The following is a 130291-nucleotide window of genomic DNA, read 5'->3' on the forward strand; positions in this document are numbered from 1 at the left end:
TGAAAAGCAGCTCAACATCACTAATTATTAGAGGAATGCAAATCAAAACTACAATGAGGTATCATCTCACACCAGTCAGAATGGCCATCATCAGAAAATCTAGAAACAATAAATGCTGGAGAGGGTGTGGAGAAAAGGGAACCCTCTTGCACTGTTGGTGGGAATGTAAATTGATACAGCCACTATGGAGAACAGTATGGAGGTTCCTTAAAGAACTAAAAATAGAATTACCATATGACCCAGCAATCCCCCTACTGGGTATATACCCAGAGAAAACCATAATTCAAAAAGACACATGCACCACAATGTTCATTGCAGCACTATTTACAATAGCCAGGTCATGGAAGCAACCTAAATGCCCATCAACAGACGAATGGATAAAGAAGATGTGGTACATATACACAATGGAATATTACTCAGCCATAAAAAGGAATGAAATTGGGTCATTTGTTGAGGTGTGGATGGATCTAGAGACTGTCATACAGAGTGAAGTCAGTCAGAAAGATAAAAACAAATATCGTATATTAACACATATATGTGGAACCTAGAAAAATGGTGCAGATGAACCAGTTTGCAGAGCAGAAATTGAGACACAGAAGTAGAGAAAAAAACGTATGGACACCAAGGGGGGATGAGGAAGGGTAAGCTGGAACGAAGTGAGAGAGTAGCATTGACATATATATACTACCAAATGTAAAATAGGTAGCTAGTGGGAAGCAGGTGCATAGCACAGGGGGATCAGCTCGGTGCTTTGTGACTGCCTAGAGCGGTGGGATAGGGAGGGTGTGAGGGTGACTCAAGAGGAAAGGGATATGGGGACATGTGTATACATATAACTGATTCACTTTGTTATACAGCAGAAACTAACACAACCTTGTAAATCAATTATACTGAAATAAAGATGTTAAAAAATATATATTTCAGACTAAGGCAAGAATGATACAAACCGGAAAATAGAATTAAAATGTTTATCTATATTTGTATAATATATATCTCATGAAATGTGTTTCTGACTTGTAATATCTCTTAAGATTTTCACTAGTAAATTTATAGAAATTTAGAACATAAATCTACAGATTTAAAACTACAAATGCACTCAAAATACGATGTTGGAATTTCAAAAAATTATTGGTCTGCAATAGTAACTATGTCACAGCTAATGATTAAACTGAAAACAGAAAATTGGTAATGAACAAATTCATGTTATATGGCCCTTTCACATATCTGCTGGAGAATACAAACTTTAGTATGTAAATGGTCTTCCTTAGAGTTAGGAGAGTTTCTTGATATTTGTGGCCAAATGAAAATATGTTTGAGCCTTATGTAAATCTACCAGAATTCAGATTTCTCATTCATATCTGTAAAAACATTAGGTGAGTTAATTTTATCGCCAGCTTATTTGTGTAAATGACACGATTAAACAAAGAATCCCCCATAGTCGCCATGAAGCACGTTTGGCGAGCATTGGCAGTGAGCCAGGAACCCCTCCTCTCACGTAACTTCAAACAACCCTGTGAACTGGAACTACTCGCATCCCCACTCTACAGACGGGAAACCAAGGCTTGGAAACGGAATTGATAGAATTGCCATAGAATTATAGATAATTTAATTTTCAAATATACTTATGTTTCTTCCTTGCTATGTCTGAGTTATAACATATACAGACCTTGGTATAGAACTAATGTAGTAGTCTAACTCGTTTAGATTGGGGTTTCAAATAATCTCTTTCAGATGCATTTTATTACCTTCCTTAGAGGATTTGTCTGGTACCAACAACTTTAAACATGTACTCCTGGGTTATTAGAAAATTTACTAACTCCATCTTTAGGGTTAAGATTAGACATTAGTTGAAACAAATCCATCAAAATCTACCATTTTTCCTATGGGTGAATAACTAGTGAGTAGGAATTAACCATGTCATAAATTTTGGAGGGGGGGATTTTATTGCAATGTAAAAAAAATGTTCAGCCTAGTATTATAAAATATACAACAGCTTGATAAAACTAAAGGTAAACAGGTATGAGTCAAACTGAATAGTGATCAGAAGAAAAAATGTCAGAATGACTAAACTCATCAGAAAGGGCATATGCTTTTATTTCTCTTGGATAAATATCTGGGAGTGAACAGCCTGAGTCATCTGGTGGGTCTATGTTTAACTTTTTGAGAAACTATGACGCTGTTTTCCAAAGTGGTTGTACTGTTTTACATTCCAACTGGCAATATATGAGAGTTCTGAGAGTTTCAGTTCCTCCACATCCTTGCCAACATTGAGAAGAGGTGTATAGTGGTACCTAATTGTTGTTTTAATTTGCATTTCCTCATGACCAATAATATTGAGCATCTTTCCTTAAGTCTATTTACCTTTATATCTTCTTTCTTCTGTTATAATTTTTTACTTAGTTAAAAGATTGGTTAAAATCTTTTGCCCATTGTTTATTTTGGGATGTCTGTTTTCTTATTATTGAGGTTTGAGAGTTTTTTATATACTCAGGATACAAGTTCTTTAACAAATATATCATTTGCAAATATTTTCTCCAGTCTGTGTCATGTCTTTTCATTCAACAGGGTATTTTAAAGACTTGGACACAAATGTTCAGAGAAGCTTTGTTTGCAAAAGCCGAAATCTGGAAACAATCCAAATACACATCAGCAGGTGAGAGGATAAACAAATTGTGGTATCCAAACACTAGAATAGTATTCAGCAGTAAGAAGGAATGAACTGTTGATATGTGTAATAAAATGAATGATCCTCAACATAACTATACTGAGTGGAAGAAGCCAGAAGAAAAAAGTGTACATACTTTATGATTCCATTTATATAAAATACTAGAAAATGTAAACAAATCTATAGTGAAAGAAAACAGATAACTGGCTGCCTGGGAATAGGGGTTAGGGAATGGGAAGGATTATACTAGGGCACAAAGAAATGTTTGGAGGTGATGGACACATTAATTATCTTGCTTGTAATGGTGGTTTTATGGGTTTATACATATACCTAAACTTACAGATTGTACACTTTGAATATGTGCAGTTTATTGCATGTCAATTATACCTCAATAAAGCTGTTTAAAAACATCAGCAGAAAGTTTGCATTGTACTTAATTTGTTTGTGTTTTTAGTTGAATCACCAACCAAAAAAAAGGAAAGACAAAAAAAATTATAGCGTATATAGCACTCCATGAAAAGTTATACTGCATCTCATTTATATTGTTTTAACACCATTTGGCTCATTCTAAGGCAAAACATGACCAGTGTAAAGAGATAAAATTCTTACCCTTCCCCTATAAACTCTAAGATGAATAGAATTCCATTCTGAAAGATTCATTTTAGACAACAATGTATCATAAAATTCTCGATATTTATACTGACTACAAGAAGAACATATTATGAAAACATTAGCTTTCATGGAAAACATAATAAAATCTGTCCTTGGCAAGGCATGTAATTAAAAGTTTAAAAAAATACCACCAGCCAGTCATTAATTTCATATGTCAGGTCATACAATAAGAAATAATTTGTTTTTTCAGTTGGCCGATTAAAATGGAAGGATATTAATAAAGGACAGTGCAAGGTAGAGCAGGTCAGCAGGATCATTTTAGGAAAGGATATAAATTTCACCTAGTGTTATTGGCACGTTTTCTGGCTTTTCTCTTTTAAGGCCCTTGAAATACACAGCATAGTTCTTAACACTGAGTTAAACAGGATCAAATTCCAGCAGAGGCAGGAGGTGGTTTCCATTAGATTTGCTAGAAGTAGCAGCAATTTACAGCTCACCACTCACGGGCAGCAGACAGTCCAGGATGGTTCTCCCAATCTCTACTCTCTGTCAGTGCTCTCCTTCAGATTCTGCAGAGAAAGGAAAAGGGTTTACGGTCCTGGCTCCATTAGTTCTTTGTTCTATATTTTTTTTCCCCAGAAAATAGATCATCTTTTCAGTTTATCTGAGTTCCCTAGCCATAGCCTGTGAACTGAAATAAATATTTTCATCCTACATTGCTATCGAATCTTACTTGATTTTTCTTGTCGCCTTCCTCAATGTTACCTGCTCTTCATTTGCTGATTCAAACCAGTTTGGAATGTTTAAAATATGATTAAAATTGCAGCTACTACAGAGACTAGAGAAAAAGAAATTCTGTACTGCCTGCTTTCTTTTTTCCAAAGTTGCTAAGAGTGCTTTAGCCTTTGATTTAGATTTTTATTTTGCAACACACTTTCTTGTCTTCCTCTATAGGTAATTGTGGATATCTAATTATCAGATAATTATAATTTAGTAAATTTCCCTTAGTATTTTCAATGACAGTGGAACTTCTCAAAAGTGAGTTTATAAGAATTTATATGCGTTCTCCAGGCATAGTCAATATTTAATGACAGTGTAAATTACTTCCTAATAATTAAGGCATACTTCAACTTGAATGCAGGAGACATCTTTATTTGGGCTAGAGCATAAAGCTCAAAATGTCCTTTTGTTTTAATAAACTTAATTTAGAAGATAAGATTTACAGAAAATTTGTGAAGATAGTACAAGCAGTTCTCATAAACTCTGCATCTGGTTCCCATTTTGTTAACATTTGCCATGACTATGATACATTTGTCACAACTAATGAACCAATATTGACACATTACTAACTAAACTTTATAATTTATTTAAATCACTAACCTAATGTCCTTTTTCTGTTCCAAGATTCCATCTAGGACATCACACTACATTTTTTTTAAAAATTTATTTATTTATGGCTGTGTGGGGTCTTAGTTTCTGTGCGAGGGCTTTCTCCAGTTGTGGCAAGCGGGGGCCACTCTTCATCGCGGTGCGCGGGCCTCTCACCATCGTGGCCTCTCTTGTTGCGGAGCACAGGCTCCAGATGCTCAGGCTCAGTAATTGCATCACATTACATTTAATCATCATGTGTCCCTAGGCTCCTTTGACTGTGACAGTTCCTCAGACTTCCCTTCTTTCTTTCTTTCTTTTTTTTCCTTGATAACTGATAACTTTGAGTTTATTGGATTTATTGGATGCTCTACTTGTGGCTATATTGGGGTTATGAGTTTTTGAAAGGGCAAACACAGAAGTAAAATGCCATTTTCATTATATCGTATCAAGGGTGCCTGCTATAAACATGATTTATCACTGATGACGTTAACATTGATTACTTCATTGAGGCTGTATTTGTCAAATTTTTCACTTATAAGGATATCTCTTCTCCCTCCCCCCATACCCAGTGCACCCTGCACTCCAAGGGGTAGGGTGTTAAGTTCCATGTCCTTGAAGGGGAAGAGCTACATAAATTATTTGAAATTCTGTAGAGATTTGTCTCTTTCCCCTCATTTATTACTTAATCACTTATTTATATCAGTATAGACCCATGGGTATTTATTTTGTACTTCAGGGTATAATACAATATTACTTTATTTTGTCATTCAAGTTGCTCCAGCTTTAGCCATTCAGAGCTCATCACTGCGCTCCTGTGTCACTTTCTCCTACCCCCACTGTTTTGTGTTTTGAGCACTTCCTTACTTCTTGGCACTTCAAGATGATCCAGCCTCATCTGGTATTTTTCCTGTCCCAATCCTAGAATTATTCATTTCTCCAAGGAGACTTGGTTCCTTTTTTAAGAGAGTGTTATTAGAAACTAAAATCTGGACATTAAGTGTGCTTATTGATACTGAAATGTTACGGCTTCTAAGACTCCTGTTGACAAAGCTAGAGTCATAGGATACAGTTAAAGTTTCCACTCTTCCACCTCCTAACCATCTTATGTCTTTTGCACTTGGGTTTATGCACATGTTGGACTCACAAATTCACATTCTCCAATAACTGGAACTCCAGTTCCACTGGTTTCTTTTATCACATATAATGAGGAAAACTTAATGAAGCATTGAGGACACTTTTACTCCTTGAAGGAAGCCTACTTAAAAATCTTGAGAGGCAGCCCAAGCAGTCCTACTTCGATCCAATTTATTTGATATAGAGTACAACACTAAAACAAATATGAGGAGAGTCTAAATAAATAAATAAATAAAAGAATAAGTAGATAAAGAATGATTTTGGAAAAAAATTAATGGGACTAATGGAGAAGAGAAAGGTCAGAATACGCCAGGTGCTGTTTTCCTCATTTTTTAATAAGGCTGAATTCCTCTTTTAGATGCTAAAACTTAGGATAAACTTGACTGCTACATATCAGTCAATTAAAGAGGATGGGCCATAACAATAATTGCATATCAAAGTTATAATCCTCCAAAACTTATCAATTATAAGTCTCTGAAAAGCAATTAAGGTTAAAGAAGGTTGCTTATGATGAAAACGTACTGCAACAGAAAGAATTGTTCTAATATTGTTAACACTGAGAAACCCAACAAGCAGGTGAATACTCACAAGAATATTGCCTTGGTAAAGGAGTTAAGTTAGCTTTACCCTAAAGTCTAATCTGGACCCACTCTAACAAAGCTTAAAAGACAGTCACAAAGGAGTCAAAAGGTTCAAAAAATCTAATATTCTTTTAGGGAATACAACAGAATCTAGCAAGGAAAAAAGTGAAATTCAAATTGTTCACCATCCAATTATAATTCAACCATAAATTCTAAGAAGCAGGAAAATATGATCCAAAACCAGGACACAAAACAATCAATAGAAAGAGATCCAGAAATGGCAAAGTTTGTGTTTTCTAAATTATTATTAATTGATGAATTTTTCTCCTTGTGAGAAATCTACTCAATGTGATTTTGTTTTATTCTTGTTGGTAGAATTCTCATACATTGCTGGAAGGAATGAAAAATGCCACAGCCACTTTAGAAAACATTTTGGACGTTCTTAATAGGTTATACTTACACTTACCATAAGATCCAGCAACCCTTAACTGGATTCTCTTAGGTATTTACTCAAGAGAAATTAAAACATATGTTCACACATATATTTGCATATAAATGTTCATAATAGCCAAATCATTGATGGTACCCAGTTGTCCATCAACATGTGAGTGAGTAAACAAATCATGATATATCTCTATAATGGACTACTACTCACTAATGAAAAGGAACAAACGACTGATACACACAACATGGATGAGTCTCAAAGTCATTACTCTAAGTGAAAGAAGCCAAATACAGACATTTATAAAACATTACAAGAAAAAGCACACCCCTAGTGACTGAAAGCAAATCTGAGTTTGTCAGAGGCTGAAGTTGAGGGAAGGAAATTGACTACAAAGTGGCATAAGGGAATACGTACACATGGATATATATTTTTCAAAACTCACTGAATTTTACACTTAAAATTGGAGAATTTTATTGTATGTAAACTTTACCTCAAGAAACTGAGTGAAAATAAGTGGAACAGATTTGGGGGTAGAGCAAGTTTCTAAGACTTGGGACGGCCTGACCAAATTTCAAGTCAACTGTTCTTAAAAGAGAAACAATTTGGTAGTAAAAATCAATAGCAAATAACTACTTGTGGTAGATAAAGCTCCTTGAATTAACGTCAAACGTGGGAAAAAGTCTGCTTACATTCAAAGAAAGCCTTGAAATAGCACCAAGTAAACTGATGGGCAGTAAAATTGGCAAAAAGAAACACTACTTCAGTATATTAAGAAAACTAAGAACTCCTGTGTTCTAATGCATACTGGAGAATTCAAATCCCTACTATTTTGTGAAGGAAAAAATAACTGAGTAATTTTTTTAGGAAAGTAATCATGTTCTCTCCTGCAGGAGTTAAACCATTTGAAAGTGAGGAGGGGAGAGGTGTTGTCCAAAGTTTTAACAAAGTCTGAAGGTAAAAAGTTTAATGAGAATTTTAGGGGCCAGCCATTCTGTACCATCTTATGGAATATGGGTAGATTTCAAGTACTAGTCAGACCAAAACAAGGAAACCATCTAAATCTTACATCATACTTCCTTTTAACATAGGCTCTGCAGGAGGGCAGGTCTCCCAGTACATCTTTCATTGTTCCCAGAGTATTGGCCCTGAGAAGCCAAAACCTTCTCCAAATCAATGAAAATAATTTAAAGACCCAACAAAACGTTTGGGCCTTTTAAAATAAAAACTAAATGATCTCTGATGTTTGCGAAGGATTCCTTCTATTTATCATTGAAGGTTGGAATTACTTAAAGCATATCTGCTTCATTTTTCTTTAATGGAAGGCTCCCAAAGGTCATAGAAGTTCTGAGAAATCAAGCCCTGAAATTTTCTTGGCCTTCTGGGCTATTGAAGCTGGACTGAGTTATGTTTATTAAATCCATCTCGAAATTTTTTGGCAATCAGTTTCTTACACCTTGAGTTTAGAAATCTGGGAATCATTGGCATGCCAAACCTTCAAAGTATATGAAGCTAATTTTTCAGAAACCAACATGCCTAATTAGTGGTATTACTTTTTGAAATGTTTTCATTACTGATCCCCTTGGGATTCATTCATGGCAAAAGCATTTAAAATGATGTCTATCCTCTGAACCCCTATTATTAAGGCTGCAGGCAGATGTTTTTGTAAACAATTGGCCCTTGAAGGTATCCTTGGAGCCAAGAAGCTCATGTTTCATTGGACCAAGAGAAGAAGCACATTCCAGAGTTGAGGATCCTCTGAGGACAAAACTGTGAGTCAATGTTCACCACATTATATCATTAATCAGCTTGATTCAAATGATGTCATAAATTCAAGGTCAAATAGAACCAATAAATTCCACCTCCAAGGACCTGCTTTTACAGCTTCTAGGGTATCCTGTGAAATTTTCCTTCTAATTTTAAAAATTGAGACAATAATTATGAACTATAAAATTTGAAGACCAACTATAAGTCAAGAGTTTAGTGTTATAATAAAAAAAGGATAGAACTAAATGCATCTAATAATCAACATAATTATGATTACAAGATAAGGTAAGTAGTCATAAATAGAAACTAACAATGAGATTGGTGGCATTTACACCACTGATTTGAGCATTTTAAAATCATTTAAAAGGTGATTGGTAGGCTCGGCTGAAAAGGAAATTGCTCAGAGCTTCTACTCAAGACATTGTAACAAAAACCACCTGAAGTGCAAGTTAAAAACATGATTCCTGAACATCATCCCAGTAGGGATGCCAGATAAATACAGAATACAGTTAAATTTGAATTTCATGTAGATGATAAGTAATTGTATTCCTATATTTTATTTCACATAAACAATGAATAATTGTATTTCTATATATTTTTTTCTAAATCTGGCCATATATAGAGAACAAACCAAAATTTTTTACTAGGATCCCAGAGGATTCTTAATATCAGGAAAGTTGGAGAAATATCACTAGAGGTAAATGTTGACATTTTTCTTCCCCAGTAAGGAATGCCCAAAGCATAGGTTTCCAGGGACTTCTACAGACAGGTGTGCCCAAAATCCAGGCTTTGGAAGTTCCAAATCAATTTAAACTGAATATGAGGAAACGTGTCTCCTCATTTGAGTTAGAATTATTCTCCTTTATGGAGGAATAAAATCAGGCAACGTAGCCTGGGTTTTAGACTCCAGGTAGGAAGAGAGAAGCAGAAAGGAGATTGAGTCCCTGCATGGACTAGGGTACAAGGTAGATGGTGTAATTTCCCTGTCACTTAATCTCCTTCTCCTTTCCTCCTGTTCTTTTCCACAGTAGTCCTACATGGAGAATTACCCGAATTATGTGTATCAGCTGTAACCCCAGCCCACCTCCAATACAAGAGGGAGTTCCCTCCAAGAGCGAAGGCTCATGGGAATGTTAAATGGCAAAGGTTAAATGTGTTCTTCTGAAATTTTTCAATTTTTTTTTGACTATGGAACATTTCAAACATATACCAACATAGAATAATATCAGACACCAAAATACGTAACATGTTGCTTCAATAATGATAAACTCATGCCAATCTTCTTTTATTTACATTCATTGCCATTATGTACAACCCCATTATTCTCAATAAGATCTATATCTTTTCATTTCATACATGTGCCTGTGTGTGCATGTATACATGTGTATGTGTGTGTATATATGCACATATATATTATCAGACAAATTAAGAAACATTTTATGTTATATATATATATTTTTGAGACTGTATTTCTAAAAGATAAGGAATTTTAAAAACATTACACAAAAAATATCAATAATCCTTAATGTCATAAAATATATGACAGTGTTCAAATTTCTTTGATTTTATTTTTTAACTACTTCAAATGGAAGTGCTTATAAACTCCATATATTGCAGTTGATTAATATATCTTTTTATAGATCTCCTTTTTTTCCCCTTGCAATTCATTTGTTAAAGAAACCAAGTTATTTTCCGTTTTGAGTTTCCCACATTCTGGATTTTGCTGATTGCATTCTTGTAGTGCTGTTTAACAGGTTTCTCTGAGTTAACAATGGAATGAGAAGCTTGAGAGACAGAGGAGCAAGATGATGACATAAGAAGCTCCTGAGTTCCCCCGCTTTCATGGTTGCACCAGCTCTATAGCTATTCACATGGCACTTTCCAATGAAAGAGATACAGAAACCAGCTGAGTGGCTCCTACAAGTTGAGCCAGTGAGAAGGTACACAATGAAATGGGTAGGAAGAGCTGAGACACAGTCTGGCCATAAACCCCATGCCTGGCCCAGGGTCATACAATCTGAAAAGAATGCCCAGTTCCCAGTTTCTCCCTGAGGAGCAAAGGATTTGACCACACAATCAGCATCCCAAATTTAAAACTTTCACCTGAGGGATGGACCTCCCCAAAACAGCTACCTCTGAAAGCCAAAGAGTCTTTAATCTATGATACCCACAAAACTATACCAAAAAAGAAGCAGTTGTTAATGTGAGAGCACTCACTGTGTCTGTCCCCCAGGGTTTAGCACAGAGGAAGCAGGCAAAATTCACCCATCTCCCAGTGTTTCCCTGAAAACAGATTTATCTGCATACTTTAAAAGCTACCTAGCAAGAATAAGCTACTCAGCAAAGTTGTCCTTCAAAATTGAATAAATGATAAAAAAGAGTTTTCCAGACAAATATATGCTGTTGGAATTCATTACAACTAGACCAGCCTAACAAGAAATGTTAAAAGTTCTCTGAGCTGAAACTAAAGGAAGCAATTAGTAACAGGAAAACATGGGTAAGTATTGTTGACTGAAAAAAAAAATGCACAACTTAAAAGTTGTGAGTTATGTTTTATTTGGGGACTTTACTGAGTACAATAGCCCAGGAGACAGCCTCTCAGATAGCTCTGAGGAACTATTCCAAAGAGGTAAGGGAAGAGCCAGGATATATAGTAGTTTTTCCTGAAAACAAACAAACAAAAAACAAACAAATGTGGTTGAACATCAAAATATTACTGCTAATCACAAAAAACATACATTTCAAGTTAATGATTTTAATGCTTTTTTGCATATGGGAAGATGCAAGAATCTGGGCTCATTGAAATTATTCCTTTGATATGCATCTTAACTATCTAGGGCCAGTATCCTGTTTTTCTCCATCCTGAATTCCCCTCAAGACTCACCACCTAGGGGAGGTTGCTGTGGCTGATGGCTTGTTGGTGGGCAACATTCATTATTTACTGAAATGGCAGGCAACATTTTTTGTCCACGGTATAAAATTCACTGATAAATATAAATATATAGTTAAATTCAGAACATCCTAATGTTACAGTGCTGGTGGATAAATCACTTTATGATTCACTTCACTGTATGAAGGTTAAAAGACAAGTATTAAAAATAACTATAATTGTAATAATTAATGAATGGATACACAGTGTAAAAAGATGTAAATTGTGACATGAAAAACAAAAGGAGAGTGGGAGTGTAAAAATCTAGAACTCTGTACTATGCTTGAAGTTAAGCTGTTATTGGTTTAAAATAGAATGTTATAAATATGTTTTAGGTAATTCTCATGGCAATCACAAAACAAAAGTCTATAATAGACATGCAAAAGATAAACAGAAAGGAATCAAAGCATACCACCTGAAAAAATCATCAAATCATAGGGAAATAGAACAAGAGAAGAAGAAAAGAATAGAGGAAATACAAAAAAGTCAGAAAATAGTAAACAAAATGATAATAGTAAGTTCATACCTATCAATAATTATGTTAAATATAAATGACCTAAATTATCCAATCAAAAGTCATGGAGTGGCTGAATGGATTTTTATAAAAAAGACTCAACTAATTATATTCTGCCTATAAGAGGCACTTCAGCTTTCAGGAACATACAGACTGAAAGAGAAAAAATAGGAAAATATTTTCCATGCAAAGGGAAACCCAAAAAAAACAGGAGTAATTATATCAGACAAAATAGAATTTAAGCCAAAGACTGTAACAAGAGATAAAGAAGGTCATTATGTGACGTAAAATAAGTCAGACAGAAAAAGGCAAATACTGCATGGCAAATACTCCATTCACTTACTATGTGGAATATAAATTTTTTAAAAACCCTCAAACTCATAGAAAAGTGGTTGCCAGGGACTGGGGGTGGGTGGGGGAAATAGGAAGAGGTTGGTAAAAGTACACATTTTCAGGAATAAGATGAATTAGGTCTGAGGATCTATTAACGTAGTGACTATAGTTGATAATACTGTACTGTATAATTGAAATTTGCTAAGAGAGTAGAACTTAAATGTTCTCACACAAATGAAATAAAAGGTAAATATGTGAGATGATGAGTGTTTTAATTAACTTGATTTGGGGAATCCTTTCACAATGTGTTTGTATATCAAATCATCAGTTTGTACACTTTAAATATCTTACAATTTTCTTTGTTAGCTATGCCTCAATAACACTGAAAAATAATTTTTAAAAAAGTTGATAGAAAGAAAAAGAGGGAAAAATAAAAGAGAGGGCAATATAGGAAAGGTTAATGAGTATGGAGAACAAGTAAAGAGAAAACCAAGAAACTAGTGTGGAGAGTAATTGTGGAAATATAAATGAGAAAGGAGAGAGGAAATCCGGGAGAATATGTCAGTTTCACTCACTTGTTTTTCCTGTAGAAAATGAGATATATATTCAGGGACACTCTAAGACACATGTGGCCAAATTCATACAGAGCTCAGTAGGAATTGTGGTTAATATTGACATTTAAACCTCACATAAAGATGACACCCTTACTTTTAAAAAAAATTTTTTATTGGAGTGTGTTGTCAGTTTCAGGTGTACAGCAAAGTGAACCAGTTATACATATAAACATATCTATTCTTTTTTTAGATTCTTTTCCCATATAGTCCATTACAGAGTATTGAGCAGTGTTCCCTGTGCTATACAGTAGGTCCTTATTAGTTAACTATTTTATGTATAGTAGTATGTATATGTCAATCCCAATCTCCCAATTTATCCCTTCCCTGCTTACCCCTAGTAATCATAACATTATTTCCATATCAGTGACTCTACTTCTGTTCTGTAAATAAGTATATTTGTATGCTTTTGTTAGATTCCACATATAAGTAATATCATATGATAATTTGTCTTTCTTTGTCTGACTTCACTCTGTATGACAATCTCTAGATCCACCCATGTTGCTGCAAATGGCATTATTTTGTTCTTTTTTATGGCGGAGTAATATTCCATTGTATATATGTACCACATCTTCTTTTATTCATTCTTCTGTTGATGGACATTAAGTTTGCTTCCATGTCCTGGCTATTGTAAATAGCGTGGCAATGAACACTGAGGTGCATGTGTCTTTCTGAATTATGGTTTTCTCTGGGTATATGCCTAGGAGTGGGATTGCTGGGTCATATGGTAGTTCTATTTTTAGTTTTTAAGGAACCTCCATACTGTTCTCCATAGTGGCTCTACTAATTTACATTCCACCAAAAGTGTAGGAGGGTTTCCTTTTCTCCACACCCTCTTCAGCATTTATTGTTAGTAGATATTTTGATGATGGCCATTCTGACCAGTGTGAGGGGATACCTCACTGTAGTTTTGATTAGCATTTCTGTAATAATTAGTGATGTTGAGCATCTTTTCATGTGCCTTTTGGTCATCTGTATGTCTTCTTTGGAGAAATGTCTATTTAGATCTTCTGCCCATTTTTGGATTGGGTTGTTTGTTTTTTTGATATTAAGCCGTGTGAGCTGTTTGTATATTTTGGAGATTAATCCCTTGTTAGTTGCTTCATTTGTAAATATTTTCTCCCATTCTGAGTGTTGTCTTTTTGTCTTACTTATGGTTTCCTTTGCTGTGCAAAAGCTTTTAAGTTTAATTAGATCCCATTTGTTTATTTTTGTTTTTATTCTCATTACTCTAGGAGGTGGGTCAAAAAAGATCTTGCTGCGATTTATGTCGTAGAGTGTTCTGCCTATATTTTCTTCTAAGAGTTTGATAGTGCCTGGCCTTACATCTAGGTCTTTAATCCATTTTGAGATTATTTTTGCGTATGGTGTTAGGAAGTGTTCTAATTTCATTTTTTTACATGTAGCTCTCCAGTTTTCTCAGCACCACTTATTGAAGAGACTGCCTTTTCTCCATTGTATTCTTGCCTACTTTGTCATAGATTAGGTGACCATAGGTGCATGGGTTTATCTCTGGACTTTCTATCCTGTTCCATTGATTTATATTTCTGTTTTTGTGCCAGTACCATAAGGTTTTGATGACTAACTCCAGCTCTGTTTTTCTTTCTCAAGATTGCTTTGGCTATTTGGGGTCTTTTGTGTTTCCATACAAACTGTAAAATTTTTTGATCTAATTCTGTGAAAAATGCCATTGGTAATTTGATAGGTTGCATTGAATCTGTAGATTTCTTGGGTAGTATAGTCATTTTCACAATATTGATTCTTGCAATCTAAGAACATGGTATATCTCACCATCTGTTTGTTTCATCTTTAATTTCTTTCTCCAGGTCTTATAGTTTTCTGTGTACAAGTCTTTTGCCTCCTTAGGTAGGTTTATTACTAGGTATTTTATTCTTTTTGTTTCAGTGGTAAATGGGATTGCTTCCTTACTTTCTCTTTATGATATTTCATTGTTAATGCATAGGAGTGTAAGAGATTTCTGTGTGTTAATTTTGTATCCTGCTACTTTACCAAATTCATTGATGAGCTCGAGTAGTTTTCTGGTGGCATCTTTGGGATTTTCTATGTATAGCATCATGTCATCTGCAAACAGTGATAGTTTTACATCTTTCTTTTTTTCCAATTTGGATTCTTTTATTGCTTTTTCTTCTCTGATTGCTGTGTCTAGGACTTCCAACACTACGTTGAATAATAGTGGTGAGAGTGGACATCCTTGTCTTATTCCTCATCTTAGAGGAAATTCTTTCAGTTTTTCACCATTTTCACCCATGTTTGCTGTGAGTTTGTTGTATATGGCCTTTATTATATTGAGGTAGGTTCCCACTATACCCACTTTCTGGAGAGTTTTTATCATAAATGGGTGTTGAATTTTGTTGAAAGCTTTTTCTGCATCTATTGAGATAATCATATGGTTTTTAATCTTCAATTTGTTAATATGGTGTATCACACTGATTGATTGATATGTTGAAGAATCCTTGCATCCCTGGGGTAAATCCCACTTGATCATGGTGTATGATCCTTCTAATGTGTTGTTGGATGTGTTTGCTAGTACTTTTTGTGAGGATTTTTGTGACTATGTTTATCAGTGGTATTGGCTGGTAACTTTTTTTGTGTGTGATATCTTGCCTGGTTTTGGTATCAGGATGATAGTGGCCTTGTAGAATGAGTTTGGGAGTGTCCCCCTCTCTGCAAATTTTTGGAAGAGTTTGAGAGGGATAGGTGTTAGCTCTTTTCTAAATGTTTGATAGAATTTGCCTGTGAAGCCATCTGGTACTGACCTTTGTTTGTTGAAAAAATTTTATTCACAGTTTCAATTTCATTATTTGTGATTAGTCTTTTTATAGTTTTCTATTTCTTCCTGGTTCAGTTTTGGAATAGTGTACTTTTCCAAGAATTTGTCCATTTCTTCCAGGTTGTCCCTTTGATTGGCGTATAGTTGCTTGTAGTAGTCTCTTATGGTCCTTTGTATTTCTGCAGTGTCCATTGTAACTTTTCCTTTTTCATTTCTAATTTTATTGATTTGAGTCCTCTCCCTTTTTTTCCTTGATGAGTCTTGCTAAAGGTTTATCAATTTTCTTTATCTTCTCAAAGAACCAGCTTTTAGTATTATTGTTATTTTTTTCTTCATTTCTGTTTCATTTATTTCTGCTCTGATTTTAATGATTTCTTTCCTTCTATTAACTTTGGGTTTTGTTTATTCTTCTTTCTCTAGTTGCTTTAGGTGTAAGGTTGGGTTGTTTATTTGAGATTTATCTTGTTTCTTGATGTAGGATTGTATTGCTATAAACTTCCCTTTTAGAACTGCTTTTGCTACATCCCATAGGTTTTGGGTAGTCTTGTTTTCATTGGCATTTATTTCTAGGTATTTTTTGATTTCCTCAATGATCTCTTGGTTTTTAGTGGCATATTGTTTAGCCTACGTTTGTGTGTGTTTTTTACAGTTCTTTTTTTTCCTGTAATTGATTTCTAATCTTGTAGCATTGGGTTGAAGAAGATGCTTGATATGAGTTCAATTTTCTTAAATTTACTGAGGCTTGATTTGTGACCCAATTTGTGATCTATCCTAGAGAATGTTCCATGTGCACTTGAGGAGAATGTATTCTGCTGCTTTTGGATGGAACGTCCTATAAATATCCATTAAGTCTATCTAGTCAAATGTGTCACTTAAGGCTTGTGTTTTCTTACTTTTCTGTCTGGATGATCTATCCATTTATATAATTGGAGTGTTAACGTCCCCCACTGTCATTGTGTGACTATTGATTTCCCCTTTTATGGCTGTTAGCATTTGCCTTATGTATTGAGGTGCTCCTATTTTGGGTGCATACATATTTACAATTGTTATATCGTATTCTTGGATTGATCCCTTGATCATTATGTAGTGTCCTTCCTTGTCTCTTGTAATAGTCTTTATTTTAAAATCTATTTCATAAGATGTGAGTATTACTATTCCAGCTTTCTTTTGATTCCATTTGCATGGAATATCTTTTTCCATTCCCTCACTTTCAGTCTTTATGGGTCCCTAGGTCTGAAGCAGGTCTCGTGTAGAGAGCATATATATGGATCTTGTTTTTATTTTTTATTTTATTTATTTATTTACTTACTTATTTATTTATTTTTGGCTGAATTGGGTCTTCGTTGCTGCATGCGGGCTTTCTCTAGTTGCAGCAAGCGGGGGCTACTCTTCATTTTGGTGCATGGGCTTCTCATTGCGGTGACTTCTCTTGTTGTGGAGCACAGGTTCTAGGCACGTGGGCTTCAGTAGTTGTAGCATGCGGCCTCAGTAGTTGTGGCTCATGACCTCTAGAGTGCAGGCTCAGTAGTTGTGGTAAACAGGCTTAGCTGCTCCGTGGCATGTGGATTCTTGCTGGACCAGGGCTCAAACCCATTGCTCTGCATTGGCAGGCAGATTCTTAACCACTGTGCCACCAGTGAAGTCCCTGGATCTTGTTTTTTTATCCATTCAGCCAGTCTGTGTCTTTTGGTTGAGGATTTAATCCATTTACATTTATGGTAATTATCAATAGGTATGTTCCTATTACCATTTTCTTGTTTTGAGTTTGTTTTGGTAGGTCTTTTTCTTCTCTCGTGTTTCCCACCTAGAGAAATTTCTTTAGCATTTTTTGTAAAGCTGGTTTGGTTGTGCTGAATTTGCTTAGCTTTTGCTTGTCTGTAAATGTTTTAATTTCTCCGTCAAATCTGAATGAGATGCTTGCTGGGTAGAGTAATCTTGGTTGTAGGTTATTACCTTTCATCACTCTAAATATGTCCTGCCACTCTCTTCTGGCTTGCAGAGTTTCTGCTGACAAATCAGCTGATAACCTCATAGGGATTCTCTTGTATGTTATCTTTTGCTTTTCCCTTGCTGCTTTTAATATTTTTTCTTTGTTTTTAATTTTTGTTAGTTTGCTTAAAATGTGTCTTGGCATGTTTCTCCTTGGGTTTATCCTGTATGGGACTCTCTGCGCTTCCTGGACTTGATTGACTATTTCTTTTCCCACATTCAGGAAGTTTTTGACTATAATCTCTTCAAATATTTTCTCAGGCCCTTTCCCTTTCTCTTCTTCTTCTGAGACCTCTATAATTTGAATGTTGGTGTGTTTAATGTTGTCCCAGAAGTCTCTGAGACTGTACGTACTCATTTGTTTTCTTTTTTTTTTCCTTATTCTGCTCCTCAGCAGTCACTTCCACCATTATATCTTCCAGCTCACTTATCTTTTCTTCTGCCTCAGTTATTCTGCTATTGATTCCTTCTAGTGTATTTTTCATTTCAGGTATTGTGTCATCTATCACTGACTGTTCTTTATTTCTTCTAGGTCCTCATTAAATATTTCTTATATCTTCTCTATCTGTGCCTCGATTCTATTTCTGAGATCTTGGATATCTTTACTATTATTACTCTGAATTCTTTTTTGGGTAGATTACCTATTTCCTCTTCATTTATTTGTTCTTGTGGGATTTTACCTTGCTCCTTCATCTGCAACATATTTCTCTGTCATCTCATTTTGTCTAACCCACCATGTGTATGGTCTCCTTTCTACAGGCTGCAGGGTTGTAATTCCTCTTGCTCTGTTGTCTGCTCCATGGTGAGTGAGGTTGGTCCTGGTGCCTGTGTAGGTTTCCTGGTGGGAGCAACTGGTGCCTGTGCTCTGGTGAGTGGAGCTCAGTCTTTTCCTCTGATGGGCAGGACCATGTCAGGTGGTGTGTTTTGGGATGTCTGTGAGCTTAGTATGACTCTAAGCAGCCTGCTGCTTGTGGCTGAGTCTGTTTTCCTGTCTTGCTGGTTGTGTGGTGTGAGGTTTTCAGCACTGGAGCTTGCAGGTAGGTGGGTGGAGCTGGGTCTTGGTGATGAGATGGATACCTCCTGGAGAATGCATGCCAATTAATATTCCCTGAGTTTGTGAATTCTCTGGTAATCCAGCGTCCTCGACTTGACACTCTCACCCCAGAGGCCCTGGCCCAACCCCTGGCTGGGGAGCCAAGAGCACACAAGACATGTAGTGCAGCCAGAGAAAAAAGAAAGAAAAGCAAGATAAAAGAAGAAAAGAAAACAAACAGACAAACAAAACCCAAGAGAAATAGCAAAGACCAAAACAAACACACAGTAGCAACAACACAACGCACACACAGAAAAAAAATAGAAGAAAGAAAACAAACAGACACACCAAATCCAAGATAAATGATAACAATAAAACCAAACTAACAGAAACAAACAAGAAGCAGACTGAAAAGGAAAAGAAAAAAAAAAAAAACCCAAAACCAAAAACCAAAAACCTCAAGAGAGCAAACAAAGAACTGAAAAATGAGAAAAATCAATAAGGACTAAACTAAGAAAAACAAAAAATGGAAAATAAAACAAAAACAGAAAGCAAATAAAAAAAATCGAAGAAAACATAAAAAAACACATAAAAACAATCAAAAAAAGAAAAACATAATAAAATAAAGTAAAAAAAAGAACCAAATACACCAGAAAAGAAAAGACACAGAACAACAAAAAGTAAAAATAGAAAAATTAACATATATATACTAAAAAATTTTTTTGAAAATGAAAATAAAAAATAAAAATTAAAAATAATAAAAACAACACCACCACCAACTGAACAAAATGAAGCAAAAAAAAGCATAATATTAATAAGTATATTTTCTTGGGACCTCAGCTATCAGTGTCCTTGCTCTCACAGTGAGCCAGAGCCAATCCTCACCTCCCCAGGAGGCCCTCCAGTACCACTAGGTAGGTCTCTGGACCTGCTGTGTGCACTGTGGGACCAGCTCAGACACTAACCTGGCCCAACTCCTGTGTATACTTGTCCCCAAAGTCCATTGCTGTTAAGGCTATACCAGTATCAACTGTGAGAACACTTGTTGTCTATTCAGCTATTCCACAGACACAGAATTTCCCAAGCTGATGTTGGGGGTTTAATCTTCAGCTTGTGTAGTTGCAGGGAAAGGTTAGCATTCCTCTTCCTTAGTCGCCCTGCCCCTGGGGCTCAACTTTGGCTTTGGCCCCACCTCTGCATGTGTGCCACCCTCAGGCGTCTGCTCCTTGCCCAGGCAAGAGGGAACAAATGCAGCAGCTGATTGGGGCACACTTACTCCCTCAGGCTGGGGAGGGGTACGGCAGCCGCAGTTGGGGTGTGCATGAGTTGCCTGTGGTGGCAGAGACCAGCAGGCAGTTGCAACAGACTGGGGTGTGCTTGCTCTTCTGGGAGTCCCTCCCAGTGCCCGGGGAGACAGGGACTGGCGTGTGGGGGCAGTGGCAGCCCCGCCCCTTGCATGCCTTTCAACAATAGTGACTCATTTCTTGGACAGACCACGCTTCCACTAGGGGCATTCCCGGCCATGGAACCCCTCACTCCCATCCCCTCTGTTGTATTCGCTCAGCCAACAGCAGTCCTCTCCCCAGATCTGCTCTCTTAACCTCATGCTTTAGCACTCAGCTCCCACCAGCACTGGTGGATTTCCATCGCAGGCAGGGCCACCCAGGGCGATTCCCCAGGAAGCTTTGGGATGGGTGGCGCTCAGGACCCCAGAGCCTATGGGGGTGGAGGAGGTCTTGGCTTGAGGGACGGGCAAGCCTACTCAGATGGGAGCCCCTCCCAGTACCTGCAGAGGCAAAAGAAGCTGGTGGGTGGGGAAAGGGATTGTAATGGTGGCCCTGCCCATTGCATGCCACTCAGCAATCATGCCTTGCTTCTATGGTGACCCAGGCTTTTTTTGCAAACTTTCCTGGCTGTGGAGCTCCTTACTCCCATCCGTTCAGCTGTCTTTTCACAGCCAACAGTTGTCCCCTCCCTGGGTCTGCACTCCAAACCCCACTTTCTAGCACCCATCCCCCAGTCTGAACTGGAGACTCACAGCTCAGGCTGGAATGCTCAGAGCTACAGTGTAGACTATGTGCACAGTCCTTACTTTATCCTGCCTTTCACAGACTGCCTGCGGCATTATCCTTTGATCCCCCAAAGATTTCTTTCTGTTCCGGCTGATTTCCCACTGAGAGGGAATTTTTCTGAGTGTGGAGACCTCCCCTCACCTTCAGCTTCCCACCAGAATTGCTGGTCCCTTTTTTGATTCTTCTTTTCTTTTTTTCTTCTTTCTTTTGTCCTACCCGGTTGTGAGGGGATTTTTCTTGTCCTTTTAGGTGTCTGAAGTGTTCAACTAATGTTCAGCAGGTGCTCTGTGAGAACTGTCCCATCTGTAGATGTATTCTTGATGTATTTGTGAGGAGCAACAAATTCTGCATCCTCCTATTCTGCCATCTTGACTCCTCCTCTCCTCAAGCACATTTCTTAGCTTCCTTATGCTAAGAAAGTGAGGACTAGAATAGTACCAATCTCATAGGGTGTGTCTCAGGATTAAATTAGTTATCATATAATATGTTTGTGGAAACAGTGTCTGTCACTTGGTAGGTACTAGATAAATGTATAACCTCCTTTTTATTCTCCTTCAGTTCCCTTAAAATAGAATTTTCCAGAAATGTACAGCCTACTTTGAGTTACATATATTTGACTCTTCAGCCAGAGCAAGGTGATGAAGCATCCCACACTTTAAAGCTGATGAGACCAGCTTTCTGAGTAGACCCATGCAGAGGTTAACACTGAACACCTATTTCATGCTTAACCTTCACTGTTTATTTGATAGTCAAAATAACCATATAAGGTTGTTTTTATTCTGTCTGTTTTACAAGTAAGGAAACCAAGACTCGGAAAAAGGCTGAAAACTTGTCCTTATTCAGGCCTAGTAAGTGACAGAGCCAGGATCCAGAGTCAGCCTTTCTTCCCAGTGAGCTCTTCCCACTCTATCACTGCCTTTCCAAGGAAGACCTCCCTTGTCTAGTAGAGTGGAGTCTGAAACCTCACTGTTGCAGGTTGATTCCCATGGCTTACCTCTTTTCCTCTATTAAATGCAACTGTCTGCAATAACTTGTCTTTGCTTTCTTGGACACAGAGAAAAAGTATATTTGGAAAAAAATTACACTTTCATTTTATATCATAGTTTGTGTTCTCTGGATTATTCTCAGAATCAATTGTCATAGGATTTGAGCAAGAAAAAGCACTTTTATGATGCTGGTGGAAGAAATAGTACAGAATTCTTCCAGCGAAAATTACTCCTTGCTCAACAGCTATGGAAGAAGGGTCCTCCAGAAAACAAACATTCACTGGGTCGTGTCTTTTAATTTCCTAACACATTATTCTGGTGTCTTCCTCTGCCACTCCTAAAATGCAATTTTAGATGTGAAATTGCCTAAGGCATTTCTTTTAGACTCTGGTATTTTTCCAACTGGGAGTAGTAAAAAAAAAATGGGACTCATGGTGTTAGTTATAAAATTAAATCCAATTTTAGAATAATTAGTAACAGAGTTGGCAAGATAATTCAGAGCATTTTAAGATGCAGCCAAATTTTGCCATCTTCGTTCTTAATTTTAAACTCAGGAAAATTAGATGTGATAAGTTGATTCATTTTCCTTAACTGTGTAAACACAGTTTTCTCGTTCTGATAAAACATAGAATGGATGGAAGTAGAGGGAGGAAAAATGAATTAAATGCAAGAAAAAAGGAAATGCCATGAATAAGTGGTTACTGCATAGTACGTATTCTAGAAATTATTTCTATATGCTTGAAATGGCTATCTCATATATGAATCATTTATTATTCTAAAATCATTTAGCATAAATGAAAAGAAATAAGTGAAGTTTGCATGAGTTATACCTATTTGCAAAGGAAAATTAACAGGATTTTTTATGAAAGCAGATTAGCTAAATTTAAAACATCCTGAAATCCCCAGCACAAAATCATGGTTATATTTTTTTCTCTGTAAGTATTTTATATATATTCTAATTTATACCATTCTAAATTGTTAGGAGAAAAATGAATAGATAAAATACAGTGACTATAGGAATTTCTAAAATTAACTTCTATCTATATATGCAAATTTAAACAATTTGTCAGTTGCAGTTTTTATTTCCGAAATCTTAATGTTGATAATGGGTAGATATTGACACATACAAAAAGCTTAAAACAAAATGATTAAGTTTGGAACAACATTCTGCAGGAGACAGAAACAGATAACCTTTCAAAACTATTAATGATGCTGTAATGATTTCATTAAAAGCACAATTTGATTGGTAGAAACAAAGGGGAGGAAGAAGAAAGATATAAATATAAAATACGGGCTTCCCTGGTGGCTCAGTGGTTGAGAATCTGCCTGCTAATGCAGGGGACACGGGTTCGAGCCCTGGTCTGGGAAGATCCCACATGCCCCGGAGCAACTGGGCCCGTGAGCCACAATTACTGAGCCTGCGCGTCTGGAGCCTGTGCTCCGCAACAAGAGAGGCCACGATAATGAGAGGCCCGCGCACCGCGATGAAGAGTGGCCCCCGCTTGCCGCAACTGGAGAAAGCCCTCGCACAGAAACGAAGACCCAACACAGCCAAAAATAAATAAATAAATAAATAAATTTATTTTTAAAAAATATATATATAAAATACATAAAATATAAACATAAAATATAAAAAATATAAAATATATAAATATAAAATACCTTTATTCCATTTTAGGAAAGTTGCCCACACTACAACCCCCTTCCCCCTGCTCTCCCACACATAAAGGAATTGCTTAATATTATGTTTAAAAATGCTTTTGGAATGAAAATCTTTGAAATAGGCAAAAACATGTCTGTTTCTTGCACCGTCTTGGGGGTTTGAAAATTCCAAGACTTTCAAATTTTCTTCTAGATTACTTTTACGATCTCTGGTTCAGTTTTCAATATGGTTATTTAGGAAATTCTTGATTTTACTTACAGGTTAAATTATTTTCTATGGAAATCAATTAGGAAATAGATTTCTTTCAGTTTTTTAAGAGTCATTTCTTTCTCTAACCATAATCTTTAATAATTAGATGATACACACCATAGAATTTGGTAAGAGTCTGTAAAAAGATACATAGTTTTCTATTGATACTTCTTTACTGTGGATGAAAATACCTATTCACTAGAAAGGTATGGCTTCTATTTACGGTTTAATTGAGGTAAGAGTACAATGGGATGGCATGACATCAGCCTGTGAGAATCTGGAATTTGCATCATAATTGGACTGTTTCTCTAGTCGCAGCGTTCTCCTTGAGAAACTGGATTTGTCTGTGTATAGAACCCTTGGCCCATCATTACACTTCTAGTGTTCCTGATCTTTTTTTTTTTTTTAAATAAATTTATTTATTTATTTATTTTTGGCTGTGTTGGGTCTTTGTTGCTGTGTGCAGGCTTTCTCTAGTTGCAGTGAGTGGGGGTTACTCTTCGTTGTGGTGCACGGGCTTCTCATTGTCGTGACTTCTCTTGTTGCGGAGCACGGGCTCTAGACGTGTAGACTTCAGTAGTTGTGGCATGTGGGCTCAGTAGTTGTGGCATGTGGGCTCAGTAGTTGTGGCTTGTGGGCTCTAGAGCTCAGGCTCAGTAGTTGTGGTGCATGGACTTAGTTGCTCTGCAACATGTGGGATCTTCCTGGGCCAGGGCTCGAACCCGTGTCCCTTGCACTGGCAGGCAGATTCTTAACCACTGCGCCACCAGGGAAGCCTGCTCCTCATCCTTTTTAATGCTGGTCTATCCATCCAAATTTGTAGGAATCCAATCACTCTTGTTATCCTCCAGGGCCCCAGAGCTACCCATAAGAAATCTCAGCTGAACCTGCTCCCTTATGGAAATATGAGTCTAACCAAATCTAGCCTATGTTTTATATTACATTCATTTCCACCTTGTAGTTACGAATTCAATTTATACAACAGGGTAGCTAATTATTTCATGTACTCTCCAGCACTTTCTTTATTTCTCTTTACTTCTCAATTAAGATAAATAATTCCATTATTTCTGGGTCAGTTTAGATCCCAAAGACATTTTTAGACTTGATAAAACTTGGCAGTAATATTTATATTCCTGCTAAACTGGAATTAAGACTATTAAATTATTAAGACTGTTTGGGCTGGGCCAAAGTGACCCTTTGTAAACTATGACAGGGACAGGTCATTCCAGTGATCCACGAGCAGCGGCTGAAGGTGAGTAGAAGAAGAGCCACACTTGGTGCGCACTCAAAGGGTGTTAGGGGATCTATGGGGGGAGTAGAAGCTCCCTCTACATCCAGGATCAGCTGCAATCCAAGAGATTTTCTATCTCCATTCTCTCAAACGCGTCCATCTCCTGTCATACTATGCACTGTACCCTGCCCTCTAGACTAGTAAAATCTACTTATCATTCTTTACTTCTCCAAGTTTTCATTCCTGCTTAATCATTGCATCTATTCCCTAATCTAATACTTTCTTCATCACTGTATACCTATCACCTACATTCTCCCTGCCTCCTTCCTTCTTTTTTGCGGAGTGTCTTAGGTAAAGCCCCTGAGAGGTCACTTTGAGATGGGGATTTGCATGCAGGTGGTTTCCTAGAGAGGCCTGCCTGGAAAACATGTATAAATGAAAGTAAGGAGCAGGGTTGAGCCGGGAGAAATTGAACTTTGATGCAATTGGAAATGAGATTCCAGCAAATCTTACAGGGGGCTCTGGAGCTGGCATAACCTTCAGTGTTGCCCCTTTTGAGTTAAGAGGGTGAGTCTTTGTCTTCTAGACCATCCCTTGCATCAACAAGTCATTGGATAGGGGTGAGTGGCAAGATGATCATAATGGATAACCTTGAGACAAGCAGCCTGCTTCTGCCAAGGGAGATTCAGAGGAGGGACTCAGCTTTGTATAATCTACTCTTTGGATGCAAATTACTAAGTCTAGCCAGCACTTGAGGTTAAGTTCCCCCTCCTGGAGGTTTGAATATCTGCTTATATCGTTTAGAATTCTTCCATATGGAAGATTTGTCCCTTCTCTCCCATATATTTATTCACTCATTTCTTTTTATCAGTATGGACACATGGATATTTATTTTATACTTTGGGATGCAATATAGTACCACACTGTTTATTTGGTTTCTCAGTTTCTTCTAGCTTTGACCACTGGAAGCTCTTTCTAGATGTTTTCTGCATCCCTTTTTCGTAACTCCATCATTTTGTGTTTTTGAGCCCATCCTTACTTTCAGGCACTACGAGATGATCCATCTTCATCATATATATTCCCCGCTCAGATTTAGAATCAGCCACTTCTCTGAGGAGCCAGGTTTCCTTTCACTGAGAATGGTATTTAGAAATCAAGATCTGAGTGCTAAGTGTGCTTATTGCTCCTGTATTATCACCATTCAAGACTTTTCAAGAGGGCAGATCAAGGGAATATATGTATGTAAACTAACCCATGTGTACACACATATCTATTATTATTTTTGTATTTATCTAAATATAAACGGCATTCATATTAATGCATCCACGCCGATTCAGTTCCATAGGGTTCAGTCTAACCTTTCTCCCTCCACCTTGCTTATCTGTTACTTCCCTCTGCAACAGTGAGAGCCCTGGTTCCCAGCATCCACCACCCATGAATTTGTTCAACCCAGTATATATGTAAAGCAGGTTCAGAATTGTTAACACAAGCCGCAGCCAGAAGCAAGCTTGCCAATTAGAGTGCAGTGTTCATATTCACTTCCTTTTGTCTTCATCTGGTCAAATCACATTTCTCGTCAGCTCATTTTCCCCCCACCCCCTTCTGTGAGGCAATGCCTTATATACATTTATAATACAGTTAGATTTGTTTGTTGCAGTCTGCACTCCATCCAGAATGCCCAAAATTTTGATTGATTTTTAAATTGTACACATTAAAACTCATTCTTTGTGATGTACAGTTCTAAGATATTTGACAAATGTGTGTAGGCATGGCCCACCACTCCAGTACCATACAGAACAGCTCCATCTCAAGCTCCACAGAAGGCAGTGACCCAGTGAGGCATCAAGTCATAGACTAGTTGGTGGATACACACAGTGGTCTGACCACTTTGATCTGGGCAAGACTAACTCCATGCTCCTAAAAAACAATTTAAACAACCTTTAGTAGAGCAACCCATACATCAGAGGTGTTATTTACTGGGGGCGGGTAAAGGAGTCTTGTGGTATATTGTCTAAGCTATGTGAAGTTGGGAGGGTATGCAATTTGCAAGAATGATTAAGACAAGCTTGATTTATGAAGGCAGGTTACAAGATATTGTTTATTAAGCAAGTTATAGTTTAAGGGATCTAACTGATGACTCAGTTTCACAATCCCATGGCCGTTCCCCAAACCTTGACAGTACTGTTAACTGAACTTCTGCATAATTTTAACCATGTATGCCAATTACTAACCAATATCTTTTAATCTCATTTCCATTAGAACCCCAATGCCAACAACCTAGCAGCCCTACTGGGACTTGCAATCCATTGATTCTCTCAGTGTTATCATTCTTTACCTCATTTATGTCTTTTTACCCTCACTGCCTAGAATAAACCTTAAGGTAAGTTCTTATATAGATACTACCTAGCTGTAGTCTATGAACTTTTTCTGCTTTTTTTTAAAAATTAATTAGTTTATTTATTTTTTCTCTTATTAGTCATCCATTTTATACACATCAGTGTAGACGTGTCAATACCAATCTCCCAATTCATCCCACCCCCACCTCCCATCCCCCGCTGCTTTCCCCCCTTGGTGTCCATACGTTTGTTCTCTACTTCTGTGTCTCAATTTCTGCTCTGCAAACTGGTTCATCTGTAACGTTTTCTAGGTTCCACGTATATGCATTGATATACGATATTTGTTTTTCTCTTTCTGACTTACTTCACTCTGTGTGACAGTCTCTATATCCGTCCACGTCTCTACAGATGACACAATTTCGTTCCTTTTTATGGCTAAGTAATATTCCATTGTATATATGTAACACATCTTCTTTATCCATTCATCTGTCAAAGGGCATTTAGGTTGCTTCCATGACCTGGCTATTGTAAATAGTGCTGCAATGAACATTCGGGTGCATGTGTCTTTTTGAATTACGGTTTTCTCTGGGTATATGCCCAGTAGTGGGATTGCTGGGTCATATGGTAATTCCATTTTTAGTTCTTTAAGGAACCTCCATACTGTTCTCCAAAGTGGCTGTATCAATTTACATTCCCACCAACAGTGCAAGAGGGTTCCTTTTTCTCCACACCTTCTCCAGCACTGGTTGTTTGTAGATTTTCTGATGATGCCCATTCTAACTGGTGTGAGGTGATACCTCATTGTAGTTTTGATTTGCATTCCTCTAATAATTAGTGATGTTGAGCAGCTTTTCATGTGCTTCTTGGCCATTTGTATGTCTTCTTTGAAGAAATTTCTATTTAGGTCTTCTGCCCATTTTTGGATTGGGTTGTTTGTTTTTTTGATATTGAGGTGCATGAGCTGTTTATATATTCTGGAGATTAATCCTTTTTCTGATGACTCATTTGCAAATATTTTCTCCCATTCTGAGGGTTGTCTTTTCATCTTGTTTATGGTTTCCTTTGCTGTGCAAAAGCTTTTACATTTCATTAGGTCCCATTTGTTTATTTTTGTTTTTATTTCCATTACTCTAGCAGTTGGATCATAAAATATCTTGCTGTGATTTATATCAAAGAGTGTTCTTCCTATGTTATCCTCTAAGAGTTTTATAGTGTCTGCTCTTATATTTAGGTCTCTAATCCATTTTGAGTTTATTTTTCTGTATGGTGTTAGGGACTGTTCTAATTTCATTCTTTTACATGTAGCTGTCCAGTTTTCCCAGCACCACTAACTGAAGAGACTGCCTTTTCTCCATTGTATATCCTTGCCTCCTTTGTCATAGATTAGTTGACCATAGGTGCGTGGGTTTATCTCTGGGCTTTCTATCCTGTTCCATTGATCTATACTTCTGTTTTTGTGCCAGTACCGTATTGTCTTGATTACTGTAGCCTTATAGTATAGTCTGAAGTCAGGGAGTCTGATTCCTCCAGCTCCGTTTTTTTCCCTCAAGACTGTTTGGCTATTCAGGGTCTTTTGTGCCTCCATACAAATTTTAAGGTTTTTTGTTCTAGTTCTGTAAAAAATGCCATTGGTAATTTGATAGGGATTGCATTGAATCTGTAGATTGCTTTGGGTAGTATAGTCATTTTCACAATATTGATTCTTCCAATCCAAGAACATGGTATATCACTCCATCTGTTGGTATCATCTTTAATTTCTTTCATCAGTGTCTTATAGTTTTCTGCATACAGGTCTTTTGTCTCCCTAGGTAGGTTTATTCCTAGGTATTTTATTCTTTTTGTTGCAATGGTAAATGGGAGTGTTTCCTTAATTTCTCTTTCAGATTTTTCATGATTAGTGTATAGGAATGCAAGAGATTTCTGTGCATTAATTTTGTATCCTGCAACTTTACCAAATTCATTGATTAGCTCTAGTAGTTTTCTGTTATCATCTTTAGGATTCTCTATGTATAGTATCATGTCACCTGAAAGCAGTGACAGTTTTCCTTCTTCTTTTCCAATTTGTATTCCTTTTATTTGTTTTTCTTCTCTGATTGCCATGTCTAGGACTTCCAAAACAATGTTGAATAATAGTGGTGAGAGTGGACATCCTTGTCTTGTTCCTGATCTTAGAGGAAATGCTTTCAGTTTTTCACCATTGAGAATGATGTTTGCTGTGGGTTTGTCGCATATGGCCTTTATTATGTTGAAGTAGGTTTCCTCTATACCCACTTTGTGGAGAGTTTTTATCAGAAATGGGTGTTGAATTTTGTCAAAAGCTTTTTCTGCAACTATTGAGATGACCATATGGTTTTTTCTTCAATTTGTTAATATGGTGTATCACATTGATTGATTTGCATTTATTGAGGAATCCTTGCATCTCTGGGATAACTCCAACTTGATCATTGTGTATGATCCTTTTAATTTGTTGTTGGATTCTGTTTGCTAGTATTTTGTTGAGGATTTTTGCATCGATGTTCATCAGTGATATTCATCTGTAATTTTCTTTATTTGTAGTATCTTTGCCTGGTTTTGGTGTCAGGGTGATGGTGGCTTCATAGAATGAGTTTGGGAGTGTTCCTTCCTCTGCAATATTTTGGAAAAGTTTGAGAAGGATGGGTGTTAGCTCTTCTCTAAATGTTTAATAGAATTCACCTGTGAAGCCATCTGGTCCTGGACGTTTGTTTGTTGGAAGATTTTTAATCACAGTTTCAATTTCATTACTTGTGATTGGTCTGTTCATATTTTCTGTTTCTTCCTGGTTCAGTCTTGGAAGGTTATACCTTTCCAAGAATTTGTCCATTTCTTCCAGGTTGTCCATTTTATTGGCCTAGAGTTGCTTGTAGTAGTCTCTTAGGATGCTTTGTATTTCTGTGGTGTCTGTTGTAACTTCTCCTTTTTCATTTCTAATTTTATTGATTTGAGCCCTCTCCCTCTTTTTCTTGATGTGTCTGGCTAATGGTTTATCAATTTTGTTTATCTTCTCAAAGAACCAGCTTTTAGTTTTATTGATCTTTGCTATTGTTTTCTTTGTTTCTATTTCATTTATTGCTGTGCTGATCTTTATGATTTCTTTCCTTCTGCTAACTTTGGGTTTTGTTTGTTCTTCTTTCTCTAGTTCCTTTAGGTGTAAGGTTAGATTATTTACTTGAGATTTTTGTTGTTTCTTGAGGCAGGCTTGTATAACTATAAACTTCCCTCTTAGAACTGCTTTTGCTGCATCCCATAGGTTTTGGATCATCGTGTTTTCATTGTCATTTGTCTCTAGGTATTTTTTGATTTCCTCTTTGATTTCTTCAGTGATCTCTTGGTTATTTAGTAACGTATTGTTTAGCCTCCATGTATTTGTGTTTTTCACGACTTTTCCCTGTAATTGATTTCTAATCTCATAGCGTTGTGGTCAGAAAAGATGCTTGATATGATTTCAATTTTCTTAAATTTACTGAGGCTTGATTTGTGAGCCAAGATGTGATCTATCCTGGAGAATGTTCCATGCGCACTTGAGAAGAAAGTGTAATCTGCTGTTTTTGGATGGAATGTCCTATAAATATCAATTAAATCTATCTGGTCTACAGTGTCATTTAAAGCATCCGTTTCCTTATTAATTTTCTGTTTGGATCATCTGTCTATTGGTGTGAGGTGTTAAATTCCCCCGCTATTATTGTGTTACTGTTGATTTCCTCTTTTATAGTTGTTAGCAGTTGCTTTATGTATTGAGGTGTTCCTATGTTGGGTGCATATATATTTATAATTGTTATATCTTCTTCTAGGATTGATCCCTTGATCGTTACATAGTGTCCTTCCTTGTCTCTTGTAACACTCTTTATTTTAAAGTCTTTTTTATCTGATATAAATTTTGTTACTCCAGCTTTCTTCTGCTTTCCATTTGCATGGAATATCTTTTTCCATCCCCTCACTTTCGGTCTGTATGTGTCCCTAGGTCTGAAGTGGGTCTCTTCTAGACAGCATTTATATGTGTCTTGTTTTTGTATCCAGTCAGCAATCCTGTGTCTTTTGGTTGGAGCATTTAATCCATTCACATTTAAGGTAATTATCAATATGTATTCCTATTACCATTTTCTCTAATTTGGGGGGGGTTGTTTTTGTATGTCCTTTTCTTTTCTTGTGTTTCCCACTTAGAAAAGTTCCTTTAGCACTTGTTGTAGAGCTGGTTTGGTGGTGCTGAATTCTGTTAGCTTTTTCTTGTCTGTAAAGCTTTTGATTTCTCCATTGGATCTGAATGAGATCCTGGCCAGGTAGAGTAATCATGGTTGTAGGTTCTTCCTTTTCATCACTTTAAGTATATCATGCCAATCCTTTCTGGCTTGTAGAGTTTCTGCTGAGAAATCAGCTGTTAACCTTATGGGAGTTCCCTTGTTGGTATTTGTCATTTTTCCCTTGCTGCTTTCAATAATTTTTCTTTGTCTTTAATTTTTGCCAGTTTGATTACTATGTGTCTCGGCATGTTTCTCCTTGGGTTTGTCCTGTATGGGACTCTCTGTGCTTCCTGGACTTGGGTGGCTATTTCTTTTCCCACGTTTGGGAAATTTTTGACTATAATCTCTTCAAATATTTTCTCTGGTCCTTTCTCTCTCTCTTCTTCTTCTGGGACCCCTATAATGCGAATGTTATTGTGTTTAATGTTGACCCAGAGGTCTCTTAGGCTGTCTTCATTTCTTTTCATTCTTTTTTCTTTAGTCTGTTCTGCAGCAGTGAATTCCACCATTCTGTCTTCCAGGTCACTTATCTGTTCTTCTGCCTCAGTTATTCTACTATTGATTCCTTCTAGTTAGTTTTCATTTCAGTTATTGTACTGTTCATCTCTGTTTGTTTGTTCTTTAATTCTTCTAGGTCTTTGTTAAACATTTCTTGCATCTTCTCAATCTTTGCCTCCATTCTGTTTCTGAGGTCCTGGATCATCTTCACTATCATTATTCTGAATTCTTTTTCTGGAAGATTGCCTATCTCCATTTCATTTATTTTTTTTCTGGGGTTTTACCTTGTTCTTTCATCTGGTACATAGCCCTCTGCCTTTTCATCTTGTCTATCTTTCTGTGAATGTGTTTTTTCCCCACAGGCTGCAGGATTGTTGTTCTTCTTGCTTCTGCTGTCTGCCCTCTGGTGGATGATGCTATCTAAGAGGCTTGTCTCTGCTTTCTTATATCAACTGATTATTAAATAAATTCTTACATATAAGAGAATATTCATCATAAGAACAAGGTGCATAATACACAAGGATATTAAAGTGTTACTTTGAGTGTGGAAGTATCTGTTAAGGTTTGGGTGAAGTTTAAGTACCCAAATGCTACTATCATTTATCCTCTTTTGCTTTTGGAGTTCTAAAGTAATAGGAGGTGGCACAAAGGAATGAAAGTCATGTATGAAATAATATAACACTTCTATCAGTTCCTTGGAAGGTGTTTAATATAACAGAGCAAAGCTGTAACAAAGACTTGATTTTTGAGTGTGGCCTAGGTTTCATGCCAAATTGGGTTTCCTCTTGAGTATCCTGAGTGTGAATATTGGAACCCACATGCTCACACATGTCTATGGAATGAGATTGTGATTATGGGGAAGTTACCAAGTCTTTTTACCTGAATAGCCTCATATTATAGGAGCTGAATCACAAAGAAAAAAAGACAGACTTCTCCCAGCAGAAAGAAGTCCTGTCCAGGTGGAACCAGAAAGAAGAGAGCCTGATGCATTTGTAGTGGAAGAGGAGGTGAGAAATAAAGTATTGTTACCTGTAAGGTATAGTAAACTGACACATCACTGAATGTGGCCCAATTATTTCATATTCTGGACAATTGGATAAGCAACTCCTCTTCCCAGAAAGAAGACATAGGAAAGTACTTAAGAGAGGAGAGTTTGAATAGGGAGAATCAGATGCTCGTGACCAGAGAGGAATGTGCTGCTAGGATACATAGGATGTCTCCTACAAAATGTCACTTCTCCAAGGTTGGAAAACATAACCAACCTACAAGATACATAGAAACATAGGAAGAAAAACAGCAAATTGAGCAAAGTAAGGTGACAGAGGAACATGTTCCAAACAAAGGAATGATATAAAACCCCAGAAGAACAACTAAGTAAAGTGGAGATAGGCAATCTACCCAATAAAGAGTTCAAGGTAATGATTGTAAAGTTGATCAGAGAACTTGGGAGAAGAATGGATGAACAGAGTGAGAAGTGAGAAGTTTTAAAAAAACAGTTAGGAAATATGAAGAAGAATCAAAGATGAAGAATACAATAACCAAAATAAAAAATACACTAGAAGGAATCAACAGCAGATTAAGTGATACAGATGAATGGGTTAGCAAGCTGGAAGACAGAGAAGTGGAAATCACTGAAGCTGAAAGAAAAAGAAAAAAGAATAAAAATAAATGAGTAGAGTTTAGGAGACCTCTGGGACAACATCAAATGCACCAACATTTGCATTATAGGGGTTTCAGAAGGAGAAGAGAGAAAGGGGAAGAAAACATATTTGAAGAGATAATAGCTGAAAACTTCCCTAACATGGGAAAGGAAACAGACATCCAGGTCCAGGAAGCACAGAGAGTCCCAAACAGAATCAACCCAAAGAGGACCACACTAAAACACATTGTAAATAAAATGGCAAAAATTAGAGATAAAGAGAAAATATTAAAAGCAGCAAGGGGAAAGCAACTAGTTATGTACAAGGGAACTCCCATAACGCTATCAGCCAACCTTTTCAGCAGAAATTCTGCAGGCCAGAAGGGAGTGGCACAATATATCTAAAGTGGTGGAAGGAAAAAACCTACAATAAAGAAATTCTACCTGGCAAGGCTTTCAATCAGATTTGACAGAAAAATCAAAAGTTTTACAGAGAAGCAAAAGCTTGTGATGCTGTCTTTTGTTCAGCATCAGAAGACCAGCTTTACAAAAAACTTTCAAAGGAATTCTTTAAGCAAAAAAGAAAAGGACACAACTAGAAACATAAAAATTATGAAAGGAAAAAGTTCATTGGTAAAGGCAAATATAAAATAAAGATAGCAAATCAATGACATACAAAGCTAGTAGGAAAGTTAAAAAACAAAAGTAGTAAAATCATTTATTTCCCAATAAATAGTTAAAGGATACACATATGATAATATGTAAAATATTATTTCAAAAATAGTAATTGTGGTAAGGGGGGAGTTAAAATGCAGGGTTCTTAAAATGCTTTTGCTATTAGAAGATCAGCAACTTAAAAATAATTTTATATATATATATATATATATAATTATATATATATAGACTGCTATATATATAAACCTCTCAGTAACCACAAATATAAAAACCTATAATGATATACACACAAAAAGAAATAGGAATCCAAATATAACACTAAACATAGTTTAAATCACAAGGGATGAAAACAAAAGAAGAAGAGAGGAACAAAAAATAACTATATAAACAACTCAAAAACAATTAACAAAATATCAGTAAGTACATAGATATCATTCATTACTTTAAATTTGTATGGACTAAATACTCTAATCAAAGATAACGCATGGCTAAATGGATTCAAAACAAAGACTCATATATATGCTGTATGCAAGAGATTCACTTCAGATCTAAAAGCATATAGAGACTGAGCATGAGGGGCTGAAAAAAGTATTCAATGCAAATGGAAATCAAAAGAAAGCCCAGGTAGCAATACTCATATGAGACAAAATACACTTCAAAACGGGCTGTTAAAAGAAGAATATTATATAATGATCAAGGAATGAATCCTAGAAGATATAACAACTGTAAATATATGCGCATCCAACATAGAAGCCCCTAAATATATAAAGCAAATATTAACACACATAAAGGGAGAAATAGACAGTAACACAATAATAGTAGGGAACTTTAACACCTCACTTACATCAATGGACAAATCATCCAAACAGAAAATCAATAAGGAAATGCCTTAAATGACACATTATACCAGATAGAATTAATGGATATCTATAGGACATTCCATGTAAAAGTAACAGAATACACATTCTTTCCAAGTGCACATGGAACATTCTCCAGGATAGATCACATGCTAGGCCACAAGTCTCAGTAAATTTAAGCAAATTGAAATCATGCCAAGCATGTTGTAAAACACTACAGTGTTTTAAGGCTAGAAATCAGCTACTAGAAAAAAACTGCAAAAAATGTACAAACACATGGAGGTTAAATATTATGCTACAAAATAACTAATGGATCACTGAAGAAATCAAAGAAGAAATAAAAAGAAATACATGGAGACAAATGAAATAAAAACACAATGATCCAAAATCTATAGGGCATAACAAAAGCAGTTCTAAGAGGAACATTCATAGCTATACAAGCCTACCCTGGGAAACAAGAAAAATCTCAAATAAACAATCTAAACTTACTTACACCTAAAGTAACTAGAAAAAAAAAAGAATAAGATCCAAACTTAGTAGAAGAAATCATAAAAATTAGGACAGGAATAGAGACTAAAACAGCAATAGAAATGTTCCATAAAACTAAAAACTTGTGCTTTGAAAAGACAAACAAAACTAATAAACCTTCAGCCAGATTCATCAGAAAGAAAGAGCAGGGGCTGCTCTTCGTTGCAGTGTGTGGGCTACTCATTGTGGTGGCTTCTCTTGCTGTGAAGCATGGGCTCTAGGGACGTGGGCTCCAGTAGTTGTGGCTCGAGGGCTCCAGAGCGCAGGCTCAGTAGTTGTGGCGCACGGGTTTTGTAGCTCCACGGCATGTGGGATCTTCCAGGACCAGGGCTCGAACCCATGCCCCTGTATTGGCAGGCGGATTCTTAACCACTGTGCCACCAGGGAAGCCCTGGAAAAATTTTATTGTTGAAATGACCATACTACCCAAGATAATCTACCAATTCAATGCAATCCCTATCAAAATACCACTGGCTTTTTTCACAGAACAAGAGCAAATAATTTTAAAATTTGTATGGAAACACATAAGACCCCCCAATAGCCAAACCAGTCTTGAGAAAAAAGAACAAAGCTAGAGGTATCACACTCCCTGATATCAGACTACACTACGAAGCTACAGTAATTAAAATAGTATGGTACTGACACAAAAACAGATGCATAAATCAATGGTACACAATAGAGAGCCCAGAAATAAACCCACGTACTTATGATCAATTAATCTTTGATAAAGGAGGCAAGAATATACAATGGGGAAAAGATAGTTTCTTCAATAAGTCATGATGGGAAAACTGGGCAATCACATGTAAAAGAATGAAATAGAGCATTTTCTCACACCATATACAAAAATACACTCAAAATTGATTAAAGACCTAAATGTAAGACTAGAAACCATAAAACTCCTAAAGGAAAACATAGGCAGAACAATCTTTAGCAGCAACAATCTTGGTAGCAACATTTTTTTGGATCTGTCTCCTAAGACATAGGAAACAAAAACAAAAGTAAATAGGACAAAATTAACCTTTAAAAGGTGTGGTACAGCAAACAAAACCATGGACAAAACAAAAAGGCAACCTACTGTTTGGGAGAAAATATTTGCAAATGATATGAACAATAAGAGGTTAATATCCAAAATATAAAAACAGCTCATACAACTCAATATCAAAAAGAAAAAAAAACAATTAAAATAATAGGTAGAAGACCTGAAGAGACTTTTTCCGAAGAAGACACAGGGTTGGCCAACAGGCATATGAAATGATGCTCACCATCACTAATCATCAGGGAAATGCAAATCAAAACCACAGTGAGATACTACCTCACACCCGTCAGATGGCTATCATCAAAAAGACCACAAATAACCAATGTTGGTGAGGATGTAGAGAAAGGGGAACCCTTGTATACTGTTGGTGGGAATGTAAATTGGTGCATCCACTGTGAAAACATTATGGAGTTTCCTCAGAAAACTAAAAAAGAACTATCATCCAGCAATTCTACTCCTGGGTATATATCCAAAGAAAATGAAACCACTAATTAAAAAATATACATGTACCCCAATGTTCATAGCAGCATTATTTACAATAACTAAGATAGGGAAACAACCTAAGTCCATCAACAGATGAATGGATAAAGAATATGTGTTATGTGTATATAATGGAATACTACTTAGTCATAAAAAAGAATGAAATTTTGCCATTTGCAACAACATGGATGGACTTGAAGGCAATTTTGCTTAGCAAATAAGTCAGAGAAAGACTACTACTGTATGATATCACTTATATGTGGAATCTAAAAATTAAAACAAATGGATGAATACAACAAAACAGAAACAGACTCACAGATATAGACAACCATCTAGTGGTTACTAATGGGGAAACAAAAGACAGGAGGGGTAGGGGATATAAAATAAATAAGCTACAAAGTTATATTGCACAGCATAGGGAATATAGCCAATATTTTATAATAACTTTAAATGGAGTATCAAGTATAAAAATTTTGAACCACTATGTTGTACACCCAAAAATAATATAATATTGTAAATCAATTATGATTCAATAAAGAAAAAAATTTTAAAGTTCCTATCCTTGGGCAGAATGCATTTCAAAAGGGGGTGATGGTTCACTAATGACAATAAACTGTGGTTAATGTCATGGCAATATAAAATTATATGGGAAGTTAAACAAATTAAAAGTCATTTTTGAGATACTGGATAGGGGACGAGCTTGTTCGCATAGGTTTTTCAAGATGGGCCTTGAGCTGGGGGAACATTTGAGGTATGTAGCAATTCTCTAGGTAATAGAAGTATGCAAAAGGGAGTTCCCTGGTTCTCTAGTGGTTAGGATTTAACACTTTCACTGCAGAGACGTGGGCTCAATCCCTGGTTGGGGACCTGAGATTCTGCAAGCCACATGGCATGGCCCAAAAGAAAAAGAAAAAAAAAACAAAACAAAAACCAAAAAAATGTCCGACATACTACTGAGGCTGTTCTGAGAAGACTTATCACATTAAAAAAAAAAAAGTAGGCAAAAATATTTCAGTGGATAGAAGTAACTATATGGGCATGGCAAACAGGTTAGCCTGCTGTAACAAAGAGAGGCAAAACTACTGTGACTTAAAGTAGATAGAAATGTATTTATTCTTAATTAAGATCTATTTAGTTAGGCCAAGGTTTTGTTAGTGACTTAATGGTGACAAAAACTATTTCTTCAATCTTGTTACTGTCTCATTCAAAATTAGGTTTCCATCTTGTAGTACAGGATGGCTCCTCTTTCTACCATCATGCTCTCTTTCCAGGAGAAAAGTAAAATAAAGCACAAATCCCATCTGTCTAAAGAAACATCCTGGAAATTTCACACATTTCTTCTACTCCCTTGTCCAAATATTAGCCAGATGGCTACATTGATGTATAGGGGAGTGCCCACCTAAAATTCTGGAGGTTCCATTATTAAAGAAAAGAAAGGAGGTTATGGGAGGAAAGAAGCTGCTGTTGCTAAGTATGGGAGTGAATTTTCCCAAATTATCTCTTCCATTGTATAAATTTTCATAAAATAGAGTTTTCAGTGCTCTGTATCAAATGAAAGACACATTTTGGACAAAACTGTAGGGGAAAATATACTAATATTTTAATCTCTGCTCCAAGTTATTGATTGAAATTCAGAGAGTTGGCAAATGAACTACTATGACTGAGAGATGAACTTATGAGTGCTTGCGTTACAGTTAGTTGTAATTAACACACACTCCCCCTGTCTTCCTGCTGTTTCTTTGGAACTCCTTCTCAGACTCCTTTGATAGTTCTACCCTCTCTGTACCTCCTCTAAATGTTGAATTATGTAGGCTCAATCTTGGGTTCTTTTCAGCCAACATTCTCTAAAGAGACCATGTGCATTTTAATACCGCTTGTGTACTGAGAATTTCCAAACCTAGAGCTCCAGTTTAGACCTGGCATTTTAAGTTCAGATATGCAGATCCAACTGCTTACCTGACATCTACACTGAATGTCTCTCAAAATTTATAAGCACCAAGCTGGATTCTTGATTTCTCCCTAACTCAATCTGTTACACAGATTACATGATTCCACTGCTAAAAGTGTTTAGTTCCCATTCCCTTTAAAATAAAATCCAAAATTCTTATCTTGCTTACAAGGTTCTTTATGCTCAAAATTCACCTCCCTCTCTAATCTCATCTTTCACATCTATAGAAGGAAATCCACTCATTTTGCTCCAACACTTAGCTTCCATGTGCCATGATCTTTCCTACTCCCAAATATCTGCATGTATCTTTTTCTATCTCCCTGTATGCTCTTCTCACTTTCAGCCTTCTTTCTATTATTTTCAATGTTTCTCCTTGTTTCTTCTAAAAAGTATCTGTGTATTTTTTCAATTCAGTCTGATTATTGTTACCTTTTATATGATGAATTTTATCCATTCAGATTTATTATGAACATTAATATATTAGGATTTATTTCCATTATACTATGTCTACTTTTTCTTTTTTGCTATATCCTTCTTGGGTTGCTTTTTTCCCTTTTGCATCCCTTCTATTCCATTACAATTTTTTTCTTTCTTATGCTACCAATTTCCCTCTGTTGGTTTAAAATTTATAAATTCTATTTCATTTTTTATTTTAGTGGTTACTTTGAAATTTTAGCTTGCTTGGTAAATTCTAAGCTTGATCTCTTTATTGTTCTACTGAATAATACGAGACCTTACATCATTAACTCCTGACAACACCCAACTTTCTTATGCTAGCTGGCATGAAAATTCTTGAAGAGTATTTTAATTCTATATTTAACCTCTTATTAGAAGTTATTATTACTGTTTTATACAGTCAATGTTTATTTAGAATTATCTATATGTTTGTCTTTTTCTTTCCTCATTTATTTCTTCTTCATTTCTGACCTTCAATTTGAATCATTTTTCTTCTTCTTGAAGGACATATTTAAAAATTTCTTTTAGTGGAAATCTTTTGGTGGTAAACTCTCCTTTTTGATTATCGAATGTGTCTTTTTTTCATTCTCATTTGCTAGGTATACAATTATGTGTCAGCATATTTTTTTCTAAAACTTTATGTTATTTCATTCTCTTCTAGCATTCATTTTTTTATTTTGAGAAGTTGGATGTCTACTGTTACCTTGTAGCTAATCTGTTTTTCTTTTTTAGATGCTTTTAATATTTGTCTTTGGTTCTACAATTTCACCATAAAATGACTAGCTATGTATTTCATCTTGTTTATATTGCTTAATATGCACTTTTAAATCTGAAAATATGCATCTTTTATCAATTTTGGAAAATTCTCTGCTATTATATCTTTAAGTCTCTCTCTATAATTTTCTCTATTATTTCCTTTAGGAATTTTGATTAAATGTTTGTTAGAGCATCTCACTCTACATTTATAATTTCTTTCAAATTTTTCTGTTTCTCCTTATGATTTCTGGATAATTTTTTCAGAATTTTTTCCAATTTTTAAATATCTTGAGCAATTTTCAATCTGCTGTTTATCTCTTCCAATGAGTACTTTTAAATTTTTAATTATTATATTTTACCTTTATAAAAGTTCCTTGTTATGTTATTTTTTACATTTGCCTAACCATTTATGATAGTCTTTTATTTGTTAGTCATGTTTTTAATCCCTTCCTGTATTTCTGTAAGCATATCAAGCACACTAATTTTACATTTAAGGAACAATTCCAATATTTTGAGTCTTTGAAAGTCTTATTCCTCTCTTTAATGTCTCTGCTTAATCTTCAACTTGGTACCTTGTTTAATTTTGAGTATTTTTTGTGTGTGACCTCGTGTTTATGTATCAGTAAGAATTCAATGGGATCTGAATTGAAGAGGCTTTCTTCCTTTCTTTCTTTCATTTTTTTTTAAATTTTTATTTTGAGAGAGAGAGAATAATTACTTTTTTCTAGATATGGTGTCTGGAGGACCATAAACTAATTTATCTGTTAAAAGTTTGTAGGGTTTTATTGTACCTTGAAGTTACTGTAAATTTTAACCCAAGTACTACAAGAAGGCTGGCTTCTGGCAAGAATTTTTACTTAATATTTCCCCCATGCTCACACTTTACCTGAGAGTCAGGGCTTTGTCAGACCAGCTTCCTTGCAATTTCCACCAATGGGACAATTGTCCCCCTAATTTTTTCCTTTTCCTGATGTAGTAGCCCCATGGGGCTCTGGCTTTATATAAAAGATGTCTAATTGGACTCCCCACTTTTAAGTCCTTGTTTCATGTTGCTTGCATGATTCATTATGACTTACAGCTCCATGGGAATTAGAAAATGTCCCCAGGACAAGCTTCTGGATTTGGACATTTTTAAAGCCACTGTGTATTGGCATTCTCACTTCATTTTTGCCTTCTAAAGATTCTCTTTACTTTTTTGTGATCTTGGTTATCCATTTTAAAAAGATATTTTAATATTTTGAGGATTTTTTGGGGATAATAATTTCAGGATTATTATATTATCAGAAATGCAAGTCTGTATGTTTGTTCTAAATCATTTTATCAGTTGATTATCATATCAATTATCATTTTCCTATGAAGGTATTAATTAAAACAATTTGTAGTTCTAAGGATAATAATAGTAGTAATAATAATACAAATTCATATGGAAGTTGAAGAATAGCTGCTGTGCAATTATTTTGGAATTCTCTAATTTTTCTTTCCACTCAATAACCACTCTTCCCCACCAAGAAAAACCATGGTCATTAGTTCCTTTTCAAACTATTGAATAATATGGCCACAATGTGTTTGAGATCACCATTGTTACCCTCTGATCCTTGGTTGCTTCACAGCATTTTGATCATATTAAGCTTTGGTACTAACTTAACATCACAGGGGCATGAAAGAAAATCATCATGACACCACATTATGCTTTGCCAATGGACATTTAGAGAGCTGGAGGAAAATGTTCAATTCGTATGACTTTTAAGGAGATACTAATGTGTCATATATGTCTTTGGTTTTGAGATTATTACATGACAAAATGCTTTAACTTGTTGATTGTAGGTCATGCTTTATTAGGCGTCTGCCATCACTTTTTATCACATAAAAGATCTTCCTAATTGAAATAAACACCTTCTAGCAGTGTAGGATTTAATTGTTTAAGATCATTTATATCCTATAATAAGTACCTCATGGTTTTAGAAAATTAGTATTGAATATAAAATGATAGATTTTTAAAGCACTGACATAACCATAGGAATATGCTTCTATGTGTTTATATGGTAACAGAACAATAAACACTTAAAACATTTTCTGGAGAGAAAGCTGTCTGTGTTGTGTATACGTGCACGTGTATGCAGAACCATGTGTATGTACGTGACTCTGCATATTTGAATCAACTTTCCACATTGTATTCTGACCTCTTAGCATATCATGACCCCATGTTTTGGAATCTATTATGAAGTGACATTTTCCGAGAAAACGTTCCATTAAAGAATGTTCAATCCAGGTCCCTCACAGTTATATATAAACTTTTGGTCTAGATTGGTTATTATCTATCTGACATTCAGTTGTGGGTTTTCTAGGGTAAAAATTGCCATGAGTGGATAGAAGTTTAATAAATGTGATTTGGGTAAGGATGGTTTCTGTTCTGTTTAAGGAAAAGTCTTTTTTCTTCAAAACACACAAAATTTAGGAAAAATGACAAGATGTACTTCATTTTAAGTAGCATCATAATACTTACTTTTCACAGAGAAGTTAAAAGCCACTAAACAGAAGAAGATACTGGAGAGAAGTGCTGTTCTCCATTGCTTAACATTGTCTTGAGAAGTCTTATCAAGCGACATGAACTCAAGACAACTCTTTGTTTCTCTACCTTTTCCACCTTGTTTATCCTCTTTCCTCCTTTGCATGTCCAAATCCTTTGTTTCTCTCCTCTTCTTCTTCTATTGGCATATTTCAGTCCTGCCTGAATGATGGCCCTCCCAACTCCACCACTTCCCATGGGTGTAACCTCTTTCAGCCTTGGCTTCTTAATCCACAAAATGAGAGGGCAGGGAGCAGGGAGGGAGGATTAAAGCAGATCATGCTTAGGCAGTGCTTCGTACAGTGCCTGGAGCACACTCAGTGTTTAAAATAAGCATTATAAGTAAGTAATAAAGGCATAAATACCACTAATAAATAAAAGTATAGAAATAATAAAACGAGAGGTTATATGAATCACAAATCTTTGGACTGGATATGATCAAAGTCAGATCATGAGACAATATAGTCCAAGCTTCTATATAATTGGAAACAAAGAAACAAAAAAACCTAAACAATTACAAATAGATTGCAGTTGTTACTTTTAATTATTCTTCTTTCTACTTTTCACATTGCTCCTAGCATCTGGTAAATGATGAATAAATTTGACACTAAAATCTACAGATGTGAAACTGTTTTTAAGCTTGTGTTGAAGGGTTGCTACATTGAAAGTGAGAATAGTCACAGCTGTGCTTTCCATTTCACTAAATGCTACTGCACAAATAGACTGGAATAGAATTTAAGGGCCCTTCAAAGAAAGCCTTATTAAAGCTTTCTCCTTCTCAGTGACCCAATTCCATGTCAGGTTTCTACTAAACAAAGAGTTCATAGCCAGCCTTGGTGCCCACTGAAAAGTCTCAAAATAGGTGTAGAGCAAAGCATTGGATATTTTCATTTAAATTTAAGTTTGGCTTTTTTTTTTATCACTTCTATAATGGAATAGAATAGACAAACTCCACTTCTTGGCATCTAAGAAAAGTAGATAAAGTGCCATTCCTCATTAAATGTGGAGAACTTAAGGTAAATCAATGTGATAAATTCTACAAAAATTAAACTATAATTTAACATTTTCCAAAAAAAAAAAAACCCAAACCTTATTGCTTAGTGAAATTTTATTGTGATTATTTTCTTTCCTAGGTGACTCACTAAACTTATTCACTTCACTTCAATCCCCTGGTTCTCAAATTTATCAGCGACTAAGTGTCAAGAAAATCTCCTTGAAGAAAATACAGATTCTTGGGCCACCTCTAGAGACTGATTCAGGGGTCTAGAGTAAGAATCTGTGATATAATAAGGCACCTTGATCAGGGTTGGGATACCATGCCTCTGACTCATGGGCAAAATCCAGCCAATGGGCAAAATTGTCCTATGGCCTGTCCTTGTAAAGTCTGCCTAAGAGTGGTTTTTACATTTTTAAAGGGTTGCAGAAAGAAAGGAAAGCAAAGACAAGGAAGAGAAGGGAAGGGAAGGGAAGGATATACCCCCCACAAAGCCTGAAATATTTATCATCAGACCCTTTCCAGAAAATGTTTGCCAGCCCTTGCCCTAGATGATCCTGGTTCATTCACTTTACAAATATGTAATGACCGCTCACTCTGTGTTGGGAGTGCTCCCTGGCTCTGGTGATAAGGGACACAGGGACCAAAAGAGGCAGAAACCAGTGTCTCAGTCTCATGTAGGTTGCATTGCATGTGGGACAGATCACAATTAACTTGTAATTATGGTTTGTGAAGTACAAACCATACATTAATGAGGTAACTTTAAATAGTAATTTGTTATGAAGAAAATATAACAATGATATATCTTCTCCAAGGTGACATTTGAACTAAGCTCTGAACACCTGGCTTGGCTACAGTGTGAAGATTTGGAGAGAGCTCACCCACCACATGGAAGGAAGGGCAAAGGCAAGAGCCTAAAGTCAGAAATGAGTTTGGAGTCTTCGGAGAGGCCAGTGCGGGTAGAATAGAGGGTAGAGGAGGAGCTTGAGGAAACGTGGTCAACACAGCACGTCCTGCAGGCTGGATGGGTTATCAGGAGGACTTTTACATTTTAATCTAAGTGCAATGGTACCATAGCCTGTAAACTCCATTTTCAAACACATGCCTTACAAATAAATGAAGAGCGTGTCACTACTCTGAGATATATTAAAACTCAAATTTAAATGATTAAGTTAAGAAAAGACAGACACCTAAAAAACAGTATTCTTGCAGATCAAATTTGGTATTTTTCCTCACTTTGTGTTCATGAATAATCTTAGGGGATATAAAATCAGAATTAATTATAGACTAATGTACTAAAATAAATATATTTAATTCAAACTCAGTCTTGGAGGAAGATAAACGCTTTAAAAGTGCTTTATTTCTTAGGAAACTATATGTACACAAATCTGAGTTCATTAAAGATAAAGATTATGTTTTATTTAAAGTTATAATATCAAAATTTATTCTTTAAGTAAAGTCCTTTGTCCCTGATAATGGGTCTCATAACACATATACTTATGTGAAATATAAAAGAAACTTTAAAAAGAGTAATAATTTTTGGTTTTAGAGACTTAACATTCTCCAAGGTAACAATGATATATTATGATGACTTAACCATAAAGGCAAGTGTGAGAACCCAGTGAATAATTCCTGATGTCTGGCCCTCACTTCATTCATTAATTGCATTAGACATCAGCTTCAACGGAAAATCCATTTAAAAATGAATTGGATGGCACTGAACACAGTAGTAACAAGGACTCTAAAAGACCATAGGGTAAACTGCAACATTTATTACTTTTAAACATTAATTTTGTTTTGCCAAATAAGAGTATAAATAATGCATAATATAAAACTTATTCACACGCTCCCAACAAATGTCTAAACAAAAACATTCAAATACATTAAAAAAAATCATGTCATATCCAGCTGGCATTGAATTTAATGAATTTGAAGAGACAACCTCTGGGACTGGTTGAATATGGTAGCACAAGTTGAGAATATGCAGTGATTTCTCAGTTGCCTGGCAAATCATTAATGATCTTTATATGTTTGTCTCCCTGTTGAGACCAAAGCTTTTGATGATAGCATTCATTATTTAGTACTTCATATTTGTAAGCACTCGATAGATGTTTGTTAAAAGAAAGAATTTTCTCTTGCCAAATTCCAAATAAAATATTAATAATGTTAAACTATATGCAAAGACATGTCATCAGATACACATGGTAAATAACACAGAGCTGGTATTGGTGCCTTTACACCGCAATGCCCTGGGTGCCAGAGAGAAATTCTGAACCTTGTTTATTTTCCCAGGAATGGAAGAGAGTGGCTCTTCTCTGTGGTTTTGAGGGTGAAGCAGCATTAAAGGCATTTTACTGGATGGCTTTGTAGCCACTCTGATGAATGAAGCAAATGAAATGATTAACCTGAAATGACACCTTCAGACCTGGGGACATCCAGTCTCACACTGTCACTGACTTCCCTTGATTCTTTCTCTTCCTTTATTCCTTTATAAGTTTTTCTTAGGATAATGATATTACTATTTTTATAAATGTGATGCATGCTTATTACAATGTCAACCAATACAGAAAAAAAAAAAGAAGAAAATTTAAAATCACATACTTGGAAAAAAATAAGTAAAATCACACTACTTGTAAAGAGATATTATTAACATTGGATGAACATAATTCCAACATCTCTGTGCATATATTTATGTCTATAAAAGATATATTCATATATATACAGAAAGATAAATACATTTATAAAAATGTATCACACCATGCATATTATTCTTAAAGTATGAACCATTACATTTAAATTTATATTTAGTAGGAGGGAATTAAAGTAATTGTGGAACTTCAGATAACTATTTCTGCACAAAAGATATTTAATCTGCAAAAGACCGTCCAAGTTTAAAGACATAATAAAAAATACAAATTACAGTTTTATTTTTTAACTACATGTTTTGCTTTTTGAGAATCACAATTGGCTCCCAGCTATTAATATTAGTGTATTTCCTCCTTGACCCATCCCTTGTGCCCTAAATCTAAATTTTGTTATTTAGATATTTTTTAAGTTGATAAAGGGCATAATAATATTTACATTATTTTTATGCATTGATTATTTTCCATTGTATTTAGTCTTTCTATGGCTTTTTCATTTCCAACCTCAATTTGAATGACCTTTGAGTGACTGAATTTCACCATCAATTGTTGAAAAGAAATTCAGAGCTTCTACATTCCCCGAGTCCTTGCAGGTTTGAGAATATCTGCCTGTTGCCTTGATAACAGAATAACATGGCTGCGTATAGAACTTGACAATACTGCTTTTTTCTCAGAATTTTAGGGACATTGCTCCGTGGTACCTCCACACTGAGTGCCTTTCACTGAGGCTTCTCCATCGATGACTTTATTGGCTTGATTTAATTGCATGGTACTTTTTTCCGCAAGAAGGGCTCAAAAGTGCTTTAGTCCTCGAGGTCTTTCATATTTGAAAGTATCTGCCTCTTGCCCCTATATCTGAATGACAGTGTGACAACAGCGTGCATTCTCCTGGGGTCCTTCTACACAACTTGCAGACATAGCTCCTCTGTGTCATGGCGTTGAATGTGGCTGGGACCACGTCCGAGGATGGCATATTTTGCTCACATCTTTCCTTGTGAGTGGTTTGTTTTTCTCCTTGGATGCCTGAAGAATTACTATCTTGGAAGTAACAGTAACTCACCCAGGAGAGGCCTGAGAGTTGATTGCTCCATACTCATTTTTCTTGGAAGAGGGTGTGGTCTTTCATTCTGCAGATGCAATCCTTCCTTCGTTTCAGGGCTCTTTTCTTCATATATATTATTTTTTCCTCTGCCTTCACTGGGGTTATCTTGGTCCTTTCCTCTATTAAAGTAACTCCATTTCAGCTCACTCTATTACGTTCCTTATTATTTCTAACTCATTTAGAAGTTTGTCATCAGGCTTAAGTGATGTCTCAGTTTCGGAGTTTTTCCACTGCAATCCCAGGTCATTTCATTCTGTGGTTTTATGATGTCTTTTTGTGTTATTGTACTCACATGATTATTATATTTTCTTGTAGTAAAACTACTTGAAGAATTTTCTTCCATTTTTCAGGCTGTGTTCCTAGGTTAGGTTATGGGTGATTTCTATACTGGTGTGGTCCCTTTTTTTACCCATTTAGACATAAAAAGTCTGGCCAAATAAAAAAAAATGTCATCAGCTGTTATCATTTTATTATTTTGTCTATTTCAAATGATGATATCATTCATTAATATTATATAAATATATAAACATTTATAATCAATGGAGAGTCTGCTATGAAGTAATTTCCTCATAAATTTCCTAAGACTTTTTAAAGTTTTCTTAAGGGTTGTAAAGATGTTACTTATGTCTGAGTTTAAATGAGAAAAGAAGAGCAACCACATGGAATATTATGAATTCTTCTAGTTCATGACTAGCTTTTCTCAATGGTAATTTTTTTGTCTCTCCTGCAAATATCTCTACTACAATTAGGGAAAGTGTGAGAACCCTCTAGTCTTTTGACATAGGAATGAAAGATTTTGCCCAATGTTTCTGTTTCTTTTTTAGCGGTCACCACATATGAATTATTCAAATGCTATCTTGGAAGGATCATGCATAAACTATATCAAATACATTAGCTTAAGCTTTCAGTTAATGTCTTACAGAGATGAGAGAACATCTACCAGAGCAAATAATTGGACACAGGCCAGATATTTCATCATAGGGGCTTCCTGCAGTCTGGGGAAGTGCTAAGAAGGAGGTATTTTTCCATAGTTAGCCTGTGACTGGTTTTTACCCACTGTAACAAACCTCCTCTTACCACTGTGGACGTTTAAAGAAAGATGAGTGATTTGAGATCATCAGAAGACATGTTTTGCATTTATAAAATTTAGCATTTAAAATATCAGCAGTAGTAATGTAATCAACTATTCTCCTATAGACAAGGAGAAAACAGGAATTAGAAGGACAATTTCTTCCAGGAGAATTTATTTCTGACAATTACCCAATCAGAAAACTCTAAGAAATTGCTTTTCTGAATTTACTGGCACAAATATTTGCTCTAGTAAACCTTACTTTTCTTATGACTATCAATAAATTCTAATTTTTCCTATGAGGCTAACTGCCTTAATAGTTACAGATACCTTTTACTGAGAGTTTACTTTGTGCCAGACACGATTTTATGCATTTTACACTTTGTTTCATGCTTAATACTTACAAGAGCTATGTACAATGCATCATATTTCTATCTTATAAATGAAGAAATGTACAAAATGGTTTAAGAAATTTGACAAGATCACAGATATGATGAATCTCGGAGCCAGGGTCTAAATCTGGGGCCATCTGACTCTAAAACACTAAGTTCTACTTCCTCTGTGAGTCAGTCAACAGACACGCACATTGCTTGAGTGTCTTCCACATCCCAGATTCTAGTCTTGATTCTAGGGAGATGCTGAATAAAGAGAGTAAAAACCCTGTACTTACAGAGCTTAAATTCTAGTGAGACCCTTGAAAAAACAAACAGTGAGTGATGCAGTTCCAGCAAGATTTTTGTAAGTGCTTCTTGAGTGAATACATGTCAGCATGCGTGATTGAGGCCTCCAGAGTTCTATCCAATACACGCTGAAAAGTCATTTCAGGAGCTTACAGATTAACTAGTGGAAAAGAAAAATGTTTTCCCAAGCTTCCCACAGAGAAAGAAGTTTCTCCAGATCAGTAAGCATAAATAATATTTTAGTAAAAATGTTTTTTTAATTGGAATAGGAAGCTAGAGGTAGTTCTTTAAACTATGGGGACAAAAGGAAAGTATTTTCAAAAATTAAGTAGAGAAATAGAAGAGATTCTTATATGTCATATATATGTATATATATCATGATGGAATGATTTATCCTCTTCTCTTCTGTGGTCTATAATGATTGCAACTCGCTAGAGATAAGCACTTAAAGAATAATAAGAAAAAAGCATTTAGACTGATTTACAACCCTAATAGTGATAAAAGTGCAAAGCTAGAGTTGTCTGTGGTTATGGAATGAATATAGGCTAATATGCCTCATGTTTACTATTTTTATCTAATCACTACACGCAGATAGTTTTAAAAGGCATGTAGAAACCTTTATATATATATATATATATAACTATAAAACTTCATATAAAAAGAACAAAACAATTCTCCACTTTCCAATTATTTGAGATGTTTTAAAATTTTGCCATATTTCCAAATAATATTCATTCATACAGTGCTATTTCTTCAATTACAAATTTTAGATTTGCCATTGATTTTCTCTTTCCATAGAAGAGATTATTTGGTTCTCCTTCACCCCTTCCTTTCTTCCTCCCAATTACTCAATATAGTTATATCACATTTTTAAATCTATTACTGTGAATACATAAATATTATGCATTGATTATTATTGTTGTGTCACGTAGTATACAATGTATATACTTCCTGGCACATTTCTTTTCATATTTATGGACCATTTGGTCCTGGGAAATTTACTTTTATTATTTTTTGAAAATTTATTCTCCTCTATCTTCCATTTACTCTTTTTATTTTTAACATCTTTATTGGAGTATAACTGCTTTACAATGTTTTATTAGTTTCTGCTGTATAACAAAGTGAATCAGCTATACATATACATATATCCCCATATCCCCTCCCTCTTACATCTCCCTCCCACCCTCCTATCCCACCCCTCTAGGTGGTCGCAAAGCACAGAAATGATCTCCCTGTGCTATGCAGCTGCTTCTGACTAGTTATCTATTTTACATTTGGTAGTGTATATATGTCAATGTTACTCTCTCACTTCATCCCAGCTTACCCTTCCCCCTGCGTGTGTCCTCAAGTCCATTCTCTATGTCTGCATCTTTATTCCTGTCCTGTCCCTAGGTTCATCAGAACCTTTTTTTTTTTTTTTTTTTTTTTTTAGATTCCATATATATATGTTAGCATACGGTATTTGTTTTTCTTTTTCTGACTTACTTCACTCTGTATGACAGACACTAGGTCCATCCACCACACTACAAACAACTCGATTTCATTTCTTTTTATGGCTGAGTAATATTCCATTGTATATATGTGCCACATCTTTATCCATACATCTGTTGATGGACACTTAGGTTGCTTCCATGTCCTGGCTATTGCAAATAGTGTTGCAATGAACATTGTGGTACATGTCTCTTTTTGAATTATGGTTTTCTCAGGGTATATGCCCAGTAGTGGGATTGCTGGGTCATATGGTAGTTCTGTTTTTAGTTTTTTAAGGAACCTCCATACTGTTCTCCATAGTGGCTGTATCAGTTTACATTCCCACCAAAAGTGCAAGAGGGTTCCCTTTTCTCAAAACCCTCTCCAGCATTTATTGTTTGTAGATTTTTTCATGATGGCCATTCTGACTGGTGTGAGGTGATACCTCATTGTAGTTTTGTATTGCATTTCTCTAATGATGAGTGATGTTGAGCATCCTTTCATGTGTTTGTTGGCAATCTGTGTATCTCCTTTGGAGAAATGTCTATTTAGATATTCTGCCCATTTTTGAATTGGGTATTTCCTTTTTTTGAGATTGAGCTGGATGAGCTGCTTGTATATTTTGGAGATTAATCCTTTGTCAGTTGCTTCATTGGCAAATATTTTCTCCCATTCTGAGGGTTGTATTTTCATCTTGTTTATGGTTTCCTTTGCTGTGCAAAAGCTTTTAAGTTTCAATAGGTCCCATTTGTCTATTTTTGTTTTTATTTCTATTTCTCTAGGAGGTGGGTCAAAAAGGATCTTGCTGTAATTTATGTCAAAGAGTGTTCTTCCTATGTTTTCCTCTAAGAGTTTTATAGTGTCTGGCTTTACATTTAGGTTTTTAATCCATTTTCACTTTCTTTTTGCGTATGGTGTTAGGAAGTGTTCAAATTTCATTCTTTTACATGCAGCTGTCCAGTTTTCCCAGCACCACTTATTGAAGAGGCTGTCTTTTCTCCATTGTATATTCTTGACTTCTTTATCAAAAATAAGGTGACCATATGTGCGTGGGTTTATCTCTGGGCTTTCTATCCTGTTCCATTGATCTATATGTCTGTTTTTGTGCCAGGACCATACTGTCTTGATTACTGTAGCTTTGTAGTATAGTCTGAAGTCAGGGAGCCTGATTCCTCCAGCTCTGTTTTTCTTTCTCAAGATTGCTTTGGCTATTCAGGGTCTTTTGTGTTTCCATACAAATTATGAAATTTTTTGTTCTAGTTCTGTGAAAAATGCCATTGGTAGTTTGATAGGGATTGCACTGAATCTGTAGATTGCTTTGTTTAGCATAGTCATTTTCACAATGTTGATTCTTCCGATCCAAGAACATGGTATATCTCTCCATCTGTTTGTATCATCTTTAATTCTTTCATCAGTGTCTTATAGTTTTCTGCATACAGCTCTTTGGTCTCCTTAAGTAGGTTTATTCCTAGGTATTTTAATTTATTTATTTATTTATTTTTGGCTGTGTTGGGTCTTCGTTTCTGTGTGAGGGCTTTCTCTAGTTGTGGCAAGTGGGGGCCACTCTTCATTGCAATGTGCGGGCCTCTCACTGTCGTGACCTCTCTTGTTGCAGAGCACAGGCTCCAGACGCGCAGGCTCAGTAGTTGTGGCTCATGGGTCTAGTTGCTCTGCGGCATGTGGGATCTTCCCAGACCAAGGCTCGAACCCATGTTCCCTGCATTGGCAGGCAGAATCTCAACCACTGCGCCCCCAGGGAAGCCCCTATTCCTAGGTGTTTTATTCTTTTTGTTGCAGTGGTAAATGGGAGTGTTTCCTTAATTTCTCTTTCAAATTTTTCATCATTAGTGTATAGGAATGCAAGAGGTTTCTGTGCATTAATTTTGTATTTTACCAAATTCATTTGTTTAGCTCTTGTAATTTTCCAGTAGCATGTTCAGGATTCTCTATGTATAGTATCATGTCATCTGCAAAGAGTGACAGCTTTACTTCTTTTCCAATTTGGATTTCTTTTATTTCTTTTTCTTCTCTGATTGCTGTGGCTAGGACTTCCAAAACTATGTTGAATAATAGTGGTGAGAGTGGGCATCCTTGTCTTGTTCCTGATTTTAGAGGAAATGGTTTCAGCTTTTCACCATTGAGAACGATGTTGGCTTGGGTCTGGGTTTGTCATATATGACCTTTATTATGTTGAGGTAAGTTCCCTCTATGCCTACTTTCTGGAGTGTTTTTATCTAAACTGGCGTTGAATTTTGTCAAAAGCTTTTTCTGCATCTACTGAGATTATCATATGGATTTTATTCTTCAGTTTGTTAATATGGTGTATCACATTGATTGATTTGTGTATATTGAAGAATCCTTGCATTCCTGGCATAAACCCCACTTGATCATGTTGTATGATCCCTTTAATGTGCTGTTGGATTCAGTTGGCTAGTATTTTGTTGAGGATTTTTGCATCTATGTTCAACAGTGATATTGGCCTGTAGTTTTTTTTTTTTTGTGACATCTTTGTCTGATTTTGGTATCAGGGTGATGGTGGCCTCCTAGAATGAGTTTGGGAGTGTTCCTCCCTCTGCTATATTTTGGAAGAGTTTGAGAAGGATAGGTGTTAGCTCTTCTCTGACTGTTTGATAGAATTCGCCTGTGAAGCCATCTGGTCCTGGGCTTTTGTTTGTTGGAAGATTTTAAATCACAGTTTCAATTTCAGTGCTTGTGATTGGTCTGTTTATATTTTCTATTTTTTCCTGGTTGAGTCTCAGAAGGTTGTGCTTTTCTAAAAATTTGTCCATTTCTTCCCATATGTCCATTTTATTGGCATATAGTTGCTTGTAATAATCTCTCATGATCCTTTGTATTTCATCAGTGTCAGTTGTTACTTCTCCTTTCTCATTTCTAATTCTGTTGATTTGAGTCTTCTCCCTTATTTTCTTGATGAGTCTGGCTAATGGTTTATCAGTTTTGTTTATCTTCTCAAAGAACCAGCTTATAGTTTTATTGATCTTTGTGATCATTTCCTTCATTTCTTTTTCATTTATTTCTGATCTGATCTTTATGATTTCTTTCCTTCTGCTAACTTTGGGTTTTTTTGTTCTTATTTCTCTAATTGCTTTAGGCGTAATGTTGGGTTGTTTATTTGAGATGTTTATTCTTTCTTGAGGTAGGATTGTATTGCTCTAAAATTCCCTCTTCGAACTGCTTTTGTTGCATCCCATAGGTTTTTGTTCATCATGTTTTCATTGTCATTTGTTTCTAGGTATTTTTTGATTTTTTCAGTGACCTCTTGGTTATTTAGTAGCATATTGTTTAGCCTCCATGTGTTTGTGTTTTTTACAGTTTTTTTTTCCTGTAATTGATATCTAGTCTCATAACGTTGTGATCAGAAGAGATACTTGATACGATCCCTATTTTCTTAAATTTACCAAGGCTTGCTTTGTGACCCAAGATATGATCTATCCTGGAGAACATTCCATGGGCAGTTGAGAAAAAATGTATTCTCTTAAAAATAAATGTATTCTCTTGTTTTAGGATGGAATGTCCAATAAATATCAATTAATTCCATCTGTTTTATATGTAATATAAAGCTTGTGTTTCCTTATTTATTTTCATTTTGGATGATCTGTCCATTGGTGAAAATGGGGTGTTAAAGTCCCCTACTATGTTTGTGTTACTGTCTATTTCCCCTTTTATGGCTGTTAGCATTTGCCTTATGTACTGAGGTGTTCCTATGTTGGGTGCCTAAATATTTACAGTTGTTATATCTTCTTCTTGGATTGATCCTTTCATCATCATGTAGTGTCATTCTTTTTCCCTTGTAACAGTCTTCATTTTAAAGTCTATTTTGTCTGATATGAGAATTGCTACTCCAGCCTTCTTTTGATTTCCATTTGCATGGAATAACTTTTTCCATCCCCTCACTTTCAGTCTGTATGTGTCCCTAGGTCTGAAGTGGGTCTCTTTTAGACAGCATATATATGGGTCTTGTTTTTGTATCCATGCAGCCAGTCTATGTATTTTGGTGGGAGCATTTAATCCATTTACATTTAAGGTAATTATCAGTATGTATGTTCCTATCACCGTTTTCTTAATTGTTCTGCATTTGTGTTTGTAGGTCTTTTCTTCTCTTGTGTTTCATGCCTAGAGAAGTTCCTTTAGGTTTTGTTGTAAAGCTGGTTTTGTGGTGCTGAATTCTCTTAGCTGTTGCTTGTCTGTAAAAGTTTTGATTTCTCCATCGAATCTGAATGAGATCCTTGCTGGGTAGAGTAATCTTTGTTGTAGGTTTTTCCTTTCATCACTTTAAATATGTCCTGCCACTCCCTTCTGGCATGCAGAGTTTCTGCTGAAAGATCAGGTGTTAACCTTATGGGGATTCCCTTGTATGTTATTTGTTGCTTTCCCTTGTTGCTTTTAATATTTTTTCCTTGTATTTAATTTTTAATAGTTTGATTAATATGTGTCTTGGCATGTTTCCCCTTGGATTTATCTTGTATGGTACTCTCTCTGCTTCTTGGACTTGATTGATTATTTCCTTTCCCATGTTAGGTTATTTTTCAACTATAATCTCTTCAAATATTTTCTCAGACCATTTCTTTTTCTCTTCTTCTTCTGGGACCCCTATTATTCAAATGTTGATGTGTTTAATGTTGTCCCATAGGTCTCTGAGACTGTCCACAATTCTTTTCATTCTTTTTTCTTTATTCTGCTCTGTGGCAGTTATATCCACTATTTTATCTTCCAGGTCACTTATCCGTTCTTCTGCCTCAGTTATTCTGCTATTGATTCCTTCTAGAGAATTTTTAATGTCACTTATTGTGTTATTCATCAGTGTTTGCTCTTTAGTTCTTCTGGGTCTTTGTTAAATGTTTCTTGTATTTTCTCCATTCTAATTCCAAGATTTGGTTCATCTTTACTCTCATTACTCTGAATTCTTTTTCAGGTAGACTGCCTATTTCCTCTTCATTTGTTTGGTCTGGTGGGTTTTTACCTTGCTCCTTCATCTGCTGTGCATTTCTCTGTGTTCTCATTTTGCTTAACTTACTGTGTTTGGGGTCTCCTTTTTGCAGGCTGCAGGTTTGTAGTTCCCATTGTTTTTGGTGTCTGTCCCCAGTAGGTAAGGTTTGTTCAGTGGCTTGTGTAGGCTTCCTGATGGAGGGGACTGGTGCCTGTGTTCTGGTGGGTTGGCCTGGATCTTGTCTTTCTGGTGAGCAGGGCAGCATCCGTTTGTGTGTTTTTGGGGTGTCTGTGAATTTAGTATGAATTTAGCCAGCCTCTTTGGTAATGGGTGGGGTTGTGCTCCTGCTTTGCTAGTTGTTTGGCATGTGGCGTCCAACACTGGAGCTTGCTGGCCATTTGATGGGGCCTAGTCTTAGTGTTGAGATGGAGACCTCTGGGAGAGCTCTCGCTGTTTGATATTACATGGGGCCTCAAGGTCTCTGCTGGTCCAATATCTTGAACTTGGCTCTCCCACCTCAGAGGCTCAGGCCTGACACCAGGCTGGAGCACCAAGACCCCAGGTACATGGGGATTTTCTTGCTTTTTGGGAAGTGTGAGGTCTTCCACCAGGTTCAGTAGGTGTTCTGTAGTAGTTGTTCCACTTGTAGATGTATTTTTGATGTATTTGTGGGGAGGAAGGTGGTCTCCACGTCTTACTCCTCCGCCATCTTGAAGGTCCTGTTCCATTTACTGTTTATAGAATGCCTATTAGTTGGATTTTGGACCTCCTGGATTGATCCTACCCTTTACTTTTTTTCTGATCCTTCCTCCTTATTTTTTTGTTATTTTCTTCTTAATTAATAAAATACCATTTTATTTTAAATTTCAAACAGTTTGGTCTTTCTTTCTCCTTTTTATATCATAATGTTTTTGTTTAATGCATATAATGTCATCTTCTTCCTCTGAGGATTTTTTCCTGGTTCTTATACTGTTTCTCATTTCTCCCATTCTTTTTTTCCCTCAGTTTTTTGGCTTCTCTCTTCCATGTTGAAGGATTTGCATACATGCATGGTGATCATTTGCTGACTATTTGTAATTTAAAATGAGGCGCTAAAAAGCTGGTATTGTGTCATATTCCAATTCTCTATTGGCTTTCCATATTTATATATTTGTAGTTAAGGTTACTAATGTCATCTAGTTTCATTGAAAATAAAGATTATGTATCTTTCTTCTTCTCCTTATTTTTATGAAGTGACTTTTTAAAAATTATTTATTTATTTATGGCTGTGTTGGGTCTTCGTTTCTGTGCGAGGGCTTTCTCTGGTTGCGGCGAGCGGGGGCCACTCTTCATCGCGGTGCGCGGGCTTCTCACTATCGCGGCCTCTCTTGTTGCGGAGCACAGGCTCCAAACGCGCAGGCTCAGTAATTGTGGCTTACGGGCCCAGCCGCTCTGCAGCATGTGGGATCTTCCAAGACCAGGGCTCGAACCCATGTCCCCTGCATTAGCAGGCAGACTCTCAACCGCTGCGCCACCAGGGAAGCCCTATGAAGTGATTTTAATGAAGATAATAAGGTGAAAAAGCCTTCCTATGCTATTGAGTACTCTATTTAAAGGCCTAAGATTTTCTAATGTCCATTTTCAGGTCTATTCCCAAATCATTTAGTCTCTCAGCTTTTACATTATTGATCTAGAGTCAAATTCAGGTTTGCATTTTATCAAAAACTTCTCTAATCTTGATACTATTAATTGTTTCTGATTTTCCACAAAGGTCTTTCAGGATTTGATACAGCCTTCTGCTTTTAAATGTTAACTTCACAGCCTGACAATTATTATAATGACATTCACTTGTCTTCTTCTTTACTCTGAATATTTATGCATTCATTAAGTGAATAGTGTCCAGTAGAACTTTCTTAAAATGATAACAATGACATATATCTGTACCTTCTATTATGGTGGCCTCTAGCACATGAGGCTCCTGAACACCTAAAATGTGGCTAGTGTGACTTATGTACTGGCTTTTACAATTAATTTCCTTTTAATTAATTTAAATTAAAATTTAAATAGTCACATGTGGGTAATGGCCACCATATCTGACTCTATAGCAATAAACAAAAATTTATTAACTGTTTACTCTGTGCTGGGGACTCTTCCGCACATTGAGACATATCAGCACAAAGGACAAAGATCTCTACCTTTTCGGAGCTTATATTCTAGCTGGAAACACAGTCAGCAAACCATACAAATGTACATATATCATATAATATCTTAAATTACGATATTATGGAAAAATGAAAAGGAAAACACAGGCAAGAGTGAAAAGCATTGGATGTAGAGAGTAGATGAAATGCAGCATAAGAACTCTTTCATTCTATTGGGATAGGTAAAAATATTGATTTAATGTTATCACCATTTCCACTTCCTGCATGTGAGATAACATTTTTCCTCTCTGCTCTTCCTCCCAATAACTTGCAGTACACTTTGGATTTTTGGTCATTGTTATTAAAATATTTTTCTATTCCTTCTTTGTTTAAAATGATTTATAACTTAATAAAGTGTAAGTAACCTGAATAATACTTGTGACACAAATCATGATGTGTCTTCTTTCAATGATAGAGACTTTTATTCATGTCTGTAAAGATCACTAGCCACTTCCATACTTTATAACAGCATTATTTACATTCATATAGTGGGCATATGTTGTTTGGCACTCTCCATTCATTTACTCTTCTCCTGTTGAAAATACCCCAAATACCCCAGCCCCACTCTCAGTCATGTGGTTTTAAAAAGCCTCTGGGGATGGGCATGTGAACTTGACCCTGCTCCAGGCATTCCATTGCCCTGGCACTGATGATTTTTCAGGAACAGAGACAAGTGCATTTCTGGCTCGAGAAAGCTAGGGCAAGATTTTAGTTTGAATCTGTTTGGAGAAAGAGAAGTTCACATTTCCCCTGCACTTGAACTTAAGAGGATATTGAAGCTATACATGCTGTAACCATCTTGCTACCAAGGGAAGCCTGAGAATGGAGTCAATGTAGGGGAAGTGTTGGTGAAAGATGGAGAGAAAAGCTGGCTCCTTTTGGTATTTTTGTGGCTGTTTCAGTTACATGAACCGACAATACCTCCTTTAAACTCCAGCCACTTTGAATTATACAGTTTCACACTTGCAATGAAAAGAATACATCTCAGCTTGTGTTAAGGGAGCTAAAATCACTGTATTTGAGTCAGGAGACCTCAGTTCCCTTCCTAACCCTGCCACTGATTATCTGCGTGTCTTGGAGCCAATCCCTTTATTCTCAAGATCTGGCTGCAAAATATGAGAGTTAGATAAAACGTTCTCTCTGGTCCCTTCCAGCTCTATCGTTCTGTGAAGCAGCTCATTTATATGAGCATGTGACTAAAAGGACCATGACATGCCCTGAAGCTCTCCCACACTAGAGCACACACCGTCTGTCTTCTGTCAGTTGTTCACAGAGGAGTCAGGACTCATCCACACAAATGCCTGGCTTAACTCTGCTCGTGTCGGTGCCTCCTGCTAAAGCAATCATCAGGTGGTCTGGGAAATGTTCTAGAACCTGCCCAGCTCTGATGCGTGGTCCAGCACTAAACCAAAATATGCTGTTTCCAAGGAAAACCTAGCCATATGGATTGCTTAATTTCTATTCCTTGAACATGTCACTTCTTCCCCCCCCCCCCCCATTTTGGACAATTGCTGGGAAATGGCTTTTTAAAAGAATTCTTAACAATGAATTAATTTAAACATACCCTTTGATAAATAGAGACTGTGGTTTTAAAAAATTAAGTAGACAAGTTTAAGAAATACATGTTCCCATGCATCCTGCTATGCTTAGAGAGCGTTAGCTTCAGTGGGGTCTATGGGGCGCCTAGTGTCTGAGTAGTCAGGCCAGCTATTTTTTTTTTTTTTAATATTCTGACTTCACTCCTTACTAGCTGGAGTACTTGGGCAAGTCACAACTTTTCTGAGCTTCAGTTATCTCTTCTATAAAATGGTGATAGTAATATTACATATTTTGTAAGGTTTTCATGAGGATGAAAGGAGAAAATAAACAAAATTTTGAGTAGAGTCCCTGGCATGATGAGGGAGTACTCAGCACAAATTTGAAAAGCACCTGTTTATAATGTATACATATATTACTCACTTTGTATATACTCACACACCCACACATATATGTATACATGACATCTGTCATGCTGGTATGTATTTTTATGTGCATTTTTGTCATCTCTAACTATGAACATTGAATGTGTTACTCTTGTATTTCTCATTATTTCACATATGTAATTACAAAAAAGTGAAAATTTCAAGTCACTTATTTTATAGTTTGTAATGTAAATTGCCTGAATTGTTCATTTAAATGGAATATAATTACTCGATAAGTTCCAAGTTAAACCTCATAGTCTACTCTGAGGAAAAAGAATATAAATCTATCTCAAAACATTGATGTGTCCACATAACTAGGATGCACCAACTCTGCCAACACCAGGAGCATATATTTTTCCATTGTCTTTAAAGAGCAAAAAAACTAAAATTAACAAAATACATTTCATTATTAGAGGAGGGAAAGAATACTGTCTTCTGAATCAGTGTTACTTATTGAGAAACAAGAGGTTTATATAATTGTTTAACCCGTTCAGTCTGTGGAAATCCAAAGATCACCATTAACTAGTTTTCCATTTCTAACTTTCTGTTGCACTTTTTATAACCTATATGAATATGCACTAACTTCTGTGTCTTAAATTTACACAGGGTAATGAATGGTTTCTGATTGTCTTTTTAATAACAATAATAATAACCATGCTATTAATTTCTTTAGACAATGAGCTATTGTCTAAAGAATTCAGTATCTATATCCTATGTTGATTGCAAAGTTTCAAATTGGCTCCTTCAAAGCTGTGCTCGATTCTATTTTGCAATGTTAACATTTATAGAAACATACACCAAAAAGTGGCATGAAACTTTAGAACATACAAATTCAGATAATTTACTGAAGTTATTCTATTAAATGAAATTTGCTTTACATTTTTTTTCCTTCTTTTTTTGAATCTTTGAATAAAATAAAATTTTATTTTTTTTTATACAGCAGGTCCTCATTAGTCATCAATTTTATACATATCAGTGTATACATGTCAATCCCAATAGCCCAATTCATCACACCAACACCCACACCCTGCTGTGGCTTTCCCCCCTTGGGGTCCACAAGTTTGTTCTCTACATCTTTGTCTCAATTTCTGCCCTGCAAACCAGTTCATCTGTACCATTTTTCTAGGTTCCAAATATATGCGTTAATATACGATATTTGTTTTTCTCTTTCTCACTTACTTCACTCTGTATGACAGTCTCTAGATCCATCTACGTCTCCACAAATGACCCAATTTTGTTCCTTTTTATGGCTCAGTAATATTCCATTGTATATATGTACCACAACTTCTTTATCCATTCGTCTGTTGATGGGCATTTAGGTTGTTTCCATGTCCTGGCTATTGTAAATAGTGCTGCAATGAACATTGTGGTGCATGTGTCTTTTTGAATTATGGTTTTCTCTGGGTATATGCCCAGTAGGGGGATTGCTGGGTCATATGGTAATTCTATTTTTAGTTCTTTAAGGAACCTCCATACTGTTCTCCATAGTGGCTGTATCAATTTACATTCCCACCAACAGTGCAAGAGGGTTCCCTTTTCTCCACACCCTCTCCAGCATTTATTGTTTCTAGATTTTCTGATGATGGCCATTCTGACTGGTGTGAGATGATACCTCATTGTAGTTTTGATTTGCATTCCTCTAATAATTAGTGATGTTGAGCTGCTTTTCATGTGCTTCTTGGCCATCTGTATGTCTTCTTTGGAGAAATGTCTATTTAGGTCTTCTGCCCATTTTTGGATTGGGTTGTTTGTTTTTTTAATATTGAGCTGCATGAGCTGTTTATATATTTTGGAGATTAATCCTTTGTCCAATGATTCATTGGCAAATATTTTCTCCCATTCTGATGGTTGTCTTTTCATCTTGTTTATGATTTCCTTTGCTGTACAAAAGTTTTTAAGTTTCATTAGGTCCCATTTGTTTATTTTTGTTTTTATTTCCATTACTCTAGGAGGTGGATCAAAAAACATCTTGCTGTGATTTATGTCAAAGAGTGTTCTTCCTATGTTTTCCTCTAAGAGCTTTAGAGTATCCAGTCTTACATTTAGGTCTCTAATCCATTTGAGTTTATTTTCGTGTATGGTGTTAGGGAGTGTTCTAATTTCATTCTTTTACGTGTAACTGTCCAGTTTTCCCAGCACCACTTATTGAAGAGAATGTCTTGTCTCCATTGTATAGCCTTGCCTCATTTGTCGTAGATTAATTGACCATAGGTGTGTGGGTTTATCTCTGGGCTTTCTATCTTGTTCCATTGATCTATGTTTCTGTTTTTGTGCCACTACCATACTGTCTTGATTACTGTAGCTTTGTAGTATAGTCTGAAGTCAGGGAGTCTGATTCCCCCAGCTCTGATTTTTTCCCTCAAGACTGCTTTTGGCTATTCAGGGTCTTTTGTGTCTCCATACAAATTTTAAGATTTTTTGTTCTAGTTCCATAAAAAATGTCATTGGTAATTTGATAGGGATTGCATTGAATCTGTAGATTGCTTTGGGTAGTATAGTCATTTTCACAATATTCATTCTTCCAGTCCAAAAATGTGGTATATCTCTCCATCTGTTGGTATCATCTTTAATTTCTTTCATCAGTGTCTTATAGTTTTCTGCATACAGGTCTTTTGTCTCCCTAGGTAGGTTTATTCCTAGGTATTTTATTCTTTTTCTTGCAATGGTAAATGGGAGACTTTCCTTAATTTCTCTTTCAGGTTTTTCAACATTAATGTATAGGAATGCAAGAGATTTCTGTGCATTAATTTTGTATCCTGCAATGTTACCAAATTCATTGATTAGCTCTGGTAGTTTTCTGGTGGCATCTTTAGGATTCTCTATGTATAGTATGTCATCTGCAAACAGTGACAGTTTTACTTCTTCTTTTCCAATTTGTATCCCTTTAATTTCTTTTTCTTCTCTGATTGCCATGGCTAGGACTTCCAAAATTTTGTTGAATAATAGTGGCGAGAGTGGACATCCTTGTCTTGTTCCTGAACATAGAGGAAATGCTTTCAGTTTTTCAACATTGAGAATGATGGTTGCTGTGGGTTTGTCGTATATGGCCTTTATTATGTTGAGGTAGTTCCCTCTATGCCCACTTTCTGGAGAGTTTTTATCATAAATGGGTGTTGAATTTTGTCAAAAGCTTTTTCTGCATCGACTGAGATGATCATATGGTTTTTATTCTTCAATTTGTTAATATGGTTTATCATATTGATTGATTTATGTATATTGAAGAATCCTTGCATCCCTGGAATAAATCCCACTTGATCATAGTGTGTGATCCTTTTAATGTGTTGTTGGATTCTGTTTGCTAGCATTTTGTGGAGGATTTTTGCATCTATATTCATCAGTGATATTGGTCTGTAATTTTCTTTTTTTGTAGTATCTTTGTCTGGTTTTGGTATCAGGGTGATGGTGGCTTCATAGAATGACTTTGGGAGTGTTCCTTCCTCTGAAATTTTTTGGAAGAGTTTGAGAAGGATGGGTGTTGGCTCTTCTCTAAATGTTTGATAGAATTCGCCTGTGAAGCCATCTGGTCCTGGACGTTTGTTTGTTGGAAGATTTTTAATCACAGTTTCAATTTCATTACTTGTGATTGGTCTGTTCATTGGTCTATTTCTATTTCTTCCTGGTTCAGTCTTGGAAGATTATACGTTTCTAAGAATTTGTCCATTTCTTCCAGGTTGTCCATTTTTTTGGCATAAAGTTGCTTGTAGTAGTCTCTTACGATGCTTTGTGTTTCTGCCGTGTCTGTTGTAACTTCTCCTTTTTCATTTCTAATTTTATTGATTTGTGTCCTTTCCCTCTTTTTCTTGATGAGTCTGCCTAATGGTTTATCAATTTTGTTTATCTTCTCAAAGGACCAGTTGTTAGTTTTATTGATCTTTGCTATTGTTTTCTTTGTTTCTATTTCATTTATTTCTGCTCTGATCTTTATGATTTCTTTCCTTCTGCTAACTTTGGGTTTTGTTTGTTCTTCTTTCTCTAGTTCCTTTAGTTGTAAGGTTAGATTGTTTATTTGAGATTTTTCTTGTTTCTTGAGGTAGGCTTATATAGCTATAAACTTCCATCTTAAAGCTGCTTTTGCTGCATCCCATAGGTTTTGGATCATCGTGTTTTCATTGTCATTTGTCTCTAGGTATTCTTTGATTTCCTCTTTGATTTCTTCAGTGATCTCTTGGTTATTTAGTAAAGTATTGTTTAGCCTCCATGTGTCTGTGTTTTTTACGTTTTTTTTCCCCCTGTAATTCATTTCTAATCTCATAGCATTGTGGTCAGAAGAGATGCTTGATATAATTTCAATATTCTTAAATTTACTGTGGCTTGATTTGTCACCCAACGTGTGATCTATCCTGGAGAATGTTCCATGCACACTTGAGAAGAAAGTGTAATCTGCTGTTTTTGGATGGACTGTCCTATAGATATCAATTAAATCTATCTGGTCTATTGTGTCATTTAAAGCTTCTGTTTCCTTATTTATTTTCATTTTGGATGATCTGTCCATTGGTGTAAGTGAGGTGTTAAAGTCCCCCACTATTATTGTGTTACTGTCGATTTCCTCTTTTATAGCTGTTAGCAGTTGCCTTATGTATTGATGTGCTCCTATGTTGGGTGCACATATATTTATAATTGTTATATCTTCTTCTTGGATTGATCCCTTGATCATTATGTAGTGTCCTTCCTTGTCTCTTGTAACATTCTTTATTTTAAAGTGTATTTTATCTGATATGAATATTGTTACTCCAGCTTTCTTTTGATTTCCATTTGCATGGAATATCTTTTTCCATCCCCTCACTTTCAGTCTGTATGTGTCCCTAGATCTGAAGTGGCTCTCCTGTAGACAGCATATAGATGGGTCTTGCTTTTGTATCCATCTAGCAAGCCTGTGTCTTTTGGTTGGAGTGTTTAATCCATTCACGTTTAAGGTAATTATCGATATGTATGTTCCTATGACCATTTTCTTAATTGTTTTGCATTTGTTTTTGTAGGTCCTTTTCTTCTCTTGTGTTTCCCACTTAGAGAAGTTCCTTTAGCATTTGTTGTAGAGCTGGTTTTGTGGTGCTGAATTCTGTTAGCTTTTTCTTGTCTGTAAAGCTTTTGATTTCTCCATCGAATCTGAATGAGATCCTTGCTGGGTAGAGTAATCTTGGTTGTAGTTTCTTCCCTTTCATCACTTTAAGTATATCATGCCACTCCCTTCTGGCTTGTAGAGTTTCTACTGAGAAATCAGCTGTTAACTTTATGCGAGTTCACTTGTATGTTATTTGTCATTTTTCCCTTGCTGTTTCAATAATTTTTCTTTGTCTTTAGTTTTTGCCAATTTGAATACTATGTGTCTCAGTGTGTTTCTCCTTGGGTTTATCCTGTATGGGACTCGCTGCACTTCCTGGAGTTGGGTGGCTATTTCCTTTCCCATGTTGGGGAAGTGTTCGACTATAATCTCTTCAAATATTTTCTTGGGTCCTTTCTCTCTCTCTTCTCCTTCTGGGACCCCTATAATGTGAATGTTGTTGTGTTTAATGTTGTCCCAGAAGTCTCTTAGGCTGTCTTCATTTCTTTTCATTCTTTTTTCTTTATTCTGTTCTGCAGCAGTGAATACCACCATTCTGTCTTCCAGGTCACTTATCCGTTCTTCTGCCTCAGTTATTCTGCTATTGATTCCTTCTAGTGTAGTTTTCATTTCAGTTATTGTACTGTTCATCTCTGTTTGTTTGTTCTTTAATTCTTCTAGGTCTTTGTTAAACATTTCTTGCATCTTCTCGATCTTTGCCTCCATTCGTTTTCTGAGATCCTGGATCATCTTCACTATCATTATTCTGAATTCTTTTTCTGGAAGGTTACCTATCTCCACTTCCTTTAGTTTTTTTTCCTGGGTTTTATCTTGTTCCTTCATCTGGTACATAGCCCTCTGCCTTTTCATCTTGTCTATCTTTCTGTGAATGTGGTTTTTGTTCCACAGGCTGTAGGATTGTAGTTCTTATTGCTTCTGTGTCTGCCCTCTGGTGGATGAGGCTATCTAAGAGGCTTGTGCAAGTTTTCTGATGGGAGGGACTGGTGATGGGTAGAGCTGCCTCTGCTTTACAATTTTTTCTAAAAACCTTGAAAATGTTCATTTTAAAAAATTCTATTTTTTATTTGTCTCTAACTTAGATTCAAATTATAGAAGACGAGTAGATTTCCTTTTGACTTAACCCACAAGATATTATTTATTTTTCTTCTCCACTCCAGCTGTTGGGTTTGCTTATGTGAATGAACAAGGGAGTGATTTGAATCTACAGAGAATTAGAGGAAATTTTTTAAATAGTAATTGGACTTAGGGACTGTAATGGGAAAGACGTTTTAAAAGTTTAGAAAGAGTAGGAAATTGTTTCAATAATAAAATACGCGGGGATATTTAAGTTTAGCAAATTTTATTTATGCTACATAATAATATTTATGTTAAATATTTGAAAATATGTTCACTATATTTCAGTATAATCAAATAATTTTTCTTGTTTTAAGGCCAGAATGCAAAAGTTAAACATTGAATATGCCTTAAAAGCTTGACTTCTAAATTTTTGTTTGCACTGAGCAATAATACACTTGCTAAATTCATATACAAATTGATTACATTTCCTGAAAGGAATTATGATAACTCAAGACTTCAATGGGTGTTTGTGAATGGAAAAGATGGTATATTTAAAGTTTGGGCTATTTCTACCTGGTAGGTTGTATAAGTTGTCACATCACCTGGCAGAGCCCTCCTCAGGGGGAAAAAAAAGAAAATTTGTTATTTTCCTACTTTTCATGTTTAAAGTCTATCTCCCTCTCTCCTATATAGTTCTGATTGGTTGGAGTTTCACACATTTATGGAATACCTCTTGAGCAGTAGACATTGGTTCTAGGTGCTGGATTTACAAAGATAAATAATGTTTGCCCTATTCCCCCAACACTTTCTATCTGGGGAACTCTACATCCCTCAAGTCTCAGTTGGAGGATTTCCTCCTTCAAGAAGCATTCTCTGGGGTCCCTAGGTAGCACTGACAGTGCTAGATCTATCTTGAATTCTTAATGGATTTTGTACAAATAGCTACTTCTTAGTCCATAGCACCTTTATACCACCCAGACAAATTTTTTTAAAGAGAGAGAGAGGTATTTATTTTAAGGAATTGGCTCATGTGATTGTAGGGGTTGACAACTCTGAGATCAGTAGAATAGGCAACAGGTTCAAAAAAATAAATAAATAAAAACTCCCAACAAACAAAAGTCAGGGACCAGACAGCTTCACTGGAGAATTCTACCAAACATTTAAAGAAGAGCTAATCCCTATCCTTCTAAAACTATTTCAAAAAATTGAAGAGGGAACTCTTCCAAAATTGTTCTACAAGGCCAGCATCACCCTGATAACAAAACCGGATGATAGTCTCACAGACAGAAAAAAATTACAGACCAATATCACTAATGACATAGATGTAAAAATCTTCACCAAAATATTAGCAAACAAAATTCAACAATGCACTAAAAGGATCATCAGGTAGGATTTATCCCAGGGATGTAAGGATGGTTCAATATCTGCAAATCAATCAGTGTGACACACCATATTAACACATTGAAGAATAAAAATCACGTGATCATCTCAATAAATGCAAAAAAAGCTTTTGACAAAATTCAACATCCATTTATGTTAAAACTCTTAACAAAATGGGTATAGAGAAAACAACTCAACATAGTAAAGGCCATATGTGACAAACCCACAGCTAACATCATACTCAATGGTGAAAAGCTGAAAACTTTTCCTCTAAGATCAGGAATAAGACAGGGATACCCACTCTCACCACTTTTATTCAACGTAGTACTGGAAGTCCTAGCCACAGCAATCAGACAGCAAAAGTAATAAAAGGAATCCAAATTGGAAAGGAAGAAGTAAAACTGTTACTATTTTGCAAATATCATGATACTATATAGAGAAAATTTTAAAGAGTTCACTAAAAAGCTATTAGTACTCATAATTGAATTTAGTAAAGTTGCAGGGTACAAAGTTAATATACAGAAATCTGTTGCATCTCTATTTACTAACAATGAATTACCAGAAAGAGAAATTAAGAAAACAATCTCATTTACAATCACATCAAAAGGAATAAAATATTTAAGAATAAATCTAATTAAGGGAGTAAAAGACTGTACTTTAAAACTATAAGACACTGATGAAAGAAATTGAAGGCAACACAAACAAATGAAAAGATGTACTGTGCTCATGGATTTGAAGAATTAATATTGTTAAAATAATCTTACTACCTAAGGTTATCTACAGGTTCAATGCAATGCTTACCAAAATGTCAGTGGCATTTTTCACAGAACTACAAAAATAAATCTAAATTTTTTTTTTGAGGGAGTAGTGTCTTATTTATTTATTTATTTTTGGCTGCATTGGGTCTTCGTTGCTGCCTGCAGGCTTTCTCTAGTTGTGGCGAGAAGGGGCTTTTCTTCATTGCAGTGCATGGGCTTCTCATTGTGGTGGCTTCTCTTGTTGCAGAGCACAGGCTCTAGGTGTGTGGGCTTCAGTAGTGGTGGCACGTTGGCTCAGTAGTTATGGTTCATAGGCTCTAGAGCTCAGGCTCAGTAATTGTGGCTCACGGGCTTAGTTGCTTCACAGCATGTGAGATCTTCCCAGACTAGGGCTCGAACCAGTGCATTGGCAGGTGGATTCATAACAACTGCACCACCAGGGAAGTCCTCTAAAATTTGTATGCAAACACAAAAGACCCCCTATAGACAAAGCAATCTTGAGAAAGAAGAACAGAGTTGGAAATATCACACTTCCTGACTTCAAACTATACTACAAAGCTACAGTAATCAGAACAGTATGGTATCACCACAAAAACAGACGTATAGATCAATGGAACAGGCTAGAAAAACGTAGAAGGGAACTCACACTTACATATGCAATTAATCTGTGACAAAGGAGGGAAGAATATATGTTGGGGAAAAGGCAGTGTCTTCAAAATAAGTGGGTGGGAAAACTGGACAGCTACATGCAAAAGAATCAAACTGGACTGCTTTCTCATATCATATAAAAAGAAACTTAAAATGAATTAAAGACTTAAATGTAAGACCTAAACCATAAAACTTCTAGAATAAATATAGGCAGTACACTTTTGACATTGGTTTTAGCAATATTTTTTTTTTGATCTGTCTCCCCACACAAGTGGAAAAAAAATAAAAGTAAACAAATGTAACTACATAAAATGAAAAACTTGCACAGTGAAGGAATCTATCAATAAAATGAAAACTCTGCCTACTGAAAGGGAGAAGATATTTGCAAACATCTTTGCAAAGAGGTTAATATCCAAAATATGCAAAGAACTCATATAACTCAACATCAAAAAAACCCCAAACAACCAAAAAATGGGCAGAGTACTTGAGTAACCATTTTTCCACAGAAGACATAAAGATGTCCAGCAGGCACATAAAAAGGTGCTCAACATCACTAATCATCAGGGAAATGGAAATCAAAACCACAGTGATACCTCTTCATACCTATCGGAATGGCTGTTGTCAAAAAGACCACAAAGAACTAGTGTTGACAAGGATATGGAGAAAAGGGCACTCCTGTTCAGTTTTGGTGGGAATGCAAATTGGTGCAGTCACTATGAAAAAATGTACAGAGGTTCCTCAAAAAATTTAAAATAGATCAACCAAACAATCCAGCAATTCCACTTCTGGGTATTTTTCTAAAGAAACCAAAACACTAATTTGAAAAGATTTATTCACCTCTGTGTTCATTGCAGCATTATTCATGACAGCCAAGATATGGAATATGGAAACAATATAAGTGTCCATAGATAGATGAATAGATAAAGACTATGTGAGATATATATATATATATCATAGTAATATATATGATACTTATTTACTCAGTCATAAAAATGACTGAAATCTTTCCATTTGTGGCAACATGGATGGTCATAATAATACCATAGAGGGTATTGTGCTATGCAAAATAAGGCAGATGAAGACAAATGCTGTATGATTTCTCTTGTATGTGGAATCTAAAAAAAATCGACAGTAACACAATCATAGTAGGGGACTTTAACACCCCACTTTCACCAAAGGACAGATCATCTAAAATGAAAATAAATAAGGAAACACAAGCTTTAAATGACACATTAAACAAGATGGACTTAACTGATATTTATAGGACATTCCATCCAAAAACAACAGAATACACTTTCTTCTCAAGTGCTCAGGGAACAGTCTCCAGGATAGATCATACCTTGGGTCACAAATCAAGCCTTGATAAATTTAAGAAAATTGAAATCGTATCAAGTATCTTTTCTGACAACAACACTATGACACTAGACATCAATTCCAGGAAAAAATATGTAAAAAATACAAACACATGGAGGCTAAAGAATACACTACTTAATAACCAAGAGATCACTGAAGAAATCAAATAGGAAATCAAAAAATACCTACAAACAAATGACAATGAAAACACGATGAACAAAAACCTATGGGATGCAACAAAAGCAGTTCTAAGAGGGAAGTTTAGAGCAATACAATCCTACCTCAAGAAAGAAGAAACATCTCAAATAAACAACCTAACCTTACACCAAAAGCAATTAGAGAAAGAAGAAGAAAAAAACTGAAAGTTAGCAGAAGGAAAGAAATCATAAAGATCAGATCAGAAATAAATGAAAAAAAATGAAGGAAACAATAGCAAAGATCAGTAAAACTAAAAGCTGGTTCTTTGAGAAGGTAAACAAAATTGATAAACCATTCACCAGACTCATCAAGAAAAAAAGGGAGAAGACTCAAATCAATAGAATTAGAAATGAAAAAAGAGAAGTAACAACTGACACAGTAGAAATACAAAGGATCATGAGAGATTACTACAAGCAACTATATGCCAATAATATGGACATATGGGAAGAAATGGCCAAATTCTTAGAAAAGCACAACCTTCTGATATTGAACCAGAATGAAATAGAAAATATAAACAGACCAATCACAAGCACTGAAATTGAAACTGTGATTAAAAATCTTCCAACAAACAAAAGCCCAGGACCAGATGGCTTCACAGGAAAATTCTATCAAACATTCAGAGAAGAGCTAACACCTATCCTTCTCAAACTCTTCCAAAATATAGCACAGGGAGGAACACTCCCAAACTCCTTCTACGAGGCCACCATCACCCTGATACCATAACCAGACAAAGATGTCACAAAGAAAGAAAACTATAGGCCAATATCACTGATGAACATAGATGCAAAAATCCTCAACAAAATACTGGCAAACAGAATCCAACAGCACATTAAAAGGATCATACACCATGATCAAGTGGGGTTTATCCCAGTAATGCAAGGATTCTTCAATATACGCAAATCAATCAATGTGATACACCATATTAACAAATTGAAGGATAAAAACCATATGATAATCTCAATAGATGCAGAAAAAGCTTTTGACAAAATTCAACACCCATTTATGATAAAAGCCCTGCAGAAAGTAGGCATAGAGGGAACTTTCCTCAACATAATAAAGGCCATATATGACAAACCCACAGCCAACATTGTCCTCAATGGTGAAAAACAAACCATTCCACTAAGATCAGGAATAAGACAAGGTTGCCCACTCTCACCACAATTATTCAACATTGTTTTGAAAGTTTTAGCCACAGCAATCAGAAAAAAAAAGAAATAAAATGAATCGAAATCAGATAAGTAGAAATAAAGCTGTCACTGTTTGCAGACGACATGATACTATACATAGAGAATCCTACAGATGCTACCAGAAAACTACTATAACTAATCAATGAATCTGGTAAACTAGCAGGATACAAAATTAATGCACAGAAATATCCTGCATTCCTATACACTAATGATGAATAATCTGAAAGAGAAATTAAGGGAACACTCCCATTTACCATTGCAACAAAAAGAATAAAATATCTAGGAATAAACCTACCTAAGGAGACAAAAGAGCTGTATGCAGAAAGCTATAAGACAATGATGAAAGAAATTAAAGATGATACAAACAGATAGAGAGATATACCATGTTCTTGGAGTGGAAGAATCAGCATTGTGAAAATGACTATACTACCCAAAGCCATCTACTGGTTCAATGCAATCCCTATCAAACTACCACTGGCATTTTTCACAGAACTAGAACAAAAATTTTACAATTTTTATTGAAACACAAAACACCCTGAATAGCCAAAGCAATCTTGAGAAAGAAAAACGGTGTTGGAGGAATCAGGCTCCTTGACTTCAGACTATACTACAAAGCTACAGTAATCAAGACAGTATGGTACTGGCACAAAAACAGATATATAGATCAATGGAACAGGATAGAAAGCCCAGAGATAAACCTACGCACATATGGTCACCTTATCTTTGATAAAGGATGCAAGAATTTACAATGGAGAATAGACAGCCTCTTCGATAAGTGGTGCTGGGAACACTGGACAGCTACCTGTAAAAGAATGAAATCAGAACACTTCTTAACACCTTACACAAAATGAAACTCAAAATGGATTAAAGACCTAAATGTAACACCAGACACTTTAAAACTCTTAGAGGAAAACATAGGCAGAACACTCTATGACATAAAACACTGTAAGATCCTTTTTGACCCACCTCCTAGAGAAATGGAAATAGAAACAAAAATAAACAAATAAGACCTAATGAAACTTAAAAGCTTTTGCACAGCAAAGGAACCATAAACAAGTCGAAAAGACAACCCTCAGAATGGGAGAAAATATTTGCAAATGAAGGAACTGACAAAGGATTAATCTCCAAAATATACAAGCAGCTCATGCAGCTCAATGTCAAAAATATCAATATCAAAAAAAACAATTAACCCAATGTATTTAGGGCAGAAGACCTAAATAGACATTTCTCCAAAGAAGATATACAGATTGCCAACAAACACATGAAAGAATGCTCAATATCTTTAATCATTAGAGAAACGCAAATCAAAACTACAATGAGGTATCACCTCACCCCAGTCAGAATGGCCATCCTCAAAAAATCTACAAACAATAAATGCTGGAGAGGTGTGGAGAAAAGGGAACCCTCTTGCACTGTTGGTGGAAATGTAAATTAATACAGCCACTATGGAGAACAGTATGGAGGTTCCTTAAAAAACTAAAAATAGAACTACCATACGACCCAGCAATCCCACTACTGGGCATATACCTTGAGAAAACCATAATTCAAAAAGAGGCATGTACCACAATGTTCATTGCAGCTCTATTTACAATAGCCAGGACATGGAAGCAACCTAAGTGTCCATCAACAGATGAATGGATAAAGAAGATGTGGCACTTATATACAATGGAATATTACTCAGCCATAAAAAGAAACGAAATTGAGTTATTTGTAGTGAGGTGGATGGACCTAGAATCAGTCATACAGAGTGAAGCAAGTCAGAAACAGAAAAACAAATACCGTGTGCTAAAACCTATATATGGAATCTTAAAGAAAAAAAAAAGGTTGTGAAGAACCTAGGGGCAGGATGGGAATAAAGACGCAGACCTACTAGAGAATAGACTTGAGGACATGGAAAGGGGGAAGGGTAAGCTGGCACAAAGTGAGAGAATGGCATGGACATATATACACTACCAAATGTAAAATTGATAGCTAGTGGGAAGCAGCCGCATAGCACAGGGAGATCAGCTCAGTGCTTTGTGACCACCTAGAGGGGTGGGATAGGGAGGGTAGGAGGGAGGGAGACACAAGAGGGAAGAGATATGGGGATATATGTATATGTATAGCTGATTCACTTTGTTATAAAGCAGAAACTAACACACCATTGTAAAGCAATTATACTCCAATAAAGATGTTGAAAGAAAAAAAACACAGGTACACACAAAACAGCCTATAGACTTTATGGAATGCATACATATCTAAGAACATATATTAAACACGTTAAAGTGAATCTCTGTGATGGAGAGGGGCAGTAAGAGTGGGAACTGGGAAGAAGGGAGAAGCCAAAAATAGTCCAGAAGAGAGAACCTTGCAGTGAAGTGGGCCATAATCAGAGACGTATAAGGATCTCAACCCCGGGCACCAGACTTTCTACCAAAAAAAAAAAAAAAAAAAGGTAAATTCTTGGACAGCACCGAAATCTACCAAAGCAGAATCTTTGGCTGTGCAGCAGAAGAATTTGCATTTTTAACGAGTTCCCAAGGCCATTCTTATGCCTGCTGAAATTTGAGCTTAGAATTTGGGATTGGGATGCAAGACTTCAGATTCACTGCTGGTTCTGCCAGCAATATACTCTGACTCACACCGTTTCCTAATTCGCTAGGTTTCCTTTACTTCCTCATTCATTACCTAAACCTTATCTGACCTGACTCTTCAGGGAGAATATGTTTTCTTAAATGTGAAAGCATTTTGAAAACTTAGTGAAATGATCATTAGATTTAATTAAATTTTATGGATAAAGTAAGGAGTCCACAACTCAGTGATACTCTGCCCAATTTCTAAAATAAAACAAAACAGAGGCATATTTTGCAGAATTTGTTAAATGGGAATATTTAATTAAAAAATTGTGAGATATGTGCTAAAAATAAGCCAAGCATAGAAGAGAAAAGAAGGTAGTGTTAGGCACTTCCAACAGATGTGAGAATGTTTATCTTATAGAAGGAAACGACATGGAGAGCCCATGCTTTGGAACACTAGAATTTTGGACATCAGAGGCTTCTTTTCACTTTATAGCTTGGAAATACGCAGTTTACCAGAATAAATGACATCGCTTGAAACAATTTTTTCTGGAAGACAAAGATTGCTTCTTATCTTTCCTAATCTAGGTAGGAAAATGGCATTACTATTCCCTTTATTTCCCAACCCAGTTATGTACTCACTTTCTAAAATGCGATACAAATGCATCATACCATCCTGAAATCAGACACTATATAGCAGCATTTCTCCACTGAAGGTGATTTTGCCCCTCCCTCTCTCAGGGCCAGCTGGCACAGTCTGGAGGCATTTTTGGTTGTCAGAGCTGGGGAGGCGGGTGTTGCTATTGGCATCTACTGGGTAGAGGCCAGGGATGTTGCTAAACATCTTACAATTCATCGGACGGCACCTGCAACAAAACATTAACTTGCCTAAATGTCTGCATTGCCACTGTTGTGAAGCCTTGTTGTACAGTATTACAACGTCATTCTATTTATATCATGCCTAATCCTAAAGAGCTCTCTAGGAAAAATCGAGTAAATTCTCCTACATTTGTTTTACAGACAAGATTATAGTATCAAATATATGTGTCTGATTGTCCATACATCCAATCATCTATCTGCCTGTTTTTCATTTATTCAACCACTGTGCCTTTCACTGTCTACTCTCTACCAAGGATCGTGCAAAGTACTTCAAAATCAAGGAAGACTAAGACCCAGTCTTTGCTTTGGAGATAATATCAGTTTACTTAGAAAGGCATGTCGAAGAGTGTTATAATATGATAAATGCTATAAAAAATCGTGGTACAAGTAACTGACATAGAGAACAGAATAATTATGTGTTGCTATAGCATATAAATTAATAAAATGTGACAAAGCATCATAGCATTTTATTATGTTAGAGAAATTTAACATGTATAGATATAAATATAAATGACAAAAATTTCATCATCTTAATTAATTTTGCATTTTCTTAAGAACTGATGGCTCTCTTCTGGAAGTTCTCCAAATAGTTTCTGAACGTGTGTGGTGTCCTGTCTGTTAACATGCTACAGGGGATGATAGCACAATGATACATGTCACATATAAGGTAAGATTAAAGAGACTTTCTCTGGAAAAGCAGCAGGAGGAGAACCAGTTTTTGTGTCCATGAGCAGCCAAAGAATGAACCATCAGTATGTTAAAGGATTCAAAGACTCAAAGGAAGGAAAAGTATCATCTTACATATCAAAAGAGGGGAAAAGAATTAGAATACGGCCCATAATATATTCAATATGTGACTCTGTGGATTTGGAAAGTCTCTGTAAAAAGGACAGACTCTTTCCTACTTACTTCAAAAGCCGCTCATCAAAGTTGTCCTACTGCAAATCTCCATTGCGTTTCTTTTCCAAATATGTAAAAATTGAGTTGAAAGTTGCCACTCAAATCTATGAGTAATGTTCTTCATTAGTTTTTGTTTTTTTGTAAATAACTTGGAGATAAAGTTGCCATATGGGAAGAATGACTCCAACAAGTGTTGTGGTGTAATAAGTTTCAAGTAAGGAATCTCTGGGGAGGAAGTGGTACAGGAAGCCGAGATGGTCGGAGCTGGCCAGGAGCACAGGGAGAGACTCTGCTTTCAGGATTTCCGAAGAAGGGATGATGGAAACCCCAGAAATCCCACAGTGGCTCTGCCACAAGTCATAAAAGTGCGAACTTCAAAAGAGTTTTCTGAGTCTGAAAAATATGCTCCTCTTTTCTAAGCCTGTGTGATGAGATGGCCCCCGGGTTTACTGATAGTATCCTCATTGTCTTTAATGCCAGGCTTATTGAAACTTTAATGTTCTTGCCTCACAAAGAAAAGCGAGTTCAAAGCAGTATAAGAAAATGGATTCAAGGATTGAACGTGTGTGTCATAAGCTGATGTGTTTCCTGAGATATCTGACCAGAGTCAATAAAATGTTAAAGACTTTGACATAAAGCAGGCATATGGAACAACTGACGTATGTAATTTCTTTTTTTCTCACTGGGAAAAGTCATAACTGTACTGTCACAGTTTCTTCAAAAGGATAGACGTGAATTTAGATACTTTTCAAGGAAGAAAAATGTGTCCCTGTACCAGCGAAATTGCTACTCTAAGTTGATTTCTAAAGATATATTTATAAATTTTACTTTTGTATGTTACTTTCAGAAAGTGCTTTTAGTATTATCTCTTATTCGTTGTGTAAATTGATGTGCCATTCTACTGAAACATACTCTCACGTGAACATGAGAAATTGATCTGGCATACTGAAGGTAAAAAGCTAAAGCATGTAACATTCTAGAACGTCATATGCTGAGAAGGAAAAGTCAATGTGTGAGGAAACCTCTGAGGTCAAAAGGCAGATAAAGATAGCAAATAATTTTCACACTTGCAATCTAATTTATAAGCTGTACAAACCCCAGGAAGGAAAAATATATATACGTTTTGTGTCAATGTACTTCACAGACTTTTTTATCCCCCAGGAAACTGTCAGAAATGTCATGATGAAAGTCAAGAACAATAAAATACATAACCAAGTTATCCAAGTCATACACCCCAAATCCTTAGGAATTGTGGTAGAAGAAGCAGAAAGGGAACAAATGATTCCTGGCCTGAATTTGCACTCTCTAAATCATGCTATCAATTTCTTTCTTTATTTTTCTTAAACACTTTTTTTTCTGATTGTGACAGTCATACATGTTCATTGCAAAAAAAAAAAAAAAAGAAAAGGAAAAAACCAAAAAAAATGAAGAAAATAAAAACGTATTGTTACCACCTAGAGCTTAAAGTCTATTCCTCCAAAAATATTTTCATCTTAATGTTAACTAAAGAATAATTGGCAGATGGTAACGCCAACTTTTCAGACCTGCTCAGTGAATCTTGACCCTGGACAGCTGGTGCCAGCTTCCTACCATTTATAGCGACATTGAGAAGCCCACTAAGACATTCCAGATAGGGGAAGAGAAAAGGTGAGGGAGAGGAAAAAAGAAGAGAAAGAGAGAAAGAAGGGGAGGATTCGTTCAAACTTAAATTTAAACATACTATGAAATGAAATTAAATAAGATGAAGCTGATAGTTTTCGGAACATCAGCCCTCAGCATGTGAGGAGGGGTCTTCCAGGAACATTGAAACCACGTTCTATAGATGGTCCCTTACTTCATCTGGTTAGTATTATGTTAATTTCATCTAAGAACAAGAATGTTACAGGCTGTTATGCTAAAGAAGTACATGGAGATTCTAGTACTGATGGCCGGGCAAAGGACAATGTGTGTCTGTACATGCTGATTTGCTTATTTTTAAGATAATAATAATCGGTAACTTTTGTTAACTGTTTCCTATATCCCATGCTGAGAGCTGAGAGTATTATTTCATTAGTTTTTTTCCCACCCATTTAATAGATGAGGAAACTGAGGAGTAGAAACGGAAAGGTATAGCCAATGGTTGCAAAATGGCAGAGCTTGGGTCCAAACACAGGTTCATCTGCAGTGACCCCAAACCCAGGGCCACTACACTCAACCACACTTCCCCAGCCCCTACCACTCTCCCCCCAAAACTGTGTGGACCCAATGATTTGAAGAATATCTTTCGAAGCATAAAATTTCCAAAACAAAATATACTTCATATTAATGAACTGTTAACAAATTCTGGGATATTATTGAAAATACATACTCTTTGGAAAGGGAAGTGAAGACTCTGATAGAGCCAGGTGGCACTGATTAATAGTCTCCTCATAAAGTAGAACAGCTTCAACCCTTTGGTGGGGATGAGTAATGGCATATCTGCTTTACAAGTTTATTATATTTTATTGCATCCTCTCTATATCATATTTTGAATAGACATAATGTCATGGAATCTAAATAATGGTAATTCCTGGCCCAATAGTCTTTCAAATATAGCCATGTGTTTCTAAAGACATTGATAATATATAAACAGAAAATGCAGTGCTTGGACTTACAAGTTATAAGTATTTTAACCTCTTCAAATAATTTGAAGTCCTTATTAGTAGCAAAAGGCCTTTTACTGCGCCTATACAGATCTTACTGGGTTAAAAAATAAATTCTCTGTTCTGTACTCACTGACGATAATTCCTGAGATATAACATTGATTTGAAAAAAAAATAGCAAGTCGTTGTTATCTAATGGGTATAGAATTTCAGTTTTTCAAGATGAAAAGAATTTTGGAGATTGGTTGCAAACAGTGTGAATGTACTTAATACTACCGACCTGTACACTTAAAAATAGTTAAGGTGGTAAATTTTATGTTATGTGTCTTTTACCACAATTAAAAATAAAATAAAATAAAATTTTAAAATGAAAAAAAGGAAAACATCGGCCTCAGGTCAGATTGTTTTCTCACAGCCTTGTCACCTGCCCCACTCTCGGTCCTCCCTTAACTTCATAAACTCAGCATGTGGGAGAAAGAGGAACAAGTTTCCATCATAATTATTAGTACTTTTAACAAGTGTCAGTGGTCCACCTGCTTATTATCAAGTTGCTGGGATTTCCATAGTTACTATAAATACTGCAGAGTTATTTGTTTTCAGAGCTGATGGATTAAAAAAAAAGGATCTCCTCTCACTCTAGTTTTACTTTTCTTACTAGAATTTTACCTGCATTTCTCTAGGATTTCTCCTAGTAGATGTCAGGCTTGATCATCACTCCCAAGAATTTTCTCCAATATTTTTAAACAGAGTTGCCGAAGAGGGGAAGACATCAAATTGAATGCTTACTGCTTGGAACATTCCAAGAAAGAGATGTGAACAGATTCCTTTTGTTTCATGAGGAGCTGAGAGTTAGACTAGCTGTTTCTCAGTAGACACTTGGGCTGTTTCTCGCTAAGCAGCAGTGCTCTGGCTAAGCACACCATGCACTTTCTGGTCAGAAGCCAGTTTTGGCAGATCAAAGGAGGAGTCCCTTGACAAACCAATCTTTAGTCAGTTGACCACGGAGGACATGGGGTAGTCTAGTCTCCAGAGCCCAGGCTACCCCTTTCCAGTGGAGATTAAGACTAATATAAAATTCCAAGTGTAACAGTGCTGCTCGGAAAATGTACACTTTCCAACTTAATCAAAACCCAGCTTTATTATGGTTCCTCCTACTGGGCAATATTTCTCTTGGCTTTACTCTAAGAAACAATTGCCCAAAATAGGATTCCCGTTCTGCTAGAGTCAAACTCAATTGTACTGTTGATCCTAGAGTTTGACCTGTTTCAGAGAGCCAGAGCTGGAAACAGAGGATCAAGGAAAAGCAGCAGTTTTCTCAAGATACACACTGGAACACACGTGCTTCATCAGCAGTTTCACTGACCTAGCTTCTCCTTCGCGAATCTGGCCTGACTTTGAGGGGTCCGTTTTCAGGAGGTGACTGAAGACTTGGCAGGCTGGTTCTCACTTACTGTAATTGAGTCAGACAATTAAATTGCCTCCCAGTTACTGAAAATGTAAACCACATCCACTGTATGTAGGTCACAGCGTTCCAGTTGTGCGTGTCCGGTATAGTGACTTAATGCCTGGATATGGACCGCTCTTTGAGTCAAAGCAGCATAGCCTGCTGGCTCAGCTGCGCACATGCACGCAGCAAGGGTAACACCAAAGGTCTGTAGCTTTGGAAGATGTCCTAGAATCGGCGCTCCAACACATGGATTTATTTAGACAAAACAATGTGTCAGCTTATCGTCATGCTGCAATTTTTGGATAGCTTTCCTTAAAATCCTAAAGTGAAATGTGTTTATTAATGAGCCCCTTCCTTTACACACAACCCTTATAAACCTCCATGTTTTCCCCAAACCAAAGTTGTACTCAGAGATGTAAAATAAAACACTTTTACACCAGTAGAGAATCTAAAGTAAAACTAACAAAGATGTCAGCCTCAGTGTGTGATGTTAGTTAGACTTTGGAGAAAGTGGACTTTGTTACATTATCGGAACTGGGGAAAAGGATTGTGTATATGTTCAACCTGACAATATGAATGCCAGTACAGTCAGTTGATTACTGTTAATACAGTGGTGATGAAAAAATAGGTTTTATAATCAATCTTACTCTCAGAAGAATGACTGTTTTCACAGTATTAGGATATCTTATCTCCGAAACAGACTACAAACAATAGGCTGTTAAAAGTTTTCCTTAGAAAAATTCCTTGATCTGCATTTGGATTTTCCATGGCAAATCTTCAATCTTAAGATTCTATCCTTCTCCAACTCCACATGCTTTTTGACATCTGGCTCCATCATCAAGTGTTGCATGTTTAAAGAATGCAATTTTCCTAGTCTAACAAAAGCAGAATTACCAAGATGTGTGTGTGTGTGTGTGTGTGTGTGTGTGTGTGCATGTGCTCCAGGAATGTTCCCTGCAAAAGCATCCTAATGGATCCTTATTTAAATCCCTTTCCCCATGCTTAGCAAACCATGCTCTTAGAATTATATTAACTGTTTAATGAGGAAATCCAGTGTTTTCCTGGCGGGCTTGCTCTTAGGTAGCCCTATTTCTATTTGTGGTATTCTGGTTATGAGGTTATCTTGGGCAGCACCAGTCTTTCTCCAATAGAGAAAGGTTAAGAGAAAAGGTATGTGGACACCCATATGTAAAACATTGAGATAAGGACATTCCTTCACACCAGATAAAAAAATAAACTCAAATAGTTTAAAGATCTAAATGTGAGAGCGGAAACCATAAAACTAGAAGAGAACATAGGCAGAACACTCTGACATAAATCATGGCAATATTTTTTTGGATCAGTCTCCTAAGGCAAAAGAAATAAAAGCAAAAATAAACAAAAGGGACCTAATTAAACTTAAAGGCTTTTGCACAGCAAAGGAAACTATTGACGAAATGAAAAGACAACCTACTAAATGGGAGAAAATATTTGCAAATGATATGACCATGACTGACAAGGGGTTAATGTCCAAAATATATAAACAGCTCATACAACTCAATATCAAAAAGACCAAACAACCCAATCAAAAAGTTGGCAGAAGACCTGAATAGACATTTTCCAAAGAAGGCATACAGATGGCCAACAGGCACATGAAAAGATGCTCAGTATTGGTAATTATTAGAGAAATGCAAGTCAAAACAACAATGAGATATCGCCTCACATGGGTCAGAATGGCCATCATCAAAAAACCTGCAAATAACAAATGCTGGAGGGGATGTGGAGAAAAGGGAACCCTCTTGCACTGTTGGTGGGAATGTAAATTGGTGCAGCCACTATGGAGAACAGTATGGCGGTTCCTCACAAAAGTAAAATTAGAACTACCATGTGATCCAGCAATTTTGTTCCTGGGCATATATATGGAAAAAATGAAAACACTAATCTGAAAAGACGTATTTACCCCAATGTTCATAGCACCCAATATTTACAGTAGTCAACATGGAAGCAACCCATCAACAGATGACTTGATTAAGATGTGGTATATACAATGAAATATTACTCAGCCATAAAAAAGAATACAATTCTGCCATTTGCAGGAACATGGATGGACCTAGAGGGTACTGTGCTTAGTGAAATAAGTCAGACAAAGACAAATACTGCATGATATCACTTATGTGTGGAATCTAAAAAGTAATACAACTGAATGTGTACGCAAAACAGAAACAAAGTCACAGACATCCAAAACAAACTTGTGGTTACCAAAGGGGAGAGGGAAGGGAGAGGGACAAATTAGGGGTATGGGATTAACAGATACAAACTACTATGTATAAAATAGATAAGCAACAAGGATTTACTATAGAGCACAGGGAATTACAGCCATTATCTTGTAAAAACCTATAATGGAATATAATCTGCAAAAATACCAAATCACTCTGCTGTATACCTGAGACTAATATAATATTGTAAATAAACTATACTTCAGTTTAAAAAAAGAGAGTGAGAGAAGGTATAAACATGTGAGACTGGCTATTCTTCTGCCACCAACTCTTATTACTTCCATTTTGAGTGTCTCAAAAGGGTATAAAACTTCTCAACTCTGAAACAGCAGGTTCACGCCAGTCCACCTCTTCAGAGCTAGCTCAAAGCCTCTTGAAGCTTCCCTCACTCAGACCGTGCAGCCAAGCGCTCCATGAAAAAGTTGCACATTGGATTATTTCCAATATATATATTTCCAAGTATATTTCTTGACACAATGATAGGAGAAAGTGCAACACTGATGTGAAAATCTAGTTATTATTCCAGGTCCATTTCCACAGTATGTGGTGTTTGAGGCAGTGATGGAGTGACATGGGTAATATGTGAATGTCCTATAATTTAGACCAACTGGCAAATATACACAAAGAGCTCATAAAATCTTAGAATACATATCATTAAAATCAAGGTTCTTCTTTCTATGAAACCTCAACAAGATTCTATGTTATTCTTGTTATACAGAATTTTTTGTTATTCAGTTCTTTGTGATAAAGAAGCTCTGTATATATCCAACTTGAACAAAGGCATAAATAGTCAGAGACAAAGTTATTATATACATTATAATACTGAAAATTAGTTTAAAATGCTTTTATGATGAAGAATTTTAAAAGATGCCCGGATGTCAAATATTTTACTCCCCCCTCCAAAATCCCCCAAACACAGAACATACTGTCTCATATATTACCCATAAACTCAATGAAAAAAGCTCTTATTCACAATAGCAATGAATATGTAAATACCCAATCTTACCCTTAATGAGACACATTACCAATTTTTAAAAAACTATACCTTAGTCAACCATTTACAGGAAAATTTGAATAAGAAATAAAATGTTCTTATTTGAAAAGATGTTAACAACTCTTCCCAACTTATAAAGTGTTCTGATATTAACAAAATCCCAATGAAACACTTTAAGCAAAAATGACAAAACTATAAAATGCATCTGGAAGAGCCAGATTTGCACCCATTCCTTAAACGCATGTCCAGAGGCTGGCGCCATTGTTCTTTGTTGGGGGCCTGGCTCTGTTCATGCAGAGGAAGGTCTCACCTGAGTGGATGGCAGACTCCAAAGCAGAGGATCAAACAGAATTGGAAACTGTGTGATAAAATAAAGTTCAGTCCCAGGAAGGCAAGCAGAATTGGTGGTAAAGGAAAGAGAAGGGGACATCAAGTCCGTCCCAAGAGGCATGCCAGAAACCCCCAAATCCTAGAAGTCGAGAGAAAATGTAAGTGGGAAATAGTACATAGAAAAGGATCTGTGGAAACTGTCTAAACTAGATTCTGCTTCTTGTCACTCAGCTAATCAGGATGGAGCATGTGAGTGGCTTGGCAGAGATATCTAACTAAGAACGAGCAGGGGAAAACGAGAAATTTGGGACTGAGAAGAGAGGGTGATTATGATTTGTTAAAACACATTCACAAAGCCATGTTAATTCCAGCAGCATGAAACAAGTGCAAGGACACACAGATTCCAGTAATGATAAATATAAAACAGAATAAGCATCACAATTTAGCCTCACCCAAAAGTGTTGAAAGAACTGGTTAGTGATTTCTATCTCACAATTCATCATAAGATAAAATACATTTCAAAGGGCAAGAAGAATTAACTATGTTTAAAAACAAATGAAACAAACAAGAAAAGGAAATAGAAGTTTACTAATTCTAACACCTATTAATGGAGTGCCTACTGTGTAGCTTTGCTATTCTTGGTGTCGGGGATACCACAGCAAACAAAACTGATGAAAGTGCTTGTCTTGGTGGAGCTTATATTGTGATGGAGAGAGACACTCTATAAATTAATAGACAAGTAGAATCAACGCTATGTCCAGAGGGGCAAGGGTGAAAGAGCTTTATAGGCAGAGGGCATAGCAAGTACAAAGGCCCTGTGATGAGAACATTCCTGGTGGGCAGGGGACAGAAAGTTGTTCAGTGCAGCTGGAGTGAATGAGTAAGGGGCAAGATGGTGGGAGATGAGATCACAGGCACAGAATGACAGGGTATCAGGACAGACTGCAGGACATAGGAGGTCACTGTGAGGACATGAGCCTTTATTCTGAGTGAAACAGGAAATCACTGAAGGGTTTAAAGCAGAAGAGTGGGATCATCTGACTTACATTTTAAAAAGATCCCTCTGTCTACTGAAATGAGAATAGACCAGAAGGAAGCAAGAATGGGCATTATTTAGAGAAATTCATGTGAGAGATGACGGTGAGAAGTATTCAGATTATGAGAGCATTTTAAAGGAAGAGGCAACAGGATTTGAGGACAAACTCAATGACGATTGTGAGAAAAAGAGAGAACCCAAGATTATTCCACGTTTTTGGCCAGAGCAACTGGAAAGATGAGTTGTCATTTACTGAGATGGGAAATCTGTGGGAGGACCATCTGGGGACATGATTAGCCGTTCACTTTTGGACACTTTAGTTTGAGATTCTGATTAGATGTCCAGGTAGAGATATCAAGTGGGCCATTAGCTATAATCTGCAGTTTGGGAAAGAGGTCTGGATTGGAGACATAAGTATTAGAGTTTTCAGAATATAGATACAAATATAGAAAAAGGTTTAAAAATCTTGAAATGTGAGTAAATAAACATGAGAAAAAAACCAACGACTGAGCCTTGGAGCAGAGATTGAGGAAGTGAGAAGAAATCAACAAAGGAGACTGAAAAAAAGCCACTACTGAAGTAGGAGTAAATCAGGAAAAGTGTAATGCTTTTGAAGACAAGAAGAAAAAATAAAAAGTGTTTCAAGGAGGAGGGATCAGTTGAGCCCAATGTTCCAGAGAGGTCAAGTGAGATGAGAACAGAGAATTGTATGTTGCATTTTGAAGACTGGAAGATATGGTGATAGAGGGAAGGGCTGTTTTGGTGGAACAAAACCTGATTGGCATGGGTTCAGGAGAGGATGGACTAAGAGGGATTGAAGGCAATAAGGAGTTTTGCTATGTAGGGTAACAGAAAAGAATAATATCTGTAGGGGGATATGGATTCAGGAGAGAAATTTTGGTTTCCTTGGTTGTTTTTTAAGAGGAGAGAAATTACATGTGTTTGCCAACAGGAATTACGTAGCGGAGAAGAAGAAAAGTTGATGCTGCAGGAGAAAGAAGAAAAGTTACTGAAACAGCGACCGTGAGTAGGTGAAAGTGGATTCTATTGTAAGAGTGGAGGAGATTGGCCTTCGTTAGGTGTGGGAGCATTCATCAGCAGTCACATGAGGGAGTGTGGGTGCGTGGGCACAGATATGGGTAAGGTGCTGGGTGTGGTGTAGGGCATGGTAACTAATATTTAATGAGTTGTAGTAGATAGTTTTTAATTACGTCTACCAACTGCTCCTCCCAACCCTGTATTCACATGCAGATTCTCACATCAAGAAGTTGAATCTCTTTTCCTTCTCTTGAATCCTCCTGACCTTGTGCCTTGCTTTGACTAATAGAATAATGTGGGAGTGACATTCTGGGCTTTCCAAGCCTGAGCCTTAAGAAGTTGTCATCTTCTGCTGCCTCCTTCTTCGAACCCACTGCCACACTCTAAGAAACCCCCGGCACCGGATGCTCAGGGTTCAAACGCAGAACCACGGAGGCTGAGAGGCCATTGTGGAGCTCGAGGCCAGTGGGGCTCCCGATTGAATCACCCTAAGCTGCTGCCCGTAGAGCAGAAAAACTACCCAGCCGAGTCCTGCCCAAGTTCCTGACCACCAATCGTGAGAAATAACACATCAGTTTTAAGCCATTAATTTTGGGGACTTTGTAAGGCAGAAATAGTTCATTGAAATACCTGTGAAAGTTTTAAAACATTTCACTTGAAAGTGAGGATGGAAAAGGTGTAGGAGTTTGAGGGGGAGAGAAAAAGGTTTGAAAAAGTCAGAGAGGAGGAGAGTTTGGAGAGAAACTGTGTGACTGTTGGGAAGAACGAAGGTGAATTTAAAGGGAAAAGAATCAGTGTGTGAGTTGGTCTCCAGCCACCTTCAGCTGCCCTGGTGCAGGCTGGGACCTGGGGAGTGTTGGATTTCAGCTGGGCTGGATTTGTGACAGGTGAGTTTGGAAGGATGTTGAAGGGATGTAAGAGACCTGTTGTAATGAGTGGTCACGGGATTCCATTTCATGGGCTAATAAATCATTTTCAAACTACCTCTCTGCTGATTTAAAAGAAACAACACACTCTATCAATCTGCCTAGAGCTCCTGGGAAAGAACTTGTACCTGTATTTCTTTGGCTCCTCTCACAACAGTCCTTCTCTTTCTTATAAGGAAGCCAAGAAGCTGAAAGTAAAGCATTTATTTTCTGCCGTCATTTTTACCAGTTATGGATTGTAAACTGTTACAAGAGAAGCGCTGTACAGAACTTTAAAAAATCCTTAATAGAGCATAGCATAGTGTTAAACAAGATCGTCAAGAAAAAATTATTTAAATAAATGAGTGAATAAATATGTCACTTACTTCTATTCATGTTTTGTGAATAATTGTTTAGTGGGCAGGAAAGATGTAATTAAATGTGAATAACTCCAGTTGTGTGTGCAGGCTACTCAGGGTGCCTGACCCATCACCGGCACAGTATGAATGAAAGTTCACATTCTCATGAGTTGAAGAAAAAGTAACTCCTGCTGAAGACTTTTTTCCAATCATTTTTCATGTGTATTTATAAAACTCCAAATTGAACAGTGTTTTTCTGGTACAGATTAACAGTCTGGCATTTGAGCTTCTCCCCAAATTCCATTATCTTGACATCAAGAAATTGGGTAAAAGGCTCACCTTTAGATTGACACATTGATATTTGCTGCAATTTATTTGCACCTTTAGATTCACAGCCCTATATTTGCTGGAATTTATTTGCTCACCTTTACATTCACACCCATAAGAATATGGGTGTTGGGTGAATCATGGCAAGGCATGAGCTACTGCAGGTCATTCAACTTCTTTGGAAATGTTTTCTGTTGTGCAGTAGTAAAGTCTGCCCTATTTTGAAGTGTTAAGATGTGTTGACTTAAAGAGAACATTTTTTTTCTGCTGTGAATGGATACAGACTTTTCCATTTCGTTCCAGAAAGTGAGTAAAAGTCTACTAATGTACCTTCACTTCGGGAAGATTCCAATTTCAGGACCCAGCCAAAAGGGCAATTAAGATTCCACAGATAAAAAGTCTTTAATCTGCAGAAGATAGGCAGTTGATGCCCCAGTTCTGATACTGTGCTTCATGGCCCATTAATGCTTATTTTCTACAGAGAATTGATGTTATCAAGCTTTTCAGTTATTTTCTCAGAAAAGAGTATTACATACAATATCATGGTGAGGGGAGAGTTCATTGTACAGCTACTAACACGTGAAATATGACTTAGTCCTCTGGTTCCAAAACCTGGTCAAATGAATTACCACCAAAGCTGTTTTAAAATAAAGATTCCTGGACGCCCCCCACCCACCCTGCCCCCAGATTCTAATCCAGGAAGACTGGAAAGAGACTCAGGTGGATTGATTTATAACACGCTCCTTGCGTGATTCTTCTCTCGTTAGTCTGGCACCGGTTCACTGACAGGTCTTTAAAAATCACTGATTTATTCAACTGGAATATACGTCAGATGCCTGTTTGTGTGACTCTATAAAGGGTGACATGGTAGTAAAATATGTTCCTTTCTCCGCAAGCAGGTGGATGCATTTATGACCCTGGCTGTCACCTATAAAACAACTGATACTTTCCGTCCAGTATTCACTTGACAAATATGTGTGACTGCCCGGTGCAGTCAGCGGATTTGTGTTCATCTCCTCTGAGATGAACTCTTCAATAACTCAAGGGTTTTACTCAGAAATAATTCTAAATCATATGTAGCTCTGCTGCATTTCCTTTTCCGGTTGTCATGCTGCTTCTTCAACACCCAACCCATCCGTGATTCTAAATTGGAGGGCCAAATCCTCCAAAGAAGTATATTTCTCATAGTTGTAGGAAGACCACATGTATATGTCGAAAGCCAGAATCAGTGTTCTACTGTAATTTTTAATTTGGGAAAAATATTGTTTTTATAATATAACCTACAGAAAATAAGGCTCAACCAAACTTGTATAGTGAAGATCCACAGAAGTTAATGGATTCCTCTGGGTATCACCCGCCATAATGTATCTTAATTGGCAGGGGTTACAAAAGCATTCCCATCCTGTAGGTACCAAAACGGACATATCACAAAACACCGATCAGCACTGTTTATGCGATAGGATCGCTCAAACTGTTAAATCTCTAGGCACCAAGGGCTTTCTCTTCTTTCAGCTGCTCTCTGTGATTCACTGCTTGCCTTCCTACCATCACTTTCCAATTCCAAGACCCCCTTTTTCACTTTTTTGCTACTTCCACCCAGATTCTAATGATACGCTGCTTTGCCCACATTCCAAAATCCTCGGGATGATTAAGATGAAGGCACCGCTGCCCAGAAGGAGTTGGCACTTGAGTTCTGTGTATTGACTTTCAAATTAATGAGATAATTGTACCAATCTCCACTTCCCAGTCCCAGAACAGTCACAGACTGTATGTTGAAGCCATTTACCCTGAAGCTCAATCCATAAATTTGTAGTAAAAATGAAATAAGGATCCAGTGAATTATGTGCAATGGCAAACACCTATTACATTTGGCATTTGGAAAATGTTAGACCACTGTAAAATAACTGAATTTCACTTGCCAAGCATTTTCATTACCATGATCATTTGGTAGAAAACTTCTTAAAGCTAGTCAAGGAAATTTAATATTAAGAAGGCAACATACACACACACACACACATTTCATGTGTATTAGGTCTCAACCACCAAAAGGTCCCTCCCCCTTTTCTTTTCTATTTCAGCAGCAAAGATAGAAGATTCTGAATTTAGGTGAGAAAAACGTACGGCATATTTCCAAGTCTAGATGTTCTTCTTTATGGATTGGCTAATTCAACTTCTATTTTTCTAGCAGGAAAGTGGGATATAGATTGAGTGACATGTTCAAGGTCCCAAGGCAAATAAGCAGCACATCCAACATTAGAAGCCAGACCTCATCTCATTCAGCAAATATATGTGGGGGGTAACATGTGCCAGGCACACAGGTGAGGGGTACACATGCTCTGTCCTCTGAGTACTCATTATCTACCTGAGGGAGTTGAATGACTAACAAGGTTACTACAAGGGAGAACATAGGAAGAAATAAAGATTCCTCAAGGGTTGGGTAAAAGGGGCTTCCTAGAGGAAGCCTAATGTGACCTCTGAGCTGCATATAAGAGAAGAGAAGCAGAAGGATGTTTCAGGCATGAGGAGTATTTCCTCGGACTCAGAGGCAAGAAAGCACATGCTGTTCAGGGAGCTGTAGGTACCTCCTGACACTGGAGCACAGGTAAGGATGGCAGGGAGTGACGAGACTGGGCTGGTGAGGGGCCCAGAATCTTGTCAAGTTTAGACATTTGGGCATTACTCTGAAGGCAATGGAAGAGTCATTGTAGGGATCTTGGCAGAGCGATAGTACTAAAGTTTGCATTTTAGCAGCAATTATCAGATTGTAGTGTGAATGTTGGATTGGAGAAAGGGAGAGAAAGGAGGCCAAGACCATGCTTCCTCTATCACTGTACAAAGGGTCTTGGTGAGAATTTTAAAAAGGCACCCCTTCCTGGTGGAACCTTGTCGTAACACACAGAGTTTATCAGAACAAGACTCTCTTTAGTCCCATTTGCCAGAAAATTATTGACAGAGATATAGAAATCGACATGACATGCTCTGACACCCTTGTGCAATGTACAGCCTGACCAACTGGCCCTGACCACACATTACTTCTAGGAAACCCAGACAGGAAGTATGATTAACTTTGTCTAGCAGTTGAAAATGGGCAAGCCACTTTCATAAAAGTTATTTTGTTTACCCTTCCTGATAAGCCTGTGAGGTAGTTAGAAAAGGTGATGTTTTCACCCTCATACTGAGCTGATATGTTAAAAATTGGGCTGAGGAAACTAGGGTGATTGTTTTCAATTCTCTTTCTCTCTCACATCTTCATTAGGGAAAAAGACATTCTACAATGTTATGTTCCCTTTCTGTGGTCAAGTGCTGTTACCTTCTTTTTCTAACTATCCCCAAAGGAAAGAATACAGAATAGCGGAATTGAAACCCTTGTGGTTGCTCCAAAACCATAACAAGTAAGACTACGTAAGTTATACCTGCATGGGAGGGAAATTCTGGGTTAGGCAGGCATCACTGTATTTATTCATGTCTGAAAGTCTGATTATGTCTAATACGGCATTTCCAAGCTGATTCTGAATGATGACCAGGTCCTGCACAAAGAAATTCCTCAGAATACTCAATCAGTGTCATCATTCCTTCCAGATGAAAGACATTTCAATGCACAATGCTTAAAACATAAAGATTAAGGCAAAGTATGCACTGATTTCAGTGCATTTAGTGGTTTACGTGTTTACCTTCTCCACTGAACTGGGAGATTTTCCAAAATAAAATTTTTAAATTTATTTAATTTTTAAAAATATTTTACCTAAAGATAAAAAGTAAACTCTAGTCATTTTTCAATAAAATAGTTACTCAGTAACATTCTTGCTACCTCAAAAGAGGTATAAATGTAGGTTTGTAATGGCCTAAATACCAGACTTCTCTGAGTTCTGGTAATTGAAGAACATACAGCTGGGAACTTTATACCATAATTTAAAACAGACTGGAAGATACTATAACTTTCCTTAGATCGTCATTTAATTATTTCTACGGAAATACCATCCTTCTTAGATTTCAAATGCCTTAAATTTTGTAATACACCATAGTTTTGCAATAAAATGTTCAGAGACAAGTAATTTTAAAACTTTTTGCCATCTGGGGAAAAGAAGGACAGGACATTTTTTTAGAGCTGAGCTGTAATGGTTAGACTTTTTTTTGATTACAAGTGAATGAAAATCCAAACCAAACTGGTTGGAACTAAAATAGAATTTATTGCCTCACCTAACCCAAAAGTTCAAGAATAAATCTAGCTTTGGTCAGAGCTTGACCAGACTCAAATGACATCATCAGGACATGGTTTTTCTCTGCAACTCTTGGCTCTGCTTTCTACTTACTGTAGACAAGGTTGACTCCATGGTTGGCGGCCACGGCTCTGGTTCTTCATACTTCCAGGTACCCACCATGTAAGGGAGACAGTCTGCTTCTCTGAGATCAGAAACAAAAGGCTCAGAATGAAATTTCTGCAGCTACGTTCGGCCCCCATGGATCCTACCTATGCATGGACATTCACTATGGCCAGAGGGAGGAACGCACCCTCCCTTCCTCCCATGGGTCTGGGCTTAGTTCAAATAGACCATTTCAGGTCTGGGGGAAGGTTCAGTTTACCTAAGGCACGCGGGCTAACAAAGGCTGAGGGGTGGTTCTCCCAGAGCAAAAAGGAGGTGCCATTGTTGCTTTCGATTCGATGCTCTCTCTGGTAGATTTTAAGTTACGTGATAGTAAGGACCTTATCGATTTTGCTCACCATTTTATCAACAGCACATAGCACGGTGTCTGGGCCCAGCGGGAATTCAATGAGCATGCACTGATTGGACAAAGGTAATAATGACATGTTCTCATTTCCTCTAGGATGAATAAAGATGGTCTAGTGTAAGGATTCTGTTAGTCTGTAGCATTTTACATTCTTGACGTCCCCTCCTTCTTGGGCCTCATCCTTCCTTGGCTTTGATGGTTCTAACCGTCCAGGATTAGTTCCTGGACTGACAATTGTGCATCCCCCAAGCATCCCCACTGGTAGTTGCCAGCGTGCCACTTCCCTTGCCACTGTGGTTGTCTTGACCTTGATTATCTGTCACCTGTGAGAGATAATAGCCTCCTAATTAGTCTCTCCACCTCTAGCCCTTCTCCTCTCATCTACAGGGATTTTAGAAGAATTTGCTTAAAGAGCAATTTGAATATTGTTAATTATCTGCAGTCACTTTCTTGCCCCAAGTGAAGTCCAAACTCCTTAGTACTCAAGTAAGATCCCAAACCTGCTATTTATTTTCCTCTCTTGTTTGTTCTCAGAAACACTCTAAATGCCTTAAGAGGAAAAATTATGGCTAATTCATTGTCTTATTTTATTTGGTTACTTGCCTTTCTAGATCTTATATTGATGGTTTTGTACATAATAAACCATCAATAACTAAAAGTTAATGAATAAATAAAATAAAAGACACATACCACAATGAATGTACAATGCTATCTCTGGAATTTCATCTTTTGAGGATAACAGCAAAGATATATCCAGTGAGTAGACGGTTCCATTTTCTGTAGTTCATTGCAGCTGGTTCGGGAGAAAAATCCACATTTTATTTCTTGGTAGCTTTCAGAGAGTGTTCTCTAAGATTGGCTTGAACTGTATAATACTTGTACAATGGGAAGAAAAGAGTATTTCCATCTTGGCATTGAAAATGTCTTTCTTCTCAGTTATGGTATCTGATCACACATACAGCACAGATTGTCATCTGATATCTTTTAAAAAAATCATTTCTGGGCAATTCAAAAAGAAAGAAACAAAGTTGGTCAATAAATATAAAATGCTCAACCTGAATAATTATGATAGAAATTCAAATTAAGATAACAATGAATTAGTATTTGTTTTTACTTCTCAGATTAGCTGAGGTTAAAAGTTTGTCACCACAGTTTGACAAAGATGCAGAAAAGCGAGTGTTCTCATAGACTGCGGTGGAATGGCAATTTAGCAGTAGCTATCCAAATTAAAAATGCATATTCCTTTGATGCACCTATTTCAGTTCTAGTAAGTTATTCTACGTATATTCTGACATAGTTGCATAAAAATATATGTGCATGTATATTCAGTTCATCATTATTTGTAGCTATTAATTTGAAAAAAGAATTGGAAGCAACACTATTGCCTATCTTCTAGGAACTGGAAATTAATTATTGTTTAGCCATGTAGTAGACTAGAATATTTAGAGTCAAATTTTTAAAGAATTAAATAAGTATATGTGTGTAAAGGTGGTAATCTGGGTAAATGTGGAAAAATCTCCAAAAAATTAGATGGAATAAACTATGTGCAAAACAGTACATAAAATATGATCCAGTTTGTTAAAAATGAACACAATTTTAGTAGCAATGCTAGAGAAAGAAAGATGGGAATGGGGCCATTAGGTAGGGGGAAAGACTTTTGTATCCTTCTACTTGAATTTTCACCATATACAGTCACTGTTTTTATAATACATACCTAGAGTGAGGGGAAAAAAAAGAAAAACACATACACTCAAATGCAAAAAAAAATGAATTCTTTAGTATTGTACACAATTCATGTTTTCACGTTCATTTATACACGAACATGTTCAAAAGCTATTTCTTGAGTGTTATTGTGGTCCTGACACCATACACGCAAGATGAACTTGCAAGGTTCTTGTTTCTTTTTTCAGAAGGTGCACACATTCTTGGAACTCAGAAGTGCTTTTGCACATAGGTCCCTGCCCACAAATACAGGTATTTTGCTTTTCATAATCATGTTAAAATACTATGTTAAATGGCCAGCCTGCTCATGTACAAATGTACCTGTACATTTCTACTCACATGTACAAAAAGCATGCTAATTCAATTGACCATTTTCAGCTTTGAGCCGCGGGCTTGTAACTTCCTTTTGGTTTGCATGAATGACACTTTGTTTTTCTTGAAACATAATAATGAAAAACAGATTCTGACCATAGGTTAGCTCTGTAAACAATACCAGCAGCCTGAGAAAGCAGAGCTGCGCTGCCCTCTGACTGACCACACTGCCGTGGATTGTGCTCTGCCTGAAGGGGACAGGGGGCAATTTCCCGCCATGCTCAGGTAGGCAGAAAACAAGAGTGGCTCATTTGCATTGGACTTAGCTTTGAGAGCCAAACTCCACTCTTTCTGCAACGTAAAGTCAACATGCCACCGTGGGGCCTCCTCACACATTCCAGTATTCATCAAAAGAACATTAGAGATTGTCAACATTTGTGGTCCAAAGGAAATTTTATTAGGGTAGACCTGGCCAGGACTTTTAAGAAATAATTAATTCTTTTCTTTAATAAATATGTCTTCAAGATGATGCTTATATAGCCCTGACTGAAAGAAGGATACATGCTTTATTCCTTCAAAGAACAAAACACTTTTAAAGTATAATTCAGATGTTGATTTACTCAAACCAGAAATGGAAATTCTCCTTACACAGTGTTCATTCAATGTATTTTTGCCAGAATGAAGGAGCCAGTGACACTGAGCCCAGGCCATAGGCTAATGGTGGCTCTTGTACGATGTTGTAAGCACTGGGGCCTTTAACAAAACCATATTAAGAAAAAAGAGGTTTAGATCATAATGAACATTTAATGCTTATACTTTATGTAACAATATCACTATGTAACCAGAAAGCATCAGAGAATTGCCTTATGCCAAAGTCTCACCCAAAATGTTCCCTATTTCCTGACTTTAAGTGGGTCTGTGGCTCATGTTATCTTCCTCACACTGGCAGGGGTAGACCAGTGTGGGTGGCTAATACAAGCTCTCTTGCCTGTGAGCAAATACATGATCTAATGAAAAACAACAATCCAATTTGTGCAAAGTCATGTACTGTGTTGTAGAATTTTGAGTAGTTTGTCTTCTTCAGATACTTGGGTCACAGATATTAAAGACCATTACCTATTTCTAATACCTTGTACCATTTTGTAGTTAGGAATGCAATTTTTTTGTCTAACGTGGATATGTCCTGATCCTTCAGAGTGGTTTATATTAAAGTTTCCTATGAGGGCACCATTTCAAATACTCTGTCTCCTTTTCCCCATAAACACATTTCTATTTCTGTTAGGGAATGTGTACTAATTTGTGCTCAGAAAATATAGCTTAACCAAAAAAAAAGAGGAATTATTGAAAATCTTAGCTTCTTTTATTTTGTAGAAAAATCTGTTGATCATATAGCCTCTTAAGATTGACAGAAATGTGCAAAAATACTGTGTACTCTAAGGCATACCTCTACTCTATGCCTTTGAGCAGCTAAGACTTTTTTCTGTCCACTTATTTTTGAATAAAAATTCCCTGGTGTCTCTGCTTGTAACAGCTGATACCCACCCTCTCCTCAAATCTTAAAGTTCTAAGTTACTAAGTTCAAACTTACAGTGAATCAATATTTTGTATATGAAGAATGTTCTTTGTTTGAATTGGATCTGCATCAGTCAGTGAAAGATTAAACAGTTCTAAAAATATCATGTTCCCCTTGAACTACTAGAATTTCCACTTGAGGAAAATAGGACGTTTGAATGAAATGTATTTAAATGCAACTTCCACAGTGATGTGAAGAAAAATAATTGGAAATAAAGTTGTATTTATTCCTTTATAGGTAGTTTGCTTCTCTGGTTGTGAAGCATGTTATTCTAAATAAAAGTATCCCAAAATACGAAGGAATAATATTACTGACGCCAACTATTACAGGATATATAAATACTTGGGTAAATCCTTATGAGAAGGAAAAACGCTTTCAAATCCTGAGCTTTTCGGAACAGAAAGAATGTTGATTCTGGCGTTGAGTGTAAACCACCTACGTATCACTTTTCACGAGCTACTAAAAGATGAAGCCAAAGGGCAAAAATGTACACCGAAATTCCCTGTTGAGAAGATGGAAAAAAAAAAGAGAAGAAACCCCAAAATAATGGGAACATTGTCTATATATTTAATAATTTTGGACTATGCCAACTAAGAAGTGAGAATTATAAATACCTGGTCATATTCACTTCTTATATTTCATTTATGGTCTATTTTGAAAAACACTTGGCAGCCTGGCCTACATTTTATCCATGTGATTGACGGTGTGGATTTGCCTAAGGCCAGCTCTAGTGAAATGAAATTTTTTTTTCATCTGTATACTTCGTTCCTCTGCACCATATTACTAGAGAAAAGAGGAAAAAGATTAATGACAAATCTCACTGTGTTTGTTCTTGACTATATACCCCTTTCACTGCAAGGCCATATTTTAACGAGAATACAATGCTGTTACTATGTTAGTATAAGTGACCAATTTTGATCTTTTACATAAAATAATTAGAAGAATTTTCGTATTTTTATCTTAAGATATTGTATTTGATTGACTCCTATGAACTCACTACTTGTTTCTAAAAAATATTGTCTCATTTCCTGTAGAACATTTTATAAGTACTTCACTCTAACCAAATCTTTAGGTTGCATGCATTCAATTGTCATATGTAGTTTATAGATAAAAGTGTTTTATTTCATAGGTGTTTAATGCTAAGAAATACTATGCAGTTATTGAAAAGTATGTTCAAAAAGAATTTTTAATATTATGAAATAATACTTCTTTTTCCAAGAAATGATTCTTTTGTCAAATAGAAAGCAGAATAAATTATTTTAAATGTAGTATGGACTTAATTATGCACAAAATATATGAAGAATAAAGACAAGAAAGAGATATTTCAAAATATGAATATTGGTTGCTATGCATGTGGAACTATGACAAATTTCTTTCATCTTTTTATCCATGCATCCTCAAACCCTCTCCTCTCCCTCTATTATTATTTTTTTCCTATGACCCAACTATCCAACTTGTTCTCCAGTCAGAAGCATGCCCTAGACTTCCTCTCTTCTGTGATCACGTCAAATCCAATCACTCTACCCCAGGAACTTCACTTTCTACATATTTCTCCCATCTTGTTCTTTCTATCTCCATCCTTGCTGTCACTTTCCCAGATCAGCCTCCCACTATCTCTGGTCTGTGCTGTGAAACAGCCTCTTACCTTGTCTCCCTACCTCTAGTCTTGGGTCCTTTAGAACGACTCTCTACAGTATAATTTAAGAAATTTATTTCGAGTGAAGATATGACTACATAACTGTCCTTAAGTGGTGTTCCATTGCCTATGGAATCAAACCCCTTAGTGTGGCATAAAATAATCTTTCTGTGACCCACCCCTCCTCAGCCTCATCTTTCTCTCCCCATATTTTACTGTGTACTATAGAATGTGTACATTATGCAATTTCACTCTTTAAGGGTTTGCTCAGGCTATTTCTCCTGCATAATATGCCCTGAATAAAGCTCACTCCTACTGTGACACACAACTAAGGTAGCTTCCCCTTCCTGGAGCCACCTCCTTGTTGGGACGAATTTAACTAAATATCTCTGCCATAACCCCTGGTGTTTCTCAGTTAGCCTGTACATTTAATACTGAATTAATTTACTTAGAAATTTGTTTCTTCCACTAGATTATAAGCTTTTAGAGAGCAGAGGCTGTGAATAATTCATAATTCATTTATCCCAGTGCTTAGTATTGATCTGAAATACAGCAGGCACTTAATAAATGTCTGAGGAATCAAACTGAACTTACAGTCACTTAAAATTAGGTTTAGATTCAACGGCTTGCTCTAGGAAAGTAATGCTCAAGGATATTAAGAACAAGTCAAATCAGTGTTGCATACTGCAGGGGACAGTGTTGTCATTTATTTGGTGCAAGTACTAAAATCTCAAGGAATTAGTTCATCTTTTGATGCCTCTGTCTTTTATTCCATCCTAGAGAAATTGTATATTAAAGTTCCATAGAGATGTGAGTGCAAATGAGTTGTGTTCTTCTTCAAAGCTGCAGAATAAAATAGTAGGCAACAATAATACTTCACAAATTAAGTGGGCACAAGGTCAAACATTGTCTCAGTTCTATGTAGTTTCTGTGGCTTGGACACTTCTTTTACAGGCATCGGATTTTTCCTTACACTTACCTAAGAGGACGTACCTAAGGTTTGGAAATCAGTAGAGAACATCCATTCCTGAGACATTTCCAGTACTTTGTGGTTCTGGTCAAGATGGTCAAAAGCAGTGTGCTGTGTATTCTCTTGGTCTGGTCCCAGGCTTAACGAAAGAAGATCCCCAAGATCCAGGTTCAGATATTGCTTAACCACAGGCTCTATGCAACACACCTTAGTGCTAGGGTTTCCGTTTCTACCTCTGGGACATGTCAGAGCCAATTCTGCTCCCCGAAGAAGAGGTCAGCTGTCTCACCGGGCACGTCTGCCAGACTGCTGCTTCATTGCCCACTTCAGTCTCAGAAACTGACTGGCAGAAGCATGGATCAAAAAGCTCTTCCTTTTAGCAGTAGATATTGGTTTTCTAGGGTACTTGTCAGAAATAAGATTGAGCATTTCAGTTTTTTCAAGAATGACTAATATTTGAGGCAGAGATTCCACATGAATTTCACCTAGTCTCCGCTGTCTATACTGCAAAAGTTACCAAAGCCTGTAACTTTTCTTCTTTTGTCTTTTGAGGAACAATTTTACAGCTTTCTTCCCCTTTTCTCATAAGCCAAATACTAGCCACCTGTTTCTCACACATATTATTTAAATATACAATTGCATCCAATGTTAACAACTGTAGAAGTGTCTTTGAAAGGTAGTGAAAGGAATTGGATATTCTTCAAAGAATTAGGTTAAACATAATAATTTTCTCTTGGCCCCAAACTGTAGTATTTCACAATCAAAAATTATTTGTTAGAAGTAAGAATCTAACAAAAATGGCTTAAATGTATTTCACTTGCTGCAATATTATCTGGGGTTAAGAGAATCAAATGAAATTTTCATTATATTTTAAAGTAAGCGTTTAACTGGCATGTGATTATGAAATGAGGAAAATATTGCCTATGATTATCTGTGAGAAAAGTACTAAACTGGAAAATATTAGATGGTTATAATCAGTCATGCCTATTCTATGGCGACAAATATAGAAGATGAAGAAATTTATTCTAAATAGTAAAATCCACTCCCATGGATCAATTATCACTGTCATATACTGGGGAGTTCCAGTACGTACTTAATATAACTAGATAACTAAATAAGTGCTTACTAGGGCTAGCTAGCTAATGGCCAACTTTGCCATTTGGAGAGTATATCAGCTCTTCAGGAATTCCTGATTACGGAAGTTGTTAGAAATTTTAGAGGAGAATAACTATTATAAAGTAAAGCTAGTGGCCAAATGTATTTAAAATTCTGTAACTTAACCCTTGATAATTTTAGAAAATTAAGAAACCAAAATGTCTTGTTAATCTATATTATAGAATCAGTTTATTCAAATAGTGGCATAGAAAATCTATTTAGAGGAATGCAGTTTTTGTCCTAAAAATTGAAACACCTTAAACATAGATGCATGAATTATGTCATGCTATGAGGCTCAAAAACTCAGGTCCGATTCATAGGATGGTATGCCTCTGGCTTGCTAGAAGCCTATCATCTCTCCTCCCTGTTTTGAATAATGAGTTATGGAGTTTTTATAAGGTGAGGTTGTCATGCACTTATTGGAGGAGAGATTCAGGAACTAGGATAGAGGAGATGACATATAATAAGGCCCACATTGTACAGTGAATAGATGGGTGGGAAAAATCCAAAAAGAGATAATATGGAAGCTTTGATCAGGAGTTGGCAAACATTTCTGTAAAGGGCCAGATAGAGAATACTTTTGGTTTTATGGGCCGTTATTCTCTCTCTTGTAACTACTCAACTCTGCTATTGTAGCAAGGAAGCAGACAGAGACAATCTGTAAATGAATAAACATGACTGTATTCTAATATTACTTTACTTATGGGCACTGACATTTGATTTTCATATGATTTTCATGTGTCATGAAATATTCTTCTTTCAACTTGCTTTCAACTATTTAAAAACATAAAATCATTCTTAGCCTGTGGACCACGCTAAAAGAGACAGCAGGCCAGACTTGGCCTGCAGACCATGGTTTGCCAACCCCTGCCTTAGATGAATGGATGGCTTTTTGTCTGGATGGAAACAGAAGGCTAGGAATCAGAGTTGTTGCTTGGGGGGTCTCCACAGGCCACATCGCGGTGCAGGTGGTGAATGCAGCTAGAGCGGATCACACCCAGTTCTCTGTTGACCAGCACCCAAGGACACCGTGGGTACAGAAGAGAGACAGGCAGTAAAAAAACAACTCTTCTGAACTGTAAAGACTTTTAGTTTTTCAGTCTTCATAGTTAATGTCTGTCTTCTCTGAAACTCAGGAAAGCAAGGGCTCTTTCAATCATTTCCCTGCTCTAGGTCAGTGCTTATCACGATGCCTGGCACATTGCAACAACCCTTACGTATTAGATGACCCAAAATGAATAGACCAGAAAGCTCAAAGGGACCCTGGGAGACATATACTTAGTCTATTCCAAATGAGTCAATTCATCTGCTTTATGATAAAGATTCTGATGTGGAAAGAAAAAATAAAATAATACAAAATAAGAGCTGTAGCAGAAACTCTTGTTTATTTAACTAGCTAAAAAGTCCCATAACAGCTTTCAGTGAATTTGACAGCTAAGAGGTCCAAAATGCATTTCTTGAGTGCAGCTCTATGTATTTTTAAAAGGACTTTGTAAAGTTGCTGAGTCTATATAAATCTTTCCGTAAACTTTAGCTGATCTATAAAAAACAACAGCAGAATGAGGCTAATGAAGTGTGTCTGCTTCAGCTGCAGGACAGAAGCTCAGCTCGTTCTCTGCCACTGGATCAAACTAGGAGCAGATGGTAATTGGGACCAGATGAAATTTCAGAGGGAAGAGACGCGGGACATTCCAAAGTGCACACTGAACTTTTTTCCAAAAGATTAATGTCAATTATAAAGACATCATATTCACTGAACTTACACACGGCAACTGAATTACCTCGAAAGTGAAGCAATTCATTTTTATAGACTGACATCATTCAGTATTTGGGGAAAATTAATAGCAATCAGCAACTTCATAGGTACTCTTTTTGGTTGTGTTTTTACATGCTCCATTCTACAAGAATGGATACAAAAGAATAGTCCTTCTGTATTTAGGTTTTCTTTGCTCCAATTAATCTTTCTAGTGTTAGGAGAAACTAGTTAAGCCAGCAAAATAAACTTTCTGAAACGTGTAAACAGTGACGCTTACTTACAATTTTCTGTTATATATTCTATTTTCCCTGCTATACAATCCCAACACGTTCTTTAAACAAATAAACAAAGCTCAGATATTTACGTTCTAGTGTTCTCAATTTTAGTATGATCCAGAAACACATTTTTTGATTTTAGAGCAGCAGTGTTTGATGACTATTTATCAGAAGGGTTTACGGGAGTAGACATATGAAAATGTATTATTACTTTATTGATCCCCTGTAGTAGTGACTATTCCCATACTAATCTGGTAGTGGCTGTGACCACCAGCCATCAGCCACATCAGGGAGATCATACCTGCCACGGACAAATCACACTGCGTGGAAATCACTCAGGACTACACTTTTAAGGTGATGCAGACAGGCAGGAAAAGCAAGTCCTGACTGGGAAGTAGTCAAATTGTAATTATTTAGGGGACAAGTTTGATTAGGTCAAAGAGAATGCCACTGCCACTATCCTCCTCAAGAAGGTTTGGGTTCTACCCTTAATATTGTGATCTAGACAACCGATTCCCTATTTCTCACAAAAGACACTGTCTGCTTTCTGGTCTTGGTGCTTTTGTTCGTGCCATCCTGTTGTCTCTCCCCTGAGTATGCCTCTCATACTTATCTTCTTTGAACTTAGAACCTGAGCCTGTGGAAACTCTGTCTTCCAAACGTCCACAGCGGTTATTAGTTTAAAAAAGGTTGCAAATTTAGTTGCAGAGAGAGGACAGGATCTGAATGAGTAAGCTGGGCTAGGTGTAACAGGATAGCCTCTTACACCGAGCCTCAGGCTTGCACAAATCTGCTTCGTCTAAATGAAGCTGCCTCCTCTCTAACTGACTCATGTGTGGGATTGTGGGCCCAATGTTGCCATGAGTTCCAATTTTTCAAAGATTTTGCACTGTCAGTGTGAAAATTTCTAATTTCTAAGTGTTGGCTCTTATAAATTCAAATGATCAAATATCTGTCTTGCACATCCTGGGACTGAGGGCAATCAGACTGAAACTTCTTTAACCGTCATTTGACAATCACTACATGAGCATCATAAACTTTTATTTAAATAGGTTATGGTTTTATAATATTTAGTGTTTTAAAATTTATCCAAATAGAATCAGAAATCAGACTCCTCTAGATGAGACTATCTCGTACATTTTCACTTCAGAACCAACAAGATGATTTAAACATAAGTGTTTAATAAATGATAATTTGATTGAGAGTCTAATAATCTTAAAACAAAAGTGAAAATTAAGTTATCACAGAAAGGCAGAAGGAGCAAACTTGAAACGGAATAATAGAAATTTCTTAATAAAGGTAGTCCTTAAGAGAGACACCTACTTTTGGCCCAAAAGGAGCCTTTGTTATAAGGCTCAGATGAACTATGGGATCTGAAAACCCTTTGTAAATTACAAAGGCCTATAGAGATATTAACTGTGTTACTGTGACAGAAGGATGCACAGAAACTTTTCTACTTCTGTAACATTGTAAATGATGTCTGACAATTGTATTTACTCACCTATTACTAATGGTGGATCGTTGTGTCTATTTCTGATTTATAGTTTGTAGTTTGATACACAGAAATCTCTGAGTAAAATTATCTTCATTCCTTTAAAATGTCTTCCCTGTGTGTAAAATTCTTTTCAAAACAATCCTATTTTTTAGATTTGAGGAAGTCCATATGTTTGAGCAGGATGAAGAGAAATAATCTGATAATTCCTAAGAACTTTCGAAGCAGAGATAGTTTACTTCCCTTTTCTTGCTCTGGTAGTGTATCTCTCTTGGGACAAATGTTTTTAAGTAAAAAGTTGTTGCAAATGAATAACTTCTTAAGAGAAAGAAATAAAGTCATCTGAACAAAAATCAAAGTTTTGCACTATAATAAAGATAGGAATAATACAGAAAATATGCTTTCTCTTTGTATCTTCAATGAGAAGTTTTATATACACATATTTGAAAAAGAAAAGAGAAAATAAAATGTTATTTTTATCTCAAGGAATAAGAATTCTTTCTGACACGCTTGGGATGTCAAAGAGGAAATTCTGTTTGCAGTAATAAGTAGGAAATTTATAAGATCAATTTCCAGTGCACATTACATTTTTAGAGGACATAATTATGCTCCAACTTTTTTCCTTTTTCCCCAAAAAGGGACCTTCCTATGTTTGAAAGGGGTGCACTTAGAGTGACCTGAGGTTAACCAAGCCTCACTTTTCACATTCCTACTTGGGTCCCAAATGAAGGGCTTGCCTCTGCCATTGGCAACCAGGCACGCCCATGCAGACTGTCAAATCCTAGTGAGAAATGGTAAGCAGATTAAAAGGAAAGTGGCATGAAACCCTCCCATTGGTAAGCAGGAGTAGAGTCAACAGTGAAAGGAAGTGTGGCTGGGAGCAGCCCAGTGGTTGACCAAGAAAAGAAGGGACTGAGAGACTCAGGGCCCCTTTGATATGTGGTCAGTCATAGAGCTTAGTCTGTGAGCCTCTTTCTCTTTCCCTCTCTCTCTCTCTCTTCCTCTCTCTCTCTCTCGGCATTTTTCAGTGGACTTAAAATGTGAAAAATATTTATGCAAACGAAAATGGTGTTTTGTGTCAATATTTTTCCTTTGATACACCAGCTTGTTTTAACTGTCTGGGTTACTTGCATTTTGTGTCTGAAATAAAGAGGTTAAGAAAAGAATGCTTTTAATTCAAGAAAAAATTCAGGAGGGAGGGACCCCTTCAGTTGAGGATTCTTCTGATGAAGACCATCTTAATTGAAAATTTTGATGTTTATTGGCTTGCTGATGACATTGACGAGCTGCCAATTTCTGAGGAATAGTTTGTTATAACTTTGAGAATGTGACGACTTTCGGTCACCTATGCTTTCTGTAACTAATCATCTGGCTCTGACGTTTCCATTCTGGCCTCTGCTCTCACCTCAGCTGCCTTCTAAGGCCCCCACTGGGAGCCCATGAAACTTCTAAAGGTTGGGAAAAAATGAGCAAGGGATAGGGTCATTCGGAGTATTCTAGGCAGAGGCAGTAAGAGAAAGTAGTGGGTTCAAAGGTCTGTAAGAAGCTGCTGGTGACTAGAGCCTAGAGATGGGAGAGGGCCAAGTCATGAAGGACTTTGCAAAGGAGTTAAAAGATTTGGACTTTATCCCCAGGGTCATGGGAAGGGTGTTAATCAGGGGAGTACATGACTGGATTTTCCTAGGCCAGGTCTTGGATCTTCTAGAAAGCCAATTAATCTCAAATGAGTCTTAACTATAAAATGAGCTTAAAAAACTGTTAAATTGCCACCACAGAATAGAGTGCCTGAATGTAGCGAAGGGGTTCATTCTGGTCCCCTGATGCCAGCCCCCCACACATCTCATGTGTCCTCATATGGAGATCCGCTTTGGAAGATGTGCACACAAATCCGATACTCATTTGTCCCTCAGAACCACCAGGGCTCAGGTGGCAAATCTGAAGAAGAACAGGAGAGTTGAGTAAACTCACAACAGGGAGAGCAGAATGATGGTCAAAGAGTGTCGATGCACATTTAATTTGATACAATGCAGCAAAAAATTTATTGGGCACCTATTTTGTTCTTGACACAGTGAAAATGCTAAGGTTAACAAAAATTTAAAAATCCATCTCAATATAACGTGGACATATCGCTACATGATTACTATTCAATATGATGAGTGTTATAAACATGCCAAGAAAAGTTATGAAATGTAAAACTATGTTTAAAGTTATTTTCCAAAATTGTTTGGAAATACAAAGGATGGTACCGTTAACTATTAAGAAAAAGAAAAACAAATGTTTATAAAAATGGCCAAGAATAAAGTGGAGGAAAGAAAATGTTTTTTGTAGTTATTTACTAAACACCCTTCCATTCATGATTCAATCAATGATTCAATCAATCATTCACACATTTATTAATTTAATTAACTCCCCAATCAATCAGTTGAACAGTTAAGATTGATTTAATACCAAATATGCCAGGCATTGTGTTAGGTGCTAGTAATTCTGGGGAAATATAGCAAAGTCCTTGCTCTCATGGAAGCACAGATAAATGAGACCAGTCCTTGCATTTATGGGGTGTGGTAGTTAATTTTATATGTTAACTTGACTGGGCCACAGGTGCACAGATATTTGGTTAAACAGTATTCAGGGAGTGTCCGTGAGATTGTGTCTAGATGAGATTAGCATTTGAATCTGTAGACTGAGTAAAATAGATTGCCTTCCCAGTGTAGGTGGACCTCATCCAAGCCACTACAGGTCTGAGTAGAACAAAAAGGAGAAGTAAGAGAGAATGCATTCTCTCTGCCTCACTGTCTTCAAGCTGGGGCATCAGCCTTTGCCTGGGACACAGACTCAGACCAGAACTTACACCATCAACTGTCCTGGTTCTCAGGTTGTTGGATTCAGAATGCAAATATCCCACTGGCTCTCCTGGGTCTCCAGTTTGCCAGCTGCAACCTGTATATGTGTATATATATATATGTGTGTGTGTGTGTGTATGTGTAGAGCTTCTAGTACTACAAAGTATTTTAATACGCAACACCTAATTCTGCTTTTGCAGCCACATTTTATGAAGTTTATCATAATCTTTTGAGATTTACAGATTTTATACTCAGAACTGTGCCTTAAGGTAGATCTTCACACCAAAGTCCATCTTCTGCGTACCAAACAAGATTGAATGGAGTGACTACTCAGAGAGAGAAAGGAGAAAGGAGGGAGAAATTCAAAGATGTGTCACATTCAAGATAAACACACAAACAAAAAACACACAGGAAAAAATGAGCTATAAGTTGATAGGGAAGATGAAATATGGTAGGACTTGAATGACTACAGATCAGAGGCAAGGACACTCCAGGATGAGAGAGTGATACAAGGAAGAAGTGGGATGTTGGGGATTACATCCAGGTAATGTCATGTCTTCCCATTTGGTAGGACCATAAGTTATTTATAGGGCAGAGGAGACGTGGATGGAAAAGTATGCAGGAAAATCAAATTATCCACTGTCCTAGAAATCACAGTCTATGTGGGTGTTGTAAACAGATCTCTTCAAATACTTTAATAGAACAAGGAATATGGGAGGAGAGAGATCAAGATGGTGGAGCAGAAAGACGCTGAGCTCACCCCCCCCTCCGTGAACACATCAAAAATACAATTGCATGTGGAGCAGCTCTCCCTGAAATCTCCCTGGAGACTGGTAGAGCGGCTCTTCTACAACCAAGACTATAAAGAAAGATCCATATGGAGTCGGGTAGGAAGGGAGGAGAAGGGATCTGGTTGGATCCCACACCCCTAGCAGGGGACTCAGAAAAGGAAGGAGATAGCATAGTCTCTGGGATGCCCCCTGAGGAAGGGGCTCAAGCCACATATTATTCACCTTAGCCTGGGGTCTGACACCAGGAAGATGAGCCCCCTTAGCTGGATGGAAAACCAGGGGGGGCCTACTGGAGAACTCTGCTCTTGAAGAGAGCATCTACAGATTTGCCTACTCATGGTCAGAGCACAGAGGCAGCAGATTGAAAACTGCCTGGGGCTCCGACCAGCTTGGCAGGGCAGCCTCAGCGAGCTCCCTAGCCCTCACCATCAGCATGCCCACCAGAGTGGTGCGTTTGTTACAATCAGTGACCCTACATTAACGCCTCATTATCACCCAAAGTCCACAGTTTACATCAGGATTCGATCTTGATATTGTACATTCTGAGTGTGCATGGCCATTAGATAGTATGGGGGCATTTTCCATAATTGAATGAAGTATATCTGTAGTCCCAATTCTTTTTATTAAAAAAATTAAGCATATATTATATGCGTGACATTATTATTCTAAGGGTTTGAGATACTTTAGCTAAAAAAAGATGACTGAGGTTACGGTCCTCAGGTTCTAGGGAAGACAGACAATAAACCGTAAATATACTAAATAAGTAAACTATGTAGTTTGTTAGAAGGTGATGAGGGGTGGAAAAACAAAACATAAAAGGCAAGTTGAGTAAAAGTAGACTGAGAGGGCAAGCAGAGAGAGGTGGGAATGAAAATAAGTTACAGGCCTCATTCAGAAGATTTGACATATAAAAGGATTTCTTTAAAATGTTATTTTGGCAAAAATATATTTACTTAAAGTAATAACATTTACTTTTTCCCAACTGCTCCTGAACATATTGACTTGGATGAGATGGCTCTAAGTAAGAGTGTGGTCATAATTAAAAGTCATTTCCAAAGTCATATTAAGGACTTTGTTCATATACATCCCAGAAGACAAACACCTCTACCATGTAATGAAACCTTTTGAAAGTTTTCCAATTTCAAAAAATGTGAAGGAAAATCTAATTGAACAGCAACATGATGAAGCATTAATAGATCAGTTTTGATTTTCAAGTAAATTAGGTCGATTTACAAAAATTATAAAATTGATGAGTATGAGTCAACTGTGAGGTGAGTGCTGCCAGATTTATAGTTTTACTTTGTATTGGTCCTTTCATGTCACACTCCACATTTTGTGCAAGTTTTGTTTTTATTTAGTGTAAAATACTTTAAGTCAGATGAAAAAGTCTAAATAAAATACAATTTAATTATGTTAATTTAAATTACAAAGTTCAATTTTTCATGATAGAATATTTTATAGAATTTAGAACAGTAGTTAATCAAAAGAAAAGCTTTTTTTGGAGGAGATGGGTTACATCAGAAGTTCCACCAAATAGAGTCAATGTTAGTATGCTGAAATAGATATCTGTATGAAAAGAACAATTGTATAAAAATTACAGTACTGGAAAGCATAAAATTTTACAAGTTAACCTGAGAATTTTTTGAGCTCTGTGGAATGTATTTGGGTAGTACTTAGATAAATAACAGCAATAAAATGTTCTATAATAGTTCTTTCTTAAAACAGGGTTTCACAGCATAAAAGTCAGGAAAGGGAAAAAAATGATATTGTGTATCATTTTTAAACTGCTGCCATAAAATTTTCTAGAGCTCTCTGACTGTGAAATGTTGTTAGTAGTGGTGTGTTTAATAGGCCAAAGAAAGCCAAATAGCTAATAAGCCAGTCTTAACTTGTCTTTTCTGACATATAGTATAAATTACACGCATTCTGTCCCTTAAGTTAATTTTTAGTCAAAATCCCAAGAGAAATCTTTTAGAGATAGTATACAATCTTTCCATTTAAGTAAGATCTCCTGTGATGAAAATAGTTCCCATACCAAGGGAATATATAAGCTCTGTGTGACTGACAAGAAAACAATAAAATTTCTTAATTTTAAACATCACTTTTAGTTTTTTTTTTTAATGGTATGAATTAGCCCAAAGCAAGGGCTACTTGATAATTAATGAATTGACAATTTAATTTACAAATCTGAAGAGACCGTATAAAATGTCTTGGCATATCACAAGTTTCTTATATTTCAAAAGTTGAAGTATGTTAATTTTTAATTATAATGTATGACCCACTAAACAGGAAAAAAAATCTGTTAAGGCAGAATTCTGTAAAGACAGCTGCTTTCAAGCCATGTGCAGTCAAATCTCTGTTCAATGATGGTTTGGATCATTCTGGATTCATATAACACACTTTTTTTTTTTTAACGTCTTTATTGGAGTAAAATTGCTTTACAATGGTGTGTTAGTTTCTGATTTATAACAAAGTGAATCAGCTATACATATACATATATCCCCATAACTCCCTCTTACTTCTCCCTCCCACCCTCCCTACCTCCCCCCTCTAGGTGATCACAAAGCTCAGAAATGATCTCCCTGTGCTATGCGGCTGTTTCCCACCAGCTAACTATTTTACATTTGGTAGCGTATATAAATTCATGCCAATCTCTCACTTCGTCCCAGTTTACCCTTCCCCCTCTCCGTGTCCTCAAGTCCATTTTCTACATCTGCGTCTTTATTCCTGTCCTGCCCCTAGGTTTTTCAGAGCCATATATATATATATATATATATATATATATATATATATATATATATTTAGATTCTATATATATGTGTTAGCATACTGTATTTATTTTTTCTTTCTGACTTACTTCACTCTGTATGACAAACCCTAGGTCCATCCACCTCACTACAAATAACTCAATTTCATTTCTTTTTATGGCTGAGTAATATTCCATTGCATATATGTGCCACATCTTCTTTATCTATTCATCTGTCGATGGACACTTAGGTTGCTTCTATGTCCTGGCTATTGTAAATAGAGCTGCAATGAACATTGTGGTACATGACATTTTTTGATTTTGGTTTTCTCAGGGTATATGCCCAGTAGTGGGATTGCTATGTCATATGGTAGTTTTATTTTTAGTTTTTTAAGGAACCTCCCTACTGTTTTCCACAGTGGCTGTATCAATTTACATTCCCACCAACAGTGCAAGAGAGGTCCCTTTTCTCCAAACCCTTTCCAGCATTTATTGTTTGTAGATTTTTTGATGATGGCCATTCTGACTGGTGTGAGGTAATACCTCACTGTAGTTTTGATTTGCATTTCTCTAATGATTAGTGATGTTGAGCATTCTTTCATGTGTTTGTTGGCAATCTGTATATCTTCTTTGAGAAATGTCTGTTTAGGTTGTCTGCCCATTTTTGGATTGGGTTGTTTGTTTTTTTGATATTGAGCTACAGGAGCTGCTTGTAAAATTTGGAAGTTACTCCTTTGTCAGTTGCTTCATTTGCAAATATTTTCTCCCATTCTGAGGGTTGTCTTTTGGTCTTGTTTATGGTTTCCTTTGCTGTGCAAAAGCTTTTAAGTTTCATTAGGTCCCATTTGTTTATTTTTGTTTTTATTTCCATTTCTCTAGGAGCTGGGTCAAAAAGGATCTTGCTGTGATTTATGTCATAGAGTGTTCTGCCTATGTTTTCCTCTAAGGGTTTTATAGTGTCTGGCCTTACATTTAGGTCTTTAATCTATTTTGAGTTTCTTTTTGTATATGGTGTTAGGGAGTGTTCTAATTTCATTCTTAAATGTAGCTGTCCAGTTTTCCCAGCACCACTTATTGAAGAGGCTGTCTTTTCTCCATTGTATATTCTTGCCTCCTTTATCAAAAATAAGATGCCCATATGTGCTGGGTTTATCTCTGGGCTTTCTATTCTGTTCCATTGATCTATATATCTGTTTTTGTGCCAGTACCATACTGTCTTGATTACTGTAGCTTTGTAGTATCATCTGAAGTCAGGGAGTCTGATTCCTCCAGCTCTGTTTTTTTCCCTCAAGATTGCTTTGGCTATTCGGGGTCTTTTGTGTTTCCATACAAATTGTGAAATTTTGTTCTAGTTCAGTGAAAAATGCCATTGGTAGTTTGATGGGGATTGCATTGAATCTGTAGATTGCTTTGGGTAGTATAGTTATTTTCACAATGTTGATTCTTCCAATCCAAGAACATGATATATCTCTCCATCTGTTTGTATCATCTTTAATTTCTTTCATTAGTGTCTTATAGTTTTCTGAATACAGGTCTTTTTTCTCCTTAGGTATGTTTATTCCTAGGTATTTTATTCTTTTTGTTGCAATGGTAAATGGAAGTATTTCCTTAATTTCTTTTTCAGATTAGTCATCATTAGTTTATAGGAATGCAAGAGATTTCTGTGCATTAATTTTGTATCCTGCTACTTTACCAGTTTCACTGATTAGCTCTAGTAGTATTCTGGTAGCATCTTTAAGATTCATGTCATCTGCAAAGAGTGACAGCTTTACTTCTTCTTTTCTGATTTGGATTCCTTTAATTTCGTATTCTTCTCTGATTGCTGTGGCTAAAACTTCCAAAACTATGTTGAATAATAGTGGTGAGAGTGGACAACCTTGTCTTGTTCCTGATCTTAGAGGAAATTGTTTCAGTTTTTCACCATTGAGAATGATGTTGGCTGCACGTTTGTCATATGGCCCTTATTATGTTGAGGTAAGTTCCCTCTATGCCTACTTTCTAGAGGGTTTTTATCATAAATGGGTGTTGAACTTTGTCAAAAGCTTTTTCTGCATCTATTGAGATGATCATATGGTTTTTACTCTTCCATTTGTTAATATGGTATATCACATTGATTGATTTGCATAAATTAAAGAATCCTTGCATTCCTGGGATAAACTCCACTTGATCATGGTGTATGATCCTTTTAATGTGTTGTTGGATTCTGTTTGCTAGTGTTTTATTGAGGATTTTTGAATCTATATCATCAGTGATATTAGCCTGTAGTTTTCTTTCTTTCTGACATCTTTGTCTGGTTTTGGTATCAGGGTGATAATGGCCTTGTAGAATGAGTTTAGGAGTGTTCCTCCCTCTGCTATGTTTTGGAAGAGTTTGGGAAGGATAGGTGTTAGCTCTTCTCTAAATGTTTGATAGAATTCGCCTGTGAAGCCATCTGGTCCTGGGCTTTTATTTGTTGGATGATTTTTTAGCACAGTCTCAATTTCAGTGCTTGTGATTGGTCTGTTTATACTTTCTATTTCTCCTGGTTCAGTCTTGGAAAGTTGTGCTTTTCTAAGAATTTGTCCATTTCTTCCAATTTGTCCATTTTATTGGCATATAGTTGCTTGTAGTAATCTCTCATGATCCTTTGTATTTCTGCAGTGTCAGTTGTTACTTCTCCTTTTTCATTTCTAATTCTATTGATTTGAGTCTTCTCCCGTTTTTTCTTGATGAGTCTGACTAATGGTTTATCAGTTTTGTTTATCTATTCAAAGAACCAGCTCTTAGTTTATTGACCTTTGCTATGGTTTCTTTCATTTTTTTTCATTTATTTCTGATCTGATCTTTATGATTTCTTTCCTTCTGCTAACTTTCGGTTTTTTTCTTCTTCTTTCTCTAATTGCTTTTGGTGTAAGGTTAGGTTGTTTATTTGAGATGTTTCTTCTTTCTTGAGGTAGGATTGTATTGCTCTAAACTTCCCTCTTAGAACTGCTTTTGCTGCATCCCATAGGTTTTGGGTCTTCCTGTTTTCATTGTCATTTTTTTCTAGGTATTTTTTGATTTCCTCTTTGATTTCTTCAGTGATCTCTTAGTTATTAGGTAGTGTATTGTTTAGCCTCCATGCGTTTGTATTTTTTACAGATATTTTCCTGTAATTGATATCTAGTCTCATAGCATTGCGGTCGGAAAAGATACTTGATATTATTTCAATTTTCTTAAATTTATCAAGGTTTGATTTGTGACCCAAGATGTGATCTATCCTGGGGACTATTCCATGAGCACTTGAGAAGAAAGTGTATTCTGTTGTTTTTGGATGGAATGTCCTATAAATATCCGTTAAGTCCATCTTGTTTAATGTATTTTTTAAAGCTTGTGTTTCCTTATATATTTTCATTTTAGATGATCTGTCCTTTGGTGAATGTGGGGTGTTAAAGTCCCCTACTATGATTGTGTTACTTTTGATTTCCCCTTTTATGGCTGTTAGCATTTGCCTTATGTATTGAGGTGCTCCTCTGTTGGGTTCATAAATATTTACAATTGTTATATCTTCTTCTTGGATTGATCCCTTGATCATTATGTAGTGTACTTATTTGTCTCTTGTAATAGTCTTTATAGTCTGTTTTGTCTGATATGAGAATTGCTCCTCCAGCTTTCCTTTGATTTCGATTTGCATGGAATATCTTTTCCATCCCCTCACTTTCAGTCTGTATGTGTACCTAGGTCTGAAGTGGGTCTCTTGTAGACAGCATATATACAGGTCTTGTTTTTGTATGCATTAAGCCAGTATATGTCTTTTGGTGGGAGCATTTAATCCATTTACATTTAAGGTAATTATTGATATGTATGTTCCTATTACCATTTGCTTAATTGTTTGGGTTTGTTGTTGTAGGTCTTTTCCTTCTCTTGTGTTTCCTGCCTAGAGAAGTTCCTTTAGCATTTGTTGTAAAGTGGTTTGGTGGTTCTGAATTCTCTTAGCTTTTGCTTGTCTGTGAAGGTTTTAATTTCTCCTTCGAATCTGAATGAGATTCTTGCTGGGTAGAGTAGTCTTGGTTGTAGGTTTTTCCCTTTCATCACTTTAAATATGTCTTGCCACTCGCTTCTGGTTTGCAGAGTTTCTGCTGAAAGATCAGCTGTTAACCTTATGGGGATTCCCTTGTATGTTATTTGTTGTTTTTCCCTTGCTGCTTTTAATATTTTTTCTTTGTATTTAATTATTGATTAATTTGATTAATATGTGTCTTGGTGTGTTTCTCCTTGGATTTATCCTGTATGGGACTCTCTGCACTTCCTGGACTTGATTAACTATTTCCTTTCCCTAATTAGGGAAGTTTTCAACTATAATCTTTTCAAATATTTTTTCAGTCCCTTTCTTTTTCTCTTCTTCTTCTGGGACCCCTATAATTTGAATGTTGTTGTGTGTAATGTTGTCCCTGAGGTCTCTAAGACTGTCTTCAATTCTTTTCTCTTTATTCTGCTCTGCAGTAGTTATTTCCACTATTTTATCTTCCAGGTCACTTGGCTGTTCTTCTGCCTCAGGTATTCTGCTATTGATTCCTTCTAGAGAATTTTTACTTTCATTTATTGTGTTGTTCATCACTGTTTGTTTGCTCTTTAGTTCTTCTAGCTCCCTGTAAATGTTTCTTGTATTTTCTCCAATCTATTTCCAAGATTTTGGATCATCTTTACTATCATTACTCTGAATTCTTTTTCAGGTAGACTGCCTATTTCCTCTTCATTTGTTTGGTCTGGTGAATTTTTACCTTGTTCCTTCACCTGGTGTGTGTTTCTCTGTGTTCTCATTTTCCTTAACTTACTGTGTTTGGGGTCTCCTTTCTGTAGGCTTCAGGTTCATACTTCCCATTGCTTTTGGTGTCTGCCCCCAGTGGCTAAGGTTGGTTCAGTGAGTTGTGTAGGTTTCCTGGTGGAGGGGACTGGTGCCTGTGTTCTGGTGGATGAGGCTGGATCTTGTCTTTCTTGTGGGCTGGACCTCGTCTGGTGGTGTGTGTTTGGGTGTCTGTGACCTTTGTATGATTTTAGGCAGCCTCTCTGCTAATGGGTGGGGTTGTGTTGCTGTCTTGCTAGTTGTTTGGCATGGGGTGTCCTGCGCTGTACCTTGCTGGTTGTTGACTGGAGTTGAGTCTTAGCATTGAGATGGAGATCTCTGGGAGAGCTTTTGCTGTTTGATATTACATGGAGCCAGGAGGTCTCTGGTGGATCAGTGTCCTGAACTCAGCTCTCCCACCTCAGAGGCACAGGCCTGACACCCGGCCGGAGCACCAAGACGCTGTCAGCCACACATCTCAGGAGAAAAGGGAGGAAAAAAGAAGGAAAGAAAAAAATAAATAAAAAGAAGTAGAGTTATTAAAATAAAAAATAAAAATAAATTATTAAAAATAAAAAAAGAAAAAGTAATAAAAAAAGAAAAAAGAAAGAAAGAAGAGAGCAACCAGACCAAAAAACAAATCCACCAATGATAACAATCTCTAATAACTACTAAAAAAAACAGAAAATGACAGACAGAACCCTAGGACAAATGGTAAAAGCAAAGCTATGCAGACAAAATCACGCAAAGAAGTATACACATACACACTCACAAAAAAGAGAAAAAGGAAAAAAATATATGTATCTATATATTTAAAAAAAAGGAAGAGAGCAACCAAATCAATAAACCAATCTACCAATGATAATAAACTCTAAATACAAAACTATGATAAACATAAAACCAGAAACCAGTCAGTCGCATACAGCAAACCCCAAGTCTACAGTTGCTCCCAAGTCCACCACCTCAATTTGGGAGGATTTGTTGTCTATTCAGGTATTCCACAGATGCAGGTACATCTAATTGATTGTGGAGATTTAATCCGCTGCTCCTGAGGCTGCTGGGAGAGATTTCCCTTTCTCTTCTTTGTTTGCACAGCTCCTGGGGTTCAGCTTTGGATTTGGACCCGCCTCTGCATGTAGGTCTTCTGAGGGCATCTGTTTCCCGCCCAGACAGGGCAGGGTTAAAGGAGTGGCTGCTTCGGGGGCTCTGGCTCACTCAGGCCGGGGGGAGGGAGGGGTATGGAGGTGGCAGGGCGAGCCTGCAGCGGCAGAGGCCGGAGTGACGTTGCACCAGCCTGAGGTGCACCGTGCGTTCTCCCGGGGAAGTTGTCCCTGGATCACGGGACCCTGGAATGGCGGGCTGCACAGGCTCCCAGGAGGGGCGGTGTGGAGAGTGACCTGTGCTCGCACACAGGCTTCTTGGTGGCGGCAGCAGCAGCCTTAGTGTCTCATGTCCATCTCTGGGGTCCGCGCTGATCGCCGCGGCTCATGCCCGTCTCTGGAGCTCATTTAGGCGGCGCTCTGAATCCCCTCTCCTCATGCACCCCGAAACAATGGTCTCTTGCCTCTTAGGCAGCTCCAGAATTCTTCCCGGACTCCCTCCCGGCTAGCTGTGGCGCACTAACCCCTTCAGGCTGTGATCACGCCGCCAACCCCAGTCCTCTCCCTGCATCTGACCGAAGCCCGAGCCTCAGCTCCCAGCCCCGCCCGCCCCGGCGGGGGAGCAGACAAGCCTCTCGGGCTGGTGAGTGCTGGTCGGCACCGATCCTCCATGCGGGAATCTCTCCGCTTTGCCCTCCGCACCCCTGTGGCTGCGCTCTCCTCCGTGGCTCCGAAGCTTACCCCTCCGCCACCCGCAGTCTCCGCCCACGAAGGGGCTTCCTCGTGTGTGGACACCTTTCCTCCTTCACGGCTCCCTCCCACTGGTGCAGGTCCCGTCCCTATTCTTTTGTCTCTGTTGTTTCTTGTTTCTTTTGCCCTACCCAGGTACGTGGGGGAGCTTCATGCCTTTTGGGAGGTCTGAGGTCTTCTGCCAGCGTTCAGTAGGTGTTCTGTAGGAGTTGTTCCACATGTAGATGTACTTCTGATGTATTTGTGGGGAGGAAGGTGATCTCCGCGTCTTACTCCTCCGCCATCTTGAAGGTCTCCCATATATCACTCCTCAACCATACCTGATGGCAGGTGTGTGTGCTTGGTGTGGGGAGATGATTTTAAACTTAGAAGTCAATAAAAGGATTAATAGAGAGTAAATGTACTGCATATAACTCAAACTCTCCACATATACATACTCATATTCTCAGATATAATCACAAAGCTCAGATAAGCGGTAGTATAATCCTAGTACTAAATACAAATTTCTGCAATGAGAAAATTTTGGTGAAATTCATAGTATTGGATAAGAGACCATGTTTTCATCCCACGTATGTCCAGAGCTTGATTCCATGTGATTTGTGGTTGCTTATCTGTCTCCACACTTGTTCACATCTACATTAAAAGAGGTCCTTTGTTGTATCAGAGCTAAGAAACTCATTATACAGATTTCTGTGTGGGTTCACAATTATACAACATTTGTAATGTAAGTCTAAGATTCTTCATCATTTTGTTTTGATAGTTCTAGTTGCTGCACTTCCTAATTTGCTACTGAACATAACATTAAAATTCTGACATTTAAGCAAGTTTACACTCCTTCAGTGAGCACTGTAATATTCCCTTTGACTTCAAATAGCTTCTTTCTCTACCTCATTATTGGGTGGTACATGACCACCTTAGTTGTCCAGCCCAGCCCAGCGTTTTTTCTCTGTCTCTGCTCTTTCTCTTTCTTGGTCTAAGGCTCTCAGTTGGCCCTTTCTGTAAGGCACTAAGTATCCTTCTAAAAGATAAAGAGGCTGCTTCTAAAACTCTAAAATAACAAATGAGTATTACACTTGGGCTGCAGTTCTTAGAGCCTGGGTTGGCCTCAGAGTAGAGCTGCTCTGGCCAGAGGCTCCAGAGTAGGGAATTATGGGAGATCGAGAGCTAAAGCCTGGATCAGGCCAACTGGCCTTTTCTGCTGAGGTATGAAGGGCCTGGGAAGTAAAACAGAGCAGGCCAGGAAAGGCGGACACTAGGACACAACAAGCTGACTTGGAATAGAAAGTGGAGCGCAGAGCCTGGAAACTGCCTCTAAGGGGCTGTAGCCACTACGCCTTTCCATAGGATACCTGCAGACTTGCTCGGGGATGGAAGGGAGCCATTGAGGGGACTGAGACTTCCTGGACACCAGCTTTAAGTGAGGGATGCCTGCAAAAATGTGTTTCCATTGAGCCAGTCACTGACAACAAGACACTTTCTACGTTGAACTACCAAACATCCTTCATTCCTGCACCAGTGTAGAAATTCCCCACTGTACCATCAATGTCTGGCTCTCCAGGGCTCTCTCCCTGGGTGTTATTTTGTGTTTGTGCTTGTCCTATATCTCAGGGCCCGTGGTCTGCTCGTGGACCAGTGAGGTTCAGATATAGTTCAGTAGAGAACTGAGAAAGGATTTTTAAAAATCATTATCAATGAACCAAAACCAGGGTGGAGGAAATATTCAAGGCATGTTAGATTTCATGGTTTTAGATAATGAGAACTTAGTTTCAACCCTTTGAGGATTTGTGAATTTTTATTTGGAAACTCTAAAGTACAGATTGGAACTCTATTGCTTCGCTGTTCTCTGACAGAGGTGAGGCCACAACATGATCTAGCAATTCTTCTACTCATTTCTAGTCAGGAGGTCTTTTATGAGAAGTATGTCATTTTCATAAAAGTCTCACCCCTCAACCTCATGTTCTATTTTACAAAGAGAATAAAAACCATTTAACATTTATTTTATTCAACAAATATTTATTGAACACCAACTATATGTCACGATCTGTGCTACGTGCGAGGATACAGTGGATGGAAGACACAGGTAAGTAGGCATCTGTAATAAATATGACCCAGTCCTGACTAATCAGACATAAAGAAACCTCTAAAGGGCTTCTGGGAGAGATGACCTCCCCTGCCAAAGGGCAAGGACACTGCAAAAGAAAAGTTCTTGGAATCCCTTCCCCTTGTCCCTGCTTTCGATTCTATTGTTTGAAGTCAGATGTCTGTGAGGTTAAGATGGGGTCCATTTTGCAACCAGTAGAGACAATATGGAGGATGAAAGTCAATACACTTATTGTGGTGAACCAGAAGGATGGAAGAACCTGGGTCTATGTGAATATATTGAGTTGCTGAACTAACCATCCCAAGGACAGGCATTTAATGTTCTTATGATTTAAGCCACTGATAGTTAGGTTTTCTGTTACTTGCATCCAGAAGCATCTTGACTGACAAAATGTCATGGGGGAGCTTAGGAAGGATGCCTACTTCAACCTTCTTGGAGAAGTAGTATCTCTGATGGAACCTGAGAATCTACTAGGAGATTGGTATTCCGAGGAGGGCCAGGTCTGAGGGGGAAGGATGTGCCAGGCAGAGGTAGCAGCACATAGAGGGGTTCAGAGGGAGAGTAAGTGTGAGGAACTTCAAGTAATTAGTGTGAAAGGAAAAAAGGACATGACGGGAGCCTTCCAGAGTGATCATGTCACTCCTCTCTTCCAATCTCTGCAAGCGCTCCCCGGTTCCTTCTTAGCAGAAGCCAGAACCCTTGGAATGAGCTTTAAGATCTCATGGTCTGGCTCTAGACACTGCTGGGGCTTCACCTCCTACTATTCTCCCCTCACTCCTTCTTCTTAAGCCACAAGGACCTAATTTCTCTCCCTCAAACATCCTTAGCTTGATTCTGCTTCAAGGCCTTTGCACCTGCTGTTCCCTCCACCAGGAATGCTCTGTCCACACATATCTGCGTGGCTTGCTATCTCTTGCTTTCTTCAGTTCTCTGCTGAAGTATCACCTTTCCAGGGAAGCTGCCTCTGACCACTCTATGTACAGTAGCAACTCCCAATTACCTCTGCCAGCACTCCAGATCCCCTTTATCTTGTTAACTTTTCCTCTAAAGCATGTGTCGCTATCCTATCCTATATAAGTTTACACATTTGTTTATCGTCATTCTTCCCCTGTGTGAGCAGGAATTTGTCTGTTTTGTTTTGCAGTATATCTGTAGAACCCAGATAAACTGTTTCACTGCTGCATCCCTAGCACTCCAGCCCTTATCAGAGGCTCAAAGCAAATATTTATTGACAAAATGCATGAATGAATAAGGATAAACCAAATCCTCTAGGTTTTTGCATGCTATGGTAAAGACACATTAACTACCTTAACCTGCCCCTTTCCTATGCATTTCCAAACTTAACCAACTCTTCTTTAATCATTTCCTTCTGAGAGGATTGTAGGGAGTTGTGGGCATGAAGATAGAGAGGTAGGCAGATCACAGCATATACTATGGTTGCAAAAGGGAGCTCAGGTTTTATACTGAAAGGTTTTATAGCAAGAGAGTGACGTTTATCAATTCACATTTTTGAAAGGTAACATTTCCTTCAGTGTAGAGAATAAGTTTGGAGTGGATACAAGTGTAAAAAAGGAGACCCATGAGGAAGCGATTGCAATAATACAAGTGAGAAACTATTAGGGTCTTAACTAAATAAGGGGCATCTGGGATTGAGAAAAGGATGTTGATTGAGACCTGATTGTGAGGGAAATGATAAAGGATTTAGTGTAAGATTAGATGAGAGGGTATGAAATACAGGGCAAACTCTGAAATGCCCCCAACTTTGGGTCCTGGGGACCTAGCTGACATTTCATCAAGATGGGCAGGTGGCAAGCGGAAGTGGAGTTCCAGGAAGTGACACAGTGAGTTTGATTTCAGACATGCTGAGTCTGAGGTATCTGGAGAGATATTCTCAGGCAGCTGGATACGTCCATCTATACAACTCACAAAGAATCAACCACTAATATCTAATGGGTGCGCAGAGGAAAAAGAATTGCTGAGAGGCTAAGAGGAGAGCTTCATAAAATGAAGATGGAAAAGTGGGCAAAGTGCTGCATGATGAATACCAAAAAGATATTACTGTATTTGACAACCCTAAGAACCTTGATGACATTTGATGGAAACATTTCAATAGACTTACAAGGACGGAAGCCAGATTCCACTTGGTTGAAGAATAGGAACAGTAATAGCTAACATTTTCTACTTATTTATTGAGTGCCAGGCACTTTCCTCCGTCCTCTTTGAGTATAAGTGCATTTAATCCCCACCAGTGCTCTGTGAGGTCAGTCGTGTTATCAGAATCACCCCCATTTTTCTGATGAGGAAATGAAGCACAGAGATAGTGATTTACGAACATCACACAGATTAAGAAAAGTAGCAGAATTTTAGGATTTGAACCGGGCCGTTTGTGCTCAGAGCCCATCTTAACCACTATGCTCCACTGTTCTCTGATGAATGAAAAATAAGAAAACGGAGGCAATAGGTACAGGGGTTTCTTCGAAATATTTGAAATGAAGGAAAACAGAGACAGAAAATGTTAGCTAAAGAAGAAGGTAGGGTCGAAGGGTACAAGATGCCGTGCAGAGAGTATGAGCTTTGAAATCGGAAAAAGGCCACTCCACCTCTTGCTTGTACTGTTATTGCAAGAAATTAACCCTTATTCATGTTCTTCATGTATAAAATGGAAATAATTACAATGAAACATTAGAAATGCTGCAAGGGTTAACTGAACAATAAATACAATGTTCCTAACATAGCTCTAGATATACAGTAGCTGCAAAGAAAAAATATGCATTTCCTTCTTTCCCCACACAGCCAGCCAGGGGGCTGGTGCCCTGCCAATCACAACACCCGCTGATTTCACAGAGGTTGTCATGGTTTCCTCCTACTTGGCCACGAGCTCTTCTAATTCTACTAAAAGCATTCCTTTTTTTTCCCAGACTCTTCACCTCTCACTGCTATCTCTTTCATGCCAGCATCTTATCACTCTGGGAAAGCTGAGGGCCCACTAGCTGCCTGACGGTGTCTGCCTCAAATGGCAGGCTGCGTTCATGGCTCCAATTTTTCACCCACTTTGTGTCTGTGCCCCTTGCCATGGCTGGCCGTGCGATTGCCTTTGGCTAATGGGATGCTGGCAAACTTAATAACAGATGAGGATTAAAAAATGAGGTTTTGTTATCACTTTTGCCCTCTTGTGCCTCTCTGCCACCAGTGTAAGAATATACACGGGCCAGCCTGCCAAGGGCTGAGAGACACATGGAGGAGAGCTGGGTCACCCAAGGTGTCCCACTGCCCCATCCATCTAAATTGCTAACCTACAGACCCATAAGCTAACTAAATGCTTCATATTTAAAGCCACAGAGTTTTGGGGGGGGTCTGTTATCCAACACTACTTTGGCCACAAATAACTGATGAACTCTGTCAAATTTGAGCAATTTATCAACTGCCAGTAGGGTCCCGGTGAAGCTGAATTAGTTACAATTTTTCCATTGAAAACTTCTGGCTCTGTTCTGCTATAAATGGAAGCCGGACTTTACTCAGAAAGATTGAGGCATGTTCTTGGGGTCCCATCCTGGCTTAACGGCCCCTGATACTGCAGCGTTCTCCCTCTTCTCTCCCCCTCCCCCTCTGAGGGCTGGGTCGGAGAATTAACTCAGCCTAATGGTCTTTTGCAGATCATACATGTCTACCTCTCCCAGTTCTATGATGGTTGGGTGTTAGACTTAAAATCTCAATTTCAGTGTTTTGACGACTCTCTTTTAGTAGAATGGCAGAGATTGGCACACATCCTCCTGTGGAAACTTCATTAACCGGCCTCTCTTTAGCCCCCGATACTCTGTGATATATACAAATGAATAAACTCTAGAAAGCCTGGGAGCATGTCCGCAGTTCTGGCCTCCACCCGCATGAGAGCTTTCAATTGCTGCTGGGTCCTTTTGCCCTCGTATGTCTGGGAAATGATTAGAGGCTAACAAAATTCTTTTCCTATGGCTGGTGCAAGATAGCCACAGTCACAGAAGTTTCCACTGTGAGAGGCAGTGAAGCCAGTGGATGAAATTACCTGCACTTCCTGACCCTCATCTAACGCGTTCCAGGCGACGTGACTATCTCAGCAGTTGCCCTGGTGCTAGTGCCAGCCTTTGGTCTCCTTTGCTGTAAAGTAATATTATTTTTATACAAAGAGTATGTAATATAAAATAGGTAACGTCTAACTCCGCTGTCTTTGTGAAACTCAAAATGTAGAAATTTAAGGTCAGAAAGATGTCAGAATAATAGCCTTTAAACATTGTGGCCAGTATGTACAATTCTTGGGCATCTTTTGGGGGGTGTGGAACAGCTGGAGAATATGTATCTGTTTCACACTTCTCACACCACCCTTTATCTCTCCTGTCTGTGCTGTCATATGCCCACCTACCATTGAAATAACTCAGTAACTTAGCTTAAATATATTTGCAAACTGTGTACCTTTGTTTCTGTTATGACAGGCCTTTTTGTTAGGCTTTCTGCTATTTAAGTAATGACAGTTTTGCTTGGTAGGTGAGAAAAAAGTCATTCTTGATCTTTCTTTAAAAACTAGGTTGGGGGTTTCCCTGGTGGCACAGTGGTTGAGAATCTGCCTGCCAATGCAGGGGACACGGGTTCGAGCCCTGGTCTGGGAAGATCCCACATGCCGCGGAGCAACTGGGCCCGTGAGCCACAACTACTGAGCCTGCGCGTCTGGAGCCTGTGCTCCACAACAAGAGAGGCCGCGATAGTGAGAGGCCCGTGCACCGCAATGAAGAGTGGTCCCCACTCGCTGCAACTAGAGAAAGCCCTTGCACAGCAACGAAGACCCAACACAGCTAAAAATAAATAAATAAATTAAAAAAAAAAAACTAGGTTCATATCTCCTAGATTAACAGAAATTTTGAGGCTACCATACTTACTTGGAGATTGTTTTGGAAAGGAAAATGGCATTCGTATAAAATGCCCTTAAAAACAATAGGAAAGTTCTTAGACTAAAGACTGAATATTATTCCAATCTCAAAGACTAAAACTTAGAGTTGGAAGCTCACACACACACACACACACATACACACACACACACACAGGACCAGTCTGATGTGTCCGAAATCTTCTTGGCCTGTCCCTAAGTAGAATCCCAGTATACTGGGGTTGAAGACAGGCCAAGATCAAGATCAAGAGCTAAGTTTTGGGTTTTAATTTTTTCCTTGAATCTCTTTATCCTTCTTCCTGCGTTTCACTTACAAGGAGGTGAATACAGTAACGAGTAACCTATATTCTTTATTTTCTTAGTTGCTCACAGTGTGATTCCCCTTCTGTCAGCCCCCTTCCCTTTTTCTTGCTCTCTTTCTTCCCCTCCCTTAAACAAAGGCGTTTCCTCCCGGAGAACTGCCTCTGCTACGGTTGCAGTTCCTCTCTTCGCCTTGCCTTCTGGAATGTTTTATGAAATGCCAGACAAGATGACTCAGGGAGAACAGGGGAAAAAAAAGCCTGTGAGTCCCTTGGTCTCACATCGCGTATGGAATAGAATACTATTTAGGAGAATTCACTTTGCCAAAGTAACTAGAATAAGATGCTGATAATATTTTCCACTATCAGGTGCAATACCACGAGGACACGTAAATGATGGATGTGAGCGTGAAATGTCCCTGATGGCTGAACTCATGGAAGGAACGTGGACATGAGGTGTCACAGGCTGGCTGGAAGCTCCGTGCACATTTAGACACAAAAAATAATGTGAACTTGGTCTAAGGAATGAGACCAAATGAGGAGCTACGGACTTCAGAGACGTGTGCTTTTCATTTAGTGCAAACATGTCCTTGAGTTCTCTCATTGTAATTTGATGTGTACCGTTCAGTATTTGAAGTTTTGCCTCTGTTTCAAAAAATCCTCAAGGATGGAAACTCAACAATTCCAGAAATCCCTTGATCTCAGTCTTCCCGTTTTCATGCTTCAGAAACATTTCCTTCTTGGGTGGAGACACAAAGAGGACCAGGAACAGGGAGGTCTGGGGTTGGAGGGACGGGTGAAGAAAGATGAAAGATGAGGAAAGCAAGTCTCCATAAATAGGCCTTGTTTTTGCCAGACTTTTCACTAGGAAGTGAAAAATCACTAGGAAGTGACTTTTATTTTATTTTACTTTACTTTTACTGTATATTGAAGCTGACTTCATGGCTAGAGAAAAATAATTTAATGGTTAGTTATGTCAAAATTTCACACTTTAATTTCCTTTTGTCATAACTGCTAAGATTATATTTTTGGGAGGAGGAAGGAGCAAATTATCACTAATAATATCACTTCAGGTTATATGATGATTTTAACTTCTCAAAGTAATTTTATTATTGACAATCTTATTTTATCCTTTGTAAACCAGAAATATTTTCTTAATTTGCATAACGTCAAAATCCTGAAGGGAGAATCCTGGAATGAGCAGATCTGTAGGATAACCTGATTCCTTCCAAGAGGCGTTGATGTACTGTGTTCCGTGTGAGTGAAGCTGAAGTGAGGAACTTCCTTTCTTACATTCTACTTGAGGATGAAGTTCTCCATTTACTCATCCCCAAAATCAGGGGGCTGGCCTAGATGTCTTCCAAGAGTATTTTCCTTTGAAATTCTGTGCTTTGGCGACACTGTAAAGACACATGTCTCTCGCCTTCCATACCAAGACAGGTATCCTTCTGTGTGGAAATATCCAGCTTCTGGAATTTGCCAGAACACAATCAAGTTGCTGTCCTCAGGTAGAACAGCCTGTTAATACTTCAGTATATTCTTGTAGATGTGTATATTCTTGTTGTAACTATCTCAAATTCTTCATGGGTAAATCTGGAGGGAAAAAAAATAAGAAACAATCAAGAAGCCTACTTTGCCAGTTTCCAGTGGGGATAAAAAGCCACAGTTAAAGCCATAATCCTTGACTGGAAGGGTAAGATCATGTCGACATCCTTGACTGACAGTTCCCAAGGAATATATAAAATTACTTGGAAAACAGGTGAGGAATAGCTGTGTCAAGAGAAAATAATAAACAGCCCACGGGGGTGCAGCCTTACCAGGTGGTTCAGTGAATGGATGGCTTTTGGTAAAAATGTTCTTTTTTCGGAACACGTAGACAGGGAGTCAAATTGGTTGCCATCAATGAAATGCGCTATCACCAGGAAGATAAGCTGGGCCCTTCAGGTCTCGGCATATAGCTCACTCGCTAGGGGAAGTCAGAGCCTTCAAGCTCTTTGGACACAGAGGACCCCACAGGGAGGCCCGGCTAAGAGCACAGGATGGAGGGTGTATGCTGTTGTTCTTCTGATGACCCTGCATCCCTTAGCTCTCATTCTTTACTAAAAGATGAAGAAACAGAAGCTCAGAGAAGTCATATAAATGGTTTACCAAAAGATGTTTACTAATTAATGACCAAATTGTGACTCGCAGGCAGAGGCTGGTTTGAAAGCTTTAAAACAGACGGTGGCAAGGTTCATCTAAGTACTTAGATGGAACTCTTTACACTTCAAGGACACTTTTAAAGCTCTTTTTCCCCTCTGCTCTATATTAAACTTAACTTCACATCCAGGTGGCTAAGTGGCTTACCTTAAATCTATTGACACTATTTCTCATCGGTTCAAATCATGCAAATTGCCTGGAAGAGGAAGGCCATGGACTTACTGGAGAATAGATGGGTTAAAGAGGAATAACAAGGGTTTCGAATCAGCCTTGAGGCTGAATCTTGACTCCACTGTTCACATGGGTGAGACATTTAAACTTCCAAAACCTCTCCTTTCTCATAATGGAAATAATAATACACTATAGGGCTGTAGTATGGTTAAAGAAGTATAGGAAAGATGTAGCACAATGCCTGGCAGATAATAAACAGTAGGGAACTCTCATTGTGATAAATGCTAAATCTGATTACCTATCAAATTAGAGACAAAAACTGGGTTCGACAAACTTTTCCTATAAAGGGCAAAATAGTCAATATTTTAGGGTTTTCAGACCAAACGGTTTCTGCAATAACTACTCAAACTTTCTTGCTGTAGCACAAAAGTAGCCAGACAACAAAGAAATGAATGTGTGTGACTGCGTGCCAGTAAAACCTTATTTAAAAAATGGGAGGTACACCAGATTTGGCCCATGGGTATAGTTTGCCCACCCCTGAGGTTAAGTGGTAAATAGATTAATTGTAAGAACATAAATATCTCAATATAATTTTTGCACTGTGTCTAACGGTCTCTAAATGAAATATACCCAGAGTTAAAGTGCATGTAACTTGACCTCCACAGGTAAGGCCCAAGGGTCTGGGTTGGAAGGCAAGCCTCGTGAACTGTACATCACTTCCCTCGCGAGTCGTCCTTTGCGTGGGATGGCATTTACCATTTTACGTCTGTTAATCATTTTTGTTGACTAACTGCAAATGGATTCAGCTGTTCAAATCACATGCTTGGGTATACCAGGAAAATCTGGCATTCGGGAGATCAGTTTACATGGCATTTCATAACAAACTGAAATCCATTACTGAACTGCTGCATAAATTTTCCAGTTAAGGGAGTCTTTGGGAATTTGAAGCTTTTCTGACTGAATGCACAATTTGGCAGACCCCGCCTTGTTTGAAACCATGAAAGCCTGAGATATTTAAGTGATGCAGTGCAATTAATAAAGTTCTATTAATCTTTCTGAGTTTTGTCCAAAGCTTTTAATAACTCGATTCTATTTTTTCTGATCACTTTATCTTCTGTTCCTATGGGAAGTTTTTGGGCTATCGATTATAATTTGATGTGATCAAACTGAATTCTATTTCAACTGTGGAGGGAAAACATTGAATTGAAACACAATGCAATCAATTTTATATGTACAAACAGCTTAAAAGAACGAAGTAATGTCTAAAAATAACTATGCTTCGTCATTAACCGATTTAAATGAACAGTTTTATTAAATTGGTGTCTCATACTCAAATCTCAACCTCATGGAATGGGAACTATGGCATTGAGTTCTCAGGGGTTTCTGTACTTGGGGGAAACTACTTGGTTTCTCTGCTCCAGAGTGAAATGTGATTGCCCCTGAAATGCTGAGTTTTCTTGCCAGAAAGGCATTCTCACATCCAGAAAAATAAAATATTCCCTATGATCAGCCATAAGCTAAATTGCTCACTTTGGAACGTTAGTTTGCTTATAAAATCTCCCTTTTTCTGCGTTATATCATAATCCAAAAGTTTCATTAGTTTTTCTTTGTTATCACCCTATGTTACCTCAATTCATCTCACTTCTGACACTGGCTACCTGGAGTTACGTCACATCCCACACGTTAAGATCTCAGTCCCACAAGACTGCCCCCAATTTCACTTCAGATGCCAATCACAGGTCCAGGTTGTTAAGACCCACTGGTGATAAAATCAAAGATTCCCACCTCCCCCCACCCCCCACCTCCAGTTAGGTTCCGTTAATTTGCTAGAGCACCTCACAGAACTCAGGAAAACAGTTTACTTCCTAGATTACCAGTTTATTATAAAAAAGATATAACCCAGAAGCAGCCAGAAAGACGATATGCGTGTGGGTAGGTAGGCGGAAAGGAGCACGGAGCTTCCGTGGTCTCCCTGGGTGCCGCCTTCCCAGCATCTCCACGTGTTCACAACCAGCAAGCTCTCCAGACCCTGTCGTTTAGGATTTTTATATACGATTCATTACATAGACATGATTGATTAAATCATTGACCAATGGTAATTGATTCAACCTCCATCTCCTTTCCTGTCCTCAGAGGTCAGAGGGTGGGGCTGAAATCTCTAACCCTCTTAGTTACAGGGTTTGTTCCCCTGGCAACCAATCCCCCTCCTCCGGTTATCGAGGAGCTTTCCAAAAATCACCTCATTAATATAAACTCAGGTGTGGTTGAAAACAAGAGACACGCATTTCACTTTTATTACTCTGGATCTATTTCAGGAACTGGAAACAAAGTTTAAATATTATAACAAAAGATGGCTTTCTGGCTTTTATCACTTGGTGAATTACAAGGAATGTAGGAGCCGTGTGTCAGGAGCCATGGATGAGGACCAAAGTATGCATGTCTTATTATAAATCAAAACATCTCAGGTATTTTTCTATATTATAGTAAAAATATTACTCACTGAGTTTAAATCAGCTAACAAGACTTAAACATCAGGACATAAATTAGGAGTTTGGGATTAAAATATACACACTACTATATATAAAACAGGAAACCAACAAGGGACCTACTGTACAGCCCAGGGAGCTGTACTCAATATCTTATGATAACCTATAATGAAAGAGACTGTTAAAAAAGAGTATATATATATACACACATATATATGTATGTATAATATAACTGAATCATTTTGCTGTACAACTGAAAATAACACAACATTGTAAATTTTAAATTTACATTGTAAATTGTAAACTGTATTTCAAAAAAAAAATTTTAATGGAAAAAAATTAAACGAAGACTTAAACATTAGTAAATTGTACATAAATATCCTGATTTATTGCTGTCTTGGAAAATTACGATGTCAAGAATGTTGGGATGGCCTTCCTTCTTGTGGTTTTTAAGGGCGCAGGTTTGTTTCACTGCTGGGGGGCGGGGGGAGGCCTTTGGTTCTGGGGATGGTCTAGTTTTTGTGCTCAACTTGTACTGCAAAAAAAAAAGTGGCAGTCTTTGAGTAGAATCTCTGTGGGACTTTGTGATGTCTTGCTGTCATTAGTTTTCTTTTGCAATGAGGGACTGGGGTTCTCTCTTCTCCTGCAGACATGAGATTTGACGGCAGACTTGTTGCTTTGGCATCCGAGGTGACAAGAGATTCCACTGCAGCAAGCAGGAATCGGGGCAGGGAAATGTGGGGGCTCATTAGTGGCCAAAGACACTACTGTATAGCACATTCTTGGGTGGGTTACACCTTACACCTGCAGTTCCACAAACCATTGAGAGTGGTTTTTGTTTCTAACGAGAACTCCACAAAACCCCACAAGGAACTATTCGTTATGATTCTTTTTTTAATTTATAGTTTGATGCAACTTGAGAAATATTGGGTACTTATGTTCAATTTTACATTACCTCATCCATCTCTGATCAAAGGATTTCTTAAGGGCCACAAACAATTTACATTGCAAAAGAGTACCTGATACATGGTATAAATATATTAATTATTATTATTGTCATTACTATTTGAGCATTATTCTGCATTTTTAAAAGAACAGGGTGTTTGTAAACCTTCAGTCCTCAATGTAATTCTTGTATTCAGAATGTTAACAAAAGAAAAATCACTATAACATGGACTGTCGAGATTAAATATTAAATTTTATAATAAAAACTTTTAGTGCTTTTTGGGTGAAGACAAGACAGTTTCAAGTCCTTATTTCTTTTGAGGTAAATTCTTGCAAAGAACAGTACTGAATGCTTGAGGTTATTTAATCAACACTTACACAAATTTTGTATATTTAAGGACAGACTTTGCCAAAACCATGCTCATTAAGGTAGAGTTACCATCATCGTAGGATGAAAGAATTTGGTAGCCTTTAAAAAGTTGAGAATGCCAGTGGTAGTGCTTCTGCAGGCAGTTCTGCTTTTAGCACTCTGACCCATTAAACACACTAGCAGCCTGCTGACAGACTGTCGAATAGAATTTCCTTTTCAAATTTCCATCCTAGCCAGCTAAATAATATGAAAGCTATTTGTCATGCCACATAGATCAAACACGAACTTGCAAAATAAATTACCTTTGAGGTTATTTGCAGACAAATATGATCCTGGAAAAAATGTGTATATGGAAAGATAATGCAAGTCAGTGAAAGAAATAGCTGATATCCAGAGTGAAGAACAAGTATTAAAAAGTTTTCCAAGTCGGAAAAAGTGAATAATTAAAAAAGCCTTTAGTTTCCATTAACTCTCTTTTAAGGGCAAGAACTGTGTGGGGATACAAGCGAAGCTGCTGTTTTGTAGTCTAGCATCTGATTTTGTTGCTCACGCTTTGACAAATAAGAAGATGAGATCATTTTTTCTGCCGAGGCCAGGTGTTTCTGTGGTTATACCTGGTTCTGAGGTTTCCTTAAAGAATAGAAAAATTAATATCAACCATCCATACAATTAAGGTTGTTATGAAGCACATATGTGTATGTTATGATTGCGTGGATGTGTGTGCAATTGATTCTGCAAACAGAATTTTTAAAGTTGAAACATGAGGCTTTTGCTGTGCAGATTACGAAACATTTTCCCAGAAATTAGTGCAATAGTTTTGTGCATG

The 130291-nt window shown here is 37.2% G+C and overlaps 1 long non-coding RNA gene across 1 annotated transcript; it reads right to left on the minus strand.

Moving 5' to 3' along the window:
* Positions 1-39732: 39732 nt before the first annotated feature.
* On the minus strand, positions 39733-115324 carry LOC309666687. Its single transcript, XR_014267243.1, has 2 exons — positions 109482-115324; positions 39733-51014 (listed from the first exon to the last, which is right to left on the minus strand). It is a non-coding gene; the product is annotated as an uncharacterized lncRNA (long non-coding RNA).
* Between the last annotated feature and the right edge of the window lie 14967 nt (positions 115325-130291).

This window comes from Balaenoptera physalus, assembly GCF_965194825.1.
Source record: "Balaenoptera physalus genome assembly, chromosome: 9".
NCBI classification, from domain to species: Eukaryota; Metazoa; Chordata; class Mammalia; order Artiodactyla; family Balaenopteridae; genus Balaenoptera; species Balaenoptera physalus.